A 144,179-nucleotide genomic window follows, 5' to 3' on the forward strand; every position below is an offset into this window, starting at 1 on the left:
AAGCATTGTAGTGACAAAGGTGGTGGTTGGAGGCCATTTCAAGATTTTGCTATTGGGCCCTGAAAGTTCTAGTTACCCCCTGATCCCAATCATAAGTACTGTATGTGGGGCAGGCCAGCGTCAGGCTGGAAGAAAATTAGGTTTTGGCAATAGTGGCGGAGTTAGGGTTAGGCTGTGGGCAGGAGGGTTCGGCCACTAGAAAGAAGGGGGGTTAGGGTTAGGCTGTGGGGCACGAAGGTTGGGCACTAGCAAGGAGGGATAGGATGATGGCATCTGTATTCTGACTGCCGGCATCTACACCACCAGTCATCTGCATGTATTTCATAAATAATATACGAGTATACATACATATATATGTATATACATAGCCTATAGGGCATACACAGACACATACCATACATAGACACAGGGCATATATGCACATAAACCATACATATACACAGGGCATATATGCACATATACCATACATACACACAGGACATACACACACACATACCATGCATACACATGTGGCATAAACACACACTATGTTTATAAAAACACACAAGCTATAGACATTATTAAAGCAAATAAGCCCCACAAGCAATGACACCGACAGCTGCTACCAAGACATCACAGTGCTCACTGGGCCAGCATACAGGGCGGGATGTTATAACATCCGCGGCCCCCCTTCGCCGGACATCGCATTTTTAATAACGGCATATGCTATAACATATGCCGTTATTCATGCAAGGGACAGCTCTTGCGGTAAGAGCTGTCCCTTGCGATGCGGTGCCGGCGCTGGACTTCCGGGTCTGTGACCCGGGAGTCCATCTGCGCATGCGCAGACCCCGGCGCCGGCCGCAGGGCATGCTGGGAGGGATCCGTGACGGATCCCTCAAACAGCGCTGCGGTAAGAAGCCCATAGGCTTCTGCAGGGATTCTGAAAAAAGGGGGGGCGTCACGAGAGTGACTGCAAGGGAACATGCATAGGGTTTTTGGGGCACACTTGAAAATAGTATATATGGTAATAATAATAGATTGGATATTAGTTGAGTAATTAGTGTAATAAAACTTAACTTTTATTCAGATTGTTACTAAAAAGAGAAAGAGACAAAATTAAATGCCTTAGAATAGTATGGCTAATTGCCAAAAACTGGGTCCTTGATAATGATCACAAAATCAGCGCAATGTTTAGATATTAGTAAACCATACCCGTAGAATCAGCACCTTTCATAGGTTATCAAATCAGCATAAAAGCGATAATTGATACAGGTATTGGTTTATGGATGCATGACACACTTATTTAAACAATAAAAATTCCAATATACACTGTGTTGTCCTCCGTAAAAGACGGGTATCAATGGGTCACAACTGTGGATATTTAAAGGAATGGGAGTGGTAGAAAGAAAAAGATGTAAGGGATAGTGGAGAGTATAGACAGTTTGAGCTAAAACTAGAAGGAGATCCCTTCCTCGCCGGGTAATTACAACACCGAGTATTCCCAGTGAGTCTTCCCACAGGTACTAGTCCGGCCGGTCACCGCTTAGCTACTGAGATCGGGACGGGTTCAGGCGATCCAGTGACGTATGGTAGTAATGTTGGCAAAATCAGGGAGTCACCAACATTGTAGCTCAATTGAAATAGAGTGCTTCTGCTTTCTGAGGCGCCATCAATGGTTCACCCTGTTGCTTACCTGCATTGCAGGGGGTTCAGTTTTGACGCGACTGATGAGAGAGCACTGACGAGAAGAGTTGTGGCATAGGTAGTGGGTTGGTATCAACAATGCGGACCCTGACTTCTGCTGTCCACCATCTACTTTTGTATCAAATGGTGGATGAGAGAGTAGGAGAACGCTGATCCTTTCCCCGGAATAAGAGAATGGAAATGGGGTTTAGGCAACCACTGTTTAGTGTTGCCACCGATGTAGGTGATCAACAATGGGGGTTGATATCTAAATGAATGGTGTTTGTATCCTCATGAATAGTGCACCTTAGGCGCCATTGTTGCCAGTACTGAATGATTCTGACTGGGGCTAGTGTGACACCTTGAGGAATTTTTTTGCTAAGTTTGCATGGTCTGTGAGCCTTACAGATAGATTTAATAAGTTTAGGTAGCCGTAGATTGCAAACACTGTATTTGAACAGGCTGGATGGTTTTGGCAATAAAAGGACAGTTAGGCTATCAGACATATAATGGTATCAACAGAGTGTCAATCCACGATTGCCACAAATCAAGTGCAAATATCACAGTTTCAACATGTGAAATCGATCAAATTGGAAGCGATGATTTAGCTCAGGTCTAGTTTGACAGTTTAGTCAGTTTTTAATGCTGACTATATAGGGTTAGCATACAAATAGTGAGAGTTTAAAGAAAAAATCTGGCAGATAATTGCCTAGTCTGTACTTCCTCTAATCAGTGAAAATACGGAGATTTGGCAAATAATTGCCTAGTCTGTATCGATACAGATATTTCTCAAACAATTACCTATTGCAAAGTGTAGATAACAGATTAATCAACTGATTGACAGAAAGAGGATTGTAAAGTTTTTTAGCAGGTAATTGCCTCGTCTGTACCACTGCATTAACGTGTTTTACCTCCTACAACAAAAAATGCCTGTTATATGACAGAGGAGCAGCGTCCGAGGCGATACAGATATTTCTCAAACAATTACTTCATGCAAAATGTAGGTAACGGATTAATCAACTGATTAACAGAAAGAAGATTGTAAAGTTTTTTTATTATCAGGTAATTACCTCGTCTGTACCACTGTATTATCGTGTTTTACCTCCTACAAAAAATGCCTGTTATATGACAGAGGCGCAGCGTCCGAGGCTTAGTGGAAAGAGCCTTTTAAAGTACTGTCTGCGGTATATGCAGAAGGGTGACAGACTGCTCAGCTACTGCTGGGTAGTACGCGTGCTGTGTCTGATCACAGCAGAGCGGCAGTTTAGTGTGATGTAGCGGAGGTAGAAAAACAGGGTTAAAGTTTAGGGTAGGGATACAAAGTTGCTGGTTAAACAAGTATAACTTAGCTTAGAGGAGCGGCGCCCGGCGCCATATGACGGGAGCCGCTACTCGAGATGAAGGTTGTGACTGGCGTCTGTGACGGAGGCACGGGGGTGTGTCAGAGGCGTTAGCTTTAGCTGGCGATTCCCTCCGCAGCGCTGACACTGCGGAGGCGCCATATAGCATATAGAAATGCGGTAGAAACCCCGAAAACGGGGTTTTTACCGCATTTCTGCTATATAGCATCCCGCCCACAGTGATGTATTAATGGTTCTTACACTCCTCACCCCAATGCCTATGCCCCTTCTGCTGACACCAACAACAAAGCACACATACCTGGGGACTCAGCCTCACCATCACAGAAGCAGCTCCATCTCACAGCCCTGTGAGGTGTAGAGAGAGAGAGGAGCTGCCTGAAAGCCGAGGAACTGTGCGCTGCAGCGCCACCTATCTGAAACTCTACAACATTACATCCAAAACTGTCTCCATGTATTCCCCACAGCTCAGCTGTATATATAAAAAAAAAAGTCAGCTGGATTGAATGGGGACCCTTTCAGAGAGGGGGGACTGGGGATACATACCCCCTCCCCCCCAATCCAGCCCGCCAAAGTCGTTCGGTGTCAGGGATTGGAAATGCGCAGAAATGCGCAAACCCTGACCATCAGGGCTGGTTCCGAATTCAAGGCCTGATTCAGTACCGCTCGCTAAGCAGTGGTCAGTTGCTACTTAGTGAGCGGCATAACACATGCCCCCTGCCACCGAATCCTAACGGTAACATGCGAGGGGATGTACACGAACATATCCCCTCACATGCGGCCATCAAATAATTTCTCTCCTCTTAATATATAAACTGAGTTTCTTTTCCATCTGAGTTCGCCAAAGAGGGGGTGGGCGCTGACATCATGTGGGGTCAGCCGCCGGCCCACCTGCGTTCCCAGGGAACGGCCAGCGTTTTCATGGGGACGCTTATAAAATGCTGAACGTTCCCGTGCTCTGGCCTTTGCCGCCTCCTCCCCTACCCGTGCAAGCACCTCACCTTTGACAGGTGTCGAAAGCGTTCGCACAGCGGCCCTGCACTTCCGTATAATTGGCCATAAGCATGCGCAGAGCAGCACCATCAGTACACTGGGGACGATCACTCCTGAATCACCCCCTCGGATCGATACGCGCGATCCTGAATCAGCCTCCAACTGCGCTGTTTTAGGACTTAATGACAATAAACTTCCTGTCATCCGGCAGTCTAGTAATCTCTGAGGTGTATGAAGGGAGTCTAGTTACAGACCTGTACGTCTGATCCTCTTTCAGCACTAGGACAGCTCCTCTGAATCAGGGCAGACTTCTCCACAGAGACTGGCAAATCTCTAAACTTCCTCTGCCCTCTGGCACCCACCCAGTGGCGCAAGTAGAAATGATTTTTTATCGGTACTCTAAGAGAGTGCGCCAAAAATGGGCGTGGTCATGTGAAACTAAACGAGTGGTTACAGGACAATAGGGGCATGGCCACATTATGACACATGCCGTGATGCCCATTACACATTATGCCCCACAAGGTAATGCCTATTACACATAATATCCCTCACCGTAAATTCCACTTCACATTATGCACCACACGTTAATGCCCATTACTTATTAAACCACATGCCATTATGCCCATTACATGTCATTATGTCACACACCGTAATGCATATTACATATTATGTCACATAAGTGCAGCTTACCTACATGCTAGTTGCCAGGAGCTGCGTGCTCGATGCCAGGAGTTTTGTGATTGTTGGCACAGGGGGTTTCATGCTTGTTGCCATGAGAGAATTACATGCTTGCTGCCATGGGGGGTTCCGTGCTCAGTGCCATGGGGTGATTACACATTCATTGCCCAGGGGATGGAAAAGGGTTTACATCCTTGTTGCCCAAGGCGGGGGGGTTACATGCTTGTTGCTCAGGGGGCTCCCTCCAACCATGTCGGCTCATGCCCCTCCTGGGCCCCTGACCCCAGGCTGATTGGCTCCGGAGCTGCACTATATTTGAAATGGCTGAGAGCCGCTGGAGGGGTGAGGAAAGCCTGTGGCGCTGCGCTCCACTCTTCTAGTCTCTCAGTGGCAACGGCAGAGGTGCTGGAGGGGTGGGGGAACCTGTGGTGCTGCTCTGCTCTCTCCTTCACCTCTCATCGGCGGCACCTGCCAGAGGGGTGGGAGAAGCGCAGCAGGTAATGCGAAGTGATATGGTGTATCGGCAACATATTTCTTAAAGGCACGCCATACCACTCCGTACTCCCTTATTTGCACCACCGCACCTACTCCAGCCAGTCCCTGCACTCTTGTCAGCAGCCGGTTGCGATCGTCTTTTAGGTAGCCATCCTGACTGGCCAGGACATTGCAGGATGCTGCTGTACTACCTTTGTGAGTACAGGGCTGCAGCCATTTATATCACTGCAGCTCGTGCCAATTGTTCTTCACTGCACAGGTTTGATCGGGTTAAAGAACATACAGCCTCATGGCTGCAAATGGTTCCCCTGTCACATCTCTCCTGCTCCTAGAACACACAGTGTAAAAGTGTACAAGGAAGCCAATATTGTGTAATGTGATTTTGTCATGTTCCTTCCCCCTTTATATTTCTTCCTTCTGTATCCCTCTCCTTTTGCAAAAAAAAAATAAAAATTTAAATTCAATAAAATTACTGGGTACTTGTGTAGTTTCACGGCGCCACCGCGCGCACAGTGAAACTTTGAAGCTTGGCAGCCTGCCAGAAGCTCTGTTTAACTGTGCGCGTGCCGCTCTAGCTGTTCTCAGCACAGCGCGTGGCCATAGGCATGCGCAGCCCATTTTATTAGTAGGTGCACAATTGGAGGGGCATTTCTATCACCGCCCACTGGGCGTGTCTATCACTGCCTACTGGGCGTGTCTATCATCGAGCTAGCTTTGGCGTACTAACCCAGGAGCGGAGGGGAGGTGAGGGAGGGGAGGTGAGGGGGGGAGGTGAGGGGGGGGGGAGGGGAGGTGAGGGAGGGGAGGGGAGGTGAGGAGGGGGAAGGGGAGGTGAGGGGGGGGAAGGGGAGGTGAGGGGGGGAGGGGAGGTGAGGGGGGGTGCCCCTCCAATTGTGCACCATTTTATTAGTAGGTGCACAATTGGAGGGGCATTTCTATCACCGCCCACTGGGCGTGTCTATCACCGCCCACTGGGCGTGTCTATCACTGCCTACTGGGCGTGTCTATCACCGAGCTAGCTTTGGCGTACTAACCCAGGAGGGGAGGGGAGGTGAGGGAGGGGAGGTGAGGGGGGGAGGTGAGGGGGGGGAGGGGAGGTGAGGGAGGGGAGGGGAGGTGAGGGGGGGGGGAGGGGAGGTGAGGGGGGGAAGGGGAGGTGAGGGGGGGGTGCCCCTCCAATTGTGCACCATTTTATTAGTAGGTGCACAATTGGAGGGGCATTTCTATCACCGCCCACTGGGCGTGTCTATCGCCGCCCACTGGGCGTGTCTATCACTGCCTACTGGGCGTGTCTATCACTGAGCTAGCTTTGGCGTACTAACCCAGGAGGGGAGGGGAGGTGAGGGAGGGGAGGTGAGGGGGGGAGGTGAGGGGGGGGAGGGGAGGTGAGGGAGGGGAGGGGAGGTGAGGGGGGGGAAGGGGAGGTGAGGGGGGGAAGGGGAGGTGAGGGGGGGGGAAGGGGAGGTGAGGGGGGGAAGGGGAGGTGAGGGGGGGGGGGGGTGAGCAGAAGCTTCCTAATATCTGTGGTGTGTTTTGCTGGGGCAGGACAAACCTGCCCTAGTAGGTTTGTCCTGCCCCAGCAAAACCAACATCTCAGGGGGTTAATTGCTAATTTTTCACGTATGAATAAAAACCTAACCTAGCTTGCTTCCTCTTAGGAGGAACACTGCAGGCAGCCAGGTCACTCACGCTGGCTGGCTCCTACTCGTGGTGGTGGTGGATCATTCACTGCCTCTGCTGCCAGCCCAGGGCGCGTGCTGCTGCTGGGCTTGCTCTCTCAGGCAGCAGGAGGACGGCCAGAGCGCGGGCAGGAGGACGGGAGCGCGGGCAGGAGGACGGGTGTGCGGTGCGACGTCACTACGTCTGTGTGTGACGTTTATAGAGGCGGGGCCGGGGGCTAATGTGAACGGAGCTCACTGAGCTGCTCAGCCCACGTCCCGGCCAGCGCTTCCAGGCTTGAGATCGGCAGCGGGCAGCGGCGGCAGGCAAGTAAGACTGTCCTGACCGCCGCCGGCTAACTGTGCTACATTTTAAACATTTTGCGTGCAATCGCGTGGGGAGTGCCGGCGGGCATTAGGAGGTGCCTGTGCACCCCCGGCACCCCCCGTGCGCACGCCTATGGAGGTCAGCAACATACTCCTCCTCTCTTATATAAAAATAGCTGATTACCTTATGTATATATAATAAAAGCTGTCTGTAATACTAGCTCAAAATCCACTACCAATAATAGGTAGTTTATCTTTCTTTCAGCACACTTATTGAATTGAGTAAATCTCAAACAATCAATAGAGAACAGGGACCCAGACACGGGGGCACAGACTGGTGGTCCCATGGCCGTGTCTCTATTGCTTTCACACCGCAAAACCTGCTTAGACCCAGTATTTAAAATGTTTTTAAAACGGGTCAGAGCTAGTTAAAACCCCTTTCACACTGCACGTAAATACCGGGTCTCAAGCAGGTTTGCGGTGTGAAAGCAGCTGGAGAACAGGACACACAGTAGCAATGAGACAGGCTGCTGGTGTCACCACGGTCAGGCTGAGAGGAGCGCGATAGAATACAGCAGACAGGAAGCAGCATCCCTGGCATGGCTACAGGTAGGTGGCAATACCCGCACACCCTGCTCACTACAGATTCCTGACGCTCATTACGTATGCGCATATATAATGAGCGTGTCCCGCTCATTATAGATGTGCATATGTAATTAGTGGGTCCCGCTCATTAAATATGCTCTGCGCTGGGTCCCCGCTCATTAAATATGCACGGAGCGGGTCCAATAGTGCTCACTGCTGCCTGGGTACCATTTCATACCCATTCAGACTGCAAAAAAAAAACGGGTCTGAAACAGGTAGGACCCTGCTTTTTTACCGTTTTGAAATACCGGTTATTTTAAAACGGTAAATTCACTCTGGACCTTTCAGACCACACATATTACCATTTTGAAATGGTAAAAAAACAGCAAAATACCGTGTACTAAGTGTGGTCTGAAAGGGGCATATGAGGACTCCCTGGGATACTAATAAATAAGTGATACATTGATTTTACGTGTATTAATTAAGCAATTCCAGCTCACCCTCGGGAGATATTCATAACCCTGCAGAAAACTGAGTGTAAGTACAATCTGTTCTGTAGACACATCAAGAAATAAACACAAAGTAACAAAACTCAGACAGCTCCAAGGGTTTTAAAACATTTTCAGTACATTTGTTACAACATGCAGAGAATCTCTCCAAATATAAGTCCCTAGTAATTAAGAACAGCCAAAACATAACAAACAACACTCTGACAAAACAAACGCATAAACGATTTATTTGAGGCATTATTAGCCTAGAAAAGATACTTATAAATTAATCAGCAGACACCACGACTAAACAGTGAAGACTGTTTTCGGTACTTATGTAATATCTGGGCTCCCGTTTTTCTTATGAGACCGAGTCCCCTCGCGGGGCTCGCTGCGCTCACCACGCTTCGGGCACGGTGGCTCGCTGCGCTCGCCACACTATATAAAATCAACTCCATGCGTAGTTGAATAGTAGGGGTATGAAAAAATGGGGTTCATTTAACATGGGAGCCCAGATAATACATAAGTACCGTTAATTTTTAATAATCCTCATTTTTCATTGGAATCCAGTATTCTTAGAGTGCACCAATAAAGTCTATCTCTTTTCTTCTTTTTTTTTCTGGATCCCCCACCTTTGCCTAAGTCATAGGTGGCTGTGTAGGCTTGAATGGCCTTTTGCTGCTTCTCCATCCTCTGCAGCATATAAGGTGATAGCAGGGCAGGTTCAGGATGGATAGATGGCGTTCCAGTCTTTGGCAGGCAGTCGCAGAATGGTGAAAGTGTCCTGCAATTTTACGGGCCACTGCAAGCATTTCCTGTATGCCCCCGTCACTTTTCAGGAAATGCTGCACCACCAAATTTATTGTGGGCTGGTGCTAGGGTGATCAGCGCCCTCCTGCAAACTATACATTTGTGCCCTCCCATGCTATACAAAAAGACAGCAAGTACTCAAAATGGACACTGAAAAGGTGTTTAATGCCCGTAGTGGTAGTGCCACATCATGTGCCCAGTAGCAGCAGTGTAGTAACTATACATTTTGGTGACCTGTGCCAGAATAATAATTGGGTCCCTCCCCCTCTCACCATACAAACATATACACACAGACTCCCCAAAAATTTAGTACATAGCTTTGTGGGGAAGGAGCATGGCCACATAATAGTACCAATTCACCTTACACAACACAGTAGTGTTTGTTATTCACATTACACCAAATATTAGTGCCACTTATACACATTGTGCCAGCTAGAGTTCCTTATGCACACTGCACTAGGTAGAGCCTTTTATATGCCCCTGGAAGAACTTCTATAGAAGCTTCGCGCAAGGATTAAGCACACCGTAATGCCTATTAGACATTATGCCACAAACCGTAATGACTATTAAACATTATGCCACACACCGTAATGCCCATTACATGTTATTCCACACACTGTAATGCCCATTACATGTTATTGCACACACCGTAATGCCCATTACATATGATACCAAACATCTTAATGCCCATTACACATTATGCCACACGCTGTAATGCCTATAACATATTCTGCCACATACAGTAAGTTCTGCTTACTTAGATGCTCTTTGCCAGGAGTTACATGTTTGATGCAAGGAGTAACATACTCATTGCCAGGGGTTTCTTGCTCAATGCCAGTGATTACTCGCTCCTTGTCAGGGGTTTCAAGCTTCTTTCCAGGGGCTTCATGATCGCTGTGATGGGGAAGCGGGGTGATTTGGTTACATGCTGGTTGCCCAGGGCGGATTCGATTCTAGTTGCCATGGCGGTTTACATGCTTGTTGTCAGGGGAAGTTACATGCTCATAGCTACATGTGATTACATGCTCATTGCCAGGGGGAGTTGCATTGCCTTGGGATCAGCATGCCAGTGCTCCAGGAATCCGCACTAGGGCTAAGCACCCTAACAGGGGTGTAGGGGGCCCTCAAGCATCTCTCTCTATGGTGGCAACAATTTTTTGAGGGGTCAGGGTCTCTGTACTTGAGCACTACTCATTCCCCCCAGTAGGCGCCAGGCAGCTGGGGATCAAGCGGGGGAAGGCCAGGGGAGGGGAGAGCCTCTATGACTTGACCCCCTCCCACCATGCTTACCGTGTTGGGTCTACAGACAAATGTATATACACACACACATATATATATATATATATATATATATATATATATAAAAATACAGTATGGACCTCGCTTTGCGCTGACAATAATCTGCTGCTGCTCCAATAGGGCTCCCCTGTTAGTGGGAGTCAGACAAGAGATTTTGAAAAGGGGGGGTTCTATTGGAGTGCGCTGATTGGTGTACCACCTAATTACTTCAATACAACATACCATATTAATACAATTTTGTGTAATGACAGTTGATATTTGTCCCTTTCCCGAATGAGACGTGCCAATCTGTTCAAGGTATAAAAAAGTTCTTTATTGAAACCCAACGCGTTTCGTCAGAACGACTTCATCAGGGGTAAAAGCAATAAGACTTTCAAATATGTGGTTTGGTCCACTTTTAGTACTTGTACAAAGTAAAATCCATATGTGGGGTTTGGGCCAGTACACAGGCTTAGTGACAAAAGTAGATCCGCGAATAACAATTAGGAGATTTAAGTCCCTATTAAGGATGGTTCAGGGGAAATTCCGTGTGGTTTGAAGATATCAGGTCTGTGGACACTGGAGGCACTGGTTTGTGAACCAGTGGTGGGTGACTCCGTAGTATAAGCACAGGATCTATTCAGTAGAAGATTTTAGTGGTTCTGGAGAAGAATCGATTATAAGGTGCATTGACGTGCAGAATTCGGTCCTTTAATTGTAGGATCACTCCATTCCAATGTATGTATTTGGTGAAGGCTCCACCAGCCTTATATGGATAAAATATAACGATTGTCAAAGAGATAAAAACCCAATCGTATCAACGTAGATTAATTGTTTCCCACCAGACAGAAGGAACACTTGTTTTCTCAAACAAATTCTCCACAATGTAGCACTTTCCTGAGGCTCCTTCACTACCAGCCAGTGAAGGAGCCTCAGGAAAGTGCTACATTGTGGAGAATTTGTTTGAGAAAACAAGTGTTCCTTCTGTCTGGTGGGAAACAATTAATCTACGTTGATACGATTGGGTTTTTATCTCTTTGACAATCGTTATATTTTATCCATATAAGGCTGGTGGAGCCTTCACCAAATACATACATTGGAATGGAGTGATCCTACAATTAAAGGACCGAATTCTGCACGTCAATGCACCTTATAATCGATTCTTCTCCAGAACCACTAAAATCTTCTACTGAATAGATCCTGTGCTTATACTACGGAGTCACCCACCACTGGTTCACAAACCAGTGCCTCCAGTGTCCACAGACCTGATATCTTCAAACCACACGGAATTTCCCCTGAACCATCCTTAATAGGGACTTAAATCTCCTAATTGTTATTCGCGGATCTACATTTGTCACTAAGCCTGTGTACTGGCCCAAACCCCACATATGGATTTTACTTTGTACAAGTACTAAAAGTGGACCAAACCACATATTTGAAAGTCTTATTGCTTTTACCCCTGATGAAGTCGTTCTGACGAAACGCGTTGGGTTTCAATAAAGAACTTTTTTATACCTTGAACAGATTGGCACGTCTCATTCGGGAAAGGGACAAATATCAACTGTCATTACACAAAATTGTATTAATATTGTATGTTGTATTGAAGTAATTAGGTGGTACACCAATCAGCGCACTCCAATAGAACCCCCCCTTTTCAATATATATATATATATATATATATATATATATATATATATATAAATATATATATATATATACTCAGGAAGGACGCTGCACTCGGGACTAAGGAATAAATGAGGTACTTGTGTATTATAGCGGCGCACATCGCATCGCATACCAAAAGGCATACGATGATATGCGATGCGATATCGCGCAATGTTGTACAATATCATACAATTTTAAAATTGTATGACATTGTATATGGCATACAATGCCATAGAATGCGATGCGATTAAAAATTGTATAAGCACCCTAATGGGTGCTTACAATGTTAAATGCACCCCCACGCCACCCCCCCACTATAAACGTGAACCCGAAGCGTGGTGAGAGCAGCGAGCCCGCGAGGGGCGGCGGTACGCGTCCTACGACCTTTTCATACCTCCACTATCCACGTCGGCGTGGATTTGAGAATATAAAGTGTGGCGAGCGCAGCGCCCCACCGAGCCCGAAGCGTGGCGAGCGCAGCGAGCCCCGCAAAGGGAACGCGGATACCTGTGAAGCCCGCGAGGGGACGCGGATACCTGTGAAGGTATCCGCGTCCCCTCGCTGCGCTCGCTGCGCTCGCTGCGCTCGCTGCGCTCGCCACGCTTCGGGCTCAGTGGCTCGCTGCGCTCGCCACACTTTATATTCGCAACTCCACGCCGACGTGGATAGTGGGGGTATGAAAAGGTCGTAGGAAGCATACCGCCGCCCCTCGCGATTTAACATTGTAAAAGCGGGTCAACCTGGTCTATTGTACGACCAACATCGGGGGCGCCACTATAATACACAAGTACCATAAATGAAACACTACGTGGCCAGGTTGCTAGTTGTCGTTTCAGCCTTTACTTAGGCTTTTATCAAAACAGCTTACATGAAATAACAGTGTACACTCACCTTTATAAATAGAGCAGAACCATGAGTTTGTGCTAGGACAGCGGCCATTGCTCTCCGCCCCTTTCCGGCGGGTAGGCATGACGTCACTGATAGGGAGACTTATGCCGTAGCTACCGGTCAACAGAGTGTAATTCTGTGTGAATGAATAAAGTTTTGTTAAAAAATAAAAAACGTGCATGCTACAAAATGACATAAAGGACTAATATTCTATTCAAAGTGTTCCAGAATCATCTTACTGACAACACACTAGGCAACCCCGCTGACTGTGCCGCAAACTCATGATTACACTTCACAAAAACTAACAATAATAGTGAAAAATGAAAACTTCGTGCAGCGGGGGTACCTACTTAAAGTGACAGTGCATAAACATATTAGGAAATAAATGACATTCTTAAAAAGCACTAAGGGGGACTTTAGTACTTGAATCTAAATCAAAATTTATGTTCAGCTTCAGTGTTAATAAATGATACATAACTCTTTGCGGTAATATTAGTAGTGTTCAAATGCATACACACGAGGCGATAAACACTTGGGGATTTACAAAAAGCAATGAAGGCTCTGTTTCTCGTTTAAACCCTTAGGGGCCAGGGGGATGCGGTCATTTGGTCGAATGCATTATGGTCGAATGTCATTACATCGAATCCATTAGGTCGAATTGCTAAAAGGTCGACATGATTCTAGGTCGACATGGGAAAAGGTCGAAATGATTCTAGGTCGAAAGGTCATTAGTTCGACAGGTCATTAGGTCGACAAGGTCATTAGTTGGACATTGTCTAGGTCGACATTCACAGTCTAGTTCGACATTCACAGTCGACATGGGGTTTTTCACTGTTTTTTGAGCCGACATGTGCTGACAGGCGGTATTTCATGCCCTACCATCCACTAGGGCGTGGTGGGAGAATAAAATAGTGTGCCGAGCGTAGCGAGGCACCGTGCCCGACGCATAGCGAGCGCAGCGAGCGATGCGAGGGGATGCAGTGCACTTTAAACTGTGTCCATGTCGACTGTGTTGACATTCAGGTAAAAAAACAGTGAAAAACCCCATGTCGACTTTGTGAATGTCGACCTAGACAAAGTCGAACTAATGACCTTGTCGACCTAATGACCTGTCGAACTAATGACCTTTCGACCTAGAATCATTTCGACCTTTTCCCATGTCGACCTAGAGTCATGTCGACCTTTTAGCAATTCGACCTAATGGATTCGATGTAATGACATTCGACCATAATGCATTCGACCAAACGATCCCAACCCGTAAGGGGGGGGATATGGTCGATGATCGTATATCTGAAGGATGTTTCTCTAATGCAGGCATTCCCAACCACGGTCCTCAAGGCACACCAACAGTGCAGGTTTTGTAGATATCCAGGCTTGAGCACAGGTGACTTAATTAGTATCTGAGGGATTCTGATTAAACCATCTGTGCTGAAGCCTGGATATCACTAAAACCTGCACTGTTGGTGTGCCTTGAGGACCGTGGTTGGGAATGCCTGCTCTAATGTGAAGTGGCGAGCTAAAGGTTGGTCACTTGTGCCCTTTTTGATGGCAGCTCGTATCGCCGAGCGGTGGTTCGCTATCCTTTCTTTGAAGGGCCGCTCTGTTTTACCCACATAGACCAGAAAGCAGGGGCAAAAAATTGTGTACACAACAAAATTGGACGTACATGACAAGTGAAATTGAATGGGAATCACATCCCAGTGTGAGGGGGAGGAAATGATGTGCCCGTCTGCATAAAACTGCAAGTAGTGCAGTTTGGGCATTTAATACAACCCTTTCTGCCTTTACCTAAGAACGTAGATTGGGACTTTTTCCCTAGGTTTGTGATGTCAGTCTTAACAAGGAGGTCTTTAAGATTCCGACCTCTCCTGTAAACCAGCATCAGTGAGGTCATTTCCAGATTTAAATCGGGATCTGATTTAACGATTGACCAAAGTTTTTTGGTCTTCTTGACCCTGTTGGGAGTTTCGTTGGTAAAAGCATTCACCCAAATGAGTTTGTTCTTATTTTTTAAATCAGGACTTTTTGGGCGCAGCAGCTCACTTTTAGATTTAACCAGGGCTTTGTTATATTGTGACTGTAAGATGTTAATATCATAGCCCCTTGATATGAATTTATTCATCATGACATCTAGCTCTGTTTTAGCTTCTGAGGGGTTGCTAACTATACGCAGCACTCTTAAAAACTGACTGTAAGGTAGGGACAGTTTACTGTGTGTCGGAGGAGCACTGCTGGCCAGTACAAAGTTATTTCTGTCGGTGGGTTTGCGGTACAGCCCCGTTTGTAACCCCCCCCCAGGACATTTAGAAATTGTTACGTCTAGAAAATTGGTTGTGTCTTGGTTAATGGCATAAGTATATTTCACTGGACTGTTGGTGAGATTGTGTGAATCTAACAAGGAGCTGAACTTGCTTGCAATACCGGTCCACAGAATCAAGATGTCATCTATATATCTGTGGTAACTCAAGATGTCTTGTTCAACTGACCTATCACTGAAAAATGGGTCCCTCTCTACCTCGAAAATGAAGGAGTTGGCTAGGGACGGGGCCACACTGGACCCCATCGCCACGCCCTCTGTCTGAAGGTAATAGGACCCGTCACAAAAAAAGTAATTTCTGCTGAGAACTTGCTCCAACAATTTCATAAAGAAATCAAGGTCAGGGCCATGGTAATTGGCATTGTTTGTTAACAATCTTCTAACCGCCTGCAAGCCGCCTGGTGGGGGATGCAGGTATATAGGTTACAAACATCTACTGAAAATGAATAAACAAGATGCAGGGAGTTCACCCAATTTATCCAAGGCCACCAACAAAGAGGTGGTATACTTCAGGAAAGTCAGAAACGATTGAATAATAGGTTGACCCGCTCATTAAATATTCACTGCACAGAGCGGGTCCTGCTCATTCCATATGCAAGAAGCGGGACGGGCATCCGCTCATTAAATATTCACTGCACTGTGTTGGGTCCCGCTCATTACCTATAGATTATATGCTACATATATAAAAAAAAAAAAATTTTTGGGGGGGGGGGGGGGTGTTGAGGGGGAGTTTGGGGTGGTGAGGTGTTGGGGTGTCGGTGCACCAAACACCTCACTTGTTTTCTGCGGGTGAAATGGGTTCAATGTGAAAGCTGCTAAAATGGTAATTAAACTGTAATATACCGTTTTCAACATGCTGAAGGGGTTTTACATGCTCTGACCCGTTTTCGGAAACATTTTAAATACAGGGTCTAAAGCAGGTTTCGCAATGTGAAAGCAGCATAAGAGGTTGTCGGAATTGTGCTTCTTAGTGAAACCGGTGATACACGGTGTAGCCTGCCTTGAAATGAGCTCGGAGATGCTGCTACTGGTGCTGCTGCTGTTGTTGCTGAAGAAGGCAATGCATCTACCCAGTGGGCTGTCACAGTCATATACTCCTTAGTTTGCCCTGTACCGCTTGTCTACATGTCCAAGTGGACAGTGGGTACAACTGCATTTTTCAGGACACTGATCACACTTTTTCAGATGTCTCTGTACATCCTGGGTATCACCTGCCTAGTGGAGTGGAATCTAGATGGAGTTTGGTACCGGGGACACACTACCTCCATCAATTGTCTAAATCCCATTACATTAATGTACGTCTAACACCAACATAGCTGTCATGACCTGAGTTATCCTCTCTGCAATAGAATGACTGCTCTCATACTTCATCTTCCTGGCAAAGCACTGTTGGACGGTCAATTGCTTAGTGAAAGTAGTGGTGTTGCTACTTCCACTGATGAATGACTCCCAGAAGAAACAGCAGCAGCGGCAGTAGGCATAGCGGTACTTGTGGAGTATCACGGCTCCCATCGTATGGCATCGTATGCCATATGTAGTGGCATACGATGGCATACGATGCGATGCGATGTTTTACCGATTTTTTACCATTTTTGCTCAAAAATCGTATGCCACCGCATGGCATCGTATGCCATATGTAGTGGCATACGATGCGATACGATGTTTTACCAATTTTTGAGCATTTTAGCTCAAAAATCATATGCGATCGCATCGGATGCCATATGATGGCATCCGATGCGATGCGATGGCACCCGATTTTGCACTGAAATGCATCAGAATGCATTAAAATGTGTATTAAAGTAGTGAAATGCCCCCAAATGCCATTTTTCATAGTGCACCACCCCACCACTATCAACGTCAACCCGAAGCGTGGCGAGCGCAGCGAGCCCGCGAGGGGCGGCGGTACGCGTCCTACGACCTTTTCATACCCCCACTATCCACGTCGGCGTGGAGTTGAGAATAGAATAGTGTGGCGAGCGCAGCGAGCCACCGAGCCCAAAGCGTGGCGAGCGCAGCGAGCCCCGCAAGGGGACGCGGATACCTGTGAAGCCCGCGAGGGGACGCGTATAGCTGTGAAGGTATCCGCGTCCCCTCGCGGGGCTCGCTGCGCTCGCCATGCTTCGGGCTCGGAGGCTCGCTGCGCTCGCCACACTATTCTATTCTCAACTCCACGCCGACGTGGATAGTGGGGGTATGAAAAGATCGTAGGACACGTACTGCCGCCCCTCGCGGGCTCGCTGCGCTCGCCAAGCTTCGGTTTGACGTTGATAGTGGGGGTGGTGCACTATGAAAAATGGCATTTGGGTGCATTTCACAAGTTTAATACACATTTCAATGCATTCTGATGCATTTCAATGCAAAATCGGGTGCGATCGCCATCGTATGGCATCCGATGCGATCGCATACGATTTTTGAGCTAAAATGCTCAAAAATCAGTAAAACATCGTATCGCATCGTATGCCATCGTATGCCACTACATATGGCATACGATGCCATGCGATGGCATACGATTTTTGAGCAAAAATGGTCAAAAATCGGTAAAACATCGCATCGCATCGTATGCCATCGTATGCCACATGCGATTTTATGCGATGCGATTTTTAACATACGATCTGCATACGATGCAGGTCGTGGGAGCCGTGATACTCCACAAGTACCGGCATAGCACTGTAGTATCCCAGATGGGAGAGGAGTCAGTCATGACCGTGATATGGCCTGAAGGAGTACTACGAACTCACCCTGACTGAGGAGGTAATTCACAAGGAGGGAGTTGGTGCTCTGGATTGAAGGCACTTGGATTCAACAGGAGGACAAATGGATTAAGCTGTCATCGGAATGCTAACGCTCTTAGCCAAAGTGTCAGAACTTGATAGTGACTTATGATGAACGCTTTGTAGGTGATGTAATAGGGATGATGTTCCCAAGTGGTTAACATCCTTACCCGTACTAATTCTACCATCACATAGGGTTCAAATGGTGACACATTTGTTGTCCGGATTGGGGTAGAAGAAATTCCAGACACATACTGTGGCTCTTTTAGTCCTCTGCCCAGGTATGTTGATGTCCTTTTTTCCACCCCACAGACAACAACTGTCTCACTAGGTGCCTAATGCTACATCAATATATTTTCATTTATCATTTTCATTTTGCAAGTGGGAGTAGGGCTTAGATCAGGGGTCTTCAACCCGTGGCCCTTTGAGTTGTTTTGTGTGGCCCGCCTCCTGCCGCCTGTCAATGCCATGTAAAAAAAAAAAAAACCTTCCGCGCTAATCCCCTTTGCATGTAGGACGCGGTGGAGATGGATCTGCAGTGGCTGGGGCAGGCGGGACTGTGCGCGACATGCGCATTGTGTATTTCCTGATGCCGTGCACTCGTCCCGCCTGCGCCCTTTCATCGAAGACAGACGCCGCTGCCAGCCCTCTGATGGAGCTGCTGTGTTTCCTGAGACCTCTGCCAGGGACATTGCAGAAGATTCAGGCAGGTTTCTTAGAGAAGGGAAAGCTGGCTAAATGCAGCGCTGGGGGGCTGCAATGAGGAGCTGACTATGGGGGGCGGGCTGGCTGGATAGCTGCAATGCAGTGCTGACTATGGGGGGGGGGGGTGCTGGGTGCTGACTATGAGGGGGGGCTGGCTGACTGTGCTGACTATGGGGGGCTTGCAGTGCAATGTGGTGCTTACTATGGGGAGGAGGCTGTCTGGCTGTACAGTGCTGACTATGGGTGGGCTGGCAGTGCAATGTGGTGCTGACTATGGGAGGGCTGGCAGGCTGTGCAATGCAGTGCTGACTACGGAGGGCAATACTGGTGGCATTTTGTGAGGGACACTACTGGTGGCATTTTGTGAGAGCCACTGCTGGGGGCATCCAGGAGTATTGGGGGCATTATAGTGCAAGGTGTATCATGGTGTGAGGCATAATGTGCAATGGGCATCACAGTGTGTGACTTAATGTGTAATGGGCATCACGGTGTGTGGCGTAATGGGCATCACGGTGTGTGGCATAATGTGTAATGGGCATCACGGTGTGTGGCATAATGTGTAATGGGCATCATGGTGTGTGGCATAATGTGTAATGGGCATCATGGTGTGTGGCATATTGTGTAATGGGAATCATGGTGTATTGGGCCTTCATGTTTATATGTCACTGTGCAGTCTTCAGCCAGCTTAAGCGTGGAAGGACAACAACCATTCCTGCGGTAACCAATGTCTGATCATGCAGGTTGCAAAAGTGAGGTGTCAGGTAATTGTTTTCCTGCTAGTTCACACTCTTAAAATTAGACCACGCCCCTTATAATTAGTCCACACCCCTTTTTGGGAGCGCGCACCTACGGCGCACGCTATTTATGCAATATCAAGTTATGTATGGGGGGGGGGGCTGCATTTTTATTCTGTTCACACTGGGACCCTAATTGTCTAGATATAGCCCTGGTGCTGACTATATATTGGGGGCAGGGTTTATGTGTATGGGCAGCTGTGCCAACTATCTATGCGCGGGCTGTGATGTCTATGAAGAGCTGTGTTTTATGGGGGCTGTGATGTCTATCTATGAAGGGCTGTGCTAAATACCACAGTAGAGCTTAGTGGCCCCCAGGCTTCGTTGAATTTTTTAATGTGGCCCACACTGTCTTAAAGGTTGAAGACCCCTGGTTTAGATCATTATGTGAAGCTGAACCACTAGTCATGAACATAGACCAGGGCCTTAGCCGTTCCGTGCCACTCCGTGTCGTAAATGGCATATTGCCAAGTTTACTTTTCTTCTCAGATGATTTACATTTATTTTTTTTGGGTCATTTTGCTTAACTTTGGCATTTTGGATTTGACATGCCCTCTACTATGACATTGGGCATCGTCCTTGGCATTTCATCATCTATGGCAGCAGTTTCAGCAATAGGAGGAAGTGTCTCTGAATCTTTCGCTATTTTATCCTCCAAGATTTTGTTCTCCGTTAAAAATGATGTGCCACCTGGAGTGTACCCAATACACGCCAGGCGTCCCCTGTAATTATTGTGTCACACAGAGTGTACCGCATACACATAGTGCACCCCTGTAATATTTGTTTCACAGAGAGTGTACATAACACACACAGGGCACCCCTGTAATTATTATGTGTCACAGAAAGCGTACCTAATACACAACAGGCAGCCCCTAATAAATGATGTGCCACCGGGAGCGTACCCAATACACAACAGGCAGCCCCTAATAAATTATGTGCCACCGGGAGCGTATCTAATACACAACAGGCAGCCCCTAATAAATTATGTGCCACCGGGAGCGTACCCAATACACAACAGGCAGCCCCTAATAAATTATGTGCCACCGGGAGCGCACCCAATACACAACAGGCAGCCCCTAATAAATTATGTGCCACCGGGAGCGTACCCAATACACAACAGACAGCATTTAAAAAAAGATGTGCCACCGGGAGTGTATCCCATACACACAGGGAACCCCTGTAAAATTATTTGGTTTGATGGCCCCTGTCTAAATTATTTGGACTTATATATATACAGAACAGCACTGCACCACTGCACTGGACTGATACAGCAGAGCAAGTCACCCCCAGACTGATACAGCACAGCACTGCACCATTGAACTGGACTGGATACAGCAGAGAGCAGGTTACCCTGACTGCTATAACACAGCACTGCACCACTGTACTGATTCAGCAAAGCAGGTCACTGCCAGACTGATACAGGCAGCACTGCACCACTGGACTGGAGACAGCAGAACAGGTCACCCCCAGACTGATAATTTATAATAACACAGCACAGAGCAGGTTGCCACACCACTTTAATGCACTGCACAGCACAGAGACATGGCCTCTCACTACTCTCTAGGACTGGAGTGAAGATGGCGCCAATCCCGCCTGAACTTATATAGGATCCGGATCTCTCAAGAATCTGACAGCGGGGTGATGACGTTTTGCCTCGTTCCGAGTTTGGGCAGGAAGACCCGAACATACTCGGATCTGAGTTTGGATTGCAGAGTCCGATTTGGATTTTAAAAAATCTGAACATGCTCATCCCTATATAATATGTATACAGAAGTTGTGATGTATAATGAGAACAGTAAAAACCCAAACAGTAAAGCTCTACTGCAAGTAATGGCTAAAATAAATGTCAGGAAAAAAGGATTGGCCATATAGCTTATGTAAAAATCATTTGGCCTTTTCACTATTTTTGCAATGAACCTGCAAGGTGTCAAACAGTGATTTATTAACCACTTTAAAATTTAAGACTAGAGAGTATGACGAAATAGAGTGATTATGTTGGGGGTGGTCTACTTGGCTCTCACACAGTAGCAATCTACCTCTGCTCACTTATTAACTAGTTCATTTCTCAAAGAGAATTATTCTAGAACTCCCTCACACACTGCTAAAGTGATTTCCAAATCACATTTCCACTGTTCATACAGGACAAGGTGGAGATAGTAGGGTGCAGCATACCGACATAATGCCTCCAAGTCCCCAAATTACTTTGCTCTTCTTTGTGAAGACATCACTCACTGGGGGACCAACAATGGGTTTTAATGACCTTCTACAAACTGTTGGGGGATTTGGATGGTTTCAGGTGCTGAACACTGCCATGCTCTTGTTCCCTATGTTATTTATATCCACTCATAACTTCCTTCAAAATTTTTCAGCTGCAGTACCTACCCACCGCTGTCGCCTACCAGCCTTGGACAACGCTACTATCATTTACAACCAAAGCAAGTTGGCAGCATTCATACCACTGGATGGAAATCCGAACAGCAAAAGTTGCCTGCAGTACCGGAATTCAGACCATGCTATATGGACTAATGGCACCTCCAACAACAGCACGGAACCTTGTAAATATGGCTGGGTCTATGACAAGAGTGTCTTCTCCTCCACCATTGTCACTGAGGTAATGTGCAGGACATAGGCAACTGTTAATAGGTTTTGTCATATAAGATCAGCATTACAATATAATGAATAAGTTTCAATGAGTACAACTTAATAATCATATGATTTCCTCCTCATACTGATATATTGCAATATCTATTTGCTTAATGTATTCTTTTGTGTGATAGTAGGTTAGGCAGGGTGCACACCAGAAGCACAAGCAGAGTGCAGCATTTAACTATCTCACTGGTTTAAGAGGTCAATATAAACTGCAGGTCAGTGGCGGAACTAGTGGCTGGTGAACCCAAGTGCAAAAATATCATTTGGGCCCCCTTCATCCACCCTAACCCAAGTTCAAAATCTGCTACATGGCCATGGGTGACAGGGAGAGGCAGTGGCTGGCAGAGTGTGACAGGGAAACAGTGGGTAACAGGAAGGTGACAGGAGTAGCAGTGGGTCTCTTAGACCTCACCTGCTGCACCAATGGTAGTTCTGCCCCTGCTACAGGTCTAGGCTGTCCAGCACACAGTTGTTGCTGATGCATTGTGGAAAGTATGCCAGGTTGTGTGGCGTACCTTGTGCAAATTCTCAGCATTTTCGCAAACTCCCCCTGCCTGCCTCCTGTACGCCAACCCTACTGCGAGCGTCTCGGAGACTATGGAAGTCTCCCAGGGCGCCCACAAGGAAGACCTTCACATGCGCATATATGCCTATACTCATATATTCTACATCGGGCTCCGTTGCAAATTCGGGGTGAACCGATAAGAATCAGGGCCCTATTCTGCTAATGCATAATTGCATCTCGCAGCTTAACCTTAAGTCCCCCCTTGTGCGTAATCTTATCCCCCCTTCCCGTAACCTTTTTATCCCCCACAGCCTAAATCCCCTGCTATTGCCTAAACCTAACCCCGCCCCCCAGCCAAACGCTGACCTGGCTGAATCCACTTCACGCACGGCACTGCAGCATTAAACGGAGAGAATCCTCTCCAGAGCTTGATTAAGGCTTTGGAGGGCCGGGTTCCTTAAGACAGGAGGCCCTAAGGTCTAAAATAAAAATTATAATACAAATGATCTATATACAGTATATGTCTAGTATCCGTGAGTCTCCAAAACACTGCCATCTGCTGGCAAAGTGAAACTGCATCTCTTTCTCACACATGCGGCACTCCAAACAAAACAGGCAGAATCGGCAGGGTAAAGTGCAATGCTTCAATGCCACCTTTACTTCAACAGCATTTTGCGGGATGCAGGGTGCAGACACCTGAATTTTCCCGGCTGCAGTGTCCAGGGTGGGGAGGAGAAGGGAGTGGAGAAGAGTTCATCTGCAGAGTGGCGTACCATGGAGAGAAGACAGCCTTCCTCTCAGACTGCCTTCTCCTTAACCACTGACAGAAAGTGGCTCCGCCCTGTTCCGGCCATTTTACCCCCTGGGGGGACTCCATGCACTGTCATTCCAATTTTTCCACTGCCACTTTAGGATTAAGATCCTAGTGCCGGTTAGCATTTGGGGAGGAACCCATATTGTTTTATCAGTGGGTTAGGTTTAGAAGTTATAAATTTGGTGGTTGCGAACATCCATACTTTGCAATGCCCATAGACTAGCGCAAATACTATAGGTTAGCCCTTGGAAAAAAATAAATAATATGTATTTAGACTAACGGCTGCTCCCAAATAACAAATTGGATTCTTTGTTAATTAGAACACTAGAAAAGAGGGGAATAGAGATATAAGTGAATAATCACATATATCCAGAGAGCCCACACAATTGGGAATAATAAAAATTAAATGTATTTATATATAAAGGTATACAGTATAAAACTATATCACTGGTACAAACTTATAAATAGACAATAAAGGAAAAAAACTCCTTAATGAATCATTTCAGCAGCTGATTGTCCTGGTAATCAACAGTTCAAAGAACTCTCCTTGTGCATGCAATAAATGAAGATATTTCAAACTGGTATCTCCCTGTGTGCAGTCATGAAATATCAATTTGTTGGAAAACAAGCAAAGAATTGATAGCCGGTATTTATAATTGTAATCCGTACTGTCAATAAAAACAATGGGCCTTATTTTGGTTCATTCTTTCTGACAAAATCCTTCTTAAATGGACAAAACCATGTGCACTGCAGGGGGGGCAGATGTAACATGTGCAGAGTGAATTAGATTTGGGTGAGTAATTTTGTTTCTCGGCAGGGAAAATACTGACTGCTTTATTTTTACACTGCAATATAGATATCACTTTGAAGTAAAACCCCACCCAAATCTAATTCTCTCTGCACATGTTACATCTGCCCCACCTGCAGTGCACATGGTTTTGCCCATCTAAGAAGGATTTTGTCAGAAAGAATGAACCAAAATAAGGCCCAATATTGTCTGTGAGCTATACCACGCCTCTTGCAGTGAAGTACTCAAATGAAATTCTTTTTATGGGAAAGATAGAAATGTATTTGTTGTTGTGATGCTCTTTTTTATTCAGGGTAAGGTTACAACATGTAATTAATTTCTGGTCTATCTGTGGGTACCAGTCTGCTTGCCATCAGCCTCCTGACAGAGGCGCTGGAACGTTTTTAGGTTGGGGGGGGCAAGATATAATCTCATTTTGGCGCCCCCTAAATTGCTATATGTTACCCCCGGGCACTATACACACTGGCAGCGGCATATACGCATGGGCATTATACACAGGGCAGCGGCATATATGCGTGGGCATTATACACAAGGCAGCGGCATTTACGTATGGGCATTATACACAGGGCAGCGGCATATACACGTGGGCATTATACACAAGGCAGCGGCATTTACGTATGGGCATTATACACCGGGCAGCGGCATATACATGTGGCCAGAGACACCAGGACTGACATTAATCCAGGGGTTGTCATTTACTCGTAAAAAGTGGAAAAAGTGGCAGTGTCACCCCCAAACAGATTTATGTGATTATGTCTGATTATGATAATCAGACATAATTACATAAACCTGTTTGGGTGTGAATCCAGGGGTAAATGACAACCCCTGGATGTGTCAGTCACTGGGGAAGGGAGGGTGAGAGAAGCAGCATTGGCGGGCGCACATCTTCCCTGCCACCCGCCCGGCTATATTACTGATTAATCAGCTGCAAACCCGCCCGCCAGGCTATATAACTGATTTATTATCAGCCGCCCGCCCGCCCCTATATTACTTATGTATTATCATCCGCCCGCCCGCCCTCCTATATTACATACCAGGCGCCGGGGATGGCTGCTGCTGCTGCCGCCGGGGAGATGTGTAGAAGACGTGCCCGCCAATCACAGTGTATGTGGAGGGGATGCGCCGGCAGTGATTGGCTGGCGCGTCTTATGCACATCTCCCCGGCGGCAGCAGCCATCCCCGGCGGCTGGTATGAAATATAGGCGGCCGGGCGGATGATACTTCTTTAATATAGGCGGGCGGGCGGCTGTAATATAGGCGGGCGGGCCGGACATACTGGCGCCTCAGTAATTTTGGGGGGGGGGCAAGCTGCCCCCTCGCCCCCCCCGTTCCGGCGCCACTGCCTCCTGATTAAGTCTACACTGTCACAGACATCATTTGGAGGAGGTAACGGTGCATGGTTATACATGCGTTTTCTGGCCATTAAAACTACTTTCTGGCCATTATGCGGGTGTGGAAAAATCTGCAAGAGCAACCAGGAGAGCTGCCTTACTCAGGGGGCTGATGGTCTAGGGATGTAGGTCCGATGTTTCCGCTGTGCACACAAGTGTCAGATGTGAGAAGCAGACAGTAGGAGTCTGTAAGCTCAAGGCAGCTTCTGGGTAACTCATTTTGCTAATAAACTGCAATTCACTCTCAGCGAGTGCAGATTGCGGCTTTGGCACCTACACAGTGGCACATATTTTATACAACAGCAGCACAGAATATTATCAATACCGATATAAAAATAACCAGATGGATAACAAGTGAAGTGTGCAGTTTATGTACTTTGTCTGTAAACTGCTAACCCTTTATTCCTAGCTACGTGCGAACAAAGCGTAACGCAGCGTAGCGAACCTTGTCCGTGTATTATACACGCTATACCTGATACTTATAAGACAGTATCTTTCGCAGTACTTAGTACCCAACCTGAGTGCACCTTTTAAGGACAATGTCCGTATTACACCTTTGTCGCTAAATGCGAATAAAAGACAAGGCTCATGTATAACTCAAGAAATAAGTAGATAGAGTCTCCAAATAATGTATTTAGTCCCTAGCAAACAGCAGGGGGTTACAGTAAAAGAAACACAGTATCACACAGTATACAGTTGTCTAACAATACAAAATATGTTTTACACTACTAAGGGGAAAAGAAACAGATACAAAACACAATCAGCCATAACTATAGAAAATACATACAGGAATGCAACAGTTTACCGTCTCATCTAAAGCGCTGGCCTTTGCCCTTGGTCTAAACTCGCTATAATCTGTCCAGATTATAGCCCAGGGAAATGGAGGGAAAAACAGACAGAATTTGGGCTGTGCTCCCACTCTTATAGAGTCCAGAGAGGGGAAGGCAGTAAGGGTCATCATTGGGAGAAGGATCAAATGTCTCTTCTCTTGGATTGGTGCAGGAAAATGCACTTAGGTTCCTTTGTCTTAAGATGTCGTCATAGGGGTCGTAAATCAACACGGAAACCAGCTGCATCCTGATCTCCTAGATTTCTCTGAGCACATGGCAAAATTACCATTGATTATGGAATTGATTCATAACTGTTGGCCGTTAGGACTTGCAAACTTTTAACAAGGACCTGAGTGCTGCGCATAGGACACGGAACATAAAGATATGAAATATGTACAGAAACGGTCATGTATTATTGGTTAAACTATGTGCTGCGAACTAAACCTACATTTAACTATATTTTATTTTGTGTAAGTGTGGGATATACATTTATGTGTATTAGTATGGCAGCGCTCAAGGTTCGCTTTGTTACATAAAACTTGGGTATTATACTTTATTTGCGTAACTATGCGAACCAAAATGGCGGCCATACCATTCTAAAATGGTGTGTATGCAAATTTTACTTTAACAATATAAATAACTAGTAATAAATAAATATATAAATAACCCCAAAACTGCATATTTTATATGTAATTGTCTACACATTTTCATATATATTTCATATCAGAAACTAAGTTTAATTCCTTTTTTTTACTCTGGGGACTGAAAAATAGGGAATAAGAAATAATTATGTGTCTCTATTGCAGTGGGATTTGGTCTGTAACCACCGCAAACTGAATCAGGTAGCTCAGTCAATCTACATGGCAGGGGTTCTGGTTGGTGCGTTCCTGCTTGGAAGTTTGTCTGGCAGGTAATATTCCAATTAAAGAGGAGAATGATGCACATTTCCTGCACTTGTACATAAATACTGCTATTAATATCTACACATTGCCTGCAGACAGGGGAGTCATCCAATCATGTCACCTGATTGGATTTTCATGAGAATTCAGCCAATTACATGGATGATTTATATCATGTCACCAGTTCCTACAGAACCCACCATTGTATAAATACTGGCTCAGTCCACGCAGTGGCTGCCTACTGTTTGTGTAGGCAATGAGCACACTGAGGTGTAATCACACACATACAGTAACAGCATTATGTTTTTTTTCTGGCACACTCTGTGGAACATCATTGACAAAGGCGGGTGTCCAAAGCTGTTATATGCTCTACTTGGTCCATAGAATGGTGACACTTCAGCTTCAAAATCTTATTGTATCCCCGTAAATGTACATGGTGGGAAAAGAAATGACACTACAGGTCCATGTAGTTATTTTTAATCATGTGTATGACTAAAATAATAAATAACATAGATCATAACGACTCAAAGCATTAACCACCAGTATTGATGGAAAATACAATACATTTTCCAATGTGTAGATTAAAGGGATTCTCTTGGGTAATACTTGTGGACTATGAAGTCTTTACTTTATGTGGGAGTTTATTCTTTATTTCCTCTTTGCCTTGTAGAAAAGTATTTTTTGTTACCCGTGTATACTGCAAAATTACTTTACATATATATATTGGGCTTATATGTATTATATGTATCATATTTATATGCAAAAAAAAAAAATCAACCCTAACTTGATATAAAGACACTACTTAAAAGCAATACATTAAGGGTCCAATTCAGACCTATTTGCCTGTGGATTATTGGACGGCCATACATGCCCGGGGTCCTCTGAGAACAAATGCCATCGCTGGGCATTCTCAAGTGGATTGAGAGGTGGCCGGCGTTTGTGGGCAGCACCCCAGTGTTTTCTGGGAGTGCCCCAGAAAATGCAGGTGGTGCCCAGCCCTTGGGATGAAGGTCAGCAGCCTCGATCTCTTCACAGTCCAGACTATGGGCCAGATTCTCTAAGCTTCAAAAGTGATAAAATGGAGAGTGATGAACAGCCAGCCAATCAGCTCCTGCCTGGCATTTTTCAAACACAGTCTGTGACATGGCAGGTAGGAGCTGATTGGCTGGCTGTGTATCACTCTCCATTTTATCACTTTAGAAGCTTAGAGAATCTGGCCCTTACTCTGCAGCTGCGCACGGTGGGCAAATCCATTTGATAGCTGGGAATGCATTCTAAGCTGCACATAAGTGCGGGGAGGAGCCATTATGGTAGGGCAGTGTTTACCTGATTGCTGGGCTGTGAAGATTTGCAGCCCAGTGATCAGGTCTGAATCGGGTACCGATAGTACATGCTTCAGGCGCATGCTAAAAATGGGCATGGTCAAATGTCATGAGGGGGTGTGGTCATATGAATATAGAGGAGTCGCTACATGACAATAGAGGCTTGGCCACATAATGCCACACACTGTAATACCCCTCACACATTATGGCCACACCATAATGCCCATTACATATTTTGCTACACACAGTAATGCCCTTTAAACAATATGCCACACACCATAATGCCCAGTATACATTGCACATACTGTCATGCCCAGTACACATTATGCCACACCGTGATGCCTATTATATATTATGCCGCACACCAGTGCCCTTTACAATTAATGCACACCTGCAGCTACTATTGATTAGCTACCATGCCTCTGGTGGCCCTAAACCTTTGAAATTGTGGTGCCGGCTCTTAAACCAATCAGAGCTTGCGGCCCGGCAGCCTTGCTGATTGGATGCTGGGCCACGAGCTCTGAATGGCTCATGAGCCGGTGACGCATTCCAAATGGCAAGGGGCCGCTGGAGGCTCTGTAGCTAAAGTGCAGTAGCTGCAGGGGGTCCCGGCATGGTGTTACCCCTGTTAAGGGTAACACACAGGTGCGGGCTGCACCACCCACCCCCCGCTATTCAGCACCTCATGGACAGCGGCATCAGTTTAATTGAAAAAAAAAAACCTGAAATGACAACAGGGTGGTACAGCGTACCTGCGATATATATATATATATATATATATATTTTTTTTTTTTTTCAAAATACTTTATTTGGAAAAAAACTGCAAGTAACATTAAGTACATGTACATAGTTGCATGTTGGAAAATCTCGAAAGATAATGTACATTGCAGATAAACATAAAATTGTGTCAGAATAACACATTCCACTAAATTACATGTACAGATGTGTCCATGTTCATCTTGGTTTTACTGCACTATGTATGGCACAATATGGCACACCTTGGACCCTGCAAAAGTCACGATTTGTGATTTTTCTAAAAAATTGCTTCTCTAATCTATTACTGTATACAAGTTCTACTGCTTCAGAAATTTACTTGCTACATTTGGAAAAACAGCTAAGCCGTGTTTTACATGTGACAAATTGAGAAAAAAAGCCAAGATGTATGTGGACACATCGTATGCCAATCAAGTCAATTAGAAACCACATACATCAATAAAGTGGGAAGAGAAAAATGAAGGGGGGGGGGGGGTCACACGCCACACTCCCTAACCACAAAACACTACATACGTCAACGGTAAATGACCTTCATTCGAAACTTCCTAACTAAAATGTTTTCCTCTGATATATGTATTTCAAATGGGCGTAACTACCATAGGTGCAAGCAGCGGCGTAGTTACGTTTTGGGCGCCCCCCCGCCGCCCATGCAAACCCCCCCAATCCCCCGCAGCCTTACCTTTCACGCTGGTCCCGGCGGCTCCATTCTTCTACTGAGGACCACCACAAAATGTCCGCCCCCATACAGCAGACAGTTTCTGTCTGCTGTATGGGGGCGGCCATTTTGTGGTAGTCCTCAGCAGAAGAACGGAGCCGCCGGGGCCAACGAAATAGGTAAGCCTGCAGGGGATTGGGGGGAGGTGTAACTATAGCACCGCAGCCCCCGGCGCCCCCATATGCAAACCCCCCCCCCGCGGGGGCTGTGGTGCTATAGTTATGCCACTGGGTGCAAGGGATGCAGCTGCTATGGGGCCCAGAGCTGAAGGGGGCCCATCTTTGCTGTCTAAGTAATATGTTTTACATACATTTATCACCATCAGTTGCTATTTAGGGGGCCCTTAGATACTTTTTCTATGGGGCCTACGAATATCTAGGTACGCCTCTCAAAGGACAGATATATAAAATGATTTCTTTTAATGTGACATTATCAATATTTTTTACCAAATGATCCACAAAACTGACTTACATTCAACTTCTCATCAGATCCGTAATGTGAATGAATAGCTGTGTGGGTCCTAGTTTACCACGGTGCCGGATGCCGGACAACTTCAGGTGTTTCTTTAAAGAGGCTTTCTTGGAAGGAGAGGGTATATGACCCCTGGGCTGAGCTGCACACTGCATAGGATTTACATGGGCACTAATCTCTTCCCCCTGTTATTGTAGTATATATCTGTATTTGGCTGTGTTTACACTATATAATGCGGGTATTTGGCTGTGGTCCTAGGTGGTGATCTCTTACCAATGCATTACTGTTAATACAGGGTTGCCAACCCTCCCGGAATGGCCGGGAGGATCCCAAAAAACCGGGTCCCCCTCCCGGCCCCCCTCCCGGCCCCCCGGAAAGGTGGGCAACCCTCACGGATTCCGGCGGTCCCCTTTCCCCCCTCATTTACCTGGGGGCAGAAGCTTGAAATTGCCGCGATTCACGGCTTTCCGGTCGAAGGGGCGGGGCTAAATATGCAAATAGGGCATATTCAGCTTCGCCCCCTCATCGGAGACCCGCATTTTGCGGGATTTGCATCACTGGGGCAGGGACTGATGATGTCTCCATCAGGCCCCGCCCCGATAAGTGATGCTGACAGTCTCCTCTCCGGGGTTCTCCCGGAGAGGAGACTGTAAAAGTCGGCAACCCTGTGTTAATATATTATTTATTGATAAAAAAGTATTATGCATTTGCCTGTATAGAGATATTAAAGTTGTATTCTTTGTTTTATTAATGCACATACTTCATTCCAAAATAATGCATATTTTGTAAAGCATAAAGTATAATGCAACTTTTACTTCTAGGAAATCATGTAATTTACGTATGTTCCTAAAACATCCAGCAGGGTCCAGAGGCAAATGTGTTAAATAATGGAGGCTAATCAGCCATACAGGAGGCTTGATACTAAATAAGGGCCATGTGCGGATTTCAGAGGGGAATTTCAAAGACATCTAGGGTGGTCTAAGCAGTGGCGTAACTAGAAATGTTGCTCCCCCCTGCCAAAAAAAATTCTCTCCCATTTTTGGGAGGAGTGTGGAATTTCTTGTGGTATATATATAGCCATGGAGATGGGGCATGCTGGTGGCATGTGGGGAAAGTCAGGGAGACTGGGGCATGCAGGTGGCATGTGTGGAAAGCCCTGGAGACTGGGCCATGTAGGTGGCATGTGGGGAAAGCCTGGGAGAATCCTGCATGCAGGCATGGCCGGATTTGTGCCTAGGCCCGTGAGGCACCGGCCTCAGGGCGGCACCAATTAAGGGCGGCAGGCAGGCTGACATTCTGTTAAATGGCACAGCAGGTGGGCAGCGGCGAGTGACGAGCGCCGCCGCCGCAGACATGAATTATCATATGTCGGCGGCAGCGCCGCTCGTCACCCGCCACTGCCCACCCACTCTGCCATGCACATTACATCACCGCTTAGTTGCTGGGTCCAACGGTCCCCCTGCGCGTCCGGAAATGGCTCAGGCTCACTGTTGCCGGCTCCCACCCATTGGCTACTCTACACACACACACAGTCTATTGGCTGCTGTGTATCCAGCAGCTGAGCTGTCAGTCACAGTGTGTGAGCCGGAGAGAGACTGACAGAGACAATGTGCTAATCACTGTACTAATAAGTGCCTCCCTCCCTCCGGGTCCTCCGTACAGTGAGCAGTCCAGTCCTTAAAAAAATATTAAGGTGGGCTAAAGTTAAATTTTTATGAAATATATAAATAACAATGTATATACATATATGATTACATTAAAATAGGGGGAGGGGGGGGCACAAAAATGTTGTGCCTAGGGGCGGCCTGACCCCTAAATTCGCCCCTGCATGCAGGTAGCATGTGGGGAAATCCAGGGAGCCTGGGGCATGCAGGTGGCATGCGGGGAAAGCATTGGAGACTGGGCCATGTAGGTGGCATGTGGGGAAAGCCAGGGAGACTGGGGTATGCAGATGGAATGTGAGGAAGCAGTTTAATGGGGAATGCCAGGGAGACTAGGGCCATGCAGGTGGCATGTCGGTGCTGGCTCCACCAAGCCAGTGCCTCACCAACCACTAACCTCACGCCACTGGGTGACAGTCCTCCCTCACTGTGCCTCACCGCACTCCTCACGGTACCGGGTGCGCAGTCTACTCTTCATGCTCGCACTGCTGCTCCAGAGTCCCGGCCGCCAGAGAGGTGATGAGTTAGTATGACATACACGGTGCGCCTGGCCGTGCGTTTCCTTTCCTGTGTCCCCTGTGCAGTCAAGTGAGTGACAGGGGTGCGTGCGGGGGCCGGGACAGCGAGCTGTGCTTTCATTGATGGCAGGAGGGGTTAAATGCTGGTCAGCGGCATGCAGGAACATGCTGGTGACCCGGAGACTGGAGCCGGGGGCGGGTTTCCGAGTCCGCGGCCGCATTGTGCCCGCGCAGCACCCGGTATTGCCATGGCAGGCAGCACACTGCGGCATTATAGATCAGTCAGTGCACCCACGCAGCCCCCGCTCCCCCAAGCGGTGGCGGTGGCTGCCTTGCACCAGCTACGCCACTGGGTCTAAGGGCATTTAAGTGGCATGTAAGATGGTCTTGTGGCATGTGGGGAGATCTGAAGGTTATTTAATTAGCACACTGAAAGCTAAAAACAATTGGAAAGATCTTATGGTAATATAAAAGGCATGAATGGGGAGATCTGGTTACATGTAAGGAGATCTGGGGAGGTTGAAGAAAAGAGAAGGCAGCCTCCTCCGTCCGGGCCCCCTCCTCTCTGCCAGCGTTAGTGGCCCTTATGCCAGTGAATTCTGATGACCATCGAATTCATTTTTTCTCAGTTCTCAGTTACTTTTATCCAAGACGGAGATTTCCGAAAAGGGGGCGGTGCTGACATCATGTGACGTCACCCTCTTGTCCCAAGCAGGCATCAACACTCCTGCATTCCCATGGGAATGCCCAGAGGTTTTTTGGGGATGACCACAAAAGTCTGGGCGTTCCCCTGCCCGCCCCGGGACCTCCATGTCCGGAGCGAACGGCTCAGAGAGTTTGAATCTGGACGAAGCCGTTCGCTGTCGGGTTTTCGCATATTGGTGAATGCACATGCGCAGACCCCAAACATCAGGGAAAGGGCTGAATTCAGACCCAAACGAATGGGTCTAAATCGAACCCTTTGTTTGCCATCAACAGTTTAATGTATTCTTGACACAATGTTAATATCCAACTAATGTACAATGCTTTGATAAAAATTGTTTAAAAAATATGAATACTAAATACTTATCTCTCACTTGCAGTTGGAGCTGAACAGCATAAAGCATTCCCATTCTTCCCCGCTGGACCTGTTCCGCACTACGCAGGATTACAGTTTGTCTTATGCTGGTCTGGTAGGTACATTTTGGCCTGATTCAGCCCTGTTTGCTAGGCTGCGTATATCCGCAGCCCTGTAAACAGGTAAGCGCTGCCCCGCTGAACACCTGCCCCCCTCCCCCGCGTGCTGCCCAAATCCCCTCACTAGCATGCGAGGGGATGTGTACGCTAAAACATCCCCTCACAAACGTCCGCCAGCACACAAAAATCTGAAAATCTGACCTCCCTGTCCATAGCAAATGGCTCTGCCAGTGTGGCCCCAAACATCAGAGAAGGGGAAATTTGTCATTCGTAGTGTTTGTAACTTTTACTGGTGAACAGGGGCGGATCCAGGATAAAATGACAGGGGGGGCACCATGATAAAAGAGGGTTTAGGTGGGGGAGGGCCAGTGTTAGTGGTGCCAGTGTACATGCTAAGAGAGCGGCAGAGAGAGGGTGGCAATGGGATTAAAAATAGGCCCTGGCATTTAAAGTACGCAGGCCCACCATGGCGACAAAAGTGAAGGATGTAGTTGTGCGCGCGCCGAAGGCGCGCTCTGGAAAAGGGGGTGTGGCCACTCAACAGGGGGCATGTCCTTAAGTGTAGTGTACAACACCATATACAACTTCTACACATTATGCAACAAAATACTAGACCCCTTTATACTTGCCCCTTACACATGATGCCAAATGGAATGAGCCAAAATTCAAACAATGCCACATGGATTGTGTCAAAATTCACATAATGCCACACGGATTGAGCCCAAATTTACATAATAACACACGGATTGAGACAAAATTCACATAATGCCAAATGGATTGAGCCAAAATTCACATAATGCCAAATGGATTGAGCCAAAATTCACATAATGCCACATGGATTGTGTCAAAATTCACATAATGCCACACGGATTGAGCCAAATTCATAAAATGCCATATGGATTGAGCCAAAATTCACATAATGCCACACGGATTGAGCCAAAATTCACATAATGCCACACGGATTGAGACAAAATTCACATAATGCCACACGGATTGAGCCAGAATTCACATAATGCCACACAAATTAAGACAAAATTCACAATATGCTTCATAAACAGGGACATTGTCCACCAAAGGTGCGCATTAAACATTTACACCATAATGTCCATTGCACGTTAAGTTACGCGGCATGATGTCCATTATGTATTATGCCAAACACCATAATGCCTATTAAAAATGATGCTACATACAGTAAGTGCTGCTTATCTACATGCTCATTGCCAAAGGTTCCATGCTCATTGCCAGAGGTTCCATGCTCGTTGCCATGTGGGATTACATGCTCATTGCCAACGGGGAATACATGCTCGTGGTAAATGGGGGACAGCCGCCGCCAGGCAGAAGTGATAGCCACTGACAGTGGCAGAGCCTGGCTTTATTCCGAGCACTGCAGGTCCCAGCTATTTGAAATAATACCCATTTCACACCAGAAAATGCATTCCCAGGTTGGCCCCTTTTACACCAGCCTAGTCCCTGCATTTTCTGGTGTGAGGGGGAGAGAAAACCACCCCTCCCCCCCTTTAACCAGTTATCTCATTTAACCGGCTATATCTTCGGAACTAACTGACCCATTTACATGAGACAAGTATCATATTAAAGAACTTTTGAGTGGGCTTTGAATGATTTTGGTCCAGTGAAACTGGAACGTTTGGTTCCAGAGTAATCTGCCCTCAAAGAACATGAACAGCCATGAAATTACATTGAAAAAAAAAATCGATTTACATGCTATATCTCTGAAACCGATTGACCGATATGGACCATCCTGATATCATATTGAAGGCCCAGCGATTTGGAATTGAATGACATCAACCACAAGCTCCTGTGATGCCAGGGGGGGACCTGGCAGCCGTCGGAACCGGGTGTGGGTCGGAATTGATGGGTCCCATATTATCCTATGGGGGAAAAAATGTTACAGCTTTACCAGGCGATATCTCTGGTTCCCGGGGGGCTAGAGACATGGGGCTGGGCTCGTTGGAAAGCTCTGGTCCTCATCTACAAAATGAATGACAGGGGGGGCACGTGCCCGGGTGCCCCCCCCCCTGAATCCGCCACTGCTGGTGAATAATATATAGTATCAAAGTAACATAGTAACATAGCTAATAAGGTTGAGAAAAGACGTTAGTCCATCAAGATCAACCTATATTATACAATATAATCAATGGTTTTAACCCTTTCTTAAATATTACAATTGAGCCTGCCATCACAACCTTTTCTGGCAGAGCATTCCATATTTTAACTGCCCTTACTGTAAAGAATCCCTTCCCGTGCTGAGTATGGAACTTCCTCTCTTCTAACCTAAATATGTTGTCTAGAAAAGATGCTGTAATCAAGTTTAAATAAAACTAAGTTGTAGAGAGCAAGTTCTCCCAGTATATTAGGCAGAGTCCTAACTTGTTTTGCAGGCTTACAATGCATGTAGTAATAGTTTATCAGCACTTGTATTACATTAGTTTTCTGTCTGCTGATTGTTTTGGTTCTCCTCAAGGTTCTCCACCAGTTTTGCATTTTGTGGCCTTGTAATGGACCTGCAGAAGTTTGAAGTCAGTATTTTCCTGCTGCAGTTTGTCTTTGGAGCCATAGATATACCTGCTAAGCTGGCAAGTGCCATTCTAATGAGCTATATTGGGCGCCGATTGACGCAGTCTGCCTCTCTGATGCTGGCCGGAGTAGCATTGCTATGTAATGCCTTTATACCTCAAGGTAGGTTCACCATAGTTCAACTGATATCATCTATGTGTTCCTAAATTTCTGACATATTTTTTTCTCAAACATCATTGGATTTTAATATGGTTGTAAATAATAACATTTAGCTCATGCAAAAGCTGGTTTACAGGTTCCCTGGATAAAATGCATCACAATGGTCACTCATCCATTCCAATAAGCCAGTTATAGTTTTCAGGTTACAGTCTCTAGGGAGATCCTTGTAGAGAGACAAAGTACATGCCAGAGCTGTAACTAGACACTTTGGTGTACTGTGCCAGCAAGGGCATTGGCACTTCCTGCCCAATATTTGTAATAGGGACAGCACCCGCCCCCAAGAGGGTCTTGTTGGGAAGGGCATTAGTAGCACCAATTCAAATTATGCCACTCAGCACATAACCTTATTAACATCACTTCACACAGTAGTGTCCCTTATTCACGTTATTCCACAAAGTAGTACCCTTTACCTTATACACATTACGGGGGAAATTTACTAAAGGAAATTTGTAAAAAATAGTTGTATTTGTATCCAGAAATACACTTATTTTTGACATTTACTATCCCGAAAAATATGGCAATTCGTATTCGTATTGACGTACTATCAATACGAATACGAATTGCCATATTTTCGGGATCGTAAATGTCAAAAATAAGTGTATTTCTGGATACAAATACAACTATTTTTTACAAATTTCCTTTAGTAAATTTCCCCCTACATCTCATAGCAGTGCCACTTATTCATATTTCTCACATAGTAGTGTCTGTTATTCATTTTACACCACCAGATTGCCTCGGTAGTGGAGGATATATATATATATATATATACATACAGTATATATATAGTGAGAGAGATATAGATAGATAGATAGATAGATAGATATACAGTATATATCAATACATCAGTATGCTTACTGCACTGCTAGTTGGTTAAATATACCCTGAGTGCCTTCTTTTTCTTTGGGCATGTTTTATCTAGCTGGTGTGGTTATACAAATAAAGCTAATATTTACTTATAGTAGCTCAGTGGTTCCCAACCTCGGTCCTCAAGTACCCCTAACAGTTCAGGTTTTCCAAGTCACCCAGCCGGTCAACTGGGTTTTACATAAAAACGAGATGATCTTTGATAAACTGTCTCCTTGATCCCTTTCAGAGCTGAAGATGGTGCGAATAGTGATGGCTGTGCTTGGGAAGGGCTGTCTGTCATCATCGTTTTGCTGTGCTTACCTGTATTCTAGTGAGCTTTTTCCCACAGTTATCAGGTAATTTGTTAACCAACACAATGACTGACTTTATTAGACATCTGGCAGTCTTTGATAATGAAAGCTATGTACTATTTATGCATCACTAATGAGATGTCTCTCGTATGTCATACAGACAGAGTGTAATGGGAGTCGTTGTAATGAAAGCTCGGATGGGTTCCATGGTTGCCCCATTGGTACTGATGTTGTCAGACATATCTCCTATCATTGCCCCTGCGATATATGGAGTGGCAGCCATAATATCTGGGATAGCAGCACTATTTCTAAGTGAAACCTCTAATCGACAATTGGCAGATACTGTAGAAGAAGTGGAGGCCAGGTAACACCATTACTTCAGGGGCTAGTCTGTAAATATTAATTGCATCAAGATTAGTGTAAAAGCGCATTAGAAGGCTCCAGATACATCTAGCCAGCGTTACGTGACCAAATGAGTATACGTTTGGCTAATGATAGCAGACTTGATGTTGATAGTAGTAAAGATTCACTAAAATACATAATAACCTACTTTATTAGCCCAGAAATGAAATGCAGCAGGAAATGTTGTGGGTGGGGCCAGATTGTCTTGTCATTAGGCCCCACCCCCAACATGAGGAAATGCCCGCGGTCTGCAAGTATGGGTAGAACAAAATGGTGCCCCACCCCTTCACATTATTGTTGCATTTGGGGTGCATTTATCTTCATCGTACCACTTCACTAGGATGCGGCAGGATGCGGGAGAACCACCTATCTTTCTGGGATAGACAAGTATGCAATAATACATATAGAAGAATTTGTTACAAAAAGAGCCAATCAGAAGCATCCAAGCAGTGCTCAATGCTGCCATGCCGTACCTGCAGGAGATATGTGTCTTTATAGATACAACATTGCATGTATGTATGATCCCTATGCAGTGGGTATGCTACTCATGTACTGTAAGAACATGCCTGTAATGTTCCTAACTAATTACTTCCCAGGCACAGAGGGCCACAAGTTTCATATAGAATAAATCTAGTGTGTATGGGAAGTATAGATACTAGATTTAAGACTGTTTTCAAGGTTGTGGTACTTATATTTGTGACCTGAAACAACAGTACAGCATCAAAACTAGGAGGTAGCGTGTACTTTGCCACACCCAACTCTAACCCTGTATTGTCATGATGTCATGCCTAGAGGAAGGGCCACAGGCCATGGGGAGAAGAACTCTGCTTGGAGCCCCTTAAAGATGCTCCAGGCAGCCGCACAGGCTACAAGGACACACTGAGCAGCTTCGCAGTAGCATTGTGTGTTTGCAAGATGCTCTCCTAAATGAACAGCAAGAAACTAAGTAATGGCTCCTGATTTATTACTCTGTGTTGCCTGTTCCTTCTGCTTGCACTTTATTGAATGAACAGACCTTCCAGTGAGGTTCTGTGTAAAAACAGAGACCTCATTCTCTATTGTGTAGCTGTCTCCAGGGTTTCCAGGGTTTAAAAAAAAAAGAAGTTTACAAAAGTAAAAAAAGCTGCTTTCAAGAGCTATTCAATTGTTTATGGGAAAACCACAAGTTACGTATATAACTGAACAGTCATATACAAAAGGCAAGTTGCTTAATACATTTCTAAGCTTTTCCCGGTGCTTGTTAGGGATGGGTTCATTTATTTAAAGAAAACAAAACATAATAGTTCCCCCAGCACACTGTGGCGGGCCACTGCCATGGGGGGGCTGCTGCTGGGACGAGGACCGAAAGGGGGCCTGTCCGCCGATACCATGAGGAATTTGTGTGTGTGATGTCATCACACTAGAACAACACACATTACATGACCTCAGACTATGGACCTTATTCTGGTCCACACACAACACTGCACATTTCTCAGCGATGCGTGTGTGGTTTTAACGCCGTCCACCGCTCGAACAGCCCTCCCCCCCTCATTTGCCAATTTGGGCCACACGGCTGCAAATGGATGTTTTGCTGTAGGGGCAGTATGAATGGTGTAATGGTTAGCATTACTGTCTCACAGCACAGAGGTCATGGGTTCGATTCCCACAATGGCTCTAACTGTGTGGAGTTTGTATATTCTCCCCGTACTTGCGTGGGTTTCCTCCCACAATCCAAAAATATACTGTTAGGTTAATTGGCTCCCAACAAATTAACCCTAGCATGTCTGTGTGTGCATGTTCATGTGGTAAGGAATATAGATTGTAAGCTCCACTGGGGCAGGGACTGATGTGAATGCTCAAAATATTCTCTGTAAAGCGCTGTGGAATATGTGTGCGCTATATAAGAAACTGTGGTACTTATATGTTAGTTGGGCGCGCACTAAACTATTTGCTTAATTTTCCACGTCCCCTCGTGGGGCTCTCCACGCTTCGGGCTCGGTCGCTTGCTGCGCTCACCACACTATATAACAGCAACTTCATGCGGACATGGATAGTGGGGGTATTAGCGTATTAACTATAGTGGGCGCCCAACTAACTTATAAGTACAGAAACTGTTAATAAATAAATAAGCAACCATTCGCAGCCTTGGGTGTGGGGACCAAATCATTCGATGGTCGGTGACCATCGAATGATTTGAAACGAGCGAGCAAAACTAAGACACTCTCAGGTGCCTTCGTTTTTCATGTTCCCTGTAAGGAATGGTGGGCAGCTGACATTACCCCCAGCAACCACATTGCTGCCTGATTTTCATGGGAACACTGAGTGAAGGGGATGGCGGACTAGCAGTTTGCCGTGCCCGTTCGCATCCAGCATATGCACATGCTCAGAACTGCGCTTATGCTGAAGTAATACATTTGTATCCTGAGCAAATTAGAATAACCAACTATGTGCCTCAGTATGCGGACATGATTGTGTGGTCAGAGCCATAAGCTCCCCAGGAAAGGAGTGGAAGTTATGGCCAGCAATGGCCATTGGGATGGAGGCATCCAGAGTACCATGTCCGGAAGGTTGAGGCCTGGGCGGTTTCTAGAGGCGGACAAGCCGTGCAGCAGCCTGGGGCGCCGAACGGCTTGTCTGCCTCTGTTAAACAGCTCTCCCAACGCCGCCGCCTCCCTTCCTCCCCCTCTCCCCATCCACCACAGGCTCAGCTGATTTCCCGCGTTTCGCCTTCCCCTCGCTCACTGTGTCACTAGGCTGCCAATCAGGGCTCACGGGCCAGCAGTCAATCAGGAGCCAGCCCGCGAGGTATGAATGGCTGATGGCTCAGGTACACAGTGAAGGGGAAGGAGAGATGTGCGATGCGCTCCGCTCCCCTCCCCAGGAAAGCAGCAGCAGCACCACCAGCGATGGCAGCGGCGGGGGACTGGAGGGGGAGACCCAGGGCCTGCGACAGTGAGTTGCTGCTTCTGGCAATTTGGGGGCCTATGTGTGGCACTGTGGGGGCATATGTGTGGCACTGTAGGGGCATATTTGGCACTGTGGGGGCATATGTGTGGCACTGGGGGCATATATCTGGCACTGTGGGGGCATATCTGTGGCACTGTGGGGGCATATCTGTGGCACTGTGGGGGCATATGTGTGGCACTGTGGGGGCATATGTGTGGCACTGTAGGGATATATATGTGTGGCACTGTAGGGGCATAGCTGTCACTGGGGGCATATATGTGTGGAACTGTGGGGGCATATGTGTGGCACTGTGGGGGGCATATCTGCCATTGCGGGGGCATATATGTATGGCACTGTGGAGGCATATTAGTGAATGGCATCAGTTGTGCGGCAGCGACACGTGGGGCATAATGTGTAATAGGCATTACGGTGTGGGGAGTATTGTGTAATTGCCATCACAGTGTGGGGTGTAATGGGCATCACAGTGTGGGGTCTAATGGACATCATGGTGTGCGGCATAATGTGTAATTGTCATCACGGTGTGCGGCATAATATGTAATTGTCATCACAGTGTGCAGCGTAATGTGTAATTCTCATCACAGTGTGCGGCGTAATGTGTAATTAGCATCACGGATAGTGTATAATGATTTCAGCAGCCTGTCATTGTTTGGCCTTGATCTGTGAGGCGTACTAGGTCACTGTGTGGGCCATTATATCTTTATGTCACTGTGTGGCCTTCAGCCCGCCAACTTAAGTGTGGGAGGACAATGACAATTCCTGCGGTAACCAATGTCTGGACATGCAGGTTGCAAAAGTGAGATGTAAGGTAATTGTTTTCCTGCTAGACCACGCCCTTATGTTAAGAAATACCCCTTTTAAAAATAAACAACGCCCCCTATTTCGGCCTTCGGCGCACGCAATTTCTTCTATGACATGTTATGTATTGGGGGGGGGGGGGGCATTTTTATTTCTTTGCCCTGGGAGCTAAATTGTCTAGAACCGGCCCTGGTTGGGGCGCTGGGGATTATAGAGAATACTTATCAGGAAGAGAAGGGACTCAGTAGTGCAATAGTTCCCAACCTGCTTGTCAAGTACCCCCAACAATTCAGGTTTTCCAGACTTGGAAAACCCTGAACTGTTAGGGGTACTTGAGGACCAAGGTTGGGAATCTTTGCAGTAGTGGGTGAGCCAACATGATGAGATGGTGATGGTTATGGGGGTGATCTTAGATGTGAGGGTTTTTTTCAAGTATTCACCGACATAGTGATGGAAGAAGGGGATTGTATGTACTGGGAAAATCCATTGAGGGGGTGGGGCTAGGTATACTGGGGAAAGTACATGATGAGTGGTGCTGTATGTTGTAGGGAGAGTGATGGAAGGTGCTGTATGTACTGGGTTGAGTGAGTGATAGGGTTCTGTGTGTCCTGGGGTGAGTGAGTGAAGGTGGCATGATCTGTGTACTATGGAGAATGAGTTATGGGGGTGCTTTGTGTCCTTGGGTGAGTGAGTGAAGGTGGCATGCTGTGTGTACTATGGAGAATGAGTTATGGGGGTGCTGTATGTATTGGGGTGATAGCGGTTGGGCTATGTGTACTGGGGTAAGTCATGGTGAGGTGTGTGTGTGTGTGTGTATTTACTAAGGAGAGTGAGTGATGGAGGGTGATGTGTGCATTGGAGTGAGTGATGTGCTGCTGTGTGTACTAGGGAGAGTGGGTGATGTGTGTACTAGGGTAAGTGAGTGATAGGGTGCTGTGGGTACTGGTTTGAGAAAGTAATGGGGGTGCTGTGTGTACTTAAGTAAGTAATGGGGGGCTGTGTGTACTAGAGAGAATGAGTGATGGGGTGCTGTGTGTACTGGGGTAAGTGTTGGGGTGCTGTTTTTACTAGGGAGAGTGAGTGATGGGGTGCTGTGTGTACTGGGGTAAGTGATGGGGGCTGTGTGTACTGGGGTAAGTGATGGGGGGGCTGTGTGTACTGGGGTAAGTTTTGGGGGGCTGTGTGTACTGGGGTAAGTGATGGGGGGCTGTGTGTACTGGGGTAAGTGATGGGGGCTGTGTGTACTAGGGAGAGTGAGTGATGGGGTGCTGTGTGTACTGTGGTAAGTGATGGGGGGTCTGTGTGTACTGGGGTAAGTGATGGGGGGCTGTGTGTACTGGGGTAAGTGATGGGGGGCTGTGTGTACTGGGGTGATGGGGGCTGTGTGTACTAGGGAGAGTGAGTGATGGGGTGCTGTGTGTACTGTGGTAAGTGATGGGGGGTCTGTGTGTACTGGGGTAAGTGATGGGGGGCTGTGTGTACTGGGGTAAGTGATGGGGGCTGTGTGTACTGGGGTAAGTGGTGGGGGGCTGTGTTTACTGGGGTAAGTGATGGGGGGCTGTGTGTACTGGGGTAAGTGATGGGGGCTGTGTGTACTAGGGAGAGTGAGTGATGGGGTGCTGTGTGTACTGTGGTAAGTGATGGGGGGCTGTGTGTACTGGGGTAAGTGATGGGGGCTGTGTGTACTGGGGTAAGTGATGGGGGGCTGTGTGTACTGGGGTAAGTGATGGGGGGCTGTGTGTACTGGGGTAAGTGATGGGGGGCTGTGTGTACTGGGGTAAGTGATGGGGGCTGTGTGTACTGGGGTAAGTGATGGGGGCTGTGTGTACTGGGGTAAGTGATGGGGGCTGTGTGTACTGGGGTAAGTGATGGGGGCTGTGTGTACTGGGGTAAGTGATGGGGGCTGTGTGTACTGGGGTAAGTGATGGGGGGGCTGTGTGTACTGGGGTAAGTGATGGGGGCTGTGTGTACTGGGGTAAGTGATGGGGGCTGTGTGTACTGGGGTAAGTGATGGGGGGGCTGTGTGTACTGGGGTAAGTGATGGGGGCTGTGTGTACTGGGGTAAGTGATGGGGGGGCTGTGTGTACTGGGGTAAGTGATGGGGGCTGTGTGTACTGGGGTAAGTGATGGGGGGCTGTGTGTACTGGGGTAAGTGATGGGGGCTGTGTGTACTGGGGTAAGTGATGGGGGGGCTGTGTGTACTGGGGTAAGTGATGGGGGCTGTGTGTACTGGGGTAAGTGATGGGGGGGCTGTGTGTACTGGGGTAAGTGATGGGGGCTGTGTGTACTGGGGTAAGTGATGGGGGGGCTGTGTGTACTGGGGTAAGTGATGGGGGCTGTGTGTACTGGGGTAAGTGATGGGGGCTGTGTGTACTGGGGACGATTGTGGATTATTAGATAGACAGGGGGAAATTTACTAAAGGAAATTTGTAAAAAATAGGTGTATTTGTATCCAGAAATACACTTATTTTTGACATTTACTATCCCGAAAATACGGCAATTCGTATTCGTATTCATAGCACATCAATACGACTACGAATTGCCGTATTTTCGGGATAGTAAATGTCAAAAATAAGTGTATTTCTGGATACAAATACACCTATTTTTTTACAAATTTCCTTTAGTAAATTTCCCCCACAGTGTCTAAATAGACAGTCAATAAGTTAACCACTAATAGTCGACAGTCAAAAAGGTTCGACACATGAAAAGGGTCGACGTACACTAGCTAGGTCAACATTGACAAAAGGTTGACATGCAACAGGACAACATGGGTAAAAGGTCGACACAAGCAAAAGGTTGACATGATAAAGGTCAACACATGAAAAGTGTGAGTTTTTATCAATTTTTTTGTGTCAATGTCAACATTTTCTCTTGGCACACTTTATCGTTCTCAATTGTAGTCTATGTGGATGGTAAAGTCTGAAAACAATGGAAAGAAATGTGAAATTTTTTTCATGTTGACATTGTGCCCGTGTCGACCTTATGACCATGTTGTCCTATTGCATGTTGACCTTTTGTTAATGGCAACCTAGTGCATGTCGACCTTTTGGTATCGACCTAATGACTGTCTATGTAAACCCTGTAGATCTATCAGCCATAGCCAGAGCAGTGTGGTAGAACGTGAGTAAAGGGAGGTTGCTGAGTATGGGAGAAAGTGTGTAGGTGGGAGGGGGGGTCTGTGTATTGGAGTGAGCAAGAGGATGAGGCTTTGTAGTGGCAGAGCGTGCAAAGAACATAGGCCTCTGCCCCGGAATGGCCCTGCAAATCGGGTCCCCCGGGAAGGTGGGCAAGCCTCCTGCATCACTGCCGCAGCCCCCCGCTCCCGCCTTCCCTCCAGTATTAAATTCTGAATTTCGCGGGTCCACGGGGAGGGGATAAAATGATGCAAAAAAAAGCCCCTCCCCCAATCCACGGACCCGCGAATTAACACAACTGGCTGTTTTGGTGACATCAGCCTCATCCCGCCCCCGAAAATTTCGCCTCGTCCCACCCCCGCTATTTAGCGACGCAGAGGGTGAAAATGGGGCGTGGCTTGGCAGGGGAACATAATTTGCATATGATACACAATTTGAATAGGTCTCGCCCCCTCTTCACCGCGCGAGGGTCCCGTTTGTACAGGCAAGAATTTGGGAGGCATGGGCATGTATGCTCTGCATAAATCATTGGCCTGTACATTAATCATTGGCCTGTGCATTCATTTGTTATTAATTAAAAGTAACACAACATGCTGGCTAGGCCCACTATAATTCACTATAGGATCGGTGGGCTTTGTTGCATAGGCATTCTCTGGGTGCTTTAGCTTAATGCTTTACCTCTGCCTCGCACATGATGTTACCCTACAGTGTAAAGAGGCGCTTGGTGGTGCATCCTTAGAACACAATTGGGGTCCAGCTACCTTCCTGATCCCAACTCTTTATGATGTCATTATGTCACATGTTCTGGGGCTGGGACTGGCACAGTGTGTAGAAGTGCCTGGCTACTGGCTGCCCCTGTCTCTGTTACTGCCCTGCTCTATACAATCCTGATGTATGTATCCAGTGCTTAAAGTGGTCCCAGAGAGGTGGTGGAACTCATTTCCCGGAAACCCCCCCCCCCCCCATTAGGTGGAGCCCTGGGTACTGCCAGGATTTTTGGCACCCAATGCAAACTACTGTATGAAATTTGTGCCATACCTCTGATACTTTATAAAGAGATAGTGATCGCAAAATAGTACTCCCAATTCAAATTATGCAACACAGTAGCACAATCATATTTGCATTACACCACATGTAGTGACCCTGATTTATGTTACAGCACAATGTAGTGCTCCTTATTCATGTTATGACACATAAGTGTCTCTTTACATGTATGCACACAGTAGTATACCTTGCACATAATGCCTACAGTAGTATTGATTATACACATAATGCCCACAGCAGTCATACCCCTAGCAAAAAATGTCCACGGTAAGTGCCTATTTCCTACATCTGACAAATTGCACATATCTGTCCCTTTCTGTCCAGCAGCTACCTCTCCTCTCATATTTACCTGAGCAGTGGTGACAGCATGACATCACATACACCGTGCCAGAAAAAGAAGCCGCTTGGACCGGCTTTTCTGTTGGAATCACTGTCCAGGGCTGTGGTTTAGCTGGAACTCAGTTCCTCCTACCACCACAGGTGGCGGAACTCAGTTCCACTGAGTTCCAGGGCCGTTTCTAGAGGTGGACAAGCCGTGCAGCCGCCCTGGGCGCCGCACGGCTTGTCCGCCTCTGTTGAATAGCCGGGGCGCCCGGCAGCTCCCTTCACGCCGCTGCCCCCCTTCCTCCACCTCTCCCCGGCGTCCGCCACACCAGCAACAGATGATTTCGTTTCAAAGGGGAGGAGAGGAGCGCATAGCGCGTCTCTGACTTCCCCTGGCTGTGTCACTGGGCTGTTAGCCAATCATCTCGCGGGCCGGCAGCCAATCAGGAGCCAGCCCGCGAGTTATGATTTGCATAGTGAAGGGGAAGGAGAGACGCACTAGAATGCGCTCCCCTCCCCTCCCCTGGGAACTGATGAAGCAGCAACAGCAGCAGCAGCGGCGGCGGGGGGACTGGAGGGGGACTCAGAGACCCGGACTCTGCTTTCCCCAGCAGCAGCAACGGTGAGTTGTGCTGCTGCTGGGATATAATATTCTAGCACTGTGGGGGCATATAGGTCTTGCACTGAGTGGGGCATATGTGTAGCACTGTGTGGGCATATGTGTGGCACTTTGTGGGCATATGTGTGGCACTGTGGGGGCATATGTGTGGCACTGTGGGGGCATATGTGTGGCACTGTGGGGGCATATATGTGGCACTGTGGGGGCATATGTGTGGCACTGTGGGGGCATATGTGTGGCACTGTGGGGGCATATATGTGTGGCACTGTGGGGGCATAGCTGTCACTGTGGGGGCATGTTTGGCACTGTGGGGGCATATATGTGTGGCACTGTGGGGGCATAGCTGTCACTATGGGGGCATATATGTATGGCACTGTAGGGGCATATATGTGTGGCACTGAGGGGGCATATCTGCCACTGTGGGGGGCATATATTTGTGGCACTGTGGGGGCATATATGTGGCACTGTGGGGACATATTTGGCACTGTGGGGGCATATATGTATGGCATTGTGGGGGCATATATATGTGGCACTGTGGGGGCATATATATGTGGCACTGTGGGGGCATATGTGTGGCACTGTGGGGGCATAGCTGTCACTGTGGGGGCATATATGTATGGCACTGTGGGGGCATATGTGTGGCACTGTGGGGGCATAGCTGTCACTGTGGGGGCATATATGTATGGCACTGTGGGGGCATATCTGCCACTGTGGGGGCATATTAGTAAACAGCATCTGTTGTTTGGCAGCAGCGTGTGGGGCATAATGTGTAATAGGCATTACGTTGTGGGGAGTATTGTGTAATTGCCATCATGGTGTGCGGCGTAATATGTAATTGTCATCACAGTGTGCGTAATGTGTAATTGTCATCACAGTGTGCGGCGTAATGTGTAATTGTCATCACAGTGTGCGACATAATGTGTAATTGTCATCATGGTGTGCGGCGTAATATGTCATTGTCATCACAGTGTGCGGCGTAATGTGTAATTGGCATCACGGGTAAAAAGTGTATAATGATTTAAGTAGCCAGTCATTGTTTGGCCTTGATCTGTGAGGCGTACTAGGTAACTGTGTGGGCCTTTATATTTTTATGTCACTGTGTGGCCTTCAGCCCGCCAACTTAAGTGCGGGAGGACAATGTCTAGACGTGCAGGTTGCAAAAGTGAGATGTAAGGTAATTGTTTCCTGCTAGACCACGCCCTTATATTAAACCACGCCCCTTTTCAAATAAACCACGCCCCCTACTTCGTCGCGCGCCCACGGCGCGCGCAATTTCTTCTATACCATGTTATGTATTTGGGGGGGGGGGCACATTTTTATTTCTTTGCCCTGGGAGCTAAATTGTCTAGAAACGGCCCTGCTGAGTTCCCCCTCACTTTAACCCTGTATCTCTGTACAGTAGCTGTCTTCCTTATATATATTATTCCTATTTTCAGGGCCAAAGGTAAAGATGTACAAAGAATTATTCCAAAAGAGGAAGTGCCGCTTACACAGAACCAACCACAAGCTCAATCTCCAATAAGACTCTTGGTAGATACCGTCTAATAATCCTCTGCCTGGGAAATGAACCAAGAGATTGAAATTGAACCAATTTACGACAACACAGACCTCAGATCAATATGGTGAATCAGCACCGATAGCAGTAATATCATTTATAGACATAATTCTCTCTCTTTTTTTTTTTTGCGGTGCCAGAATAAAAAATGTGCCTCATTATTTTATTCACTGTAGCTTTATTTGCCCAAGTGACCTGCAGTGACTTCTTAACATGTTTGTATAGAATGTGAAGTTCTTACGATCCAACAGCAATAATATAGGCGATGTAATTATAGATACATTACCAGAAGAACATAAACAAGTCTATGGGTACTAAGGGATCTATTTATTATGTTTACTAAAATAATGTGAATAGGGGTGTTTGTGAAGAGACCTACAAGGTTTTTAGTTAGATTAGAGGCATCGGTGGCAGAAGATATTAATTGTACAGTAGTCCATTAGTTATGCCCAGTGCTATTTTTCAGCAGGAACCAGCAGGAACTCAGTTCCTGAACCGAAGGAACTGAAAATCTACTTTTCATAAGATAAGTTTTATTTTAAAGTCACCTGCGAGTGCCTTTGTTTCTAAATACAATATATACATCTATCTCTCCCTCCCTCTATTAAATATGTTTTTTTTTATTTAATTGATCCACCCCCAGACCTGGAGTTCCTGAACCTATTTTTCCGGAAAAACAGTACTGGTTATGCCTATGTTCATAGATAACTGTCACAAATCATGCTATTCTATGCCGCTGGCGAGTCAATTACATACTTCCCCAATCTATGCTCTGGCACCCTGGCAGAACTCCTATTTCTCAGCTTGGCTTTCCTACCACATTGATGGCTCTCTCCCCCCGGAATTATTATTGTTATTATTAATATTAACATTCATTTATATGGCACCACAAGGGTTCCACAGCGCCTGACGATAAATGAGCGAAGAACAAGAAAATAATGAATTACAGTAAAATGCAATTTAGGACAAGTACATGGCAAATAAAGACAGTTCCATCAGAGTGCATGGCCACTGATTCAATTATCAGGGTGGCAGAGATATATAGTTAAGAAAATGGGCAGGTACAGTTTATTTTAGCTTTTTTTTGCACCGTAGTCAACTTTTCAGCGGCAGCATTGGGAGTGCGGATGTGGGCGGACGCGGGCCAGCATCATAGAGGTCCTTCCGCTCTCTGACTCCAGGGCCTGCTGAGAGCCCGCCATGTGATTTGGGAGTTTACTCCTGGCAGAGCATGTAACCCCTGGCAGAGCAGCTTAATCCCATGGCAAAGAGCATGTTAACCCCTGGCAGAGCATGTAACTCCGGGCAGAGCATGTAACTCCGGGCAGAGCATGTAACTCCGGGCAGAGCATGTGACCCCGGGCAGAGCAGGTTAATCCCATGGCAAAGAGTATGTTGACCCCTGGCAGAGCATGTGAACCCCTGGCAGAGCATGTAAACCCCTGGCAGAGCATATAACTCTGGGCTGAGCATGTAACCCCTGGCAGAGCAGGTTAATCCCATGGCAAAGAGTATGTTAACCCCTAGCAGAGCATGTTAACCCCTGGCAGAGCATGTTAATCCCTGGCAGAGCATGTAACTCCGGGTAGATGTGTAGATTCACGGCGGCACTGCCCGCGGATCGCATCGTATGCAAATTGCATGCAATGCGATTTAGCACACCCCCACTATCCACGTCAGCCCGAAGTGTGGCGTGCCACGCTTCCTGCCGACCTGTTCATACCCCCATTATCCACGTCGGCGTGCAGCAAGCCACTGAGCCCAAAGCATGGTTGAGCACAGCGAGCCCCACGAGAGGACGCGGAAAACGAGCCTGAAGCGCGTTGAGTGCAGCGAGCCCTGCGAGGGGACGGAGAAAACGAGCCCCGTGGGGGGACGCGGAATACATGGCAAGTAATACATGGCAAGTAATCCGCGTCCACTTGCCACGCTTCGGGCTCGGTGGCGCGCTGCGCTCTCCATACTTTATAAAATCTACTCCACGCTGACGTGGATAGTGGGGCTATGAACAGGTCGGGAGGACACGTACTGCATCCCCTAGTGGGGCTCGCTATGCTTCGGGCTGGCATAGATAGTGGGGGTGTGCTAAATCGCATCGCATGCGATTTGCATACAATGCGATCTGTGGGCAGTGCCGCCGTGAAACTACAAAAGTACCAAAAAAAAAAAATATATATTTTGTGTTACACTTTCTACCCCAATGAAGACCCAAATCCACCGCAGTATACAGAACTCATCAGAGTATATGTTGCAAAATGAAGCTAACGATCCCCCTACACAATTAGGGGGTATTTATTCGCCCGCCGCTATTTCTGATGGGGGAAATAGAGTCGGGAGCATATTCCATGCTGTCTTTCCCGTTTTGACGAAAACGGCCGTATCGCGACGATCCACACCAGTTTCTTGCGGACATGCCCCCTTTTCGTTGACGGACGAGAACGGGCAAGGATCACGACTGTCGGGACATGCAGACAGTCGTGACCTGTGATTGAATAACCCCTTAGTCTTAAATAACATACATTACTTGCTGAGGTTCTCAGGGCTGGGGAACCTATTCTCTGCAGTAATCACATCTACGAGATCTTATCTTCACTCCTATTACAACAGACTCCAACATTTACCATTGATCACATTTACAATGCGATCTGGGTGGAATATTACTGACCAGGATCACATTGTAAAATGCAATAATTTCACCCCAATGTATTACCGGCCAGGGGGCAGGGACAGGGCTCCGAAAAGAGCCCGTCCCTGCTATGCCAGGGGGTCTGTGCATGAGCGGTTATGCGCTGACCCCCCTCGCCGCTCGTGATTTAGCCGCAAAAATGATTTGATAAATGCGGCCCTTAATGCTTCAATTAAATCTCTAAACACAAATAGTCCATGGGCAATACATATAATTCAAATTTTATACATACATAAATATACACACACTACAAAGTTATAGCACAGGTGCAAGCTTTACAAATGAAGCCATATTCTCTATACCATAATAGCCGGTAACACACAGGGGTTATAACTTGTAGACCTCCATCAGGTAAGTCCAGTGTAGTGGATGCATTTCACTCACCCCCACTACTGAAACAGAACCAGCTGTGTATACAACAGAAATGTCAGTTTGCCAGCCACTATTGGTCTCTCAGGGTTTTCCGATTGTACTAATAGGTGGGTATATAATAACTGTATTATCATTGTCTACTGAACTAACTCATTTTAGCAATGGTTATCTGTTTGACATACCTCATGCTCTAGAACAGGGGTGTCAAACTCAAATTCATCGGGGGCCGCATCAGCAGTTTGGTCACCCTCAAAGGGCCGGTTGTATCTGTAGGACTATGTGTCCACTCTTTATTATCATAAATTATTGTCACTGCATTCAATTATTGTATACTCAGCAGTAGCATTTCCCTCCTGCTATTGCTGTGAACTGCAGTACATTAGGGCACACGCTGCCTGCACAGGGGGGCAGCACTCAGTCTTAGGGCATATGTCCTGCTTATTATCATGGGACACAGCAATTAATGATGGGCTGCAATGTACCAGTGCACACAAACACACATAGGCAGAGAGTTTGACACTTACCCGCTCTGATGCGTCCACTCCAGTCTGAGCTGCTCCACCACCAAGGACACAGCTGCGCTCTCACACAGGCGCATTTCCCCCTCCCTCCTGTGAGTAGCGCTCCTCGCACTATCTATCCAGGAGTGGGGGGCAGCGTGCTCCCGGTCACTGTGCAGTGCACACTCAGCAGTAAGTGACCTGGAGCGCACAGCAGCAGCACCATTCACCACGACGGACCTGCTCTTTCCTCTCTCTGGCTCCTATACAGCAGGTGGGAGCGGAGGAGGGGTTGACGACCGGCGGCACTGCGCTAGAGGGCAGACGTTCTCTGGCTTGTAGGCTGCCGCGCATGCACTGAAGAGGCGGCTTTCTTGTTAAAAAAAAAAAAATCGAGAATAAAAGGTTGACGGTGGCTGCACGGGCCACATGAAGAGGTCTGGCGGGCCGGATTTGGCCCGCGGGCCTTGTGTTTGACACCCCTGCTCTAGAAGAATGAGATTGCCAACTGTGAGAGAGAGACTCCGAGTAGTACTGAAGGCCACCCATTCATCAACTATCTGTTCTTCATTGAGTCTATGAATAGTACAGAGCTCAACCACTGCAAAACAGAAGGACATAAGAGAATAGGTGAGTGCACACTTACATTGTTTACTCCAAGACCTTGTTCACTTAATTCTTATTCTTAACTTATATGGCGCCACAAGGGATTTGCAGCGCCCAATTACATGAATAAGCAAAACAGCGACTTACATTGGAATACAACAGAGGACAAGTACAGGGTACATACACATAACTGCATCAGCAGAGGACACTGGAATAACTATCAGCATGGCAGAAAAGCACAGGATTTGGTGCCATCAAAGAAGGTTTAATAAGACAAGGAAATCACATGAGGGAAGAGGGCCCTGCTCCTGAGAGCTTACATTCTACATTAGTGTTGCTGTTCATGTGTCACTGTACACCGCGCCGACTGCGTGGCTGTGTTGCTACTGGTCCTGCCTGTGCACCGAGGGCAGGCTGCTGCTATTACAGCCTCCAAGGTCCTTCAGATAAGGTTTGAGAAATGTTGGGACATGATTGGTAAATGCTGGTGGGTACAGGTGTTTTTTTTATTAGAGATGTGCAGATCCGGATTTACCCTGATCTCAAAACGAGATCTTATTGGCTATCCGGCTGTCACATGTCTTGGAGCCAAACATGTGACAGCTGATAGCCAATAAGATCCAGTTTTGAGATCCGGATCTGCACATCCCTAATTTGTATGAGGAGCTACAGTAGTTAGGAAAAAGAAGAAAAATAGACTCTCACTTTTTTGGGGCACTCTTTAGCTGAGATTACATATAGTAATCGGTTATAAACATCCACCGGGATGTTTTACATATCAGGTATAGATTTGGGGTGGGGTGTCTTGGTACAAGCTCAGAAATGACACTCGCCATTATGACGACTCCTTAGTTGGAGCCCTTCTATGGGGACAGAGTCCTTAACTGGGACTGTGTTGGCATTTGAGGTGCTAGTCACACATAGAGAACGAATGTGTGACTAGCACCTCAACTGCCAACACAGTCCCAAAAATAGTGATCAGGCAAAAGACATTATTTCCAGAAAATTGTTTGGGGTGAGCCAGGTCGATGCCACCCAGCAGCCATTGACAGCCTTGGTGGCTCTCCTCTCCAAGCACCGGCCACTGGCGATTTCATCAAGCCGGCAGTAAGTGGAGTCAGGCTGCCAGTCTGAAAGGGGTCTCAGCCAGGTGGCACCCAGGATGTACCCATGCACAAAATCCCAGGAATGACCCAGCTTTGCAATGCCAAAGGGGTATAAAGCAAATGAGAAAGGTAAGGAGTTCCCATTAAAATTCTACATATTATTTATACTTCATAAAGGTTCATTACCTGGTAACACACACCACAGAATAATGTAGCTGCAAAATGCAGAACAGTGACAAAAGAATATATATGCTAAGCCACAAGGTGGACACAGAGCTAGATGTGAAATGTGCACCAATTTAAATTTATTGTATACTAGAGTACGTGTACACTAGCAATGGGAATTATATTAATTGGGGAACGGTTATTAAAAAAAGCAAAGTTATCCAACCTTCACTATGTAATCTGTACATACCAAAAAAAGGCATTTGGATAAAATCTAGTGGAAAATAGTCCAGAGAAAGCATACATAGATGAGATAATGAAAACATAAGAATCAGCCTCTTAAACTCCCTTCCCAGAATGTGCCGCGAGATAAAGTGCAATATGTTTAGACACACTGCCCCGGGCACAACTGAAAGAGGGAAAGAAAGAGTACCAAAAATCGGGCGCACAATAACTGATATAATTATATGTTATTATTATTATTAAAGCGCCACCTGCAGCTCTCAAATGAGGACCTCTGTGTTCCTCAATGATACTCAAATGCAAGAAATAAATAAATATATATTCAATATTTAGAGAGCGCACATGTGACACTAGATTTTTACTAATTTGAAAAATGTATTAATATACAACACACTAAAAAAATTACAATATATGCATATAACATCAGATGATACTGATAGTAAAAAAGTATAAAAAAACAGAGGATACATTTTCAATAGCTTTCAATAATTAGTAAACTCATTAGCCCAATTCACCCTAGACTTAATATGTGAAAAGTTATAACTTGCATACACACTCTCCAATTTTTGGATGTAGTTTTATAAACATCCAGACTCTAATCCTTTTGGTGGTGAAAAAAGAATCCAGATGATCCTGTTTTTATATATCTATAGAGAGGCAGCTTGGTTCGATGTTTATTTAGTAGCCATAATGACGTTCTTGGGTTAATTACTGAAAGGTTGATTTTTGCCAATGAAATCAATTCTGATTAGAATAGGTCACCACTGTGTCTTTGCCACAATTAATAGCCTCTTTTTTAAATTACCAGTTCCAATGGTATTATAAGGGACAATCCAGGGCAATGTTAATAGCAGATTAGGAATACTTGCATATCCTGGCTGCTGTTCACAAAAACTGACCGCAGTTTGAGACCAGCTCACTGCGTCAGCGAGCCGCCTGCACACACTCAGCCAGGGGCGGACACTCCGAAAGATCAGAATTATGGCCAATGCTTATATGTCCTCCTTAACTCCCGATGAAGGAAGCCGGTAGTACACTGCACATCCGTCCGGTTTCAAGGTGGACAACCACAGACTAACAAAGTCCACTGTTACATCAGGTAACTAGCCTGGCAAGGAGAGGTGTCTTAACGCATTTCTCTGTCCTATGGATATGACGGTTTCCTCAGAAGATAACCTCCCAACCTACAATGGTCATTTTTAAAGGGCTGTTCACCAATCAGGATGAGTGATTATAAAAACACCTGTGTCTTGTTTAAATCAGCTCAAGGTTAGCATAACGAATATCCACACAGGTATACACACTAATAATATCAATCATATATAACCAATTATTCATGTCTACAATGGCAAGCCTTTAGCAACAAAGTTACAAAAGAAGGAAGAATTTTGCGCGGAAGAAATATAGATACATACAAAGTAAAAACAGTTACTACACAAATGTATATAAAAGGAACATTAGAAACATGTTTGCATTGCTCATAGTTTACAGATTAACAATGCAAGTATTGCGGCTTCTAGCATACATTTCAATATAACTCATGTGGTGCACCACACAGAGCAGCAATAACACAAGTCTGGGATGCCGAGTTCGACTCCAGTCAGAGACACTTATTGTTTTTTTGTTTTGTTTTTTTATTCATGATTAATTATTTTTTTAATGTTTTTTTTTTATTATTTTTACTATTCTAGATCTATATTTTTGCTAAATTATTAGATTTATTTATTTATTTACCTCATCTAATATTGATAGATATTATTTAAATAGCCAGATATATCACCTAAATTGCGATATAATAAATACAAAATGGGAATTTTTTCTGCTCCAATGTATGTCACATATAATTCAATAAAGAACCAGACAGATCCAAATTCACAAACTGACTATGCAGAAAACATCTACTCCAACTAACTAGATATATTTTCTCAAAATGTTACTAAAAAAAGATAAATAGGTACATAGAGAATGAAAGGAAAACAAAGATATTATTTCCCCTCTTTCCTCCATAAACACATATAAAGAGTTATTTGACCTATTCCTTAATGCAAATACAGATATAAGTAACACATACTTTGTTTCCCCCCCACCCTACATGTGTGGCCTTTATGGCACATCACACAAGGCTTTGGGAGAAAATATCTGCAGATGGGTAGAGAATTTGCTGTGTAATAGAGAACAAAGGGCCTTATTCTGGTCGATGCGTTAATTTCCGAATTCTTTTGTTGGTGTTTTTTAGCAGTCTGCGCGGATTCAGTACTGAATCCCGGCGGTCGGGATCCCGGCATTCAGAATCCCGACGCCGGAATCCCGACAGCCAAAATGCCGACAAGGGGGGGACGTGGATCGCCCCCCCTTGCGGGCTCGCTGCGCTCGCCACGCAGCGGGCCCGGTGCCTCGCTACGCTCGGCACACTAATTTATTCTCCCTCCAGGGGTGTCGTGGACACCCACGGAGGGAGAATATGTCGGTATTTCGGCGGTCGGGATTCCGGCGTAGGGATTCTGAACGCCGGGATCCCGACCGCCGGGATATTAACTGCATTCCGTCTGCGCATGCGTGGGCAACGCTATGCGCATGTGCCACGCACGGTCTCCTTACTCGTTCTCACTAATACCATACAGAAATGTGCACCGCATTCACTCGTGAAATATGGGCGTATTATGGGCGTCATTCAGACAGGGGCGTAGTTTCAAAGTGGGCTAAACTGGGCGTAAACATGGGCGTACACGAGGGAGTGCACTAATTCTGGTAGACGTGCATTCGGACAGAACACCGACTGCAAACGAACCAACAGCCAGGAAATATGTGGTCTTCATAAGCAAGTTTCACTTTGCGGACACCACTCCGTCATGCGCTAGGCATTCGGATCGCCCAATTAGTACGACCGCACCTGAACCACAGTAGGCTGAACACAATACAATCCACTCCTCTACTCATTAATTACACTCTTTTCATTGCTTCAATTGGAACCATTGCAGCCTAAATGGACCATTACTAAACACACAAATATATGCTGAAAGCACGGCTCTGTGAAGGGTAATGTTAAGATGTAGATAGTGTGTTGGTGTGTATGTGTGTGTTTGCATTTGAAGAATAATTTATGATACATGCATACATAACACATGGGCGTAAAGGGGCAAGAAAGAATGTTTGGAACTTTGCATGATGTAAGGGTTAATCTAAAGTGGTAGTAATGTGTTTAATGATCAATTCGAAAAATAATAGATGACCATTAAAAACAATCCCTTTTTAATAAGGTAGCCTAATTTCATAAGTATGTCATGTGTGTGATGTATGAGTTCCGATGATAGTAGTATGTTTTGCGGAAATACACCACATCGGTGCGTACGGGCAGGTTCCCGTCCGTTCTGACACTGTAAGACCGTGCAGACGCTGTAAGACCTTGCAGAATATGTGTGTGTCCACCGCACACGCAAGGTTTGGATGTCGTCCGTAAATACGCCCTCTTCTTAAAGAGTGAGTCCGTCCGAATGCGGAGGACCGGTGGGCGTTTCTTCGTGCGATGTCCGCACAGCGTGGCGTGCGGTCCGCTCCGAAAGAATTCGGGAAAGTACGCACCAACCAGAATAACCTCCATAGAGTGGTTGTAAACAGTGCAGTATCAGATACGGAGTGGAGTGCCACAGGGTTTGGTTTTAGGGCCCATATTATTTAACATTTTTATTAACGATATTGGGATAGGGTTACTCAGCAATGTATCCATCTTTGCGAATGATACAAAACTTAGCAAAGTTATCAAATCGTCAGAAGATGTCACCACGCTTCAAAAGGATCTTGCAAATCTAGAGGAGTGGGCTAAAAAGAGGAAGATGAGGTTCAATATAGATAAATGTAAGGTTATGCACCTTGGGAGACACAACCAGTGTGCTAGTTATTTTAACCTTAGCAGGAGGGAACTGGGTAAGTCAGTACTCGAAAAGGATCTGGGAGTCCAAATAGACAGCAAACTCGGGTGTAGTGCCCAATGTAATGTAGCAACAAAAAAGGCCAACACAATTTTAGCATACATTAAAAGGGGCATGGAAACTAGGGACTCAAGGGTAATTATGCCACTGTATAAAGCATCGAATACGGAGTACAATTCTGGGCCCCTCACTATAAAAAGGAAATCATAGAATTAGAAAACAATCCAAAGACGAGCAACAAAGCTTATTAGGGAAATGGAGAAATTAAGCTACGAGGAGAGATTAAACAATTTGGGACTATTTACATTAGAGAAGAGACGTTTAAGGGGGGACATGCTCAACATGTACAAATATATCAGGGGCCAATATAAGGACCTGTCAAACACCCTTTTTTCTTCTAGAAAGGAATCTAGGACGCAAGGGCACGAGTATAAAAAGATTTTGTTCAGCTAGAAGAAAAAAATTCTTTAGGGTCAGAGCAGTCAAACTCTGGAACTCTCTTCCTGGAGAAGTGGTGTCGGCTGATTCAATAAAGGTTGAACTAGATGGACGCAAGTCTTTTTCAGCCTTAACTACTATGTAACTTTGTAGCTATGTAAGGCGAAAACACAACAACCCCAAAACAATGGGCTCATGTCCCACACAAACAACCCCAGTCAACAGTTGATCCACTTTACATTCATTGTTTAATCAATTATTTTAAAAATGCCTCTACAGTATTCTAGAAAATAGTCGACCTATACATATATTTATTTATTTTGTTTTATTATGTTTGATTAGCAAAAAAGATATTAATTCCCAAGGTTATTCAGTTCAATTGACTCATGGGGTGACATTCTATGGGATGCGATTTGCGTTTTTTGGCGTTAATTAGACAACAAAATGACGACATCGCATTTTCCCGTCAAATCGCCAATTTAATGGGATGCGCTAAGGGACTGAAATCGCATATTATGTGCGTTAAGGTATGTGGACCAAAAGTGCGAGATTAATTCGCATTTTTATCGCATCCAGATGTTTTTGTACAGAAAAGTATACAACTCGCTTATTTAATGCAATGCGCATTTGCAAATCGCACTTTTTAGGTGTCTAATTATCGCACTTATTTCAGACCAGGTTCTGTTTGGTGATTTGGCCCAGAACTCATTTTGGTCAAGTGCACACATGGTTAATTTCACCACAGGTGCCCTCATTTTCACTCACAAACACCCCTACATAAACCCCAACATCATTTAGGACACCTGTGAGGGTTTCAAACATGGAGATTTTGCAGACTATTTTGGAGTTGCTTATCTGTGATGTGGCCCATTTGGAGGAGCTGCGCAGGAGGGAGGAAGCTGCGCAACAGATCCTGGTAGCCCCCCGACTACTGCGTACCCCACGTATGTATCGTGCTCGCCTGTACCTGGACTCCCTCTCGGATCAACAGGTTGTGGGGATGTTTAGGCTGAACCGCATTAACCTGTTGGACTTATATGAGCAGGTGAGAGATGATTTGGACCCTTTTGGGGGAGCCAACTATGCAGTGTCTGGCCAGCACAAATTAATGTGTGCCCTCTACTATTTGGCCACAGGCTCCACTCAGTCTGTGACCTCATGGGCCTTGGGGGTATCACAGGCCACTTTCTCTAAGCATTTTACTCAAGTGTTAATTGCTATAAAGAAGTTGTGGCGGACATACATCAGCAGCCGTTACTTTTCTGGTAAGCACATGTGCCCTGTACTCCAAAATGTACCTGTGGTGTAAGTGTACTCATAAACAAATTATTGACCAATACCATCTGTTTCCACCCACATTTAACCTAATACACAGTGCCCAACGGATGCACATGGTGGTGCTGACCTATCCCTTGCTGGTATCTAGCTTGTAAGTACATTTGATACATGTATGAATGAAGTTTGCAGTCAAACATGGCCCACTGGTGTTGTGGAACTACATGTGCCAGCATGCCCTGACACCCTACAACCATTACAGTCCAAACCATGAGTGTCAGAGCCTGCTGGAATATGTAGATCCACAACCTTTGCCAGCCAAGGAGTTACCCCACACTACTTTAGTGCAATCCCATTGTCATATACCATTACAATATGTTATAATTCACACATTAATTGGTTTTTAGAAAAAGACACAAACACAATGGTATGCGGTTAGACATTTTTACTTCTGTCTTCTTTTTTAGAAGTTACACAGAGAGAGAGGGTGCAAATGCACTATGCTATCATTACATAATATATAATAAGAGGTTGTTGGTATATCATTGGCCAGTGATATTGGCCTGCCCACCAATCGTCCAGGTCACCTCTTGTCGAGCAGGTCCCTAACACTCTGGGGTCACCACCTGGGACGCAGGGAACCACGAAACACGATCCAGCTAAGGACCCCCCAAGGGCATCACAATAAAGAATAGGGGTAGTAAAGTGGTGAAATTATACTAAATGTTTGAAGGTAGAGAGTATGTGAAATAAAAAGTGCATACATAAATAATAGACATACAGGATATAAAAAGTGACTGTGTATTTAAGTTGTGATGCCCTGAGACAGTCCAGCCAGAGCAGCCCGGGGCCCCCACGCCCAGACGCCAACCCCAAATTTTCTGACACTATGCACAAATAAATAGGACTTACTTGGTATTATGCCTCTGTCTCAGTGCAGTCCATGCTGGTTCCCTGCTTAAAAACATAGATGGTGGTGGGGGAGGGGTGCTAATCCAGAGTGAGGCATTCTCAAACCTCAGGTGTGTATTGCTACACAGATATATGGTAGGGGGAATTGGCTCTAAATTGCACACCCTCAGTAATGAAAGGTGCCATCTGCTGAGAATAAAATGGGTTACACAGAGAGAGAGGGTGCAAATGCACTATGCTATCATTACATAATATATAATAAGAGGTTGTTGGTATATCATTGGCCAGTGATATTGGCCTGCCCACCAATCGTCCAGGTCACCTCTTGTCGAGCAGGTCCCTAACAGGTTGTGGGGATGGTTACGCTGAACCCCATTAACCTGTTGTACTTATATGAGCAGGTGAGAGATGATTTGGACCCTTTTGGGGGAGGCAACTATGCAGTGTCTGGCCAGCACAAATTAATGTGTGCCCTCTACTATTTGGCCACATGCTCCACTCAGTCTGTGACCTCATGGGCCTTGGGGGCAGGGCCGGTGCTAGGGTGTCCGGCGCCTTCCTGCAAACCATCAAATTTGCGCCCTTTCACATTGCCATTGCAACAAGCTGCAGCCTGATTGTGGGAGCATATGCAACATGTGATCCTATGGAGGATCTCGGGTGCATGTACATGTATGCATACACCATCTCAGTGCTGTGTCCGCCAAATGTTGCAGGCACTAAAGGTGCCCATACACGCTGCGAGAATTGCATATGTTATGGGCTAGATCGCATCACACGGCATGCATGCAATGTGTGTGCGATGTGATCCGAAAGCAGTACAAAAAGTATGTGCAGCACATACTTTTTGTACTGTGTGATGCGATGCCCACGGGAGCGAACATCGCACTGCATGCTGCTATTGCAGCGTGTATTGCCACCTTTAGGCACATAAACCAGCCCATTATTTAAAAAGTATCAAAATTAATATTAAAAAATCTACAATTATTAAAACATTTGTTATAAACATGTATAATAAAAGACTCACAGTATTTTGCTGTTTAACTCTTGTGCAGTCCCTCCCCTTCTATCTGCATAAACAGGACGCTGAGGACGCCATTAAAACCCTCTCGTGACTGAGGTGGAATGGAGGGGAGAGAAGGAGGAGATGGAAGAAGAGGGGAGGAGATAGAGGGGGTGGAGTGTTGAGGACTGGCAGTGGCACTGGCACAGCACACTGAGAAAAGGGAAGGAAGGGGAGGCGGCGCTGCTGCCTGTTCATCATTTGATTGACAGCTGACAGGCGCAGGGAGCAATGGGTAGGGGCGGATCTGGACATGACATGTCATCCAGGCATTCACAGACAGTGCTACATGCCTCAGCGCAAGTGTCTGTGAGGAAGAGGGGGCAGGTCACAAGAGGAGGACAGCGTGTGCGCGGTGCAGGGAGCTGCTCAGCCTCTCCATACTGCCGCCCGCTGTCAGACAGGCATTGCGGGCGGCTTGCAGGCAGTGTGCACTCGCAGTGCAGGGAGCAGCTCTTTATACTGCCGCCTGCGGGCGCCGTGTAGGAGGCAGTGACAGTGAGGGCTGAGGCAGCTTTAGCAGAGCAGGGAGGGAGTCAGCGCCTTTTCAGCATGGCGCCTCCCTGCTTTGCAGGAGCTGCTGAGTGGGTAGCGCCGGCCCTGCTTGGGGGTATCACAGGCAACTTTCTCTAAGCATTTTACTCAAGTGTTACTTGCTATAAAGAAGTTGTGGCGGACATACATCAGCAGCCGTTACTTTTCTGGTAAACCCATGTGCCCTGTACTCCAAAATGTACCTGTGTTGTAAGTGTACTCATAAACAAATTATTGACCAATACCACCTGTTTCCACCCACATTTAACCTAATACACAGTGCCCAACGGATGCACATGGTGGTGCTGACCTATCCCTTGCTGGTATCTAGCTTGTAAGTACATTTGATACATGTATGAATGAAGTTTGCAGTCAAACATGGCTCACTGGTGTTGTGGAACTACATGTGCCAGCATGCCCTGACACACTACAACCATTACAGTCCAAACCATGAGTGTCAGAGCCTGCTGGAATATGTAGATCCACAACCTTTGCCAGCCAAGGAGTTACCCCACACTACTTTAGTGCAATCCCATTGTCATATACCATTACAATATGTTATAATTCACACATTAATTGGTTTTTAGAAAAAGACACAAACACAATGGTATGCGGTTAGACATTTTTACTTCTGTCTTCTTTTTTTAGAAGCAATCTGCATTTTGGCAGGTGAAAAATAACAACTGTGGGGGCATGTTACAAGATGTTTGGGATTTGACAAAATTAACAAACATATATATCAGCTACCTTCTCCCAGCATCAGGGACCCCTACACCACTTCTAGACCCTGCACCAAGCCCAACACTCGGGGTGGGGAAGTGGGGGAGCCACTTATTGGGTTGCTGGATACACTGCTGAGGGTTGATGCTGCGCCACCTTCCACATTGGCTTCCTGCTGCTGTATTTGGGCCTGCATAGCTAGTAAGGCATTGGTCTGCGCTGTGCATGATTTGGTTAGTGCTGTGATACTTTGCGCCAGGCTGCCAATATGCCTATTCTGTTCCGTTACAGCAGCAGTTTGTTCTGCAAAACGGGTGTCAATGCTGTTAGCACATGAGTGCCTACACGTACCCGTACACTACGTGCAATTTTGCGTAACTGAAGGAAGGTGTCACGCATGTACCCCTGGATGTTACCTATTTGGAGGCTTTGGGAGGCCATGAATTCTAACTGTTTGTCCTTGAAATTAACCAAGGAGTTAGCTACTTGGGAAGCAGAAGCTGCTGTATGGGGTGTGTGGGGGTGGGTGGGTTGGGAGACACCCCACTTGGGGGAAGATCACTCTGTGACGAGGTCTGTATTTCTTCCTCTGCCGCAAAGGTGTCGACCGGATCAAGAATGATGTCCATTTCGTCTAAGACCAGTATTGAAGAATCTGTTTGGTTGGACCCTAGTTGTATAGCACCTGTGGATACAGATGAAGAGGTAAGTACTGATGCATATATTGGCCACACTGTCGTCTATACTGTTTTACATAGGGCTTGAGATGCTGGACGCACATACCTAGGGGTGTTATGTACTTACACATGTACCCCGATACATCATGTAACATTGACATGAATAATATGTCACATGCCTAGCTCAGATGACATTCATTTCCGTTGCAATGTAGCAGCAGGAGATGAATGTAGTGTGAGATATTGTTCATGTGACATGCGTGTGTGTACTGTATGTGTAATGGCGTTTTTTTGGATCATTTACCTGCTTCCGCAGATTCTGCAGCAACGGGCCTTCTGGTCTTGGATGCCGCAGCACTTCGGGATGGACAATCTGTGCAAGGAAAGATGGGCAGGGATTATGGACCTTGCTATGGCTAAGCATTTTCTGCAAACATGCATTGAAATGACAATAATGGACAATACCCTTTGGATAAGGACTGCATTATTTCTTCACCACCTTTTTTTTTGGTTTAAAGCCAAAGATTTTTTTTTAAGATTATTATTAAACAATTGTACACATGACAACTATTGGATAATCTGTGGTATGTAGGCATGGCAGCTAAACCACCAGTACACCTCTGGGTTTTTGGCCACATACATGTTAGGCTGCTAGAAAGAATGTTACAGTGTTAATCAATATGAGCAGTTGTGGAACTACAAGGCCCAGCATTATGAGCAATTTAAAAGTAGGAGCATGCAATTTCTTGTGCATGACCTTGCTGGGCTATGTAGTTCCACAGCAGCACTTTACTTAGCATAACAATACAAGTGAACATTACAGTTCTAATACATTGGCATGTATGTTTAAGATTGCATGGGGTCACACTTACCAGCTCTGGATGGCGTTTGCGGCCTATCGGAATCCGCCACGTGCATGCCAGGCAGGACCTCAGGGGGTATGATGCGCTTCAGCTTCACCTCATATGAATTGTAGCACTCAGTGGTGGGGCTTCCTCCTCCAGTCTTGGTGGCCTCCTCCAACTCCATGGCCATTTTATTTTTCAACTGCCTTTTGATGTCGTTAAATCTCTTTTTAACATTGCGGACCAGGCGCTTGTGCTGACTGACAGCGTTCACCGCCTGGGTGATGTCCTTCCACATAGCCCTTTTGCGCTGTGCAGTGGTCTTGTGGTGAGATTTGCCAAGCAAACGGTCAAACACTGGCAGGATAGCCCGGACAAGTGATGCATTTTCCTCATATGAAAAGCGGACCTTTCGGCCACTTTTGGTGCGGCCAGCTTCCACCTCCTCCTCCTTATTTTCAACTCCAGCCATGTACCCCTCCTCCTCCATGCCAGTGTCTTCCTCCTCCTCACCACCATCTTCCTCCACCTCTGACATGTGGCCCTCCTGCAGCTGGTGTGGGGTATGGTCAAGGTCCTGGCTGTAGGATGGGGATGCCAGCGGATCCTCCACCTCCTCCTGCTGGGACTGGACGCCCAGGGCCTGGTGTGCGGCTGCCCTTGCTGTGGCCATGCTGCCTGCCACACTGCTGGCTCTCCCACTTGTCTGGCTGCTGCCACTGGTCCCTCTGCCACTGCTCCCTCTGCCACTACTCCCTCTGCCACTCCTCACTCTGCCACCAACACCTCTTCCTGTACTCACACTGCCACTGCTCCTCTCCATGCTCCTTACTTCCTATCAAAAAGTGAAATGGCGCCAATGCCCCTTTATATAGGGGGTGTGATGCATAATGGAGGGGACACAGGTGAGCCAATAGGTTGGGGGGTTCTTAGTGATGCGGAGACAGTTTTGTAAATCGCACTCCGGTTGGTCCAAAACTCGCACATGACCGGCGGAAGAACTCGCACTTTTTTGTTACTTAAAATCGCACCACTTCGCCGCAAATCGCACCTCTTCGCACTTTTCAGCCTCCAATGCGCATCACATTAAATATGCGAATTATGACTGAAAAGTGAGATTTAAAAAAGTGCGAATAGCGGCGATGTGGTGCGCTAAAAAAACATGCGCATTTATCTCAAAGCATAGAATGTCACCCGTAGAGTCCAAGGGGAGAACCCAGGGAGAAAATCCAGAATGCCTCCCTTTTACATAAAATGGAAAAACGATCTCCTCCCCTTTTTGAAATGGGTATACCTTCAATTGCTTGTAACTTGAGAACTTCTACGTTACCTTGATGTCTCTCTTTAACATGTCTAGAAATACTGGGTGAGATTTAATAGAATGAGAGATTTAATAAGATGAGAGATTCAGAAAGTGAGAGATTTGGTAAGAAATCTCCAGTTGTTTTAAAGCAGCAATCATTTACACTGCAAAATCAAACTGGTTTTGCAGTGTAAATGATTGCCCCTTTAAAAAATCTTACCAAATCTCTCACTTTCTGAATCTCTCATCCTATTAAATCTCACCCCATATGTGAAAAGTTATAACTTGCATACACACTCTCCAATTTTGGGATGTTGTTCTATAACCCCCCCCCCCCCCCCCCCCCCCTCTAACTTTGAAAAACAGGCCAATAGCCTAATTCTGTCCTTTTTAGATCAGGGTTATCCGTTTGAGATTCTCATGTCTGCAATGGAGGAGGTAAAGAAAGTTGAGAGTCTTTATTTGTAAGTATCACCAAAAAATACAATGATCTTTTCTCCTGACACTACTGAGACTAATAATGATTTTAATTTTAAACCGTTGTTCATTTCCAAATACAACTCCCATTCAAATGAAATTAAGAAGATTATTAACAAAAATTACAAGATTTTGAAAACTGACAAACAACTAGCATCTGTTTTAGAAGAAAAACCAAAAATGGTGTTCAAGAAAAATCTGAACCTAAAAAATACACTTGCCCCTAGCCATTTTAAACAAACAGATGAGGTTCCTGGTAGTAAATTTCAAATAGGCCAGTATTCAATGCCTCAGATTCGCCGTAGTTTACAGTGAATCTGGCATTTATCCGGGCTTACAGCAAATTTTTCCTCCAAAGTAATGATTCTCCCTATTCAATGGAGACAATTCACTGCAAGTGAACAGCAAATGATTGCCGATTCGCCGTGTGCGAATCGGCACCGCAAATCCGCCGGTGGTTTTCAATGGGGTTTTTAGTCAAATTCGCAGAGAGTGTATTCAATGCTCAAATGGAGAACTGTTTTCTCCAGTGATTTTCGCCATGATTCACTGTTTTGCATTCTTCATCTTTTTAAGGTAAACTGGAATGTGATCTTTAAAAAAAGTTTTTTTAATTTTTTTGGTGTCAGAAAATCTGAATTTTTTTCTGTGAAGGGGCATGCTATTTTTATTCATGTGCTTGCAGCAAATGAATATATTTTGAATGAAAAATTTTTTTTTTTACAATTCGCCAGCAGAGGGCCGGGAGCCGAGAGCCGCTCATTAGATATTCATATATTCACTGCTCCCGATCATTACATATGCACGATCAGGAGCAGTGCAAGCGTCTCCCTACCCGCGTCCCCTGCTAGCTCTCCCTGGGGGCAGCTTCTGTTGCCTGTGTCCCCGGGAGCCCTGCTTCTGCCCCACAGTATACGGCGCAGGCAGGGAGGCTTCCATCTCCCTGCCTGCCGCCATCCCCCAGCACCGTTTGCTGCAGGGGTTAAGAATCGCCATCAGGGGCAGCGAGCCCCTGCGGCATTGAATACGGTGACGGGGAGGGCTGTCAGCGAATGCTCCAGTCCTCCGGAACACGGTGACCGGAACACATGCCGAGTCTTCTCATTGAATACTGCCCTTAGTTGGATGTTATAAGTGTGGCAGGAATAAATGCATTACATGTAGATTTCTGGTAGATAAGAGCACACAGTTTTCCTCCTCTTCAAACAACTCCACTTATCAGATAAAAAGTTTTCGAAACTGTGCTTCAACTTATGTGATTTATTTAATCACATGTGAGTGTAGTTTACAGCACGTTGTACGTACGACTCGATCTTTGAATACAAGGTTTCTTGAACCAAGTTCTGAATCAAGTAAAATCACACAAAGGGTGAGATTTAATAGGATGAGAGATTCAGAAAGTGAGAGATTTGGGAAGAAATCTCCAGTTTTTTTTTAAAGCAGCAATCATTTACACTGCAAACCAGTTTGATTTTGAAGTGTAAATGATTGCAGCTTTAAAAAAACTGGAGATTTCTTCCCAAATCTCTCACTTTCTTAATCTCTCATCCTATTAAATCTCACCCAATGTGTCACATGTGCGCTCTCTAAATGTTGTATATATATTTCTTTCTTATAATTGAGATAATGCTGAGTATGTTAGATGGGCACGATTCCAAGTCATACCCCTTTTCCATTTAAATCCCAGTCATACTCAGGTTCTGGAATACTGCACGGTACTTGTGTATTATCACAGCGCCCGATTTTACTACGTATGCAAACGTAGTGAAATTGCATCGTATCGCATGCCATTATTGTATGGCATGCGTTGCGATTTTACCTGTTATAATGGCATTTAATGTACTATAGCATTAAATTACATATAATGTAATTTATTTAGGCCCCCCTCCCCTGCATCCACATCATCCCGAAGTGTGACGAGTGCAGCGAGCCCCGTGAGGGGTGGCATAACGTGTCCGGACGACCTTTTCATACCCCCACTATCCACGTCGGCATGGAGTTGATTTTAGATAGTGTGGCGAGCCACCGAGCCCGAAGCGTGGGGCTCACCACGCTTCGGGCTCGGTGCCTCACTGCGCTCGCCACACTATATAACATCAACTCCACGCCGACATGGATAGTGGGGGTATGAAAAGGTCAGGTGGACGCAAAACGCCGCCCCGCGAGGGGCTCGCTGCGCTTGCCACGCTTCGCGATGACGTGTATAGTGTGGGGGGGGGGCAGTGTTCCCTCTAAGCTGTGCGCACACACAACTCGCTGAGTGCGCGCACAGACATTACAACAGAGCGCACAAAGCAGCAATGATCCCTTTTTGCAGTTGTGGAATCAATGCGTGTTTCACAGATTAACTATATTGTTTGACACAATTGCTGAATGTCGTTTTCCAGTTTTATATATAAGTGACGCACAAATATATAAATTTCCTTCTAAAGGGGGGGGGGGGGCTAAATAAATGACATTATATGACATTTCATTGTATAGCACATTAAATGCCATTATATGTCCAATCTGCACCGATATCTGATCGCATCGCATGCCAAACAATAATGGCATGCGATGCGATTTTTTATCGGACCCGATTTTTGTAATGTATTCACTAACAGAGACCAGTAAATACATTAGATAGGAAAATCGCATCGCATTGCATGCCATACAATAATGGCATGAGATGCAATTTCACTACCCTGAATAGCTCACTACGCAAATGCAGTAGCGGGCGCCGTGATATTACACAAGTACCCACTGCTCCTTTGACCCAGGTTGACTCTAGGGATGGACATTGGAATGCGATGGTTTTAAACCATCAATGTATTTGATTAGATGTTGGTGTTTTTACAATTCAATGGCACCATTATGACATTTGCCACCATCTAGTTCGGTGTCTAAAGATAATCGACCACATCTAGATCGACAGTAACGAAAGTTAGATGCCAGCATTTTTACATTTTGGTGCTGAATGTCAACTCAGGACGACCATGCTCCCGTTGCTCTGTCGCTGGTGTCTAACATTCATTACTGTCAATCTACATGCGGTAGACTATCTTTAGGTGTCTAACTAGATGGGCTGACTTAAGCTGTGTACACATGGAGCAATATGATCGCTGGCAATATATTGCTCAGCAATCATATTACTCAGTGTCCCGTTTTCATCAGCGACCAGAGATGGTCACTGATAAATATGACAAACTACCGGAAGAAGAGGCAGGGGGAGTAGCTGGTCAGAGGAGCATGCTCCGCCAACCAGCAACCATTAGGGTGCTGAAAATGGGAGCGCGCACCTGGCGATTTATCATCGGTGCACACTCCAATCGCTGGCAATATGGTCGCTCAGCGACCATATTGCCAAAGATTATAGCCTGTGTGTACGCACCTTTAAAGTGGTCGACATGGGCAATATGCACACAGCATTAGTGTATAATAAGTCCATCTGACATCTCATACAAAGCCACGGCGCAGACGTCAGGAATGATGCTTGTTGCATGTAAACTGTTTCTTACACTTCTCTCGAACATCCTCATCCTCAATTGTAACATCAAACTCGTTCAGCCCGTTCTCAATGTTCTCCAGTGACACTGGCATGGTGACACCACAAATAATCCGGGGGAATAAATCTCCGGAGTGCAGAAACAAAGAGCAGCTGTCACATAAGTATAGAGCTACATTATCTGTGGAATATCCTGATCCTAGTCCTCCCCATACAGAAGCAGAATCATCTGCTCTGTACAGGATCCCCAACCCGGAACACAACAATAGAGATTCAATCAGATCACCGACCTAAGATGCTGCTGGAAGTGGGACTGCAGAGATCAGCATTGATTCTAGGAGCCCTCTCACGGTATAGCTCTTCTCGCCGCAAAGAAGTGATACTCGGGAACCAACTGCGCGCATACATGAAATAAGGGGATTTTTGTAAGAACTTACCGTTCGAACCCCTTTCTCTGAGTCCAGTCCGGTGACACAGCTCCACCTTGGGATGTAGGAGGGTCTGCAGGAGCCAAGGCACCTATTCTGGAAAGCTTTTCCTCTGGACGCAGGCTCCTCCCCTTCCGGATCCCATCATGCTTCAGCTCAACTTAAAAAGCACACTAGGATACACAACTCAGTACAATGCCCGACATCTTATATGCACAATCATATAACCATAACATTATACACATGAACGGTATGACTTACTGAGCGTAAGGGAGGTATCGCTGTGTCACCGGACTGGACTCAGAGAAAGGGGTTCGAACAGTAAGTTCTTACAAAAATACCCTGTTCTCTTTCGTCCAGTCCTGTGACACAGCTCCACCTTAGGACGTATTATGGGAGGGTACGCTCAGACTGCCAGTTCTCATCACTGCCCGTCCGAATGAAGCGTCTTCCAACGCGAACTCATGGAACCTGTAAAATTTGGTAAAGGTGTGAACAGAGGACCAGGTGGCAGCCCTGCACAACTGCTCCGCTGTAGCTCCATGACGCACAGCCTGTGAGGAAGCAACTGACCTGGTGGTGTGTACATTAATTCGAGAAGGAACAGGTCTACCTACCTTGGTATAAGCAAAAGCAATCACTGACCTTAGCCACCTGGAAATGGTCTGCTTAGAAGCAGGCCAACCTCTCTTATGGGCCCCATACATCAGCAATCACAATTAATGGATTTCCAGATCCAGGGATTTTTTGGCCAGATAAATGAATTTTACAATCTATCTGACTTTGCCCACACATTACAGATTTATTTCAGTGATCGGCAGATTTTTCCATCTAAAGATTGCATCTTCATATCTGGAAATTGCCCAATCGATTGCTGTTCATAATGTAAATAGATGAAGAAGACGAATTGGGAATGCCCATACATATAAAAAAGATCTGCAGATAATACCAGATTATTAAACATGTTTAAAAATCTGATTAAGCAATCGATTGGCGATTTTGATTGGGATTGCCAAAAGGGAGAGCCCACACATCTAAAATTAATTGTGGCAATCATCTCCATATCTGAAAATTGTCACAATTAATTGCTGATGTATGGGGCCCATAATGCACATCATACAGAACCAACAACAGATTTGATTTGCGGATGTCCTTTACCCTTTTCACGTAAATTCGCAAGGCGCGAACTACGTCCAACTTCCTTAATTTGTCCCTATTTTTAGCCCATTCTGGAGGGGAAAACACTGGTAGCACAATCTCCTTGTTTAAATGAAAGGAAGAAACCACTTTTGGTAAAAACTTAGGTACTGTTCGAAGCACAGCCCTATCTTCATGAAAAATTAAATGTGGAGATTTACTGGACAAAGCTCCCAACTCCGAAACACGTCTAGCCGAAGCAATGGCTAACAAAAAGATAAGTTTCCAAGAAACATACTTAAGGTCGGCCGACCTTAACGGCTCAAAAGGAGGTTTCTGTAACACAGACAGAACCAAAGATAAATCCCAAGGTGCCTCCGGCTGCCTACATGGGGGTTTTAACCTGGTAACACCTTGTAAGAAGGTATGAACTTCAGGCAAAAAAGCTATCCTTTTCTGAAAGAAAATGGACAGAGCCGAAATCTGTACTTTTAGAGAATGCAGACTCAATCCGATGGAGAAACCATCCTGCAGAAAATTTAGCAATCTAGATACCTTGAACTTGGAGGTGTGACTTTTTGACGTTCACACCACCTGATGTAAATCTTCCAGACTCTATGATAATTAGCAGCTGATACCGGCTTACGAGCCCTAAGCATAGTCTGGATAACTGCATCAGACAGACCCTTCTTCTTTAATAAGGAGATCTCATAAGCCAGGCCGTCAAACTGAGCCGAGCTAGGTCCAGGTGCAGAAATGGCCCTTGTTTTAGAAGGTCCTGACGAAGAGGAAGGGGCCAAGATTCCACGGATAACTTCATAATGTCCGAATACCACAACCTCTTGGGCCAGTCTGGAGCAATCAGAATGGCCTGCACTTGCTGAGACTTCACTCTTTTCAAAACCTGCGGTATCAATGAGAACGGAGGAAAAATGTAGACTAGGTGAAAGTGCCATGAAACTGTCATGGCGTCCACCGCCCAGGCGGTTGGGTCCCTGGTCCTGGAACAGAATTTTGGAACCTGACAGTTGTTCCTGGATGCCATTAGATCCACATCTGGGAGCCCCCAGCGACTCACAATCTCCTGAAATACCTCCGGATGTAATGACCATTCCCCCTCCAGCAGATCCTCCCTGCTGAGGAAATCCGCCTCCACATTCCAGATCCCCGGAATGAAGACAGCAGACAGAACCGGAATGTTGATTTCCACCCAGACAAAGATCCGCGAGACTTCCTGCATCGCCATCATGCTGCGAGTCCCGCCCTGATGATTCAGGTAAGCCACAGCCGTGGCGTTGTCCGACTGTACTCTGATTGGAAGGCCCTTCAGACAATCCTCAGCCTGTTGGAGAGTCTTCCAGACTGCTCGAAGTACCAAGATATTTATTGGAAGTCTGGATTCCTGTTTGGACCACAGACCCTGCAACCAATGGTGAAGAGTAACCGCCCCCAACTCCTGAGACTGGCGTTGGTCGTTATTACCACCCAGTCCCAAGAGCGTTGTGTCCACCCCAGCTGCAAGGTCTCTCTGTCCCTCCACCAGAGTAAGGACTCCTTTGTCTCCTGAGAGAGAAGTAATCTTTCCAGTTTCATTCCCTGACCAACAGGAAAGTATGTTCCATTGAAACTTTCTGGAATGAAACCTGGCAAACTGAAGCGTCTTGAAAGTCGCCACCATCTTGCCGAGGAGCTTCACCCCTTGCCAGACTGTAGGCCTTGAAGCCTGTAATAAAAGTAGTACTAGCTGACTGATGTCCCTTGCTATGGACTCTGGAAGGAAAACCCGTTGTAAATGGGTGTCCAGGATTACTCCCAGAAACTGCAACTTCTGGGAGGGATTTAAATGGGATTTGGGTAGATTGAGCACCCAACCCATGTCCTGCAAGAACTGAGTTGCCACCGATAAGTGATCCAGTAACTTCTCTTCTGACTCTGCTTTGAATAACAGATCGTCCAGGTAGGGGATGATCACTATCCCCCTTAGCTTCAGTGAGGCAGCCATAACCGTCTCCACCTTTGTGAATACCCTTGGTGCTGTGGCCAGACCAAAGGGTAGGGCCTGGAACTGTAAATGAGTTTCCCCTATCGCAAAGCGAAGTAAGGACTGATGTTCCTTGCAAATGGGTATATGCAGATATGCATCCTGAATGTCTATGGATGCTAAAAATTCCCCTGGCTCTATGCTGCCAAGCACTGAGCACAGGGACTCCATGCGGAAGTGATCCACCCAAAGGTGTTGATTTAAAGACTTCAAGTTTAGTATGGATCTGACTGACCCGTCTGGTTTGGGAACCAAGAAAAGGATTGAATAAAAACCTTTCTTGTGTTCCTCCTGAGGAACCGTGACCACAACCCCTTTTTTCCTGAGAGCCAACGCCGCCCCCAAAAGGGCCATGCATGAACTCGCTTCCCTTGGTAAAGTGGTTGGAAGAAATCTCCGTGGAGGATTCCTACTGAGAGTTATCTGATAACCTCTTGTGACAATAGAAAGGACCCAAGGGTCTGAGACCAGAATGTTCCACCTGTCCTGAAACTGCAGGAGGCGACCCCCCACTCTGAGACCAGAACGGGGAGCCTGTACCCCGTCATGCAGAGGATTTATCCATTTGCTTCTTACTGAAGGCCCCAAATCTGGATTTGGCGGCTTTTCCTCTACCGGCAGGGAATCTACCTCTTCCTGCCTGTCCTTTACTGGACGCCAGTGGCGGATTCAGGGGGGGGGCACCTGGGCACGTGCCCCTCCTGTCATTCATTTTGTAGATGAGGACCAGAGCTTTCCAACGAGCCCAGCCCCATGTCTCTAGCCCCCCGGGAACCGGAGATATCGCCTGGCAAAGCTGTAACATTTTTTCCCCATAGGATAATATGGGACCCGTCAATTCCAACCCACACCCGGTTCCGACAGCTGCCAGTTACCCCCCTGGCATCACAGGAGCTTGTGATTGATGTTATTTAATTCCAAATCGCTGGTCCTTCAATATGATACCAGGATGGTCCATATCGGTCAATCGTTTCCAGAGATATAGCGTGTAAATCGATTTTTTTTTTTATTTTTGAAATGTAATTTCATGGCTGTTCATTTTCTTTGAGGGCAGATTACTCTGGAACCAAACGTTCCAGTTTTACTGGACCAAAATTATTCAAAGCCCACTCAAAAGTTCTTCAATATGATACTTGTCTCATGTACATGGGTCAGTTAGTTCCGAAGATATAGCCTGTTAAATGAGATAACTGGTTAAAGGGGGGGAGGGGTGGTTTTCTCTCCCCCTCACACCAGAAAATGCAGGGACTAGGCTGGTGTAAAAGGGGCCAACCTGGGAATGCATTTTCTGGTGTGAAATGGGTATTATTTCAAATAGCTGGGACCTGCAGTGCTCGGAATACAGCCAGTCTCTGCCACTGTCAGTGGCTATCACTTCTGCCTGGTGGCAACGAGCATGGAACCTCTGGCAATGAGCATGGAACCCTTGGCAATGAGCATGTAGATAAGTAGCACTTACTGTATGTAGCATCATTTTTAATAGGCATTATGGTGTTTGGCATAATACATAATGGACATCATGCCGTGTAACTTAACGTGCAATGGACATTATGGTGTAAATGTTTAATGCGCGCCTTTGGTGGACAATTTCCCTGTTTATGAAGCGTATTGTGAATTTTGTCTTAATCTGTGTTGCATTATGTGAATTCTGGCTCAATCCGTGTGGCATTATGTGAATTTTGTATCAATCCGTGTGGCATTATGTGAATTTTGGCTCAATCTGTGTGGCATTATGTGAATTTTGGCTCAATCCATATGGCATTTTATGAATTTGGCTCAATCTGTGTGGCATTATGTGAATTTTGGCTCAATCCATATGGCATTTTATGAATTTGGCTCAATCCATGTGGCATTATGTGAATTTTGGCTCAATCCATATGGCATCTTATGAATTTGGCTCAATCCGTGAGGCATTATGTGAATTTTGGCTCAATCCATTTGGCATTATGTGAATTTTGACACAATCCATTTGGCATTATGTGAATTTTGGCTCAATCAATTTGGCATTATGTGAATTTTGGCTCAATCCGTGTGGCATTATGTGAATTTTGACACAATCCATGTGGCATTATGTGAATTTTGACACAATCCATGTGGCATTATGTGAATTTTGGCTCAATCCATTTGGCATTATGTGAATTTTGGCTCAATCCATATGGCATCTTATGAATTTGGATCAATCCGTGAGGCATTATGTGAATTTTGGCTCAATCCATTTGGCATTATGTGAATTTTGGCTCAATCCATTTGGCATTATGTGAATTTTGACACAATCCATGTGGCATTATGTGAATTTTGACACAATCCATTTGGCATTATGTGAATTTTGGCTCAATCCATTTGGTATTATGTGAATTTTGGCTCAATCCATTTGGCATTATGTGAATTTTGGCTCAATCCATTTGGCATTATGTGAATTTTGGCTCAATCCGTGTGTTATTATGTGAATTTTGACACAATCCTTGTGGCATTATGTGAATTTTGGCTCATTCCATTTGGCATCATGTGTAAGGGGCAAGTATAATGGGGTCTAGTATTTTGTTGCATAATGTGTAGAAGTTCTATATGGTGTTGTACACTACACTTAAGGACATGCCCTCTGTTGAGTGGCCACACCCCCTTTTCCAGAGCGCGCCTTCGGCGCGCACAACTACATCCTTCACTTTTGTTGCCATGGTAGGCCTGCGTACTTTAAATGCCAGGGCCTATTTTTAATCCCATTCCCACCCTCTCTCTGCAGCTTTCTTAGCATGTACACTGGCACCACGAACACTGGCCCACCCCCACCTAAACCCTCTTTTATCATGGTGCCCCCCCTGTCATTTTATCCTGGATCCGCCCCTGCTGGACGCTCCCCCTCGAAAGGAGGAACGAAAGGCAAGCTTAAATATCCCAAACTTAGAGCCTGAAGGTTTTGCAGTAGTAGGAAGAAAAGTACTCTTTCCCCCTGTGGCTTGCTTTATGATGGACTCCAGTTCAGAGTCAAAAAGCAACTCCCATTTAAACGCTAGGCTCTCCAGGGCTTTCTTTGATTCGCTGTCTGCATCCCAGGCCTTAAGGCAGAGGGCTCGCCTAGCAGACACATATGTGGTATGTGGTGTTGTGTTGTCAGTATTATGCTCTGTTGTATAATGTAGGTGTGATGTCAGTATTATGCTCTGCTTTGTAATGTAGGTGTGATGTCAGTATTATGCTCTGTTGTATAATGTAGGTGTGATGTCAGTATTATGCTCTGCTTTGTAATGTAGGTGTGATGTCAGTTTTATACTCTTCTGTGTCATGTAGGTGTAATGTCAGTAGAATGCTCTGCTGTGTAATGTAGGTGTGATGCCAGTATTATGCTCTGCTGTGTAATGTAGGTGTGATGTCAGTTTTATACTCTTCTGTGTCATGTAGGTGTAATGTCAGTAGAATGCTCTGCTGTGTAATGTAGGTGTGATGCCAGTATTATGCTCTGCTGTGCAATGTAGGTGTGATGTCAGTATTATGCTCTGCTGTGCAATGTAGTTGTGATGCCAGTATTATGCTCTGATGTGTAATGTACAGTAGGTGTAATGTAGGTGTGATGTCAGTATAATGTTCTGCTGCGAAATGCAGGTGTGATGTCAGTATTATACTCGGTACTTGTTTCCTAGCACGGCGCCCACGATATTAATCTTATGGCATCGGGTCTATCTGATCGGGTCGCATCGCATGCCACCCGATTGTATGCGATGCGATGCAACCCGATTTTTAATTGTACAGGCACCCTGATGGCTGATTCCTATGTTAAATGCACCCCCAGACCCGATTTTTAATTGTACACCCACCCTGATGGGTAATTACTAAGTCAAATGCCTCCCCCCCCATTGTTAACGCCACCCCACTATCAACGCCAACCCGAAGCGTGGCGAGTGCAGCGAGCCCGCAAGGGGCGGCGGTACGCGTCCTCCGACCTTTTCATACTCCCACTGGAGTTGACTTTATATAGTGTGGCGAGCGCAGCAAACCACCGAGCCCAAAGCGTGGCGAGCGTACGCGGATTACTTCACATGTATTCCGCGTCCGCTCGCCACGCTTCGGTCTCGGTGGCTCGCTGCTCTCGCCACACTATCTAAAATCAACTCCATGCCGACGTGGATAGTGGGGGTATGAAAAGGTCGGAGGACGCGTACCGCCGCCCCTCGTGGGCTCGCTGCGCTCGCCACGCTTCGGGTTGGCGCTGATAGTGGAGTGGCGTTAACAATGGGGGGCCATTTGACATAATTACCCATCAGGGTGGGTGTACAATTAAAAATCGGGTGTGTGGGTGCATTTAACATTGTAATCAGCCATCAGGGTGGCTGTACAATGTGAAATCAGGTGTAATCGCGTCGCATTGCATCGTATGCCATTATACGATGCGACGCAATGTTAAAATTGTACAGAATCGTACAGAGAGCCCTTAACCCCTTCCTGACAGAGCCAGTTTTTGCATTCCTGACAGAGCCCTTTTTTTCAAATCTGACATGTCTCACTTAAGTGGGGATAACTTTTTTTTGCTTTTACTTATCCCAGTGATTTTGAGATTGTTTTTTCGTGACACATTGTACTTCAAATTAGTGGTAAATTTGGGTCAATACAGTCTGTGTTTTTTTGTGAAAAATACCAAAATGTCGTAAAAAAATGGAAAATTTAGCAATTTGCAAAATGTTAAATTTTCTGCTTGTGAGACAAATAATCATACCACTCAAAATAGTTAATAACTAACATAGACCATATGTCTACTTTATGTTGACATCATTATTTCAACTTCCTTTTAATTTTTTTGGACACTAGGAGGCTTACAATATGAATAGCAAATTCTCAAATTTTCAAGAAAATTTCAAACACTGATTTTTTTAGGGACCAGTTCAGTTCTGATGTGACTTTGAGGGACTTGTATGTGAGACACCCCCATAAATGATACCATTTCAAAAACTGCACCCCTCACAGTATTCAAAACAGCATTTTGGAAGTTTGTTAACCCTTTAGGTGTTTCACAGGAATTAAAACAAAGTGTAGGTGAAATTTCAAAATTTCATTTTTTTTGCAGATTTGCAATTTGAATACATTTTTCTAAGGAACACAGTACATTTTACTAGAGAAATGTGACTAAAAATTGATTCCCCCAATTCTTTTGTTTTCATAAATATCCTATATGTGGCCCTAGTGTGCACGTTGACCAAACCACAGGCTTCATAATAGAAGGAGCACCTACTTGATTTTGGAGCCTCCTTTTTATGAGATTATTTTTTAGGCACCATGTAGGTTTCTAGGCACCATAAGATGCTAAAAGTTAGGAACCCCCCCACAAGTGACCCCATTTTGCAAACTACACCCCTCAGGGAATTCATCTAGGGGTATAGTGTACATTTCAAACCCCCAGGGGTTTCACCAATTTTGATACAAGTGGGCAGTGAAAATGAAAAATTACATTTTTTTACACAAAAATGCAGTTCTGGCTCAAAATTTTTCATTTTTAAAAGGTATGAAGGAGAAAAAGCACCCCAAAATCTGTGCCCCAATTTCTCCCGAGTACGGCAATGCCTCACATGTGACCAAAAAATACCAGTTGGGTGCATGGCAGGACTCAGAAGGGAAGGAGTGATTTTTGGATTTTGCAGCACAGATTTTGGTGGAATGAATGGTGGGTGCTATGTTGCACCAATACAGTGGAACCCCCCCACAAGTCACCCCATTTTGCAAACTACACCCCTCAGGGAATTGATCTAGGGGTATAGTGTACATTTCAAACCCCCGGGGGTTTCACCAATTTTGATACAAATGGGCAGTGAAAATGAAAAATTACATTTTTTTACACAAAAATGCAGTTCTGGCTCAAAATTTTTCATTTTCAGAAGGAATGAAGGAGACAAAGCACCCCAAAATGTGCCCCAATTTCTCCCGAGTACGGCAATGCCTCATGTGTGACCAAAAAGTGGCAGGACTCAGAAGGGAAGGAGTGATATTTGGATTTTGCAGCACAAATTCTGGTGGAATGATGGTGGGTGCTATGTCGCATTAGCAAGACCCCCAAAGCACCAATACAGTGGAACCCCCCCACAAGTGACCCCATTTTGCAAACTACACCCCTCAGGGAATTCATCTAGGGGTATAGTGTACATTTCAAACCCCCAGGGGTTTCACCAATTTTGATACAAATGGGCAGTGAAAATGAAAAATTACATTTTTTTACACAAAAATGCAGTTCTGGCTCAAAATTTTTTATTTTCAGAAGGTATGGAGGAGAAAAAGCACCCCAAAATCTGTGCCCCAATTTCTCCCGAGTATGGCAATGCCTCATATGTGACCAAAAAATACCAGTTGGGTGCATGGCAGGACTCAGAAGGGAAGGAGTGATTTTTGGATTTTGCAGCTCAGATTCTGGTGGAATGTTGGTGGGTGCTATGTGGCATTAGCAAGACCCCCGAAGCACGGTGAAATGATGAACCTAATAATCCATAGATGTGTGGTATATTTTAAAACACTCCTTTATACATAGGCCGGGTTTGTCGGGGCAAGTTTCACAGTGGAAAATAGTTTCCTTTCTTATTCCCTTTTTATAGCAAACTTTGCACCTTTTTTGTGTCCTGCCCTTTCTTGCAGTGGAGGGGATTTCGTTCGGAAAATGCTGCCCTGGTACAATACGGGGGCCAGTACTAGAAGTACTGGGGCCCTCTGCCTGCTGGTTCCCAAATACTAGGCCCTTTATGACTTCCTCTTGAAAGTGCATAAATGTCCCCCTCTGGCCAGTAGAACGGAATAGCACGTAAGCGTTATACAGTGCCATCTGGATGATATACACGGCCAGCTTCTTGTACCAGATTTTTGTTTTCCGCAGGGCACTGTACGGCTTCAGTACCTGATCTGAAAGATCCACTCCGCCCATGTACCTATTGTAATCCAGGATACAATTAGGTTTTGAGGTGTGGGTACTGGTACCTCGTACAGGGACGGAGGTGGTACTGTCTCCGTGAATTGTTGTCAGTATAAGGACATCCCTCTTGTCCTTATATTTGACCAACAACATATTTTCGGTGCATATTCCCCTGCTTTCACCCCTTCTCATTACTTGGGCAATGTGCGTTTTTGGGAGGCCTCTTTGGTTCTTGCGCACAGTACCGCAAGCTGCTGTACCTCTTGAACCAAGGGCCTTAAACAGGGGGATGCTAGTGTAAAAGTTATCCACATAGAGGTGATAACCTTTATCCAGGAAGGGGTGCACTAAATCCCAGACAATTTTTCCACTAACACCTACGAGGGAGGGGGGGCATTCTGGCGGTTCAATTCTTGAATCCTTCCCTTCATATACCCTAAACCTGTGAGTGTACCCTGAGGTGCTTTCACACAGCTTATACATTTTTATGCCATACCTTGCCCTCTTACTGGGAAGGTACTGGCGGAATTTAACCCTTCCTTTAAAATGTATAAGGGACTCGTCTATGCAAATGAATTTATCTGGGATGTACATCTCTTCAAATTTGGCACTGAAATGATCAATGACCGGCCTGACTTTGAATAGCCGGTCAAAGGTGGGATCATCTCTGGGTGGGCACTGTGCATTATCGTTGTAATGCAAAAATTTAAGGATCGTCTCAAATCGAGCCCGGGGCATGGCCATACGGTAAAATGGGGTGCTGTACAGAACATCTGTACTCCAATATTGCCTAATTTCTGGCTTTTTTACTATGCTCATATGAAACACCAGACCCCAAAACGTCATCATCTCTACTGCATCTACAGGGGTCCACCTAGCAAATGATGACGTGGGGTTTTGAGCAATAAACTGCTGGGCATATAAATTAGTTTGGTCCACCATTAAATTTATAAAATCATCAGAGAAAAATAATTTGAAAAAGTCAATTTCTCTGAGACCTGTGGAATCAAATTGGATTCCTGGCATGGCCAAAAACTCAGGAACCTGGGGCTCAAAATTGTCTGGTGGTGGGGTCCATACGAGATCAATTATTGGGGGGGGGGGTCTCAGCTGCTCTACGGGGGCGTCTTTGAGGGGGTCCCTCATCACCAGAGGAGGAAGAGGAGCTTAAGGCGAATCCTTCAAATTCCCCGCTTGCATCACTGGCTGTGTCAGAGTCAGAAGCAAGCATGGCATATGCCTCCTCCACTGAATACATTCTTCTGGATGACTGGGATGACATTTGGGATGACATTTGGGATGCCATTTTTATTTTTGTGTTACTGGTAGTGAAATGTTTCAACACGTGTATAGTGTAGGGGGGGTACAAACTTTATTTCAACCAGGGGGGTATGTAGTGTGTAGTGTGTATGTAGTGCAGAAAAAAAAAAATACTTTATACAAAAAAAAAAAAATGAAGGGGTTAAAAAAAAAAAAAAATTGAAGGGGGTTAAAAAAAAAAAAAAAAAGGTCCTGCGCCAAAAATTGAGCACAGATGTTGGTCAGTAACGTCCGTCACTGAACAGCGCTCAAAGGCAACAGGAATTTGATCAAAAAAAAAAAAAAATAGATCAACCCTGTGCCGAAAAAGATGATCAGTGATGTACGTCACTGATCAGCGCACAGCGGCCACAGGACACCCCCAAAATCACAGTGTGTGTAAAAAAAAAATTAAAAAAAGACCCCACAGCACACACAAAAAAAAAAAAGGTGATCAGTGATGCGACACTGATTACCAGTGAGGGGCAGCAGGTGCACAACCTTTGGTGCAACTGACAGTGCAACTGGCAGGTATATATAAAAAAAAAAAAAAACCTCTGCACCCCTAAAAAGTTGCTGATCACCTCAGATATAGTGATCAGCACAAAAGGCGGGGGCAGCAGACACAAAATTTAGCACTCTCTATCACTCTCTGTCACTATCTCTCTCTATCTCTCTCTATCTCTCTCTATCTCTCTCTATCTCACTATCTATCACTCTATGACACTGCAGCAGCAGCACTGACAGTTATATATATGAAAAATAACCCCTGCACCCCCAAAAAGTTGCTGGGGGTGCACAAAAGGGGGGCAGCAGACAAAATATAGCAGTCTCTATCACTCTCTGTCACTATCTCTCTCTATCTCTCTATCTCTCACTATCTATCACTCTATGACACTGCAGCAGGTATATATATATATATATATAAAAAATACCCTGCGCCCCCAAAAAGTTGCTGATCAGTTAATTTATACTGATCAGCACAAAAGGGGGGGCAGCAGTCAGTTATATAAAAAAATATATAGCACGATCTGTCACTATCTCTCTATCTCTCTCTATCTCTCTCTCTCTATCTCTCTATCTATAACTCTATTACACTGCAGCAGCACAAAATATAGCACTCTCTGTCACTAGGCCTCTCTATCTCTCTCTCTCTATCTCTCTCTAACTCGATGACACTGCAGCAGCACAACACAGCACAACACAGCACAGGATGTCACAAGATGAAGCAAGATCCCAAGCAGTGATCAGGTAAGTATTGAGCAAGGTTCTGGTCAGTAAATGGCGACAGCTGGGCACGGTGACCGCACTGCACGCTATTCCAGACCGGAATGGCGTCTGCAGTGTAGTCCCCGTTAGTTTAAACCCCCCTCCATGGCTGTGATTGGTCCGTCGGTCCGACGGACCAATCACGGCCTTTGGGGGCGGGCGGGGTGAGGTGGGGTGACACCAGTGTCACCCTTACACCCCGCGGTGATTGGTGCTGTACTTTACAGCACCAATCACCTCCGATCCCGTGTCACCGGCGAACGTTATTCGCCGGTGACACAGAAAACGCTGTAATTGGCTGTTCACACTGAACAGCCAATCACAGCGATCGCCGACGGGGGGGCTGCATCGCAGCCCCCCCTGGGCATGCAGGGACATGTCTGCTGTCAGGGACAGCAGACATCGTCCCTCTGTCACTGCGTCTCTAGACGCAGTGACAGTTAGAAGCCATGACGTATATATACGTCATGTGTCGGGAAGTACTTCCCGGCCATGACGTATATATACGTCAAATGTCGGGAAGGGGTTAAAACCCTAATATCGGCTCTGATCGGTGCATACCTTAAGTTAATGGTATGCGATGGACCCGACGGGCGCCGTGCTAAGAAACAAGTACCTTATACTCTGCTGTATAATGTAGGTATGATGTCAGTATTATTCTCTGCTGTGTCATGTAGATGTGATGTCAGTATTATGCTCTGATGTGTAATGTAGATGTGATGTCAATATTATGCTCTGCTGTGCAATGTAGATGTGATGTCAGTATTATGCTCTGATGTGTAATGTAGATGTGGGGCGAAATGTAATAGGGTGTGATTTTTAGACATGTGCGATTTTTGGTCAAAAACGGCCGAAATCGCACATTTTCCGAAAATCGCACATTTAATAGGTTGAAAATCGCGGTAAAAAATCGCACTTTTTACCGCGAAATCGCACTTTTAGAAGTGCGATTTTTAGTCACATTTCAAATCGCATCCAGATGTTTTCCCATTATAAAGTATACAACTCGCAAATGTAATAGGGTGCGATTTTTGGTAAATGTTACCAAAAATCGCAAAAAAAAATAGACCAGGTTCTGACAGGCGAATTTCACAGAACCATGCACAGATCATTGAGATCTGTGCATGGTTCTGTTAATAAAAATGTGTAAAAGTGTTTTTATTAAAAAAAAAACGGCGTGGGGTCCCCCCTCCTAAGCATAACCAGCCCCGGGCTCATTGAGCCGGACCTGGTTCCAAAAATACGGGGGGACAAAAAGCATAGGGGTCCCCCGTATTTCTGAAACCAGCCCCGGACTCTTGGACCGGTCCTGGTTCCAAAAATACGGGGGACAAAAAATCTGGGGGTCCCCCGTATTTTGAAACCAGCACCGGGCTCCAACAGCCCACGGTGTCATGCCACAGCCGGGGGACACTTTTTATACAAGGTCCCCCGGCCAAAACATGAGCACCGTGGCTGGTCAGCCTTGGACGGGGTACCTGGGGTAGTTGGAGAACCACAAGTCCCAGCATGCGGGGCATTAATGGGCCCGCTGGGACTTGTAGTCCACCTGTAAAAAGAATGTTTATAAAAAACACACACACAGAGAAGTAAAAGTTTATTACACACACACACCTCACTTTTACACCAGCGTTACTTACCATTCCTGGATTCAGCGCTGGTCTGGCTGCTTCACAGCCGGCTCCCCCCGCACTGACAGGCAGCGGGGAGAACCGGCTTTCTCCGTTGCCTCTAACAGCTTCTGTAGCGCTGTTCCAGCGCTACAGAGGCTGAGAGCGCGATTGGCCGATACGTCTCCATGGAGACGCATAGCTCAGTCCTGATTGGCTGAGCTATGCGTCTCCATGGAGACGCATAGCTCAGCCAATCGCGCTCTCAGCCTCTGTAGCACTGGGACAGCGCTACAGAAGCTGGTAGAGGCAACGGAGAAAGCCGGTTCTCCCCGCTGCCTGTCAGTGCGGGGGGAGCCGGCTGTGAAGCAGCCAGACCAGCGCTGGATCCAGGAATGGTAAGTAACGCTGGTGTAAAAGTGAGGTGTGTGTGTAATAAACTTTTACTTCTCTGTGTGTGTGTTTTTTATAAACATTCTTTTTACAGGTGGACTACAAGTCCCAGCGGGCCCATTAATGCCCCGCATGCTGGGACTTGTGGTTCTCCAAGTCCCAGAATGCGGGGGAGGTCTGCTGGCACTTGTAGTTCTCCGGTATAAAGCAATGTAACGTATGATCGATTTAACCCTATCAGGCCGGCGTCCACTGGCCACGGACGCCGGTGACAGCCCCGGGCTTCAGCCCTGGACGGGTGAACCCCTTTATTGTGGGGGGTCCCCACTCCTCCAGGTACCCCGTCCAAGGCTGACCAGCCACGGTGCTCATGTTTTGGCCGGGGGACCTTGTATAAAAAGTGTCCCCCGGCTGTGGCATGACACCGCGGGCTGTTGGAGCCCGGTGCTGGTTTCAAAATACGGGGGACCCCCAGATTTTTTGTCCCCCGTATTTTTGGAACCAGGACCGGTCCAAGAGTCCGGGGCTGGTTTCAGAAATACGGGGGACCCCTATGCTTTTTGTCCCCCGTATTTTTGGAACCAGGTCCGGCTCAATGAGCCCGGGGCTGGTTATGCTTAGGAGGGGGGACCCCACGCCGTTTTTTTTTAAACTTTTTTTTTTTTGCACAAAATCGCATTTATGAAAATGCGCACATTTTCATGACTGAAAATGCGCACATTTTCATGACTAAAAATCGCCCGAAATCGCGGCAAATCGCATTTTTTGCCACAAATTTGCATCTCATTACATATGCGAATTCGCGGCAAAAAAATTCGATTTTTAAAGGTGCGATTTGGTGCGATTTTTTTTTAGTCTAAAAAATCGCACCCTATTACATTTCGCCCGTGATGTCAGTATTATGCTCTGCTGTGTAATGTAGGTGTGATGTCAGTATTATGCTCTGCTGTGTAATGTAGGTGTGATGTCAGTATTATGCTCTGCTGTGTAATGTAGGTGTGATGTCAGTATTATGCTCTCCTGTGTAATGTAGGTGTGATGTCAGTATTATGCTCTCCTGTGTAATGTAGGTGTGATGTCAGTATTATGCTCTGCTGTGTAATGTAGGTGTGATGTTAGTATTATGCTCTGCTGTGTCATATTAGATGTGATGTCAGTATTATGCTCTGCTGTGTAATGTAGGTTTGATGTCAGTATTATACTCTGCTGTGTCATGTAGATATGATGTCAGTATTATGCTCTGCTGTGTAATGTAGGTGTGATGTTAGTATAATTTTCTGATGTGTAATGTAGGAGGGACGTCGGTGTCTATCCCTGCTGTGTAATGTAGGAGTGATGTCACTATTATGTTTTGCTGTGTAATGTAGGCGTCATGTCAGTGTGTAGCCCTGCTGTGCAATATAGGTGTGATGTCAGTAGTATTATGCACTGCTGTATAATGTAGGTGTGATGTCAGTATTATGCTCTGCTGTGTAATGTAGGCCTGATGTCAGTATTATGCTCTGCTGTGTCATGTAGGTGTGATGTCAGTATTATGCTCTCCTGTGTAATGTAGATAAGATGTCAGTTTAATGCTCTGCTGTATAATGTAGGTGTGATGTCAGTATTATGCTCTGCTGTATAATGTAGGTGTGATGTCAATATTATGCTCTGCTGTGCAATGTAGATGTGATGTCAGTATTATGCTCTACTGTGTAAAGTAGGTGTGATGTCGGTATTATGCTCTGCTGTGTAATGTAGGTGTGATGTCAGTATTATGCTCTGCTGTGTAATGTAGGTGTGATGTCAGTATTATGCTCTGCTGTGTAATGTAGGCGTCATGTCAGTATTATGCTCTGCTGTTTAATGTACAGTAGGTGTAATGTCAGTATTATGCTCTGCTGTGTAAAGTAGATGTGATGTCAGTATTATGCTCTGCTGTGTAATATAGGTGGGACGTCGGTGTCTATCCCTGCTGTGTAATGTAGGTATGATGTCACTGTCTATCCCTGCTGTGTTATGTAGGTGTGATGTCAGTATTATGCTCTGCTGTGTAATGTAGGTGTGATGTCAGTATTATGCTCTGCTGTGTAATGTAGGCGTCATGTCAGTATTATGCTCTGCTGTTTAATGTACAGTAGGTGTAATGTCAGTATTATGCTCTGCTGTGTAATGTAGATGTGATGTCAGCATTATGCTCCTGCTGTGTAATATAGGTGGGACGTCGGTGTCTATCCTTGCTGTGTAATGTAGGAGTGATGTCACTATTATGCTCTGCTGTGTAATGTAGGTGTCATGTCAGTATTATGCTCTGCTGTATAATGTAGGTGTGATGTCAGTATTATGTTCTGCTGTGTAATGTATGCCTGATGTCAGTATTATGCTCTCCTGTTTAACGTAGATAAGATGTCAGTTTAATGCTCTGCTGTGTAATGTAGATGTGATGTCAGTATTATGCTCTGCTGTGTAATGCAGGTGTGATGTCAGTATAATGCTCTGCTGTGTCATGTAGGTGTGATGTCAGTATTATGCTCTGATGTGTAATGTAGATGTGATGTCAATATTATGATCTGATGTGTAATGTAGATGTGATGTCAGTATTATGCTCTGCTGTGTAGTGTAGGTGTGATGTCAGTAGTATGTTCTGCTGTGTAATGTAGATGGGATGTCAATGTATTTCCCAAATGTATAATGTAGGTGTGATGTCAGTATTATGCTCTGCTGTTTAATGTACAGTAGATGTGATGTCAGTATTATGCTCTGCTGTGAAATACAGGTGTGATGTCAGTATTATGCTCTGCTGTGTAATGTAGATGTGATGTCAGTATTATGCTCTGCTGTGTAATGTAGGTGTAATGTCAGTAGTATGCTCTGCTGTGTAATGTAGGTGGGATGTCATTGTGTATCCCAACTGTGTAATGTACAGATGGAGCCGGGCTTGTCTTTGCAGGGGATGGCGGCAGAATCGCCAGCCTCCATCCCCCGCCAGCCGCCATCCCCCGCCAGCCGCCATCTGTATCTGCGAAAGGGGACTTGTCACTGGTCACCCGGGGACCTCACTGCCTCCCCGCACCCCCCCCTAATCCTGTCCGTTTCCCTGAATCGGAGGACAGGTTCCCGTCGCCCCGCCGCCCGGAAACTGAGACGCGCGTGCGTCTCAGTCAGATGGAGAGCCTTCTTGCTGGCGGATCGCCAGTGGTGACAGTCTGGCGATTCGCCAGCAAGAGGGAGCCCGGCTCCATCTGTAGGTGTGATATCAGTGTGTAGCTCTGCTGTTTAATGTACAGTACGTGTGATGTCAGTATTATGCTCTGCTGTGCAATGTAGGTGTGATGTCAGTATTATGCTCTGCTGTGCAATGTAGGTGTGATGTCAGTATTATGCTCTGCTGTGTAATGCAGGTGTGATGTCAGTGTGTACCCCTGCTGTGTAATGTATGTGTGATTCTAGTCTGTAGCCCTTATTTGCAATGCTGGTGTGATTTCAGTAATATGCTCTGCTATATAATGTAGGTGTGATGTCAGTATTATGCTCTGCTGTATAATGTAGGTGTGATGTCAGTATTATGCTCTGCTGTATAATGTAGATGTGATGTCAGTAATATGCTCTGATGTGTCATGTAGATGTGATGTCAGTATTATGCTCTACTGTGTCATGTAGATGTGATGTCAGTATTATGCTCTGATGTGTAATGTAGGTGTGATGTCAGTATTATGCTCTGCTGTGTAATGTAGGTGTGATGTCAGTGTGTAGCCCTGCTGTGTCATGTAGATGTGATGTCAGTAATATGCTCTGATGTGTAATGTAGGTGTGATGTCAGTATTATGCTCTGCTGTGTCATGTAGATGTGATGTCAGTATTATGCTCTGCTGGGTCATGTAGGTGTGATGTCAGTGTGTAGCCCTGCTGTGTAATGTAGGTGATGTCAGTATAATGCTCTGCTGTGCAATGTAGGTGTGATGTCAGTATTATGCTCTGCAATGCAATGTAGGTGTGATGTCAGTATTATGCTCTGCTGTGTAATGTAGGTGTGATGTCATTATTATTTTCTAATGGGTAATGTAGGTGGGACGTCGGTGTCTATCCCTGCTGTGAAATGTAGGAGTGATGTCACTATTATGCTCTGCTGTGCAATGTAGGTGTGATGTCAGTATTATGCTCTGCTGTATAATGTAGGTGTGATGTCAGTATTATTCTCTGCTGGGTAATGTAGGTGTGTAGTCAGTATTCTGCTCTGCTGTGTAATGTAGGTGTGATGTCAGTATTATGCTCTGCTGTGTATCGTAGGTGTGATGTCAGTATAATGCTCTGCTGTATAATGTAGGTGTGATGTTAGTATTATGCTCTGCTGTGTCATATTATATGTGATGTCATTATTATGCTCTGCTGTGTAATGTAGGTTTGATGTCAGTATTATGCTCTGCTGTGTCATGTAGATGTGATGTCAGTATTATGCTCTGCTGTGTATCGTAGGTGTGATGTCAGTATTCTGCTCTGCTGTATAATGTAGGTGTGATGTTAGTATTATGCTCTGCTGTGTCATATTATATGTGATGTCATTATTATGCTCTGCTGTGTAATGTAGGTTTGATGTCAGTATTATGCTCTGCTGTGTCATGTAGATGTGATGTCAGTATTATGCTCTGCTGTGTAATGTAGGTGTGATGTCAGTATTATTTTCTGATGTGTAATGTAGGAGGGACGTCGGTGTCTATCCCTGCTGTGTAATGTAGGAGTGATGTCACTTTTATGTTCTGCTGTGTAATGTAGGCGTCATGTCAGTGTGTAGCCCTGCTGTGCAATATAGGTGTGATGTCAGTAGTATTATGCACTGCTGTATAATGTAGGTGTGATGTCAGTATTATGCTCTGCTGTGTATTGTAGGCCTGATGTCAGTATTATGCTCTGCTGTGTCATGTAGGTGTGATGTCAGTATTATGCTCTGCTGTGTAATGTAGGTGTGATGTCAGTATTATGCTCTGCTGTGTCATGTAGGTGTGATGTCAGTATTATGCTCTGCTGTATAATGTAGGTGTGATGTCAGTATTATGCTTTGCTGTGTAATGTAGATGTGATGTCAGTGTGTAGCTCTGCTGTGTAATGTAGGTGTGATGTCAGTATTATGCTCTGCTGTGTAATGTAGGTGTGATGTCAGTATTATGCTCTGCTGTGTCATGTAGATGTGATGTCAGTATCATGCTCTGCTGTGTCATGTAGGTGTGATGTCAGTATTATGCTCTGCTGTGTCATGTAGGTGTGATGTCAGTATTATGCTCTGCTGAGTAATGTAGGTGTGGTGTCAGTGTGTAGCTCTGATGTGTAATGTAGATGTGATGTCAGTATTATGCTCTGCTGTGTAATGTAGGTGTGATGTCAGTATTATGCTCTGCTGTGTAATGTAGGTGTGATGTCAGTAGTATGCTCTGCTGTGTCATGTAGGTGTGATGTCAGTATTATGCTCTGCTGTGTAATGTAGGTGTGATGTCAGTATTATGCTCTGCTGTGTCATGTAGGTGTGATGTCAGTATTATGCTCTGCTGTGTAATGTAGGTGTGATCTCAGTGTGTAGCTCTGATGTGTAATGTAGATGTGATGTCAGTATTATGCTCTGCTGTGTAATGTAGGTGTGATGTCAGTATTATGCTCTGCTGTGTAATGTAGGTGTGATGTCAATGTGTAGCTCTGCTGTGTAATGTAGGTGTGATGTCAGTATTATGCTTTGATGTGTACTGTAGATGTGATGTCAGTATTATGCTATGCTGTGTCATGTAGATATGATGTTAGTATTATGCTCTGCTGTGTAATGTAGATGTGATGTCAGTATTATGCTCTGCTGTGTCATGTAGATGTGATGTCAGTGTGTAGCTCTGCTGTGTAATGTAGTTCTGATGTCAGTATTCTGCTTTGCTGTGTCATATAGATGTCATGTGAGTATTATGCTCTGCTGTATCATGTAGACTCTGAGTCATGTAGACTATGGACACCTACCTCATAATTCATTTCATCTGGATCCGGACCTGCCGCCTACCCAAATAAACTTTTTCACCCACTTTATTGCTCCATTGCTTGGATTTAGGGATGCCAATCCCGGGACATTTTTTCAATCCCGGGAATCGGGATTGAAAAATGCTCAATCCCGGGATTCCCGGGATTGGCATGCCTAAAAGAAAAATGCCCCCCACACTAACTGACTCTTGGGGAGGGGGGCAGGTGGTTGGAATGGCGGCAAGCAGGTGTCGGGGCCACACACTTACTTTTGGTGAGCGCCGAGCGGGGGAAGCAGGCGGCTTCAGTGAAGAGGCAGGCGGCTAGCGGTAGTAGCGGATCCGACGGTGGGGGTGTAGTGCTACGGCCTGCGCAGCGTGTCCTGTGACCTAATCACGCTGCGCAGGCCGCACGCCGGCACGGGGACAGCGTCTGAGCGAGTGCTCAGACGTTGCCCAGCATTAGACTGCGCTTGTGCAGTCTAATCCTGAAATCCCGGGATTGGAGTATCCAATCCCGGGATTGAAATCCCGGTCATTTTGGGGCCAAATCCCGGGATCCCGACGATCCGGATCCCGGGATTGGCCACCCTACTTGGACTCCTTCTCTCAATATCACCACTGTGGCGAAAACTGCTGCTATGCATTCCGGAGTGGAATAAACCTCCAAGTGGCCTATTGTGGTAACTATACTCTTCGGCACATTGAGTGACTGCTACATAGGAGTGTCTTGTGGGACTCTATTTTGGTGGTACATCTAGGAACGGATCCCATGCCATTGCTTCTCAGGAGGTGTCTCTTAATCATAATTATGATTGTTTTTAATGTGTTTATTATTAAATACCCCATATTGTAAGTAACTCAATGGTGTATCAGCACTACTTTCTCTTCTTGTTTTGTATACTCTGAGGGATTGCTCTTCCCTTCCAGTAGCCACTTTGCGACACACCCCTTGCCAGCACCCGGTTGGTGGCCTAGGCAACACCCACCCACATTTTTAGTCTAGGTAAATGAAACCTTCCGTTAGGAGTATGGAAGCCAATCCCGGGGCATTTTTTCAATCCCGGGATTCGGGATTGAAAAATGCTCAATCCCGGGATTCCCGGGATCCCGGGATTGGCTTTCCTAATAAAAAGACTGCCCCACAATCACTTACATTTTGAGGGGTTGCTGGGTGGGGGGACCGGTCGTCAATGACGCTGGGTGCGTACTGGCTGGGTGGGCGGGTGGATGCGCTGGCTGGGTAGGTACACTGGCTGGGCGGGCGGGTAGGCACACTGGCTGGGCGGGCAGGTAGGCAAGCTGGCTGGGTGGGCACGTTGGCTGGGCGCACTGGCTGGCTGGGTGGGTGCACTGGCTGGCCGGGCGGTGCGGCATCACAATGCCGGGCGCGACCTCTTCCTGCGCAGCGTGACCTCTGATCTCACGCTGAGAGGTCACGCTGCGCAGTGCTGTCGGATTCAGTATTGAATCCCGGCGGTCGGGATACCGGCGTTCAGAATCCCGACGCCGGAATCCCGACAGCCGAAATGCCGACAAGGGGGGGACGTGGATCGCCACCCCTTGCGGGCTCGCTGCGCTCGCCACGCAGCGGGCCCGGCGCCTCGCTACGCTTGGCACACTAATTTATTCTCCCTCCAGGGGTGTCGTGGACACCCACGGAGGGAGAATGTGTCGGCATTTCGGGATTGTAACTGCATCCCTCGCAGTCTAATCCCGAAATCCCGGGATTGGAAACTCCAATCCCGGGATTGAAATCCCGGTGTTTTGGGGGCCAAATCCCGGGATCCCGCCGATCCCGGGATTGGCCACCCTAGTTAGGAGTTCTGCAAGCCTCTGACAACAGGTCTTCAAGTTCATCAAATTTAGGAAGAAAGGTAACAGCCCTCCTTTATCCGCTTAAAGTTAGGGCCCTTAGACTGGTTGTTCCTTGTCTTCCCTGGATAAGACCACTCTACCTGCATTAACAACACCTCCACATCAATACGGGAAGGGCCGATGCCTGCCGGGGGCGGGCGGCTGACGTCACAGGAAGTTAGCCGACCGCTCCATCTCTTTCATAACGCTTGCAAATATAAGTCAGTTTTCACTGACTTCTATTTGCGAAGGCAGGATAAATCATTTGATGGTCTAGAACCATCGAATGATTTCTCCTGCTAGCGGAGGCATGCAAGGGCATGTGTTCTCGTTACACATCCCCTTGCATGTCTCCAAGGGGAATCAGCATCTGCAGGGGTGCGGGTGTTCAGAAGGGATGCAGTCAAAATCCCGAAGTGGTCATAATAGCGACAAGGACAAAAGCCCGACAAGGACAACATCCTGACATTTAAAATCCCGACAGGGTCAAAATAACGACATATAGAATGTACAGGTGAAACAGTCAACATGACTTTCCGTCGACAGGTCGCAAGGTCGACATGTTTTTTTTCACAGTTTTTTGACCCGACATGTGCCAACAGACGGTATTTCATGCCCTACCATCCACTAGGGAGTGGTGGGAGAATAAAATAGTGTGCCCGAAGCATTGCGAGCGATGCGAGGGGCTGCGGTTCACTTCCAACTGTGTCCATGTCGACTGTGTCGACATTCAGGTAAAAAAAAAACAGTGAAAAAACCCATGTCGACCTCGCGGCCTGTCGACGTAAAGTCATGTTGACTGTTTCACCTGTACATTTTATTTGTCGGGATTTTAAATGTCAGGATTTTGTCCTTGTCGGGATTTTGTCCTTGTTGGTATTATGACCCATTAGGGATTTTGACCGTCGGGATTTCATACCAAATCCGTTCAGAAGGGCAGCGTCTCAGGCACTTGGTAAGCTGCGCAGTTCGCAGATTACAGAGCCAATCTGAATCAGGCCCAGTGTTTGTAAGGAGGGACAGTGACACTTCGATACATTCTCCGGTGGCCTTAGCGCTCATTGACGGGTGAACCCATAGCAGCTTTGCCGGACACTGTTCATCTGCAGGTGCATAATCTGATCAAGTCCCGGCAGTGACACTGTGCGGACGTGCTCAGAAGGAGATCACCCACAAAGACACTTTCAGTAGCTCCAAGTGAACATACTGCTTATTAACAGGAGCAAGAGCAACAATGCGCCGGCAGTAATAATGCGCACGCATGGAGACAATAACTGAGAAACTCTCTGGCTGACTATATTATTATATAAAAGGAGGTGCATACCCAAGACTCAAGGTAGTTAGAATACATATGGGCATATATAGAGAATGCCGTAGCAGCCATAATATGGTTTTATAGGTGCACATACTGACTATCTAGTTGTTTAACATAAAACACGTTCACAGTAAGCTCTGGTGGCTATATATTTGCTCACCCACACAAGCTATTTCATTACTCTACGCGAGCATAGGCCCTCAATGGGGACCGATGTAGAATATCTGCCCATGCGCAGGTCTTCTCTGCGGGCGTCCTCGGAGACTTGCATAGTCTCCAAGGTGCTGGTAGCGGGGTGGGCATATAGGAGGTGGGCAGGGGGCGTTCGCAGCGTTTCCTGGGCGTACCGTACCCAGGAAATGCTGGGTATCAGCATGCGAATGGGGATGGCTACTTGCCTTCCGGGGGCAGGCAGCTGACGTCACCGAATGTCAGCTGCCTACAATGTTCACGGAGCAGGGTGCCACTAATTAGGGTCAGCAGAGAGTGAGCGCTTCAGAAATCGACCATCGAATGATTTTGGGCACTCGCGCAAGGGTGCGAATGAATAAATATTGAAATCATCCTTTCGCAGCGCTGCGGGGAAAATATGCCAATAGCGGGGTGTGGGCATTTGGGCGGTGATACAAAGCTCACAAAGAAGCAAAATAACACTGCTTTGCGAGCCAACCAGAATAAGGGCCATACTGCTTATTAACGGGTGCAAGAATAGTGTAGCCCTGGCAGAAATAATGCTTAAGCATAGAGAACCCCAAGTAGGCATCGGCCTGGCTGCGTTCCCATGGGAATGCCCAGCATTTCATAGAGACGCCCATGCCACTTTCATGGAGGAGAAACATCCTCCGGTGCGTGACAGCACTTGATGCTCTGATGCAGTGAGCTATTAGGGGGAGCAGGCAAGAAACCGAATGGACATTCCAAACTACATCATCTACATATGCGATGGTCAGTGGGATGTACCGCCAATGCTTTGTACATCCCGTCCAGAGAGAGAGAGAGAGAGAGTTGGGGCAGAGAGAGAGAGAGACTGGACACACTTGTCGGCATAAGCAGGCAGCAGACGGAACACAGGAATTCCCCGCCTGACTCTGCAACGCCCCAATTGCTGGCTCAATAATCCTGGCTGGTACACACTTTTGCAGAAGAAAATCAACTAAATAAAAATGTATTGTTTGTGGGGAAACAATTGTTGTCAATGATTTTCATTCTGTCTTTGACTGATCTTCCTTACCCATTGCATTGGCAGGTCTCAGTATCATATCCGCCACAGACGGCTCCTATTTATTTTTGATCTGTCCGACAGCCGGCGCTTACCTGTTCGCTAGGCTGGAAGTATATGCAGCTTAGCGAACAGGACTGAATAAGGCCCTTTATCTGTCTGTGCTCATGGTCGCCATCTCTCTCTCTTTACAGATCTCACACACTCTCCCTCTGCCCCAGGTTAATGGCTGTGAGGGGTAAGGAGACAGGAGGGAAGAAGGACACAGAAAACCTATATGTTACCTAACAACTCACCTCTGATATAATGCTAGAACAGGTCCAGGTGCAGCACATATTCGGTGTACACATAGGTGGCCGGCTGCTCACCCGTTATACTCGTGTAGACCTGGGTAACATAGACAAAGGTTATTACTGCACTATTTATACAATATTGACTATAGTGCACAACCTAGGGGTCTAGTTACTAACATGCAGCAATAAGGTGGATTGTCTATTACCTATTATTGGGGCAACAGAAACTCACTTATTGCCACCATCAGAGAAAGGTGACTAATATCTGGGACTTACAAATACTTTCTACCTCACTCTTCCCAACTGCTTTAAATGTAATAATAAAATACATTTTTTAACCAATTTATCATCTTTTTTTTTTCATGGATATTTGTAAGAAACACCCTTTCAGCATTTTATATGTGGAAATGGGAAACAGGGATAGAGGGGCGCACAATCACTTTACTATAGTGTTCTCAGATCTAGTCCTCTGCATACACTGGCAGTGCATGTTTTCCATATGTCCTTGCTGGAGCACAGGCATATTCATTACTCACTGACACATTATAAAATATCTACAGATGATTCTTAGGATTTCACTTGTGTTTCTGTGAGGAGACCTGTAAATTGTGCGACGTTAGCTTGTCCCAAGAACTGGAAATGGGAAGCAATGCTCCTCTATAAGAAATGAATGTTACAGTAAGGGGGTCATATTGTTCATTTGCACCCCCACGTGGTCCAGCGATGGGTTTTTTCCGTGCATGCACATAATGAATTATGCGCATGTGCAGGGTCCCTGGGCGACTGAACTCAGCGACTGATCAGTTCACACTGACCAATGTGGGCCAGGGGAGTGGGGCAGCAGAGTAGGGTGTCCACCATGGGAACGCTCAGCATTTCATGGCCGTCCCTATGGGATTGCGTGCAGCGGGTGGTGTGCCAGGGTTGGACGGCTGACGTCACATGACGTCGGGCAGGCGGATGACGTCAGCCGTTTGTCCTGGTTTCGGCCGGCCACTGACTTATATTTGCGTGGCCTGGATAAGTCATTCGATGGTCGGTGATCATCAAATGATTTCTCCTGCTGCGGGCACATGAGAGGGTATGTGTATTCGTGACACTTCCCCTCGCATGGTTGCAAGGTGATATGGTGGCGATTCGGCAGGGGCAGGCCCTCTGGGACTCGGTACGCTGCGAGTTTCACAGCTTACCGAGTCAACCAGAATCAGGGCCTAAGTGTAGAGATGGTGATGTGTTATATGTGTTATATAAAATATCTCTCAATAATCCATCTATGCCAAATCACTTCAGTCAGACACAAAGCCCTCTGACTGGCTCACTGGTCACCAAAGGCTATCCGCTTACGCAGCACTTTCCCAGTTACAGGAAGAACACTATACACTTGTACCCAGACCGTCCAATAGGACCCTTCCATCAGGTACAGAAAGCTCTGCTCCCGGACTTCCCAGGTGCAGTTACCTGCAGTGAAACAGCTTTCTCATCAATTATCTAGTTCAACACAGGTGACTACAATCATAAACAGGGGGAAGCCCAAGAGCAGATCCTCTTGTACCTGATGGAAGGGGTCATGATCCCCCAGATCTGTTATTCCCCCACTTCCATCCCTAGCTCCTATCTCACATGTCAATACAGACAAAAGTAAAACAGTAGGGATGGCCATTGACCATCGATTATTCCAAACATCGGTGGTTCATGGCCAATGTCGAATACTTTAGCCATAGATGGGGGAGAACCAGATGGTTTCCCTCCATCGATGAAACAGCAAAACAATGTTTGCCTTTTTTTTTTAAAGCGCCGGGACACAGAGCATAGCTCCGCCCACTGACACCAGCGAAGCCCCGTCCCCCGTGTTTTGATTGGACCACAGCCCAATCAATCAAACACAATGGATGACCATCGATATGTAAAAATATCGATGAACATCCATTGCATAGTTTAGCACTATCGATGGCCAGTTGCAGAATTGCCATCGATGGCAATGGCAACGATGGCCATCCCTATAAAACAGATATTTTAGTAGATGTATTTAAAAGTGAAATAACATAGGCACCTGATTATCACTACCCCAGAGGGCTGTATTCTATTGTATTATGTTGGTGAAATAGTTACAGCCATACATTTATGTACATTTAATGTTCCTTTCTTGCAGTTAGATTATAAATTAGGAACATGTACATAGGATCTCACTGAAATTAGGCACAAATAACATTAACAGGGTAAGTTATAGCAACTTAGAAATCCTAAAAATAAAATTAGACCCATTAACATGGATACTATAGAGTGTATATGGGAGAGCAGCAAGCTGGTCACATGACCCAAGCTATACACTTTCATAGCTGAGAGTGGCAGTTATTTTCCAACTGGCATCTCTGCAGCAGACAGCATCAGAGGAGGAAGCAGCAGCGCAAGCAGAGGATTGAGAAGGGGAGAAAAAGCGATTTCAGGAGACAGAAAGCCAATTACTGGATCAGGTGTACCCGTCGGAAGACGCAGGAGCCAGATCAGGAAAGGTAAATCGACTTAGTGGATCTGGTGTACCCGTCGGAAGACGCAGGAGCCAGATCAGGAAAGGTAAATTGACCAATTGGATCAGGTGTACCCGTCGGAAGACGCAGGAGCCAGATCAGGAAAGGTAAATTGACCAATTGGATCAGGTGTACCCGTCGGAAGACGCAGGAGCCAGATCAGGAAAGGTAAATTGACCAATTGGATCAGGTGTACCCGTCGGAAGACGCAGGAGCCAGATCAGGAAAGGTAAATTGACCAATTGGATCAGGTGTACCCGTCGGAAGACGCAGGAGCCAGATCAGGAAAGGTAAATTGACCAATTGGATCAGGTGTACCCGTCGAAAGACGCAGGAGCCAGATCAGGAGAGGTAAGTCAACTTATTGGATCAGGTGTACCCGTCGGGAGACGCAGGAGCCGGATCAGGAGAGGTAAGTCGACTGATTGGATCAGGTGTACCCGTCGGAAGACGCAGGAGCCAGATCAGCAGAGGTAAGTTGACATATCGGATCAGGTGTACCCGTCGGAAGATGCAGGAGCCGGATCAGAAGATGGAGGAGATGGTCGGGAAGAAGAGGAGAAGGAAGGAGACCTCAAGAAGGCCTGAAAAGGAAGCACCTGAGGAGGAACCCAGCGGCAAGATACAGAAGACAGACCAGAACACAGAGGAGATGGCCGGAAAGAAGAGGTGCAGGAAGGAGACATCAAGAAAGCCTGAAAAGGAAGCACCTGAGGAGTCCAGCAGCAAGATGCAGGAGAAAGACCAGAAGACAGTGAAGAACACTTCATCAAGAAAATCCAGAGAGGAGGAATCGCTGGAAGAGAGAAAGAGAGCGGCAAGCGAGGCTAAAGACCCGGATGAAGATCAGCCAAGACCAGGTAAGCGGAAATGTAGTTGGATGTCCTTGCACTGTAGTTCATTTTCACATTGGCAAAGTTGAATATTGTTTATATAAAAAAAATATAAATAATGTTTTATATGTAATTTATATTCACTTCATTGGTTACTACAGTTATTCAGATAAAGACAGTCTCAAAAAAATGGATTAGTAAAACTACTGTAATATTTATGGAGAAAGGTGCACAACTAAAAAGGTGCTGTAACCTACAGTATAGCTCAGTTTGGTGACAGGCATATGCCGGCATTCGCGGGGTCATTTACACAATGAAAACACAGTATGAATGTTCTTCTACCTTTACCTAGCCTAATCCTAACATTACTATGATTATTACTTTATTAACCCCACACCCAAACATCAGGGGGTTTACAGAATAGCTCTAGGTTTACTGGCACTAAAGGTGGTAATACCCAGGATGGCAGTGCCTGCATTTATACGTGACAGCCCAACCCCCCTGGGGAAGACAGCCATGGTGATAACTGAAGAATGTAGGGCTGGTGTCACCCGGTGTAATGACTCATGGGGGGAAATTTACTAAGATGTGTATGCTACTTCACATGTGATGTTGCTATAGGCAACCAATCAAAATCTACTTCTTATTTATTTAGCATCCTCTAGAAGACAGGATCTTATTGGTTGCCCATAGCAACATCACATGTGAAGTAGAATACACATCTTAGTAAATCCCTCCCCCCTTCCCCCCATGGTGTCATGGCGTTTTTTTCCCTTCATTTAATTATGGACTTGGTACAATATAAGATATTTAATTTAAAGTAATGTATGTTAACATGAATTTCACATATAGGAATACAGATGCAAACCCTTTCAGGCTGTTTATAGGACAACAAAACGCATAATATCCCGTGTCAAACTTGGACATGAAGGGCCCATCAGGCGAATGTAATGGTTGGCATCTATTGTAGCTTAATGCCATTACAAATGTACTACAGGCGATGTGATTAGTGCCAGAACGGTATGGCCAGTAACTACAGGATTAGCTCAGAGGAATTGGCTTGGTCACTAGAACCCCAGGCAATCCTTTTGATCACTAGCAATAATTTACCGGCTTAAATTTGCATGAGAATGCATCACTACCAGTTCCTCAAAACACATAAATGAACATGCTCCATTCCTACAATATCAAATAGGCACTATTCAGTTACGCAACAAAATTATTAAACTCAAAAGTGATCAAGGTGCAGGGCAATACTGTGTCTGAAGTCTGAGGGCACATAGAAAACATTGGTGGTAGGTGTAGAAGGACAGAAAGCCTACACAAGCAGAGGGAAGGGCTAAGGCACTGCTGTTAACAAGGGAAGGGCAGAGAGCCTGGATCAGACAGAGCCCGAGAGTCCAAACCACACAGGGATAGAGCAGAGAGACTGAACCAGACAGGGGAAGGGCAGAGAGGCCGGACCAGACAGGGGAAGGGCAGAGAGGCCGGACCAGACGGGAAGGGCAGAGAGGCCGGACCAGACAGGGGAAGGGCAGAGAGGCCAGACCAGACAGGGGAAGGGTAGAGAGGCCGGACCAGACATACGCATGTGCAGGTCTGCCTGGGGAGCTGGGCACAACAGCTCTCCTTATCGGCTGGGGGGGATTAATACATTTGCCCATAATGGTGCCCGCTTCTCCACGCTATGCAGAAGAAGCGAGACCCATTATTTAAAAAATGTTATGGCCTCCATCATACATCTGCCCCACTGTGTACATTAAAAGTGTAGTTAGGAGTTTGAGGTCACTGTACAATGATGTCTGGCGTTTCCGATTAGCTATAAGTATATTCAGCTTTGTAAAACCCTACAGTGTGTTTTATGTTGTGGTCCCAGTATTCCCACTTCAGTTTTCATCATATTACTGTGTCTTTAGCTGTTAAACAATAATTTCATAATGTCTCTTACTTTACTCCACAAGGACCAAGCAGCGTCTCACCACCGGACAAGGAGGAACCTCTCTTCATGGACAGGTACAAGATCAGCCGTGAGTTAGGAGAGGGCGGCTATGGAGTGGTCCTGCTGGCGCGTGAGATCTCCACCAAGACGGATGTCGCCATAAAGGTCGTGAACAACGAGGGACTGTCAGAGAGAGAAAAAGAGAAGACAAGGATTGAGACCAGGGCCCTACAATCAACATCTGGGAGCCCCTTCTTAGTACATGGCCTCCTGACCTTCCAGACCGAGAACATCTTGGCATTCGTCATGGACTACGCCAACGGAGGAGACTTATTCGACCTGCTGCAATCAAGAGGGCGTCTTGAGTCTACAGCTGCAACGTAAGATCTATGCATAATCTGGTGTATAACTGTGTGACTGTGTGCAAGACAAAATCCTATAGGAGCTTACAGTCTAGGAAATGAGCAAACACACATACTTACATTCACTGTACAATATATGTTATTCCTTGTTGGACTCCCATCACTTTGGGGTATAGGTATGAAGCAGTGATAAGGAAGTGAGCCAGAAGAGAAGTGGCCCATGGCAACCAATCAGCACTGAAGTAAAGGTGCGTACACACGGTAAGATATAGTGCACAATCTAGCTAGCTAGTTGTGAATAGCATGCTAGATAGTGCACTATATCTTCCCGTGTGTACGCACTATCTGACGTACGATGCACGCTCCCACCGGTCGTCTGGCAGGGAGCTGCTCGGGTGAACATGCAACTCAATTCTGGCTAGAAAGCATAAGATGTATAGTGTAGTATAGCTGTGACGTCATATCGTATGTGATATCTTATGCACACTGTACGTTATTATAAGCACAAATCTTATGCTTCTGACCACTGGGACTTTCCTGGGAAATAGTATACACTATCATACGGAACATAAATCGTACCGTGTGTACGCACCTTAACGCCTGTAATTTGCATAGTATGAAATTATACAGAGTAGCTGATTGGTTGCCATAGACCAATTTTCCTCTGGCTCATTGCTCCTCCCTTATCACTGCTCATACAACTACCCCTTTGCCTTTTCCTACTATGACTTTATCCTACCTGTATTTTCTTTTGCCGTTTCTATAGCTGTTAAGGTGGCCATGCGCTACTTCTTGCAGCAGAGTATGGCCATCCAGTCCCTTCGGCCGGAACCTTCCCAGGAGGATCGCATGTGATGTATCGCATACGATCCTTTGACATGTGATGTATCACATGCGACCCCGCTCCCCGCAGTGGGTCCGAGTTGGAGGTCGGACATGCAGCAGGTACGACCTTTGATCTGATGCACAGTGGACCGCGTATCGGATCAGATGTCAAACACACCCGATTTGGCCACTTTTACACAATTTCTCAGCCCGATCCGTCAGAATCAGGTGAAAAGTAGCCAAATTCGGACTAGTGTATGGGCACCTTTACACTATTCCCCATCCTACACTGCATCTCTCTATCCTGCACATACACTACGGCTGATTTGGGATGTTACAATATTGATACATTTCTTCTTTAACAGAGTCTTCGCTGCCGAGATCGTGTCCGGTCTCCAGCACTTCCACAGGATGGGCTTCATCCATCGGTAACTAACTTTCTTTCCTTGTTTAAATAAACATAAAATACAAGGGCTGCATTAGTACTTGTTCTTATTGTGGGAAATAAATCATAGTAGTTACACCCTTATAAACATAACATTACTCTGCGATGCATTCAGTGCTAATATGTGTACTGAGAAATAAGAGGTATGTTAAGATATTTTACTGCCTGCACAGAAGACCCATGTGCAGAAGAACTGGCACTGATGCCATAATATTTGCTATATTCTGCACAGACACAAACTCCATATTTCTGGGGAAGACATATGGCGTTCCAGTCATCCATGCTCGGTGAGCATAAGGGGCAGCCTGGTGCCTCCTCAGCTTTAGGACCTTGTTCATAGCACAACTGCACCCTGGTCTGGCCATGTGGAACAGGCATTTATCAATTGGGAGATGCACTTTTCTACATTTCCAGATGTATCCTCATATAGCCAGCCTCAATCCGCCATGCTGAGTAAGTGCCAGTGAGACCCCAGGTCCCGTGCAACTCTGCCAGCATCCAGCATCTGCCAGCAAATGCCTCTTAGTCACAACATAACACAACTAAGATGCGCCAGGAGACTTTGCCCTAATATGTGTCTGAGGACATATCTGCAGCCTTAGTCACTTACTGTATTATGTATTTCATATACTGTCCATGCTAACAAGTACTTAATGAAGAAATTGTTCCTATTACAGAGACATCAAACCAGAGAACATCCTGCTTCATGACGGCCATATTAAAATCGCCGACTTCGGGCTGGCGTTGGAGAACACACCCAAAACCTCTGGCTACGCTGGAACACGTGGCTACATTGCCCCAGAGGTGAGGCTATAATAAATTAGAGGTCGGCTGTACAGTATAAAGGTGCATGCTACAAACAGTATCGGCTTTATGTCCTAAATGGCATCTAATCATGATCTGCCTTCACTGACAGCCAATCACAGGTGTTTTCCTACACTGGTGGTTTAGGAGTGGCTGGCTGGTTAATGCAGAGCCAGGGAAATCCCTTTTATCATTTTGCAGAGGTTGTTCATAGTGAACTTTTGTATCTATGGGGATTTTCCAGGTTTGGTTTATACCTTTGACTCCTTTATTGGCACTCCCGAGAATTTTACGGGTTATGCTCCAGTTCACGCTGAGATCAGTGCTGCGCTCGGCTTCAGCAGCTGCCCAGCCTTGCCTCCTTCCCCCGGCTGTGTGCGGTGTGACCTTGTAATGTCATCTCACACACAGCCAGGTTCAGGGCCGGGCAGCGGCTGATGGAATGCCCAGCGGCACTGCTCGGCTCTGGGTAATGCAGCGGGGGGGGGGGGGGGGGGGGGGGGGGTGTTGGGAAGCGCTCCCCAAAAAAATACCACTGAAGGGGTTAACTTACACTACGATGAATAAAAGTGGAATATTTTGTATTGAGTAAATAATAACTGGGTCTCATAGTATTATTGTAATAAACCAATTATCTTGTGATGTAAGTAAGGCTAATGGAACACACTGCATAAAAGAAAAATATAAATCATTGCCTCTGCCTGTATGTATGAAATATATCATGTGTCCCAACCAGGGTGCCAGATGTGTCTTTGTCAGTGTAACATCTGATGGCAGGCGTATTGTGCCCAGATCTGCTCTCCTGTTTATAAAGTGTTATTGAGTGAACTTCTTACCTTTTATTGACAGATCATCAAGCGAGAGCCGTATGATGCGGGAGTGGATTGGTACTCCTTCGGTGTGGTGCTATTCGAGATGACAACAGGAAAATCCCCCGAGGAGTGCCACATCTCGGCTTTGGCGGGCTGTCATCTGTGCCCGAATACAAGAAACATCATTGAAGAGGTGAGTGTCAGACCCACCTTAGCATTCAGCACTAGGTAACAAAGAGGCCATAAACAATGTGTCAGCGTCTGTTATTTATACAGAACCCCCATTCTCTAGTATCAGCCATGTAGTTGTTCTACGAGCGGTCATGTAGCTGTACATGGGGAAGCTATATGTAGTTACATAAGTCAGATTACATTACTGGCTCCACCTCCCTGACACACACAAATAAGTGAAGGAAACTCCAAGCCAGAGCAATGCCTGCTGCAGGAGTCACTGTACCACTGACATACACTACTGGTCACGTTATACAGCACCGGCATTTTCCCTGTTTCTATTCAAATGTAAGCAAATCAAGTCCAGTGAATGACCCCCAATGGTACCATGATAAGCAGTAACCTGCTAGAGGTTGGGGGAAAGAATACTAAACTACATAGACACACATCCTCTGATTAGGGGAAAATAATGATTATTTTCTTTGAGGCTAAAAATCATTTGAGAAATACTGTATGTCTCCCAAATATGTGCTGTAAGGAATCAGACTGCAGCTGAACAGAAACTTAGTTGCCCTCACGTTCCTCTTTCCAGCTCCTGTGTGGTGACCCTGAGATGCGTCTGGGTGAGAACGGCAACATCAGAGAACATCCATTCTTCACGGGAATCGATTGGGAGAAGTTAGAACATCTGCAGGACCCATTCACTCCCAGCTTCTCCCTGCAGCCACCACAGTGAAGGTAACATCACTTCCCCAGGTGCAGGAGGTATAACATCATCTCACACAGGAGCAGCCGATACCTCCATCAGTAGCCACAGAACAACTTCCAGCTTCCAGAAGAACACCTGGCTTCTCCGTCAGCCCGAATTACACAAGGTGGCAGAACATCGCCCCTCAACTAACAACTACGGTATGTTCTCCAACGCCCATCAAGTACTGGAGACCGAGAGACCGGAACATCAAATCTCTTCCTGATTGGGTAAGTACGATCCAACCCATATTATGCGCAATGTTTGGTTTCTGCACATGTGATCACATGGCAGAACAACGAACACCTCTGCTGATTGCAGAGGTGCTTGCGGTGTAGAGCAGCCAGCGATCACAAATGGAGGCAGGGGGTGGAATGCACCTCCTCCTGCATTTGCATTGCTTGAGGATCCCACATGATAAGCTGCTGTGAGCAGCTTATCATGTGCAATCCAAACTGAATCAGGCATCTTCTAAAAATGTATATAAAATATAACATCAATGGCGAGGGTTTGGCTGGATTATTTAGGGAGGACGGAGGCCAGAACTGATGTTATATCTTATATACATTTAAGCTGCAACGCAAAGTTTCCTTTGTCTCGCAAGCCGACCTACAACTGCAAGCCTGAGAGAGACGAGACTTACTCAGGCTGCAGTCGCAGCGTCACAGCCACCGATGGTCCTGATGTTTTTCTAAACTGCAATCGCAGTTTGTTATGATCACAAATGGAGGCAGGGGGTGGAATGCACCTCCTCCTGCGTTTGCACTGCTTAAGGATTGAGGATTAAGCATTATACACATACCACCCCAGGGCCAATAGCCTAACAGCGCACCCCTACTCTCTACTGCCTTACCATCGCTCGCACCACCCCCCATCATCCATGCCCACACTGCTGCTCTCTCTAACTCCCCCCTCAGCTTCTCTGTCCTCACCCTCTCTGCCCTCGCCCACTCTCTAACTCCCCCCTCAGCGTCTCTGCCCCCACCCTCTCTCTAACTCCCCCCTCAGCGTCTCTGCCCTCATCCTCTCTCTCTAACTCCCCCCTCAGCGTCTCTGCCCTCACCCTCTCTCTCTAACTCCCCCCTCAGCCTCTCTGCCCTCACCCACTCTCTAACTCCCCCCTCTCTCTAACTCCCCCCTCAGTGTCTCTGCCCTCACCCTATCTCTCTAACTCCCCCCTCAGCCTCTCTGCCCTCACTAACTCTCTAACTCCCCCCTCAGCGTCTCTGCCCTTACCCTCTCTCTAACTCCCCCCTCAGCGTCTCTGCCCTCACCCTCTCTCTAACTCCCCCCTCAGCCTCTCTGCCCTCACTAACTCCCCCCCTCAGTGTCTCTGCCCTTACCCACTCTCTAACTAACTCCTCAGCGTCTCTGCCCTCACCCTCTCTCTAACTCCCCCCCTCAGTGTCTCTGCCATCACCCTCTCTATAACTCCCCCCTCAGAGTCTCTGCCCTCACCCTCTATCTCCCCCCTCAGCGTTAATGCCCTCACCCTCTCTCTAACTCCCCCCTCAGCGTCTCTGCGCTCACCTTCACTCTAACTCCCCCTCAGCCTCTCTGCCCATACCCACTCTCTAACTCCCCCTTCAGCGTCTCTGCCCTCACCCTCTCGCTAACTCCCAAATCAGAGTCTCTGCCCTCTCCCTCTCTCTAACTCCACCCTCAGCGTCTCTGCCCTCATATATCTAACTCCCCCCTCAGCGGCTCTGCCCTCACCCTCTCTCTAACTCCCCCTCAGCGTCTCTGCCCTCACCCTCTCTCTAACTCCACCCTCAGCGTCTCTGCCCTCTCCCTCTCTCTAACTCCCCCCTCAGCATCTCTGCCCTCACCCACTCTCTAACTCTCCCCCTCTATCTAACTCCCCCCTCAGCGTCTCTGCCCTCACACTCCAACTCCAGTCCAACCCATATTATGCGCAATGTTTGGTTTCTGCACATGTGATCACATCGCAGAACAACAAACACCTCTGCTGATTGCAGAGGTGCTTGCGGTGTAGAGCAGCCAGCGATCGCAAATGGAGGCAGGGGGTGGAATGCACCTCCTCCTGCATTTGCATTGCTTGAGGATCCCACATGATAAGCTGCTGTGAGCAGCTTATCATGTGCAATCCAAACTGAATCAGGCATCTTCTAAAAATGTATATTAAATATAACATCAATGGCGAGGGTTTGGCTGACTTATCTGGGGAGGACGGAGGCCAGAACTACACCTGCAAACCTGAGAGAGATGAGACTTACTCAGGCTGCAGTCGCAGCGTCACAGCCACCGATGGTCGTGATGTTTTTCTAAACTGCAATCGCAGTTTGTTATGATCACAAATGGAGGCAGGGGGTGGAATGCACCTCCTCCTGTGTTTGCACTGCTTAAGGATTGAGGATTAAGCGTTATACACATACCACCCCCGGGTCAATAGCCTAACAGCGCACCCCCACTCTCTCCTGCCTTACCATCACTCGCACCACCCCCCATCGTCCATGCCCACACTGCTGTTCTCTCTAACTCCCCCCTCAACATCTCTGTCCTCACCCTCTCTGCCCTCGCCCACTCTCTAACTCCCCCCTCAGCGTCTCTGCCCTCACCCTCTCTGCCCTTGCCCACTCTCTAACACCCCCCCACAGCGTCTCTGCCCTCACCCTCTCTCTAACTCCCCCCTCAGCATCTCTGCCCTCACCCTCTCTCTAACTCCCCCCCTCAGCCTTCACTAACTCTCTAACTCCCCCCTCAGCGTCTCTGCCCTCACCCTCTCTCTAACTCCCCCCTCAGCCTCTCTGCCCTCACTAACTCTCTAACTCCCCCCTCAGCTTCTCTGCCCTCACCCTCTCTCTCTAACTCCCCCCTCACCCTCTCTCTAACTCCCCCCTCAGCGTCTCTGCCCTCACCCTCTCTCTCTAACTCCCCCCTCAGCCTCTCTGCCCTCACCCTCTCTCTAACTCCCCCCTTAGCCTCTCTGCCCTCACTAACTCTCTAACTCCCCCCTCAGCTTCTCTGCCCTCACCCTCTCTCTCTAACTCCCCCCACACCCTCTCTCTAACTCCCTCAGCGTCTCTGCCCTCACCCTCTCTCTCTAACTCCCCCCTCAGCCTCTCTGCCCTCACCCACTCTCTAACTCCCCCCTCTCTCTAACTCCCCCCTCATTGTCTCTGCCCTCACCCTCTCTCTAACTCCCCCCTCAGCCTCTCTGCCCTCACTAACTCTCTAACTCCCCCCTCAGCGTCTCTGCCCTCACCGTCTCTCTAACTCCCCCCTCAGCGTCTCTGCCCTCACCCTCTCTCTAACTCCCCCCTCAGCCTCTCTGCCCTCACTAACTCCCCCCTCAGCGTCTTTGCCCTCACCCTCTCTCTAACTCCCCCCTCAGCCTCTCTGCCCTCACTAACTCTCTAACTCCCCCCTCAGCGTCTCTGCCCTCACCCTCTCTCTAATCCCCCCCTCAGCCTCTCTGCCATCACCCACTCTCTAACTCCCCCCTCAGTGTCTCTGCCCTCACCCACTCTCTAACTCCCCCCTCAGCGTCTCTGCCCTCACCCTCTCTCTAACTCCCCCCCCCTCAGTGTCTCTGCCCTCACCTTCTCTATAACTCCCCCCCTCAGAGTCTCTGCCCTCACCCTCTATCTCCCCCCTCAGCGTTAATGCCCTCACCCTCTCTCTAACTCCCCCCTCAGCTCTAACTCTCTAACTCCCCCTCAGCATCTCTGCCCTCAACCTCTCTATCTAACTCCCCCCTCACCCTCTCTCTAACTCCCCCCTCAACGTCTCTGCCCTCACCCTCTCTCTCTAACTCCACCCTCAGCCTCTCTGCCCTCACCCACTCTCTAACTCCCCCCTCTCTCTAACTCCGCCCTCAGTGTCTCTGCCCTCACCCTCTCTCTCTAACTCCCCCCTCAGCCTCTCTGCCCTCACTAACTCTCTAACTCCCCCCTCAGCGTCTCTGCCCTCACCCTCTCTCTAACTCCCCCCTCAGCGTCTCTGCCCTCACCCTCTCTCTAAACCCCCCCCCTCAGCCTCTCTGCCATCACCCACTCTTTAACTCCCCCCTTAGCCTCTCTGCCCTCACTAACTCTCTAACTCCCCCCTCAGCTTCTCTGCCCTCACCCTCTCTCTCTAACTCCCCCCACACCCTCTCTCTAACTCCCCCCTCAGCGTCTCTGCCCTCACCCTCTCTCTCTAACTCCCCCCTCAGCCTCTCTGCCCTCACCCACTCTCTAACTCCCCCCTCTCTCTAACTCCCCCCTCATTGTCTCTGCCCTCACCCTCTCTCTAACTCCCCCCTCAGCCTCTCTGCCCTCACTAACTCTCTAACTCCCCCCTCAGCGTCTCTGCCCTCACCGTCTCTCTAACTCCCCCCTCAGCGTCTCTGCCCTCACCCTCTCTCTAACTCCCCCCTCAGCCTCTCTGCCCTCACTAACTCCCCCCTCAGCGTCTTTGCCCTCACCCTCTCTCTAACTCCCCCCTCAGCCTCTCTGCCCTCACTAACTCTCTAACTCCCCCCTCAGCGTCTCTGCCCTCACCCTCTCTCTAATCCCCCCCTCAGCCTCTCTGCCATCACCCACTCTCTAACTCCCCCCTCAGTGTCTCTGCCCTCACCCACTCTCTAACTCCCCCCTCAGCGTCTCTGCCCTCACCCTCTCTCTAACTCCCCCCCCTCAGTGTCTCTGCCCTCACCTTCTCTATAACTCCCCCCCTCAGAGTCTCTGCCCTCACCCTCTATCTCCCCCCTCAGCGTTAATGCCCTCACCCTCTCTCTAACTCCCCCCTCAGCTCTAACTCTCTAACTCCCCCTCAGCATCTCTGCCCTCAACCTCTCTATCTAACTCCCCCCTCACCCTCTCTCTAACTCCCCCCTCAACGTCTCTGCCCTCACCCTCTCTCTCTAACTCCACCCTCAGCCTCTCTGCCCTCACCCACTCTCTAACTCCCCCCTCTCTCTAACTCCGCCCTCAGTGTCTCTGCCCTCACCCTCTCTCTCTAACTCCCCCCTCAGCCTCTCTGCCCTCACTAACTCTCTAACTCCCCCCTCAGCCGTCTCTGCCCTCACCCTCTCTCTAACTCCCCCCTCAGCGTCTCTGCCCTCACCCTCTCTCTAAACCCCCCCCCTCAGCCTCTCTGCCATCACCCACTCTTTAACTCCCCCCCTCAGTGTCTCTGCCCTCACCCACTCTCTAACTCCCCCCCTCAGCGTCTCTGCCCTCACCCTCTCTCTAACTCCCCCCTCAGCGTCTCTGCCCTCACCCTCTCTGCCCTTGCCCACTCTCTAACTCCCCCCACAACGTCTCTGCCCTCACCCTCTCTCTAACTCCCCCCTCAGCGTCTCTGCCCTCACCCTCTCTCTAACTCCCCCCCCCTCAGCCCTCACTAACTCTCTAACTCCCCCCTCAGCGTCTCTGCCCTCACCCTCTCTAACTCCCCCCTCAGCCTCTCTGCCCTCACTCTCTCTCTAACTCCCCCCTCAGCCTCTCTGCCCTCACTAGCTCTCTAACTCCCCCCTCAGCATCTCTGCCCTCACCCTCTCTGCCCTTGCCCACTCTCTAACTCCCCCCACAGCGTCTCTGCCCTCACCCTCTCTCTAACTCCCCCCTCAGCGTCTCTGCCCTCACCCTCTCTCTAACTCCCCCCCTCAGCCCTCACTAACTCTCTAACTCCCCCCTCAGCGTCTCTGCCCTCACCCTTTCTCTAACTCCCCCCTCAGCCTCTCTGTCCTCACCCTCTCTCTAACTCCCCCCTCAGCCTCTCTGCCCTCACTAACTCTCTAACTCCCCCCTCAGCTTCTCTGCCCTCACCCTCTCTCTCTAACTCCCCCCTCACCCTCTCTCTAACTCCCCCCTCAGCATCTCTGCCCTCACCCTCTCTCTCTAACTCCCCCCTCAGCCTCTCTGCCCTCACTAACTCTCTAACTCCCCCCTTAGCGTCTCTGCCCTCACCCTCTCTCTAACTCCCCCCCTCAGCGTCTCTGCCCTCACCCTCTCTCTAAACCCCCACCCCCCTCAGCCTCTCTGCCATCACCCACTCTTTAACTCCCCCCTCAGTGTCTCTGCCCTCACCAACTCTCTAACTCCCCCCCCTCAGCGTCTCTGCCCTCACCCTCTCTCTAACTCCCCCCTCAGCGTCTCTGCCCTCACCCTCTCTGCCCTTGCCCACTCTCTAACTCCCCCCACAACGTCTCTGCCCTCACCCTCTCTCTAACTCCCCCCTCAGCGTCTCTGCCCTCACCCTCTCTCAAACTCCCCCCCCTCAGTCCTCACTAACTCTCTAACTCCCCCCTCAGCGTCTCTGCCCTCACCCTCTCTCTAACTCCCCCCTCAGCCTCTCTGCCCTCACCCTCTCTCTAACTCCCCCTCAGCCTCTCTGCCCTCACCCACTCTCTAACTCCCCCCTCAGCATCTCTATCCTCACCCTCTCTGCCCTTGCCCACTCTCTAACTCCCCCCACAGCGTCTCTGCCCTCACCCTCTCTCTAACTCCCCCCTCAGCGTCTCTGCCCTCACCCTCTCTCTAACTCCCCCCCTCAGCCCTCACTAACTCTCTAACTTCCCCCTCAGCCTCTCTGTCCTCACCCTCTCTCTAACTCCCCCCTCAGCCTCTCTGCCCTCACTAACTCTCTAACTCCCCCTCAGCTTCTCTGCCCTCACCCTCTCTCTCTAACTCCCCCCTCACCCTCTCTCTAACTCCCCCCTCAGCATCTCTGCCCTCACCCTCTCTCTAACTCCCCCCTCAGCCTCTCTGCCTTCACTAACTCTCAAACTCCCCCCTTAGCTTCTCTGCCCTCACCCTCTCTCTCTAACTCCCCCCTCACCCTCTCTCTAACTCCCCCTCAGCGCCTCTGCCCTCACCCTCTCTCTCTAACTCCCCCCTCAGCCTCTCTGCCCTCACCCACTCTCGAACTCCCCCTCTCTCTAACTCCCCCCTCATTGTCTCTGCCCTCACCCTCTCTCTCTAACTCCCCCCTCAGCCTCTCTGCCCTCACTAAGGGGGAGATTCTCTAAGAATCTCCGCCCCCCTTCCGCCGCGCATCGCATATTTAACTATCGCATATGCTGTAACATATGCGATAATTAAGGCAAAGGACAGCTCTTGCGTTAAGAGCTGTCCTTTGCGGTGAGAGTCCGCCGGGTCCCAGCAGGTCCCGGCGGCTCTCCCCTCCCTCCCACACCCGGCGGTGCTGCTGCTGCGCCGGGCTCTCCTCCTCCCTGCACCCGGAAGAGGATTAGTGCAGGGAGGAGGTCACAGGTCCGGGCAGCACTGCGCTGTGCTGCCCGGACACAGGTGAGGGGGCGATGCGGGGCGGCGTGGGGTCGGCGCGGGGCGGCGGAGAGTTGCGATAGAACCCATTGGCTTCTATGGGGCATCGCCAGATTTTTCTGGCGATGCCCCCCGCCGCGATAACCCGGCGGGGGGATGCTTACAGCATCCCAAAATGCGGTAAAAACCCAGATAACAGGGTTTTTACCGCATTTTTAGCTTAGAGAATCCCGCCCTGACTCTCTAACTACCCCCTCAGCATCTCTGCCCTCACCGTCTCTCTAACTCCCCCCTCAGCGTCTCTGCCCTCACCCTCTTTCTAACTCCCCCCTCAGCCTCTCTGCCCTCACTAACTCTCTAACTCCCCCCTCAGCGTCTCTGCCCTCACCCACTCTCTAACTCCCCCCTCAGCGTCTCTGCCCTCACCCTCTCTCTTACTCCCCCCCCCTCAGTGTCTCTGCCCTCACCCTCTCTCTCTAACTCCCCCCCTCAGAGTCTCTGCCCTCACCCTCTATCTCCCCCCTCAGCGTTAATGCCCTCACCCTCTCTCTAACTCCCCCTCAGCTCTAACTCTCTAACTCCCCCCTCAGCATCTCTGCCCTTACCCTCTCTCTCTAACTCCCCCCTCACCCTCTCTCTATCTCCCCCCTCAGCGTCTCTGCCCTCACCCTCTCTCTCTAACTCCACCCTCAGCCTCTCTGCCCTCACCCACTCTCTAACTCCCCTCTCTCTCTAACTCCCCCCTCAGCCTCTCTGCCCGCACTAACTCTCTAACTCCCCCCCTCAGCGTCTCTGCCCTCACCCTCTCTCTAACTCCCACCCCCTCAGTGTCTCTGCCCTCACCCTCTCTATAACTCCCCCCCTCAGAGTCTCTGCCCTCACCCTCTATCTCCCCCCTCAGCGTTAATGCCCTCACCCTCTCTCTAACTCCCCCCTCAGCATCTCTGCCCTCACCTTCACTCTAACTCCCCCTCAGCCTCTCTGCCCATACCCACTCTCTAACTCCCCCTTCAGCGTCTCTGCCCTCACCCTCTCTCTAACTCCCAAATCAGCGTTTCTGACCTCTCCCTCTCTCTAACTCCACCCTCAGCGTCTCTGCCCTCACCCTCTCTCTAACTCCCCCCTCAGCCCTCACTAACTCCCCCCTCAGCGTCTCTGCCCTCACCCTCTCTCTAACTCCCCCCTCAGCCTCTCTGCCCTCACTAACTCTCTAACTCACCCCTCAGCGTCTCTGCCCTCACCCTCTCTCTAACTCCCCCCTCAGCGTCTCTGCCCTCACGCTCTTTCTAACCCCCCGTCAGCCTCTCTGCCATCACCCACTCTCTAACTCCCCCCTCAGTGTCTCTGCCCTCACCCAATCTCTAACTCCCCCCCTCAGCATCTCTGCCACCCTCTCTCTAACTCCCCCCCCTCAGTGTCTCTGCCCTCACCCTCTCTATAACTCCCCCCTCAGAGTCTCTGCCCTCACCCTCTATCTCCCCCCTCAAATGGTGTCTGCAGCGCTTAAGTGGGGAGGCGTCATGTAAAAAGCAACCCTAAATGAGGCGAAAACGCATCCCAAGGATTGGTCTGTCCATCAAGTACTGGAGACCGAGAGACCGGAACATCAACTCTCTAAAGCCTCTTAAAATCTGAGCACTTTAGCCAGGTTGACAAAGCCGGCCTGAGCGCTCGAAATGCGTTTCCAAAGGATTCCCGCCTCATCTGTGACACCAACCTGCTGCACATCTGTGATACCAACTTGCTGCATGTCTGCACTTTAAACGTACTGACAGCCTGCCTAAATCATCGCTCCCCAGCAAAGGCTATGACTGCCAGCTGCATGCGGCTGTCACCACGTGAGAGTGTACAGGACACTGACCTAGGAAGAACGTAGATCAGCTTGTGCTAACGGTGCGGTCGTAGCAGTCCGGGACCATGGACCATCGGCTTCTTCACACAACAAGGTACTCCTGGTACCTCAACACACAGGACACATGTCACATGCTCTAACTTTCTATCTATAACGTGCAATACATCGCGCGCATCAAGTGCAGTCCAAAAATTAAGCCGGCCTGCGACTGCAAGCCTGAGTAAGAGGAGACTTACTTAGGCTGTAGTAGTAGAGGGTGAACGTGACCGATGGTCGCAGTGTCCTTGTAAACTGCCATTGCATCGCAGTTTGATATGATCACAAATGCCGGCAGGGGGTGGTATGCACCTCCTCCTGCATTTGCATTGCTTGAGGATCCCACGTGATAAGCTGCTGTGAGCAGCTTATCATATGTCACCCAAGCTGAATTTATATAAAATATAAAATCAAAGGCGAGGAATTGGCTGGCAACTTGGGGCGGATGGAGGCCAGAACTGATTTTATATTTTATATAAATACACATTTACGCTGCTAGGTGAAGTTCCTTCGCCTTGCAAGCCAGCCTGCGACTGCAAGACTGAGTAAGGGGAGAATTACTTAAGCTGTAGCCATAGAGGGACACTGCAACCGATGGTCACAATGTCCCTCTAAACTGCCATTGCATCGCAGTTTGATTTGATCACAAATGCCGGCAAGAGGTGGTATGCACCTCCTCCTGCATTTGCATTGCTTGAGGATCCCACATGATAAGCTGCTTATCATTTGCGACCCAAGAATAGAATAGAATCAACTTTATTGGCCATGTGTGCTTGCGCACACTAGGAATTTTTGGGGGATTTACAGTGCAGCATAAATCATGGCTAAGGGGGGGGGGGGGAGGCATTACATACATTACATTGAGACATTACATGCGGGGACCACATTTTTAAAGGGCAAAATTCGCCCTGCCCCTCTAGCAGTGCCCCACTTAAACAGCCTCACGGGGAAGCCCAGCGCCGCCGCAGACGGCGATACCCGGCGCTTACCCGGCAGCGGAGCGACTTCGGAGGGGCCAGGACCGCCCCTTTGATGATGGCGGCGGCTGGGCCCGCACCCTTTGATGAAATTTTTTTAAAAATATTTATTTTTTACACTGACACTTGCACGGATCTGAATGATCCATGTAGGCTTCTGCTGATACGAATTAGTATTTAATGGCTGATAAATACAAATTCGTATTGAAAAAATACGTATGCATACGAAATCAGTAAAATATGAGAAAAAAAAAGAAAACAAAACCTCCCCTCTGGTAATATCCACCCACTATTATTGCTTAGCACAAATCTCTGCGTGTATATGTGCTCCCCATGGGAGATCGACACCAGCAAAGTTGCTTAGCAAAATTGCTTAGAAAAATTGCTTAGCACAGATCTCTACGTGTGTATGCCCCTTTACTCAGGCTGCAGTCGCAAAGGGTCACAGCCACCGATGGTCCCGATGTTCTTCTAAACTGCAATCACAGTTTGATATGATGGCAAATGGAGGCAGAGGGTAGAATGCACCTCCTCCTGCATTTGCATTACTTAAGGATTGCACATGATAAACTATTGCAAGCAACTTATCATATGCAATCCAAACTGAGAGCCTGATTCAGACCTGTTCTCTATGCTGGGAAATAAATGGTGACTGCAGCACTTAAGTGGGGAGGCGTCATGTAAAAAGCAACCCTGAGTGCGGCGAAACGCATCCCAAGGATTGGTCTGTCCATCAAGTACTAGAGACCGAGAGACCGGAACATAGACTCTCTAAAGCCTCTTAAAATCTGAGCACTTTAGCCAGGTTGACAAAGCCGGCCTGAGCGCTCGAAACGCGTTTCCAAAGGATTCCCGCCTCATCTGTGACACCAACCTGCTGCACATCTGTGATACCAACTTGCTGCATGTCTGCACTTTAAACGTACTGACAGCCTGCCTAAATCATCGCTCCCCAGCAATGCTATGACTGCCAGCTGCATGCGGCTGTCACCACGTGAGAGTGTACAGGACACTGACCTAGGAAGAACGTAGATCAGCTTGTGCTAACGGTGCGGTCGTAGCAGTCCGGGACCATGGACCATCGGCTTCTCCACACAGTAAGTTACTCCTGGTACCTCAGCACACAGGACACATGTCACATGCTCTAACTTTCTATCTATAACGTGCAATACATCGCGCGCATCAAGTGCAGTCCAAAAATTAAGCCGGCCTGCGACTGCAAGCCTGAGTAAGAGGAGACTTACTTAGGCTGTAGTCGTAGAGGGTGAACGTGACCGATGGTCGCAGTGTCCTTGTAAACTGCCATTGCATCGCAGTTTGATATGATCACAAATGCCGGCAGGGGGTGGTATGCACCTCCTCCTGCATTTGCATTGCTTGAGGATCCCACGTGATAAGCTGCTGTGAGCAGCTTATCATATGTGACCCAAGCTGAATTTATATAAAATATAAAATCAAAGGCGAGGAATTGGCTGGCAACTTGGGGCGGATGGAGGCCAGAACTGATTTTATATTTTATATAAATATACATTTACGCTGCAAGGTGAAGTTCCTTCGCCTTGCAAGCCAGCCTGCGACTGCAAGACTGAGTAAGGGGAGACTTACTTAAGCTGTAGCCATAGAGGGACACTGCAACCGATGGTCACAATGTCCCTCTAAACTGCCATTGCATCGCAGTTTGATTTGATCACAAATGCCGGCAAGGGGTGGTATGCACCTCCTCCTGCATTTGCATTGCTTGAGGATCCCACATGATAAGCTGCTTATCATTTGCGACCCAAGAATAGAATAGAATCAACTTTATTGGCCATGTGTGCTTGCGCACACTAGGAATTTTTGGGGGATTTACAGTGCAGCATAAATCATGGATAAGGGGGGGGGGAGGCATTACATACATTACATTGAGACATTATATGCGGGGACCACATTTTTAAAGGGCAAAATTCGCCCTGCCCCTCTAGCAGTGCCCCACTTAAACAGCCTCACGGGGAAGCCCAGCGCCGCCGCAGACGGCGATACCCGGCAGCGAAGCGACTTTGGAGGGGCCAGGCCCGCCCCTTTGATGACGGCGGCGGCTGGGCCCGCACCCTTTGATGACATTTTTTTTTTAATATTTATTTTTTAAACTGACACTTGCACGGATCTGAATGATCCATGTAGGCTTCTGCTGATACGAATTAGTATTTAATGGCTGATAAATACAAATTTGTATTGAAAAAATACTTATGCATACGACATCAGTAAAATATGAGAAAAAAAAAAAGAAAACCTCCCCTCTGGTAATATCCACCCACTATTATTGCTTAGCACAAATCTCTGCGTGTATATGTTCTCCCCATGGGAGATCGACACCAGCAAAGTTGCTTAGCAAAATTGCTTAGAAAAATTGCTTAGCACAGATCTCTACGTGTGTATGCCCCTTTACTCAGGCTGCAGTCGCAAAGGGTCACAGCCACCGATGGTACCGATGTTCTTCTAAACTGCAATCACAGTTTGATACGATGGCAAATGGAGGCAGGGGGTGGAATGCACCTCCTCCTGCATTTGCATTGCTTAAGGATTGCACATGATAAACTATTGCAAGCAGCTTATCATATGCAATCCAAACTGAGAGCCTGATTCAGACCTGTTCTCTATGCTGGGAAAAAAATGGTGTCTGCAGTGCTTAAGTGGGGAGGCGTCCTGTAAAAAGCAACCCTGAGTGCGGCGAAACGCATCCCAAGGATTGGTCTGTCCATCTAGTACTGGAGACCGAGAGACCGGAACATCAACTCTCTAAAGCCTCTTAAAATCTGAGCACTTTAGCCAGGTTGACAAAGCTGGCCTGAGCGCTGGAAAACGCGTTTCCAAAGGATTCCTGCCTCATCTGTGACACCAACCTGCTGCACATCTGTGATACCAACTTGCTGCATGTCTGCACTTTAAACATACTGACAGCCTGCCTAAATCATCGCTCCCCAGCAATGGCTATGACTGCCAGCTGCATGCGGCTGTCACCACGTGAGAGTGTACAGGACACTGACCTAGGAAGAACGTAGATCAGCTTGTGCTAACGGTACGGTCGTAGCAGTCCGGGACCATGGACCATCGGCTTCTCCACACAGTAAGGTACTCCTGGTACCTCAACACACAGGACACATGTCACATGCTCTAACTTTCTATCTATAACGTGCAATACATCGCGCGCATCAAGTGCAGTCCAAAAATTAAGCCGGCCTGCGACTGCAAGCCTGAGTAAGAGGAGACTTACTTAGGCTGTAGTAGTAGAGGGTGAACGTGACCGATGGTCGCAGTGTCCTTGTAAACTGCCATTGCATCGCAGTTTGATATGATCACAAATGCCGGCAGGGGGTGGTATGCACATCCTCCTGCATTTGCATTGCTTGAGGATCCCACGTGATAAGCTGCTGTGAGCAGCTTATCATATGTCACCCAAGCTGAATTTATATAAAATATAAAATCAAAGGCGAGGAATTGGCTGGCAACTTGGGGCGGATGGAGGCCAGAACTGATTTTATATTTTATATAAATATACATTTACGCTGCAAGGTGAAGTTCCTTCGCCTTGCAAGCCAGCCTGCGACTGCAAGACTGAGTAAGGGGAGAATTACTTAAGCTGTAGCCATAGAGGGACACTGCAACCGATGGTCACAATGTCCCTCTAAACTGCCATTGCATCGCAGTTTGATTTGATCACAAATGCCGGCAAGGGGTGGTAAGCACCTCCTCCTGCATTTGCATTGCTTGAGGATCCCACATGATAAGCTGCTTATCATTTGCGACCCAAGAATAGAATAGAATCAACTTTATTGGCCATGTGTGCTTGCGCACACTAGGAATTTTTGGGGGATTTACAGTGCAGCGTAAATCATGGATAAGGGGGGGGGGGAGGCATTACATACATTACATTGAGACATTACATGCGGGGACCACATTTTTAAAGAGCAAAATTCGCCCTGCCCCTCTAGCAGCGCCCCACTTAAACAGCCTCACGGGGAATCCCAGCGCCGCCGCAGACGGCGATACCCGGCACTTACCCGGCAGCGGAGCGACTTCGGAGGGGCCAGGCCCGCCCCCTTTGATGACGGCGGCTGGGCCCGCACCCTTTGATGACATTTTTTTTTTAATATTTATTTTTTAAACTGACACTTGCACGGATCTGAATGATCCATGTAGGCTTCTGCTGATACGAATTAGTATTTAATGGCTGATAAATACAAATTCGTATTGAAAAAATACGTATGCATACGAAATCAGTAAAATATGAGAAAAAAAAAGAAAACAAAACCTCCCCTCTGGTAATATCCACCCACTATTATTGCTTAGCACAAATCTCTGCGTGTATATGTGCTCCCCATGGGAGATCGACACCAGCAAAGTTGCTTAGCAAAATTGCTTAGAAAAATTGCTTAGCACAGTACTCTACGTGTGTATGCCCCTTTACTCAGGCTGCAGTCGCAAAGGGTCACAGCCACCGATGGTACCGATGTTCTTCTAAACTGCAATCACAGTTTGATACGATGGCAAATGGAGGCAGGGGGTGGAATGCACCTCCTCCTGCATTTGCATTGCTTAAGGATTGCACATGATAAACTATTGCAAGCAGCTTATCATATGCAATCCAAACTGAGAGCCTGATTCAGACCTGTTCTCTATGCTGGGAAAAAAATGGTGTCTGCAGTGCTTAAGTGGGGAGGCGTCCTGTAAAAAGCAACCCTGAGTGCGGCGAAACGCATCCCAAGGATTGGTCTGTCCATCTAGTACTGGAGACCGAGAGACCGGAACATCAACTCTCTAAAGCCTCTTAAAATCTGAGCACTTTAGCCAGGTTGACAAAGCTGGCCTGAGCGCTGGAAAACGCGTTTCCAAAGGATTCCTGCCTCATCTGTGACACCAACCTGCTGCACATCTGTGATACCAACTTGCTGCATGTCTGCACTTTAAACATACTGACAGCCTGCCTAAATCATCGCTCCCCAGCAATGGCTATGACTGCCAGCTGCATGCGGCTGTCACCACGTGAGAGTGTACAGGACACTGACCTAGGAAGAACGTAGATCAGCTTGTGCTAACGGTACGGTCGTAGCAGTCCGGGACCATGGACCATCGGCTTCTCCACACAGTAAGGTACTCCTGGTACCTCAACACACAGGACACATGTCACATGCTCTAACTTTCTATCTATAACGTGCAATACATCGCGCGTATCAAGTGTAGTCCAAAAATTAAGCCGGCCTGCGACTGCAAGCCTGAGTAAGAGGAGACTTACTTAGGCTTTAGTCGTAGAGGGTGAACGTGACCGATGGTCGCAGTGTCCTTGTAAACTGCCATTGCATCGCAGTTTGATATGATCACAAATGCCGGCAGGGGGTAGTATTCACCTCCTCCTGCATTTGCATTGCTTGAGGATCCCACGTGATAAGCTGCTGTTAACAGCTTATCATATGTGACCTAAGCTGAATTTATATAAAATATAAAATCAAAGGCGAGGAATTGGCTGGCAACTTGGGGCAGGTGGAGGCCAGAACTGATTTTATATTTTATATAAATATACATTTACGCTGCAAGGTGAAGTTCCTTCGCCTTACAAGCCAGCCTGCGACTGCAAGACTGAGTAAGGGGAGACTTACTTAAGCTGTAGCCATAGAGGGACACTGCAACCGATGGTCACAATGTCCCTCTAAACTGCCATTGCATCGCAGTTTGATTTGATCACAAATGCCGGCAACGGGTGCACCTCCTCCTGCATTTGCATTGTTTGAGGATCCCACATGATAAGCTGCTTATCATTTGCGACCCAAGAATAGAATAGAATAGAATCAACTTTATTGGCCATGTGTGCTTGCGCACACTAGGAATTTTTGGGGGATTTACAGTGCAGCATCAAGCATGGATAAGGGGGGGGGAGGCATTACATACATTACATTGGGCCTTATTCTGGTCTGTGCGTACTTTCCTGAATTCTTACGGATGGCGTTTTTTAGCCGTCTGCGCATGCGTGGGCAACGCTATGCGCATGTGCCATGCATGGTCTCCGTACTTGTTCTCACTAATACCGTACAGAAATGTGCACAGCAATCACTCTGGAAATATGGGCGTCTTATGGGAGTCATTCGGTACTACACAGGGGCGTAGTTTCAAAGTGGGCTAAACTGGGCGTAAACATGGGCGTACACGAGGGAGTGCACTCATTCTGGTAGCCGTGCATGCGGACAGCACACCGAATGCACGCGAACCAAAAGGCTAGAAATATGCAGTGTTCATAAGCAAGTATTTCTTTGCGGACACCACTCGGTCATGCGCTAGGCAATCGGAACGCCTGATCACTACGGGCGCACCTCAACCAATGTCAGCTGAACACAATACAATCCACTCCTTTACTCATTACTCATTAATTACACTCTTCTCATTGCTTCAATTGGAACCATTGCAGCTTAAATGGACCATTACTAAACACACACATATATGCTGCAGTTTGGACACACATTTACACTGCAACCAATGGACAGAACTTACTATCACTAATATAAATATACATGTCACTTCTACATTTACCAATTAAACCACACATTTGGGGATGTAAATACACCGCATCGGCGCGTACGGGCAGGTTCCCGTCCGTTCTGACGAGGTAAGACCGTGCAGAATATGTGTGTTTCCACCGAACACGCAAGGTTTGGATGTCGTCCGTAAATACGCCCTGTTGTTCCAGTGTGAGTCCGTCCGTATGTGGAGGTCCGGTGGGCGTTTCTTCGGACGATGACCGCACAGCGTGGCGTGCGGCCCGCTCCGAAAGATTTCGGGAATGTACGCACCGACCAGAATAACCTCCATTGAGACATTACATGCGGGGACCACATTTTTAAAGGGCAAAATTCGCCCTGCCCCTCTAGCAGCGCCCCACTTAAACAGCCTCATGGGGAAGCCCAGCGCCGCTGTAGACGGCGATACCCGGCACTTACAAGGCAGTGGAGCGACTTCGGAGGGGCCAGGCCTGCCCCCTTTGATGATGGCGGCGGCTGGACCCGCACCCTTTGATGACATTTTTTAAAAAATATTTATTTTTTACACTGACACTTGCACGGATCTGAATGATCCATGTAGGCTTCTGCTGATACAAATTAGTATTTAATGGCTGATAAATACAAATTCGTATTGAAAAAATACGTATGCATACAACATCAGTAAAATATGAGAAAAAAAAAGAAAACAAAACCTCCCCTCTGGTAATATCCACCCACTATTATTGCTTAGCACAAATCTCTGCATGTATATGTGCTCCCCATGGAAGATCGACACCAGCAAAGTTGCTTAGCAAAATTGCTTAGAAAAATTGCTTAGCACAGATCTCTACGTGTGTATGCCCCTTTACTCAGGCTGCAGTCGCAAAGGGTCACAGCCACCGATGGTCCCGATGTTCTTCTAAACTGCAATCACAGTTTGATACAATGGCAAATGGAGGCAGGGGGTGGAATGCACCTCCTCCTGCCTTTGCATTGCTTAAGGATTGCACATGATAAACTATTGCAAGCAACTTATCATATGCAATCCAAACTGAGAGCCTGATTCAGACCTGTTCTCTATGCTGGGAAATAAATGGTGACTGCAGCGCTTAAGTGGGGAGGCGTCCTGTAAAAAGCAACCCTGAGTGCGGCGAAACGCATCCCAAGGATTGGTCTGTCCATCAAGTACTGGAGACCGAGAGACCGGAACATCAACTCTCTAAAGCCTCTTAAAATCTGAGCACTTTAGCCAGGTTGACAAAGCCGGCCTGAGCGCTCGAAACGCGTTTCCAAAGGATTCCCGCCTCATCTGTGACACCAACCTGCTGCACATCTGTGATACCAACTTGCTGCATGTCTGCACTTTAAACGTACTGACAGCCTGCCTAAATCATCGCTCCCCAGCAATGGCTATGACTGCCAGCTGCATGCGGCTGTCACCACGTGAGAGTGTACAGGACACTGACCTAGGAAGAACGTAGATCAGCTTGTGCGAACGGTACGGTCGTAGCAGTCCGGGACCATGGACCATCGGCTTCTCCACACAGTAAGGTACTCCTGGTACCTCAACACACAGGACACATGTCACATGCTCTAACTTTCTATCTATAACGTGCAATACATCGCGCGCATCAAGTGCAGTCCAAAAATTAAGCCGGCCTGCGACTGCAAGCCTGAGTAAGAGGAGACTTACTTAGGCTGTAGTCATAGAGGGTGAACATGACCGATGGTCGCAGTGTCCTTGTAAACTGCCATTGCATCGCAGTTTCATATGATCACAAATGTCGGCAGGGGGTGGTATGCACCTCCTCCTGCATTTGCATTGCTTGTGGATCCCATGTGATAAGCTGCTGTGAGCAGCTTATCATATGTAACCCAAGCTGAATTTATATAAAATATAAAATCAAGGGCGAGGAATTGGCTGGCAACTTGGGGCGGATGGAGGCCAGAACTGATTTTATATTTCGTATAAATATACATTTACGCTGCAAGGTGAAGTTCCTTCGCCTTGCAAACCAGCCTGCGACTGCAAGACTGAGTAAGGGGAGACTTACTTAAGCTGTAGCCATAGAGGGACACTGCAACCGATGGTCACAATGTCCCTCTAAACTGCCACTGCATCGCAGTTTGCTTTGATCACAAATGCCGGCAAGGGGTGGTATGCACCTCCTCCTGCATTTGCATTGCTTGAGGATCCCACATGATAAGCTGCTTATCATTTGCGACCCAAGAATAGAATAGAATAGAATTAACTTTATTGGCCATGTGTGCTTGCGCACACTAGGAATTTTTTGGGGATTTACAGTGCAGCATCAAGCATGGATAAGGGGGGGGGGGGGCATTACATACATTACATTGAGACATTACATGCGGGGACCACATGTCCGACGAGCAGCACAGCGCATAGGCAGCCATCAGTGGCGCCACTGGTCTCTGCAGCAGCCAGGTAGGTAACGATATAAGTAGTGTTCCCGCTAGGCTGCTTTAGCTCTAGCAGCGCCCCGCTAAAACAGCCTCACGGGGAAGCAAAGTGCCGCCGTAGATGGCGATGCCCAGCGCTTCCTCAGCAGCACACCGACTTCGGAGGGGCCGGGCCCGCCCCCTTTGGTGACGGCGGTGGCCGGGCCCGCCCCCCTTGATGACGGCAGCGGACCGGGCATGCCCCTCTTGTGACATTGGCGGCCCGGTCCGCCCCCGGCGCCCTGCCCTCTCTAACTGCTAGAGTGAACACTAATAAGCAGGGACAGTACAGTTTTCACACAGGGAACACATACCTGCCGAGCTGCACAGCACCTAGGCAGCCATCAGCGGCACCACTGGTCGTTGCAGCAGCCAGGTATGTAACAATATAAGCCGGGACAGTACAGTATCACACAGGGAACACATACCCGCCGAGCTGCACAGCGCCTAGGCAGCCATATGAGGCGCCACTGGTCGCTGCGGACTCCTGCATCTGCTGATGGACAGCAGCTTGGGCCTGATCTTTTCCCTGTCCTGGCCGGAAGCCGCCTCCAGGTGCCGATGGGGGCCACCATCGCCTCGGAGGTCATCATGCCGGGAACCGTGCCAGTGGCCGGGTCCTGAGCCTATGGTGCCGTACCCGGGGGCTGAGCTGTGCGCCGCTGGCTGCGGCCTGGTCCAGTGTGGCGTCATCCAGTGCCGCATCTCCGTGCATCTCCTGCCGTTGCAGTGCGCCCGCCCCGGCCGGGGTGGGAGTAGTCACCGTGCCGCCATCCGTCCTCCCCCTCCGCCGTCATGGTGCCCTTTCTCCGCCCCGTACCGGAAGCTCAGCTAAATTTATATAAAATATAACATCAAAGGTGAGTGATTGGCTGGCAACTTGGGGCGGATGGAGGCCAGAACTGATGTTATATTTTATATAAATATACACTTACGCTGCAAGGTGAAGTTTTCTTCACCTCGCAAGCCAGCCTGCGACTGCAAGACTGAGTAAGATGAGACTTACTTAAGCTGTAGTCGTATAGGAACACCCCGACCAATGGTCGCAATGACCCGCTACACTGCCATTGCATCGCAGTTTGATATGATCACAAATGCCAGCAGGGGGTGGTAAGCACATCCTCCTGCATTTGCATTGCTTGAGGATCCCACATGATCAGCTGCTGTGAACAACTTATCATATGTGACCCAAGCTGAATTTATATAAAATATAACATCAAAGGCTGGCAACTTGGGGCGGATGGAGGCCAGAACTGATGTTATATTCTCTATAAATATACATTTACACTGCATGGTGAAGTTATCTCCCCATGTGACTCTAATATCTTCGGCCACTTAAAAAACAAACACTTAAAGGTGAACGGTTCACCTGTGACAAGGAGGTGCAGGAGACCGTGGAAACCTGGATTCATCAGCAACCAAGGAGTTTCTACACTGAATCCATCCACTCCCTTGTTACGCGCTGGATCATTGCATCAATGTCAATTATGTGTAGTTGTAATGTTACACATGAACTGTAATTAAATATTCTTTGATTAAAATATTGTTTACATACAACCGTAGTCTCCCTTTTCATTTGGGCACACCTTATATATGGTCTGTAGACCCCATTTTCTATGCAGATGTCATTTGTTCAGTATGTAAATGGTAGTGTCTACAAAACTCCTATGGACAAATCTCTACTTACATTCCAGCAAATGTGAATGTAAAACTCATTATGGCCCTTATTCTGGTTGCCACGCAGGGAACGGTGGTGGCACTGTGCATACGCAACCAGGACAGCGGGCGGGGGTGGCCCCATTAGCATATGGGAGTGTTTCATGGACGTTCCTATAAGAACTCAGGGCGTTCTCATGCTAATGAGGCCATGATGCGGGGGGTGGGCAGCTGCTGATATCACCGGATGTCAGCTGCCCCCCCATTTCCTTCCCAGTGTGCCCACATATGTAAGTGCCTTGAAAGTCACTTTTATTTGCATGCACGCACCACATCCTTCAATGGTCGGCAACCATCAAAAGATGTGGCCGTTCCCCCCTGGCCTGTGAATGGATGTTACTTTGTGGATGTTACTGCAACAGCCAACCATTCACAAGGCGGGCTTTGGTGTAATCACAACGCTGCAAATTTACAGCCTTGCGAATCAACCAGAATAATCCCCTATATGTAAATTACAAGACAGGAAGTGATCACATACTCACCTGCTATTAAATGGTGCCCTCCGGGATACCAGGTGTAGGGGGTGCGGGAATTCCAGCAGATGTAACGGGATGCACTATTGGAAGTCAGAACATCGCCTCTAAATTCCGGAGTCCCCTGTGCATTCCGGGAGTGCGGACCAGCATGGATTGGAGTCTATGAAAAGGGGGGAATCACTGATATCATTTCTCTGACTGAGCCCTGAAATGTCTTTTTCGCAATTATCATACATTAAATGCTGTTAAATCTATGTATTACATGACATGCAAATAATAGTAAAGCGTGGAGCAGATACTGTAAAAAACAATATATGTAATTCAACGTAGTGGAACGATCACATTGTAAATAAGCTGGAAACTGATTAAAGCCACCGGCCAATGTAACAGGTGAAGAATAGTCAGTGCGACGAGCTGACGCCTGGGAACCGTGTAATGTATATTGAGCTCTGTAAGTACCCACCTGAAGTAGCCCAAGTAGCCCAACCCTGAGAGGGAGAGTGATCAGATAGTATACAGGGCATTCCGGGGGAAATACAGAAACCAGGGTCTCCTTATAGAACAGATGCTAAACCAACTAAAATACTGATTTATTAGAAGATGATTATAATACAGTTCCTCCATCCGGTGCGTTGTCGGCCGCTGGAGGCGGCATTTCAGCTCACACCGGCCGGGGAGGGACGGGCTGAAATAAGTGACCAGTGGCTGTGCGTGGCTAAACCTAATCCTAATGAGCACAAACAGCGTGATAAAATACATCAATAGAGTATCACCCCATCTCCTTGGGGCTAATTCAGACCTGATCACGTGGCTGCGAATTTGCATATCAGCCGATTCTTCATAAACTGCACATGCGCACGGCCCCTAGTACCCATTCCAAGTCCTTCTATTCCATTCCAGACTCTTCACCCACTCTACTATTGTAGCAGCATCCTCCTCTCCCCCCCATGTCAGCCTGCCCACCTACACCCCTGCTCTAGCAGCATCCTCCTCTCCCCCCATGTCAGCCTGCCCACCTACACCCCTTCTCTAGCAGCATCCTCCTCTCCCCCCATGTCAGCCTGCCCACCTACACCCCTGCTCTAGCAGCATCCTCCTCTCCCCCCATGTCAGCCTGCCCACCTACACCCCTGCTCCAGCAGCATCCTCCTATCCCCCCATGTCAGCCTGCCCACCTACACCCCTGCTCTAGTAGCATCCTCCTCTCCCCCCCATGTCAGCCTGCCCACCTACAACCCTGCTCTAGCAAAATCCTCCTCTCCTCCCCTGTGGCAGCCTGCCCACCTACACCCCTGCTCTAGCAGCATCGTCCTCTCCCCCAATGTCAGCCTGCCCACTGACACCCCTGCTCTAGCAGCATCCTCCTCTCCCCCCATGTCAGCCTGCCCACCTACACCCCTGCTCTAGCAGCATCCTCCTCTCCCCCCATGTCAGCCTGCCCACCTACACCCCTGCTCTAGCAGCATCCTCCTCTCCCCCAATGTCAGCGTGCCCATCTACACCCCTGCTCTAGCAGCAGCCTCCTCTCCCCCATGTCAGCCTGCCCACCTACACCGCTGCTCTAGCAGCATCATCCTCTCCCCCCATGTCAGCCTGCCCACCTACACCGCTGCTCTAGCAGCATCCTCCTCTCCCCCCATGTCAGCCTGCCCACCTACACCCCTGCTCTAGCAGCATCCTCCTCTCCCCCCATGTCAGCCTGCCCACCTACACCCCTGCTCTAGCAGCATCCTCCTCTTCCCCCATGTCAGCCTGCCCACCTACACCCCTGCTCTAGCAGCATCCTCCTCTCCCCCCATGTCAGCCTGCCCACCTACACCCCTGCTCTAGCAGCATCCTCCTCTCCCCCCATGTCAGCCTGCCCACCTACACCCCTGCTCTAGCAGCATCCTCCTCTCCCCCCATGTCAGCCTGCCCACCTACACCCCTGCTCTAGCAGCATCCTCCTCTCCCCCCATGTCAGCCTGCCCACCTACACCGCTGCTCTAGCAGCATCCTCCTCTCCCCCCCATGTCAGCCTGCCCACCTACACCCCTGCTCTAGCAGCATCCTCCTCTCCCCCATGTCAGCCTGCCCACCTACACCCCTGCTCTAGCAGCATCCTCCTCTCCCCCCATGTCAGCCTGCCCACCTACACCCCTGCTCTAGCAGCATCCTCCTCTCCCCCCATGTCAGCCTGCCCACCTACACCCCTGCTCTAGCAGCATCCTCCTCTCCCCCCATGTCAGCCTGCCCACCTACACCCCTGCTCTAGCAGCATCCTCCTCTCCCCCCATGTCAGCCTGCCCACCTACACCCCTGCTCTAGCAGCATCCTCCTCTCCCCCCATGTCAGCCTGCCCACCTACACCCCTGCTCTAGCAGCAGCCTCCTCTCCCCCGATGTCAGCCTGCCCACCTACACCCCTGCTCTAGCAGCATCCTCCTCTCCCCCATGTCACCCTGCCCACCTACACCTCTGCTCTAGCAGCATCCTCCTCTCCCCCATGTCAGCCTGCCCACCTACACCCCTGCTCTAGCAGCAGCCTCCTCTCCCCCCATATCAGCCTGCCCACCGACACCCCTGCTCTAGCAGCAGCCTCCTCTCCCCCCATGTCAGCCTGCCCACCTACACCCCTGCTCTAGCAGCAGCCTCCTCTCCCCCCATGTCAGCCTGCCCACCTACACCCCTGCTCTAGCAGCATCCTCCTCTCCCCCCATGTCAGCCTGCCCACCTACATCCCTGCTCTAGCAGCATCCTCCTCTCCCCCATGTCAGCCTGCCCACCTACACCCCTGCTCTAGCAGCATCCTCCTCTCCCCCCATGTCAGCCTGCCCACCTACACCCCTGCTCTAGCAGCATCCTCCTCTCCCCCCATGTCAGCCTGCCCACCTACACCCCTGCTCTAGCAGCATCCTCCTCTCCCCCCATGTCAGCCTGCCCACCTACACCCCTGCTCTAGCAGCATCCTCCTCTCCCCCCATGTCAGCCTGCCCACCTACACCCCTGCTCTAGCGGCATCCTCCTCTCCCCCCATGTCAGCCTGCCCACCTACACCCCTGCTCTAGCAGCATCCTCCTCTCCTCCCATGTCAGCCTGCCCACCTACACCCCTGCTCTAGCAGCATCCTCCTCTCCCCCCATGTCAGCCTGCCCACCTACACCCCTGCTCTAGCAGCATCCTCCTCTCCCCCCATGTCAGCCTGCCCACCTACACCCCTGCTCTAGCAGCATCCTCCTCTCCCCCCATGTCAGCCTGCCCACCTACACCCCTGCTCTAGCAGCATCCTCCTCTCCCCCATGTCAGCCTGCCCACCTACACCCCTGCTCTAGCAGCATCCTCCTCTCCCTCCATGTCAGCCTGCCCACCTACACCCCTGCTCTAGCAGCAGCCTCCTCTCCCCCCATGTCAGCCTGCCCACCTACACCCCTGCTCTAGCAGCATCCTCCTCTCCCCCCATGTCAGCCTGCCCACCTACACCCCTGCTCTAGCAGCATCCTCCTCTCCCCCCATGTCAGCCTGCCCACCTACACCCCTGCTCTAGCAGCATCCTCCTCTCCCCCATGTCAGCCTGCCCACCTACACCCCTGCTCTAGCAGCATCCTCCTCTCCCCCCATGTCAGCCTGCCCACCTACACCCCTGCTCTAGCAGCATCATCCTCTCCCCCCATGTCAGCCTGCCCACCTACACCCCTGCTCTAGCAGCATCCTCCTCTCCCCCCATGTCAGCCTGCCCACCTACACCCCTGCTCTAGCAGCATCCTCCTCTCCCCCATGTCAGCCTGCCCACCTACACCCCTGCTCTAGCAGCATCCTCCTCTCCCCCATGTCAGCCTGCCCACCTACACCCCTGCTCTAGCAGCATCCTCCTCTCCCACCATGTCAGCCTGCCCACCTACACCCCTGCTCTAGCAGCATCCTCCTCTCCCCCCATGTCAGCCTGCCCACCTACACCCCTGCTCCAGCAGCATCCTCCTCTCCCCCCATGTCAGCCTGCCCACCTACACCCCTGCTCCAGCAGCATCCTCCTCTCCCCCCATGTCAGCCTGCCCACCTACACCCCTGCTCTAGCAGCATCCTCCTCTCCCCCCATGTCAGCCTGCCCATCTACACCCCTGCTCTAGCAGCATCATCCTCTCCCCCCATGTCAGCCTGCCCACCTACACCCCTGCTCTAGCAACATCCTCCTCTCCCCCATGTCAGCCTGCCCACCTACACCCCTGCTCTAGCAGCATCCTCCTCTCCCCCCATGTCAGCCTGCCCACCGACACCCCTGCTCTAGCAGCATCCTCCTCTCCCCCCATGTCAGCCTGCCCACTGACACCCCTGCTCTAGCAGCATCCTCCTCTCCCCCCATGTCAGCCTGCCCACCTACACCCCTGCTCTAGCAGCATCCTCCTCTCCCCCCATGTCAGCCTGCCCACCTACACCCCTGCTCTAGCAGCATCCTCCTCTCCCCCCATGTCAGCCTGCCCACCTACACCCCTGCTCTAGCAGCATCCTCCTCTCCCCCCATGTCAGCCTGCCCACCTACACCCACCTACACCTACGCCCTAGGAGGCAGGGCGGGAGGAGGTGGGGCAGCGATGAGAGAAGAGGACAGCGGGCAGGAGGAGGCAGGTGCATCCAGCAGCTGGGCACTGTGCGGCAGGCACTGCCGCTGACCGGGGACGGTCGGGAACTGATATATGTTACTGTATATGTATGGTGAGGTTTCGAGGAAGTGACGGGGCAGCGGCCAGCAGCGGGGCAATGTGCGGCACTAAAGCATGGGGGCGGGAGAGTGTATATCTATGGTTTTACTTTTTTTTTAGTGGGCTATGAGGTGTTACCTGCAGGCGTCGTAATGGGCGTTACCTAGGTCACGTGGGTACGACCCTAATGAATCTTTTTAAAATAACTATGCACTTCTCTCAGTGTAATTGTCTGGTAGTTTATATTGCAGCAATTCACACTAAGGGCCTGATTCAGCAAGGCTCGGTAAGCAGGGGTCAACTGCTGCTTGGCGAGCTCATAACAACCATCCGAACGCTCCGTCAGTACCATGCGAGTGAGTGTACTCACACACAGCCCCTCTCACACAGCTGGGTTAAGGCTCAGGAGGGCCCAGGGGACTTTTGACAGGGGGGCCCTGAGGTCTAACATTAAAATCATATTACAAATTTGTGTGTGTGTGTATGCATGTGTGTGTGTATGCATGTTTGTGTGTGTGTATGCATGTGTGTGAATGCATGTATGTATATATGTATATATGTGTGTGTGTGTGTGTGCGTGTGTGTGTGTATGCATGTGTGTGAGTGTGAGTGTGTATACATGTGTGTGTGTATGCATGTGTGTGTGTGTGTACACATACATATCATTTATTGACATATTAGAGCCTGTGTGACCCAGAAATGTTGCAAATATGCTGTTTAATAAATGCAATGTAATATAATGGTTTAATACTGCAGTGCCATGCGTGGTCTGAATTCATTCCTGTCCCTCAGCAGGGGGATGTAATGGGATGCCGGCAGTCAGAATATCAATGCAGACCTCCCAATCAGTGGTGTAACTACAGAGGGTGCAGGGGATGCAACTGCTGTGGGGCACGGGGGCAATCCCCTACACCCTATTTTAAGTTGATTTTTTTTTTTAATGGGAGCAGGAAACACAGCGGCTGCAGGAGCCTATATGAGGACTAATTCTGTCACTATGGTGGGTGGGAGCAGCAGGAAGCCCAGTGGCTGCCGGCTCTTAAGAGACCAGTGGCACCGTGGCGGCATGTCACCTTACCCCCTCTCATCTGGCTGCCGGCACCTGAGGAGACATGTGAGTCACTGTGGCAGCAGGGGAAGGAGAAGACCCAGCGGCTGCAGGAGCACCGGAGGAGAAAAGTTACTGCAGCTGTGGGAGGAGGAGGAGGCCTGCGGCTGCCAGCGCTGTGAATGTAAGACCCTCCATTGCTAGTGAAATCAAGACATGCATCCTCTCCTCTTCCCCCATCACCCTCTGTAACCTCACCTCGTCACATCACCTCACCAACTCTATCCCTGCCACACCCCTCACAATCTCTCCCCTCACCTCACCCCTGACCTGCATCCTCTCTTCCCCTCATCATCCCATGTCACCTGACCACCTCTCGCCCCGTCACCTCACCCCTGACCTGCATCCTCTCCTCCCCCTCATCATCCCATGTCAGCTGACCACCTCTCGCCCCGTCACCTCACCCCTGACCTGCATCCTCTCCTCCCCCTCATCATCCCATGTCACCTGACCACCTCTTGCCCCCGTCACCTCACCCCTGACCTGCATCCTCTCTTCCCCTCATCATCCCTAGTCACCTGACCACCTCTCGCCCCCGTCACCTCACCCCTGACCTGCATCCTCTCCTCCCCCTCATCATCCCTAGTCACCTCACCAGCTCTTGCCCGCCCATCACCTCACCCCCTCTCTATCTCACTCCTGCTGCTCTCTGTCTCCCCCTCTCCACCTTCTCTTTTTAGCACCTGACCCACCCCCCATAGAAGCATTGTAGTGACAAAGGTGGAGGTTGGAGGCCATTTCAAGATTTTGCTATGGGGCCCTGAAAGTTCTAGTTACCCCCTGATCCCAATCATAAGTATGTGGGGCAGGCTAGCGTCAGGCTGGAAGAAAATTAGGTTTAGGCAATAGTGGCGGAGTTGGGGTTAGGCTGTGGGCAGGAGGGTTTGGCCACTAGAAAGAAGGGGGGTTAGGGTTAGGCTGTGGGGCACGAAGGTTAGGCACTAGCAAGGAGGGATAGGATGATGGCATCTGTATTCTGACTGCCGGCATCTACACCACCAGTCATCTGCATGTATTTCATAAATAATATAAGAGTATACATACATATATATGTATATACATAGCCTATAGGGCATACACAGACACATACCATACATAGACACAGGGCATATATGTACATAAACCATACATATACACACAGGACATACACACACATACCATGCATACACATGTGACATAAACACACACTATGTTTATAAAAACACACAAGCTATAGACATTATTAAAGCAAATAAGCCCCACAAGCAATCACACCCACACTGCTGCTACCAAGACATCACAGTGCTCACTGGGCCAGCATACAGTGATGTATTAATGGTTCTTACACTCCTCACCCCACTGCCTATGCCCCTTCTGCTGGCACCAACAACAAAGCACACATACCTGGGGAGTCAGCCTCACCAGGACAGAAGCAGCTCTATCTCACAGCCCTGTGAGGTGTAGAGAGAGGAGCTGCCTGAAAGCCGAGGAACTGTGCGCTGCAGCGCCACCTATCTGAAACTCTACAACATTACACCCAAAACTGTCTCCATGTATTCCCCACAGCTCAGCTGTATATATAAAAAATTTTTTTTTAGCTGGTTTGAACGGGGACCCTTTCAGAGAGGGGGGACTGGGGATACATACCCCCTCCCCCCCAATCCGGCCCGCCAAAGTCGTTCGGTGTCAGGGATTGGAAATGCGCAAACCCCGACCATCAGGGCTGGTTCCGAATTCAAGGCCTGATTCAGTACCGCTCGCTAAGCAGTGGTCAGTTGCTACTTAGTGAGCGGCATAACACGCGCCCCCTGCCACCGAATCCTATCGGTAACATGCGAGGGGATGTACGCGAACATATCCCCTCACATGCGGCCATCAAATGATTTCTCTCCTCTTATAAACTGAGTTTCTTTTCCGTCTGAGTTCGCCAAAGAGGGGGTGGGCGCTGACATCATGTGGGGTCAGCCGCCGGCCCACCTGCGTTCTCAGGGAACGGCCAGCATTTTCATGGGGACGCTTATAAAACGCTGAACGTTCCCGTGCTCCGGCCTTTGCCCGCCTCCTCCCCTACCCGTGCAAGCACCTCACCTTTGACAGGTGTCGAAAGCGTTCGCACAGCGTCCCTGCACTTGCGTATAATTGGCCATAAGCATGCAGAGCAGCACCATCAGTACACTGGGGACGATCACTCCTGAATCACCCCCTCGGATCCATACGTGCGATCCTGAATCAGCCTCCAACTGCGCTGTTTTAGGACTTAATGACAATAAACTTCCTGTCATCCGGCAGTCTAGTAATCTCTGAGGTGTATGAAGGGAGTCTAGTTACAGTCCACTTCACATTATGCACCACACGTTAATGCCCATTACTTATTAAACCACATGCCATTATGCCCATTACATGTCATTATGTCACACACCGTAATGCCTATTACATATTATGTCACATAAGTGCCGCTTACCTACATGCTAGTTGCCAGGAGCTGCGTGCTCTATGCCAGGAGTTTTGTGATTGTTGGCACAGGGGGTTTCATGCTTGTTGCCATGAGAGGATTACATGCTTGCTGCCATGGGGGGTTCCATGCTCATTGCCATGGGGTGATTACACATTCATTGCCCAGGGGATGGAAAAGGGTTTACATCCTTGTTGCCCAAGGCGGGGGAGATTACATGCTTGTTGCTCAGGGGGCTCCCTCCAACCATGTCGGCTCATGCCCCTCCTGGGCCCCTGACCCCAGGCTGATTGGCTCCGGAGCTGCACTATATTTGAAATGGCTGAGAGCCGCTGGAGGGGTGAGGAAAGCCTTCAGCGCTGCGCTCCACTCTTCTAGTCTCTCAGTGGCAGCGGCAGAGGTGCTGGAAGGGTGGGGGAACCTGTGGTGCTGCTCAGCTCTCTCCTTCACCTCTCATCTGCGGCACCCGCCAGAGGGGTGGGAGAAGCGCAGTAGGGAATGCAAGGTGATACGGTGTATCAGCAACATATTTCGTACTCCCTTCTTTGCACCACCGCACCTACTCCAGCCAGTCGATGCACTCTTGTGAGCAGCGGTTGCGATCGTCTTTTAGGTAGCCATCCTGACATGCCAGGACATTGCAGGATGCTGCTGTACTACCTTTGTGAGTCCAGGGCTGCAGCCATTTATATCACTGCAGCTCGTGCCAACAGGTTTGATCGGGTTAAAGAACATACAGCCTCATGGCTACAAATGGTTCCCCTGTCACATCTCTCCTGCTCCTAGAACACACAGTGTAAAAGTGTTCAAGGAAGACAATATTGTGTATTGTGATTTTGTCATGTTCCTTCCCCCTTTATATTTCTTCCTTCTGTATCCCTCTCCTTTTGCAAAAAAAAAAAATTAAAACTCAATAAAATTACTGATGTTAAACAAACCATAACCAGAAATGTAAACAACAAAGTGATTGGCCGATAGTTTGGGGGTATAACAGTTGCAGGGTAATTACTTTTTTGTTGTTTAGCAATGTCAGTATTGCTTTGGTCTTGTATCAGGTTGTCCTAAAAGGTTATCCTTCTAAGCTGCCCAGTCCCCACTGAAGAAACGCATCCCCATGACAATACAGAATGTCCCCACCCCATAAGTCACAGTTAGGATGGTGCTTGCTGAGGAATCTGTAATTCATTTGCTGTGTGCCACCCAGAGCATTTATAGATGAGGAAACAAAGCTTAATTGTTGGTTCATGGGACCACAAACCCTTATCTCACATTGGGCCAGATGTATCAAGCTTCAAAAAGTGATAAAGTGGGGAGTGATAAAGAGCCATCCAATCACCTCCAACCTGTCATTTTTCTAACCCAGCCTGTAACATGGCAGGTAGGATCTGATTGGCTGGCTGTTTATCTCTCTCTGTTTTATCACCTTTGAAGATTGATACATCTGGCTCATTGTATCTGAGTCTCTTTGATGTTTTCTGCAAATCCAGATGTGCTTTGATGCAGTCTCTCTAATAATGGCTTCTTTCTAGCCACCCTCCCATACAGGCCAGTTGTGTGCAGAGCTTTTCATATTGCTGACTGGTGCATCCTCACTCCCACCTGAGGCACTGAGCTCTGTAGGTCCTCCTATAATAATAGCCGGCTACCCTGTGGGTCTCTAACTAGTCTCCTGGCTCTACCACTGACTTGTGATGGGCGGCTTGGTCTAGGCAGCAGGACATACAGTAGCTTACATTTCACCACTGATCCTACAGTGGGACATCAGAGCACTTGGCCTTTATTATTGGCTATTATCTTGTAGCCTTTCCTGCCTTGGGTATGTCTATAACTTTATCTGTTAGGTGAATAAAATGCTCCTTGGTCTCCAGTCTCACAGCTTTCCTTCACATTCTCCACCTGACCAATGTGATTTCAATGAAAGGGAGTTTGTCCATACATATTATTAAATGAATATTGTATTATATCAGATAACAATGGCCCTTATTCTGATCTAGGCGGTACGGCCCGCGTGCGGCCGTACCGCCGATGTTTTCACTCTGCACATGCGCAGAGGTCACTCTGCGCATGTGCAGGCGAAATCGCCGCACACAAATTTTATACGCCGCAAAGGGGGCGTATAGGGGCGTGAGGGGCTTAATACCCTCATTTCCCTATGCATACGCCCCGCGTTTCATGGGCGTTCCCATGCAAACGCGGGGCGTATGCATGGTAATGAGGCTATGACGCCAGTGATGGGGGCGGAAAGCTGACATCGCCGGATGTCAGCTCTCCACCCCCATACAAGCTTTCACACGGACGATTGTCCGTGTGGTCTAAGCTTGCGTGAGCGGGGGGAGCGTGCGGCCCTGCCTTCGATGGTCGTCGACCATCGAATGCAGGGGGCAGCTCCCACCATGGTGGAGGCGTTCGCCCCACCATTTTCATGCGGATCGCCAGCCGTCCGCGTACGGACGGCCGTGGCGATCCGTCTTGTAGGCGGGGATTGGTTTGTGCGGCCGGAGCAACGTATGCGGCTCCGGCCGCATAGATCAGAATAAGGGCCAATCTCCTGTTTATATTGGAACAGGGTTATTTATACTCAAAGGTCATACATATGATAAACTCATTATTGTATAAGTCTATCAAAAATCTACGCAATAAGAATAATAGTAACCTACAATCAACAGCAACAACATCAGCAGCAACTGGTTCAGGTAAGCAGAGCAAACCCAAGCCTACAAGGCTTATTCTGGCAGGGTGATGGCTTGGCGCAGTAAGGGGTCCCAGCAACATTCTGTGGCTTCTGATTTATATTCTGTTCCCCAGTGGCACCAGGTTGTCTTTATAGGTGCCGGATGACTGAGCGGCAGTCAGGATTCCGACAGTAATTACATCAACGTCGGAATCCCGACTGCTAAAACCCTGACAGACGGGCAGCGGCTATTCTCCCTTGTGGGGGTCAGCTGACCGCCCGCTAACTCCCGAGCATCCGCGCATATGTAAGTGTGAGTCACTTATACATGCGTGCACCTTCGCCATCATTCGATGGTCGCCAACCATCGAATGATGTGAGTGGATTACAGTAGGCTACGTATGGATGTTACTGTGTAACATCCATTTGCAGGCCCTGCGAGGGAATAGCCCTTGCGAATGGGTGGTGGCCGGGCCACCATTCGCAAGACCGGGTTTGGTGGACTCGATCAACCAGAATAACCCCTTTATCTGTAGTGTTATGTGGTGTGCGTCTACAGTGCCTCCAAAATCAATGTTTCTGCAGTCACAAAACACAAAACACCAGTCACAGTACAAATAATTATTTATATTTTGGGGATTTATATGCAGACAAGATATATATTTTTTTTTACTTCAAACCCAAAGAACAGGGTAAGAGGAAGGGGATAACAGTGCAAGGAGAGTAACAAGGGAAATATAAATACAAATTGGGAAATTTGATAAAAACAAATATTAAAAATGCTTTGAGCTCATAGGTCCAGCTAAAATGGCAGTTTAACCCTTCCAATACTATAGGCCTGGACCTCCAGTCATGGAAGGGTTAAAATGATACAATTCGATTAGTGTCTTATTAACTGTAAGAAAACCATACTTACAGGATTGTAACATTAAGAGCAGAAATGACGTCAGAAAGACCGATCGGGGGTCTGGTATCTGGGTCCTTAATAATAAAGTCACCACTTCATCTGTTTGCACAGCGCTGGCGCGCCGCGTGCCCAGTTTAGGGAGCGCAGATTCACCATCTGGCACTAATCACTGCCCCCCTTCTTTTTGAGGCACAAGCCATGTTAAGATTAAGTGCACTTTTGTGGTGAGAATTAAATACAAAACAAACAAGAACCAAAAAAAAAAGGATTCACATAAAATACAATAGAGCACAAAGATATCTCAGTAACGTAAAACGGCTTGTGCAGCCTCTGGCTTAGTGGCAGCAGCTAACAGGTCAGACTGCTGAGCTACACAGCTTGCGGAGATGGTTAACAACAATCGGAGATGGGGTCTTCCTGGTAACTTCAATCAAGGATTGGGAGGGTCACAGATAAAGGGAAGGTTTGTAATAGAATCATACATAACATTTAACATACAGAAAATCAATCACATTTTTCTTGCGTGGGGATAGTTCCCTGTGTCTCCAGTGTGATGGTTTACTGATTTCCAGTTGTGCCCAGTTGATTCCAGTGCTGCTTGGTTTGGTCCAGTGTTGCACATCCAGTGAGGGGTTTGGGTCACCCCGCGACTGCCCGCAGTCTGGGGGGCATGGAGGGGGAGGGGCACGGGCACGTTTTCTGTGCCCAACGGGAAAAAAAAAAGGAAAAATTTGTTTTTTTTTCCCAGCTGTTCAACGAGCGCGTCATTCTCAGAGTCGGTAAAAACTGAAATAATAGTCTGTAACTTGTGAAGGATCCAGAGAAGTGTCATAGCATCCTGCTGCTCCCTGAGAGACAGAAAGAGGGACAGTTAGAGAAGACTCCTGCGTATGAGGCATGAACACTGCACAAGTATCAGACAATAGAGGGGGATGTCAGGTGCTAGAAGGCGCATTTATTGCCTAATGACCTTACACTAATACTGGCAATGTAGTATAATCGGTGTCTGGATTCTGGGAAGACAGGCGCAGTGTAACCCAAGCCGATGGCTGCGTATTGGTTGTAAATGCACTAAGGACACTGGTGAGTAGATCGGAACGGCTTACCGGAGGTGACACCTGCAGGTGAAAGGTGAAATCCTGGGAGGGAAACAACTGGAGAGACCATAAGTGGTACGATGATGGGATCGGCTGGGTACACGCTCCAGAGACCTGGGGGAGAGAAAAAGTTTCCATCAACTCCCATTACATTTACTACCAGGAGTACATACATATAATACTACATTTTATTAGCAGCTTATAGTCTCTGATCATGCTATTGCAAATGCCTGTAGCAGCCAGGGTCTATGGTACCATAGCAGGAATCTGGCGGCTTTAGGACCCTTGCCATATGCTGTCTAGCTAGCCCTAGGGTGCTCAGCACAGGCCGGAGACTTACAATGGTCTATGACACAGGTCTTCAACCTGTGGCCCTCCAGATGTTGTGGAACTACATGTCCCAGCATGCCCTGACAGTTTTGGCATGCTCTTATAGGAAAAAAATGTGGCAATGCATGTTGGAACATGTAGTTTCACAACATCTGGGGGGCCATTGAAGATCCATGGTCTATGATATATTTGGGAGAACCATTTCACCTTGTGTGGAGCAGAGCATAGAAACTTAAGTGACAGCTCTGTTGAACAGCCTAAAACTTACCTTCATCTGCACTTTAGCATACTCTGAGTTGCTTGCAGCTTTACGGAACTGTGAACATTGGGTCAGGGCTAAAAAAAGGGCAAAAGCGCTTATTTAGAGTTTAAGATTTGTAAGTTTGTTTGCATATTATTGCGCAATAATATAGATATTTAAGCACTTAGGTGTTACAGCAAAAGGTTGAATAGAGAGTTATTAAATGGTACAGATATTTGAATGTGTTCAATTTAAAGTGATTAATTACGAGTACAATAAGAATGTTCATTGGTTGTAACATAATACAGTAGAATTGTAGAATACATTTGTTTACTTTAAGAAAACATCTAATCAGTCGTTCTTCTCTGCGGGCGTCCTCGGAGATTTGCATAGTCTCCGAGGTGCTCGTAGCGGGGTGGGCATACAGTAGGCGGGCAGGGGGCCTTCGCAGGGTTTCCTGGGCGTACTCACAAAAATATTGGATGCACCCAGGAAATGCTGGGCATCAGCAAGTGAACGGGGGTGGCTACTTGCCTTCCGGGGGCTGGCAGCAGACGTCACCGAATGTCAGCTGCCCACAATGTTCACGGAGCAGGGTGCCACTAAATAAAGTCACCAGGGAGTGAGCGCTTCAGAAATCGACCATCGAATGATTTTGGGAAAATATGCGAATAGCGGGGTGTGGGCATTTGGGCGGTGCTAAAAAGCTCACAAAGAAGCAAAATAACACTGCTTTGTGAGCCAACCAGAATAAGGGCCATACTGCTTATTAATGGGTGCAAGAATAGTGTAGCCCTGGCAGAAACAATGGTTAAGCATAGAGAACCCCAAGTAGGCATCAGCCTGGCTGCGATCCCATGGGAATGCCCAGCATTTCATAGAGACGCCCATGCCACTTTCATGGAGGAGAAACATCCTCCGGTGCGTGACAGCACTTGATGCTCTGATGAAGTGAACTATTAGGGGGAGCAGGCAAGAAACCGAATGGACATTCCAAACTACATCATCTACATATGCGATGGTCAGTGGGATGTACCGCCAATGCTTTGTACATTCCGTCCAGAGAGAGAGAGAGAGAGAGAGAGTTGGGGCAGAGAGAGACTGGACACACTTGTCGGCATAAGCAGGCAGCAAACGGAACACATGAATTCCCCGCCTGACTCTGCAACGCCCCAATTGCTGGCTCAATAATCCTGGCTGGTACACACTTTTGCAGAAGAAAATCAACTAAATAAAAATGTATTGTTTGTGGGGAAACAATTGTTGTCACTGATTTTCATTCTGTCTTTGACTGATCTTCCTTAACCATTGCATTGGCAGGTCTCAGTATCATATCCGCCACAGACGGCTCCTATTTATTTTTGATCTGTCCGACAGGGGGCGCTTACCTGTTTGCTAGGCTGCAAGTATATGCAGCTTAGCGAACAGGACTGAATAAGGCCCTTTATCTGTCTGTGCTCATGGTCGCCATCTCTCTCTCTACAGATCTCACACACTCTCCCTCTGACCCAGGTTAATGGCTGTGAGGGGTAAGGAGACAGGAGGGAAGAAGGACACAGAAAACTCATAAGTTACCTAACAACTCACCTCTGATATAATGCTAGAACAGGTCCAGGTGCAGCACATATTCGGTGTACACATAGGTGGCCAGCTGATCACCCGTTGTACTCGAGTAGACCTGGGTAACATAGATAAAGGTTATTACTGCACTATTCACACAATACTGACTATAGTGCACAACCTAGGGGTCTAGTTACTAACATGCAGCAATAAGGTGGATTGTCTATTACCTATTATTGGGGCAACAGAAACTCACTTATTGCCACCATCAGAGAAAGGTGACTAATATCTGGGACTTAAAAATACTTTCTACCTCACTCTTCCCAACTGCTTTAAATGTAATAAAATATATTTTTAACCAATTTATCATCTTTTTTTCATGGATTTTTGTAGGAAACACCCTTTCAGCATTTTATATGTGGAAATGGAAAACAGGGACAGAGGGGCGCACAATCACTGTACTATAGTGTTCTCAGATCCAGTCCTCTGCATACACTGGCAGTGCATGTTTTCCATATGTCCTTGCTGGAGCACAGGCATATTCATTACTCACTGACACATTATAAAATATCTACAGATGATTCTTAGGATTTCACTTGTGTTTCTGTGAGGAGACCTGTAAATTGTGCGACGTTAGCTTGTCCCAAGAACTGGAAATGGGAAGCAATGCTCCTCTATAAGAAATGAATGTTACAGTAAGGGGGTCATATTGTTCATTTGCACCCCCACGTGGTCCAGCGATGGTTTTTTTCCGTGCATGCGCATAATGAATTATGCGCATGTGAAGGGTCCCTGGGCGACTGAACTCAGCGACTGATCAGTTCACACTGACCAATGTGGGCCAGGGGAGTGGGGCAGCAGAGTAGGGTGTCCACCATGGGAACGCTCAGCATTTCATGGCCGTCCCTATGGGATTGCGTGCAGCGGGTGGTGTGCCAGGGTTGGACGGCTGACGTCACATGACGTCGGGCAGGCGGATGACGTCAGCCGTCCGTCCTGGTTTCGGCCGGCCACTGACTTATATTTGCGTGGCCTGGATAAGTCATTCGGTGGTCGGTGATCATCAAATGATTTCTCCTGCTGCGGGCACATGAGAGGGTATGTGTATTCGTGACACTTCCCCTCGCATGGTTGCAAGGTGATACGGTGGCGATTCGGCAGGGGCAGGCCCTCTGGGACTCGGTACGCTGCGAGTTTCACAGCTTACCGAGTCAACCAGAATCAGGGCCTAAGTGTAGAGATGGTGATGTGTTATATGTGTTATATAAAATATCTCTCAATAATCCATCTATGCCAAATCACTTCAGTCAGACACAAAGCCCTCTGACTGGCTCACTGGTCACCAAAGGCTATCCGCTTACACAGCACTTTCCCAGTTACAGGAAGAACACTATACACGTGTACCCAGACCGTCCAATAGGACCCTTCCATCAGGTACAGAAAGCTCTGCTCCCGGACTTCCCAGGTGGTTACCTGCAGTGAAACAGCTTTCTCATCAATTATCTAGTTCAACACAGGTGACTACAATCATAAACAGGGGGAAGCCCAAGAGCAGATCCTCTTGTACCTGATGGAAGGGGTCGTGCTGGGGAATCTGTTATTCCCCCACTCCCATCCCTAACTCCTATCTCACATGTCAATACAGACAAAAGTAAAACAGTACGGATGGCCATTGACCATCGATGATTCCAAATCATCGATGGTTCATGGCCAATGTCGAATACTTTAGCCATCGATGGGGGAGAACCAGATGGTTTCCCTCCATCGATGGAACAGCAAAACGATGTTTGCCTTTTTTTTAAAAGCGCTGGGACACAGAGCATAGCTCTGCCCCCCGACACCAGCGAAGCCCCGTCCCCCGTGTTTTGATTGGCCCACAGCCCAATCAATCAAACACAATGGATGACCATTGATATGTAAAAATATTGATGGTCATCATTGCATAGTTTAGCACTATCGATGGCAATGGCAACAACGGCCATCCCTATAAAACAGATATTTTAGTAGATGTATTTAAAAGTGAAATAACATAGGCACCTGATTATCACTACCCCGGAGGGCTGTATTCTATTGTATTATGTTGGTGAAATAGTTACAGCCATACATTTATGTACATTTAATGTTCCTTTCTTGCAGTTAGATTATAAATTAGGAACATGTACATAGGATCTCACTGAAATTAGGCACAAATAACATTAACAGGGTAAGTTATAGCAACTTAGAAATCCTAAAAATAAAATTAGACCCATTAGCATGGATACTATAGAGTGTATATGGGAGAGCAGCAAGCTGGTCACATGACCCAAGCTATACACTTTCATAGCTGAGAGTGGCAGTTATTTTCCAACTGGCATCTCTGCAGCAGACAGCATCAGAGGAGGAAGCAGGAGCCCAAGCAGAGGATTGAGAAGGGGAGAAAAAGCGATTTCAGGAGACAGAAAGCCAATTACTGGATCAGGTGAACCCGTCGTAAGACGCAGGAGCCGAATCAGGAGAGGTAAGTAAACTTATTGGATCAGGTGTACCCGTCGGAAGACGCAGGAGCCAGATCAGGAGAGGAAAATCGACTCATTGGATCAGGTGTACCCGTCGGAAGACGCAGGAGCCAGATCAGGAGAGGTAAATCGACTTATTGGATCAGGTGTACCCGTCGGAAGATGCAGGAGCCAGATCAG

General features: G+C 47.7%; 2 long non-coding RNA genes and 1 pseudogene across 3 annotated transcripts in view; 1 reads left to right on the top strand and 2 right to left on the bottom strand.

Moving 5' to 3' along the window:
• Positions 1 to 12,922: 12,922 nt before the first annotated feature.
• LOC146053790 (uncharacterized) lies at positions 12,923 to 102,563 on the bottom strand. The gene is made up of 3 exons (XR_014467813.1): positions 101,078 to 102,563; positions 95,775 to 95,865; positions 12,923 to 13,024 (listed from the first exon to the last, which is right to left on the bottom strand). It is a non-coding gene; the product is annotated as an uncharacterized LOC146053790 (long non-coding RNA).
• On the top strand, positions 21,721 to 38,287 carry LOC146053788 (solute carrier family 22 member 6-B-like; annotated as a pseudogene).
• A 38,949-nt stretch (positions 102,564 to 141,512) lies between the features above and the next one.
• LOC146053789 (uncharacterized) overlaps positions 141,513 to 144,179 on the bottom strand; it is a 9,712-nt gene continuing 7,045 nt past the window's right edge. For both annotated transcript variants that reach the window (XR_014467812.1, XR_014467811.1), the window contains one exon: positions 141,513 to 141,622. This is a non-coding gene — a long non-coding RNA (uncharacterized LOC146053789). The remainder of the gene's footprint in view (positions 141,623 to 144,179) is intronic.

The sequence above is a fragment of the Crinia signifera genome, unplaced genomic scaffold (assembly GCF_055691185.1).
Source record: "Crinia signifera unplaced genomic scaffold, ASM5569118v1 HAP2_SCAFFOLD_205, whole genome shotgun sequence".
In the NCBI taxonomy this organism is placed as follows: Eukaryota; Metazoa; Chordata; class Amphibia; order Anura; family Myobatrachidae; genus Crinia; species Crinia signifera.